This window comes from Carassius carassius, chromosome 23, assembly GCF_963082965.1.
Source record: "Carassius carassius chromosome 23, fCarCar2.1, whole genome shotgun sequence".
NCBI lineage: Eukaryota > Metazoa > Chordata > Actinopteri > Cypriniformes > Cyprinidae > Carassius > Carassius carassius.
In genome coordinates this window covers 17,680,183-17,824,361 of record NC_081777.1, presented here as the reverse complement: position 1 = coordinate 17,824,361, position 144,179 = coordinate 17,680,183, and the positions used below count along the sequence as shown (strand labels likewise).

Here is a 144,179-nt window from a genome sequence, read left to right as displayed (position 1 = left end):
AAATAAAGATATTTTAATAAATTTCTCAATGATTTTTTTTGTCCGTACAATAGTCAGTGGGGTACAGTGTTGTTTTGGACAACATTACTTTCATTATGGATAACAACAGTGTATTATGTTGTGTGTCAGTTTGACCCATTTTGATTTTTGAGTTGTGGGATCTACTGGTTACTCTATGATGTTCTTACTTAGAATTTTGCTAAATCTTCAAATTTAGGGTCATGAACACACCTGCAAAGTGTTGCTGATGTTGTTGATTATGGAACAATTTTATCTGCATATTTCTTTGGTAAAGGTAACTGCACAGCTCTGAAAAAAAAAAAAAAAAAAACATTTTTAAATTTTTTTTATTTTATTATGAAAGTTTCTCAGCCACCCTCTGGGGGTATTTACATTTATGTATTTGACAAATGCTGACCCAAAGGAACTTACGTACACTGGTATAAATGTGTATACTTTTATTAGTTCAGTTCATTGCACTGAAAAAAACTATTACATTTTTTTTTAAGTAATTGGTTGCAAACAATTTACAACCCGAATTCCGGAAAAGTTGGGACGTTTTTTAAATTTTAATAAAATGAAAACTAAAAGACTTTCAAATCACATGAGCCAATATTTTATTCACAATAGAACATAGATAACATAGCAAATGTTTAAACTGAGAAAGTTTACAATTTTATGCACAAAATGAGCTCATTTCAATTTTGATTTCTGCTACAGGTCTCAAAATAGTTGGGACGGGGCATGTTTACCATGGTGTAGCATCTCCTTTTCTTTTCAAAACAGTTTGAAGACGTCTGGGCATTGAGGCTATGAGTTGCTGGAGTTTTGCTGTTGGAATTTGGTCCCATTCTTGCCTTATAAAGATTTCCAGCTGCTGAAGAGTTCGTGGTCGTCTTTGACGTATTTTTCGTTTAATGATGCGCCAAATGTTCTCTATAGGTGAAAGATCTGGACTGCAGGCAGGCCAGGTTAGCACCCGGACTCTTCTACGACGAAGCCATGCTGTTGTTATAGCTGCAGTATGTGGTTTTGCATTGTCCTGCTGAAATAAACAAGGCCTTCCCTGAAATAGACATTGTTTGGAGGGAAGCATATGTTGCTCTAAAACCTTTATATACCTTTCAGCATTCACAGAGCCTTCCAAAACATGCAAGCTGCCCATACCGTATGCACTTATACACCCCCATACCATCAGAGATGCTGGCTTTTGAACTGAACGCTGATAACATGCTGGAAGGTCTCCCTCCTCTTTAGCCCGGAGGACACGGCGTCCGTGATTTCCAACAAGAATGTCAAATTTGGACTCGTCTGACCATAAAACACTATTCCACTTTGAAATAGTCCATTTTAAATGAGCCTTGGCCCACAGGACACGACGGCGTTCTGGACCATGTTCACATATGGCTTCCTTTTTGCATGATAGAGCTTTAGTTGGCATCTGCTGATGGCACGGCGGATTGTGTTTACCGACAGTGGTTTCTGAAAGTATTCCTGGGCCCATTTAGTAATGTCATTGACACAATCATGCCGATGAGTGATGCAGTGTCGTCTGAGAGCCCGAAGACCACGGGCATCCAATAAAGGTCTCCGGCCTTGTCCCTTACGCACAGAGATTTCTCCAGTTTCTCTGAATCTTTTGATGATGTTATGCACTGTAGATGATGAGATTTGCAAAGCCTTTGCAATTTGACGTTGAGGAACATTGTTTTTAAAGTTTTCCACAATTTTTTTACGCAGTCTTTCACAGATTGGAGAGCCTCTGCCCATCTTTACTTCTGAGAGACTCTGCTTCTCTAAGACAAAGCTTTTATAGCTAATCATGTTACAGACCTGATATCAATTAACTTAATTAATCACTAGATGTTCTCCCAGCTGAATCTTTTCAAAACTGCTTGCTTTTTTAGCCATTTGTTGCCCCCGTGCCAACTTTTTTGAGACCTGTAGCAGGCATTAAATTTTAAATGAGCTAATTAAGTGGATAAAAGTGTAAAATTTCTCAGTTTAAACATTTGCTACGTTATGTTCTATTGTGAATAAAATATTGGCTCATGTGATTTGAAATTCCTTTAGTTTTCATTTTATTAAAATTTAAAAAACGTCCCAACTTTTCCGGAATTCGGGTTGTATTTTCACTACATTAAAAAATAAATAAATAAATAAACTAAAATTGCAACCTCTTACCTTTACAAAAAAAAAAGTACATTCAGTGGATCATTTTTAAGTGGCTCTTACTGTTTTATTTTTTATTGAACAGAGGAAATGTTTTTGCACGCTTCTTCAGTTAAATTGTTACAATTAAATAAAGTTTACAAAATTGTTAAAATACTGTTTATAATATTCACCATCTATGAAAAAAAATATGTTTAAACAAATAGTTGTCAAAAAATATTTTTTTAAAGTGACATATTTTCATGCTTTTTTTTTTTTTTTTGGTTTCGTAATGTGTGAAAAGTATTAATGTAATGATTTTGGCTAAATTTTATTTAATATTGAATCCAACTAGGTTCAGTTTAATGCCAAACATAACTCTCTAATTTTAATATATATATATATATATATATATATATATATATATATATATATATATATAATACAAGGATTAAATAATCTCCACAATATATTTTTGTGTTCCACATAAATCATGAAGGTTTATAAAAAATGACAAAATTTTCATTTTTGGCATGAAATATCCCTTTCAAAACTGTAATTAATCTTCAACAATTCCTTCCCCTATTTACTACAAAAAATAAGTTCATTTCAAAAATGCAGTTCAACACTTATCTCTTCATTTTTATTGATGCCTAAAAGATGCTGTACTCCCTGTGTTGAAAATCTGTTCATCATGCTACAAACTGTTAGCAGGCAGTAGTTATAAGTCATAAGTTCCAGTATGCAGAAGTCTATTGTCCTGTGGGTATTCTGCTGTCTGTTCCCTATGGGACTCTCACATCCCAGCGCAGTCAATTATGATGTGTCCGCAGGCTCCGGTCTGCATCCAACTGATATGCAGCCTGGCTCATTCAAACCCACTTTGTCTCAAACTGCCATTACTCACCCAAATAGTGGGCTGCAGACAGTGAGAACAGATTAAATTAATAGCATGAGACGTGTTAGAAGCTTTATTGTCAAATCAGTCTTATCCATCAGTGCTAATAAGCTATGTAGATTAACACCATGGTTTTTTTTTTTTTTGGACTGAAAGTAATGAGAAATTGTGTTTTAAAAAATGTATACTAATTTCACAAATGTATAGGTTTTCATATTCTCCTTTCTTACTATCAATTAGTTTGGATTTGGCATAGAGGAACTTCTCCTAAAACTGCAGCATTATCCGTATTCATATATAGTCTACACACATAATGCATGTGTCCAAATAATATCCAACATATCCTATACGAAAATGTATTACTGATGAATTAATAATACGATATTGATAAAAATATATTATTATTATTACTATTACTAATAATAATCATAAAATTTAATTTTCAAAACCACTTTTATCCCTCCTGCTGTTCTGAACACAGTTGCTTAGTAACAGGTAAACTTAAGTACTCAGCTCCAAAAGAAGAGTAGTTATTTGTAGGGCTCTTCAAGCAGCAATCATCAGTGGGCACATCCATCTCAATCAGATGGGCAAAACTAGCTCTTCTATTAAACAGAGTGTAGGATACAAACATTTGAGAGCATTAGTGGTGTTGTGTAAGAGGCACAATTTAGATGGCCTCATAATAATCATGTTCAAGCAACAGAAAATCTGTATGTTTAATGTCTGTAGCTGTTCCTTGTATATTGATCAATTCTCCCTCCTGCTGCCTTGACAGCTTACAATTGTAGCATACTTTGGTCACCATACACTTTAAAAAAACTATTATAGTAATACACTCCCTTACAGATATGGAATGCTGTGCGCAACCCATTTTACTTCCATAATGTGAAGTATTTCCAAGAAAAAATGTAGGGTGGGACTTCATTTTGTCCATCAGGAATTGATTGCAAAAAGTGTAAGAGAACTAACCATAAATATTTATGTAGGCTTATCTATGTATACATTTTATTATGCACAAAAAATGGGAAAATGCATTCAGAAAAAAAATCCTTACAACTGCAACCTCTCCAAGATTCTTCCTTCTTCAAAGTGCAAGATTTCAAAGAAAAAGAAGTGCAAGAGGAACTTGCTCGCTTCTCCTTTCTTTCAGAGGAAGAGCGAATATTTAAATTTTGATTAAAGAACTTGAATTTCTTTTATTTGGAATAATGTGGACCAATGAAGACGTCACAGTCCAATAGCATGCAGTAGGAAAATTAAAAAAGGTTTTAAGTTGACTCTTACACAAATACTGTACATACAAGTGTTCTGTCTTGTACTGGCAGAACTGCCAGCTGAAGAGGGCATGACAGCTCTCTGAAAAGAAGCCTTAAGAAAATATTCATAAACACTTTGCAAACATTTTGTTGTTGTGTAAAAAATCTCTTTTTGTGCTGTAAATCCATTTTTAGGCCATTTGGGACAACAAAGCATGATGCCTTCATGGTGCTTGTCCTTGTACTTTCTGTGATGCCCCCTGACAGAATGAGGCTGCCTGAAGTGAGAAGAGTATGGAGTATGGGGGTGTGCTAGGGAGGGGGTCTAGTTTCCTGTCATGTCATGCGCATGTTGGACATTGTTTTTTGTTAGAGTGCGATGCAATGGTGTGGCGACAGATGGGATCTTTTAGCTGTGAATAATAATTAAGCATAAAATGCACACAGGTTCAGCTCTTGGTTTGTTCACTTTGACTTCTATTCAAAACAAAAGGAGAAATGTCTAATTATAAACTGGTTGGAGCTTTCAGACACTTGCAATTACAATTATCAATGTAGTCCATATGTTTATTCAAATTAAATCTTCAGTGTTCCGTGAACTGGATCAACTGATTCACTGAAAATATCACAATTTAAGATTCTATTCATTCTTTTCTCATGATCTCTCGGGAACGATTCAAGAACTACTAGAGATTTTCGATGTATAATGATTTAATTTTCCAGTTTGTTCCTTTCAACATTACTATTGAATAGGTCATATGGACCACTTCAATTTGTGGTGTTTATTCCCCAATTTTGGAGCTTGACAGCCCCAGTGCTAATTTACTTCACTCTTGAAAATTAATGTTCTTTATTGGATTTGGTGGTTTCATAAAGAACATGTAACCTTTCCATTGCACAAAAGGCTCTTAATAGTGAAAAACCAAGGAACTTTTTTTTAAAGGAACTCTTGAATAATAGGTTCTTTGAGAACACAAAAATGGTTCATTTACTCATCTTCATGTTGAGATGAATTGTCCCTTTTTATGGACTGTTGTGTGGTGGAGTGTTTTTTTCTTAAGAAAGCACAAACGACCCTGAAGTACCCTTACTTCCCACCCCCACCAGCCATGCTAGACCCCCTCTTTACTCGTGCTGCTCAAATCACGACACCGAGCCAGAGAGCTGACATTTCAATAACATATAGACGACACATGCTCACAAACAAAGAGGTGTCTCTTCACACTCACAGACATCTCAGAGATGGACTGTCACATGTCACAGGTCTAATATAGTTAAACAACACAGACCTCAAGAGGTGCGATCACTTTGAAGAAAGTGTGTGTGTACCAACTCACTGTCGCAATGATTGATTGAAGACTTATAGTGGAGGCTAGGGCTTGTTGTCACTGTTTTTTAAGCAAGTTAATATTTCTCAAGATAGGTTTTTATAAAGTCGGGTTTTTTTATGGTTCCCAAACGGGGACTTTACAGCAATGTCATTGAAGACCCATTGGGGTTCCCCAAAGAACCTTTCAAGGCCTGTTCACACCAATAATGAATTATAAAGATAATTATAAATCTAATTATATTACAATACACAGCAATGCACAATGTTTATTGTAAGCGTGCTGCCGTTTTGTTGTCTGCCTTTTTTAAATGCTTCAGCTCTTTAAAATTTGGAGGACATTTATTGGATGTCAATGTTTTTATTGCTCATCAGCTGAAAAAAAAATCTGAAAGTAATTACAGGTTTGTAATTCCTCTGTGTTATTGACATCATGTGATGTGGATATTCCTATTCTCATAGAATTAGAATGGTAATGACAACTTTATTATCGTTATCATTAGTTATTGTCCTCGGTGTGAACAAGCCTTTAAAGTCGGCATGAAATAGAAATTTCATAAGAACCAAGACATGCTCTACCATTTTTTTTTTTTTTTTTGGATAATCCATTACCCTCAAATGTTCATCACAATACAGAAAAAAAAATCAGTTGCAACTTCTGTTACATTGCAGTTTCCATTACAAAGAACTTTTGTGTAATGGAAATTCTAACATTTAAAACAACTTCCCCCTATAACAATATACACACAGGCATCAAAATATACTTTATATTTGTACTACCCCCTGTGAGCATTTCCCTAATGCATTTGTGCTGTAGAGGGTTAAGTTTTGACTGAGGTTGTGGTCTAGATGTGAATATAGGCCTATGCCACAGGGAATGTCAGTGTCACGACCTTTGTGGGCATGTAGACAAAAGGATCGTGATACTTTTCTTATCTGACTCGCCATCTGTGGTGGTGTTGAGGGGGCCAGGGAAGTGAAAACAATTTGACCATTAAATCTCCGCCCACGAGTTGAAAGATCAAAGCCTAAATTGGCGTTCAGGGAGGAGTCCGAGAGAATCCCTGAATGTACCAACACCACTAATATATCATTTCTAATCGCATATCTTTTGATTAACAGCAACAGAACGCGAATAGAGGGAAAGAAGTAAACTGGGCGTTGAAGTTGTAGCAGAGAGTGTCCCTCCCTCCAGACTGAACTGTAGAAAGCGTCTGGTCTGCGCTGCTAGCGAGAGGGACGCGAGATTAGGGCAGCAGTTTGGGGTCTCTGGAATTTATTAGCTGACGCTTGAAGCTCGGTGTTTTTTTCTGGATTCGGAGCAGATCTACAGGTCCGCCAGTTTTTCAGTTGGCTTTCATTCACGCAGACCTACGACCATCACACATTTTACCTAGTTTCAGCTCTGGAACTCAGGACCGCGAAGACGAGCGCGTGTTGTTTGGCTCTTGAGGTGAGATTCTCGGTAAACTAAACTCCGCTGGTGTTTACATGAATGCAAACTTGTGATAGCTGGTCAGGGAGATAACTATTTATCTAGCTTTAGCTAGAAAAAACAGCTTGTTTAATTTCGAAACTCTGCCATGTAAGGTTATCTCTTAAGTAGGGTAGAACTAAACAGATAGCTACACACTAAAATATGTGTATTGTTTTGATACATTACAGTGCGAGGGTTCACTCGCTTTTTACGCGTAAATTTAAGTTTACTGTAGCCTAACAACTGTTTTGAGAAGCTTGAAAGCAGAAAACATTCGGAATAAAAAACAGTCGTTTATGTATTCAGCTAACATTGCGCTTCTTTCATTCCCAAACAAACAGCTTCCTTACGTTACACTCGCTCGTATTTCACCGATGACGGCGCGTGTCACCATCCGGCGGTTTCTGTTAAATCTAATTAACGTTAGTTGAAGTAAAGCTCGGGGAAAGTCTGGGTGGGATGAGGAGACATCAAGCTGGCGGTTTTCCCACGGGGTGTGAAAGCAGGCAGCGCGTGATGTCCAGGAGGTCCCGTCATAACTGTGGTTTATCCCCCAGACGCACAGGTCAGCAGCAGATGGAGGAGGCAGCCCCGCCGACGGGCGTGAGTTCAGTGCCAGTTTAAATCAATCAAACCGCATCTTATCAGACCGCCGGTCATCAGTGTGTGAAAGAGATACTATCTATCTATCTATCTATCTATCTATCTATCTATCTATCTATATATATATCTATCTATCTATCTATCTATCTATCTATCTATCTATCTATCTATCTATCTATCTATCTATCTATCTATCTATCAGTTTAGCAGCTCAGATCTAATCATTTAACCCCTGGCATTCCCGAAACAATGGTGCACCATTAGACATGGATTATGGGGGTTTTCCTGAAAACTAAAACCATGTATGAGTTATCTTTGGCCATATTCCAGAAGTAACAAAAACAGTGCCGGGTTAGGTTAATGTATCCTGTTTAATATTTCTGAAATCTGCTAATCTTCGTATGCACTTAACCAGCAATGTTAATTGTTAGCCTACTATGCCTTCAGAAGATTGTTTTTCCAGCCTACATGATCTTCACAGCCTGTCAAACTAGATCAAATATTGTGGTATATAGTAACTAGATCTGCCTTGCCATCAAATCTTATCTAATCGGGTGTTACTGAGAAGAACTGGCAAACCTTTCAGTTATGTTGTTGTTCTTGAAACAGAGTAATTTGTGAAGTCTCTCTTTGAGACAGAGGGTATTATTTCAAACAAAGCCATGCCATATATTCTCAAGTGGTTAATTGAAATATTTGCAAGTACACGGGCCATAAATCTTACATTCCAACAGTCTAACTTCATGCATGCTGTAACTTTATATCCATTAGAGGGTTTTGGTGAATTTGTCCACCTACAGTATTTCTGGACCTTATTTTTATAATCTGACATAAAGGTTTGCTGCACTTGTTCCACAATGCGGACTCCGACCAGTTTTCAATTAGTCGGGCACTTGTGCATGAAGATATTGGCTCTGAGGGATCCATTAATGCCGGTCTCTGGTGGCTTTGTAGTTTAGCTAAATGCTGATGTCAGAAGCACTCAAATACTTCACTCACACAGCTCAACACGGGCTCAGAGGTAAGACTAAAGCCTTAACCTTTACATTCCTCTGAGCTATTGCAAGGTATTTCAGGAAGAACCAACAAAATCCCATGGCAGTTTGTAACTGTATAATGTTTTGGTGAATTGGGCTAGTTCATATAAATCTCATAGATTCTACAATCGGCTTATGGAACAGTTATGTTTGAGGGTGGGGTTATGTTGGACCTGCATGGTTTTGATTTTAAAAAATGTATTTTTTAAATGATTTACATTGTAAAATGTGGATATCAGATGCGTAGAAATTAAAGTGTTTGGTCTAATCTACAACAATTATACGACAATTATTTATTTAGGATCAATTTCTACTTTAGATTAACGGTCGCTATTGTTTTTATTGGTTGGTAATTATACATTGAAAATTCTCTTTACAAACATGAAAATTAACCGATTGATTATTTAGAGGTGTATTAAACTAACCTAAGAACTGAAGCAATGAACTGATGTGTTATGGAAGAGGGACTCTGTGTTGTTCTGCTCGAGCAGACACAGAATCGTTCAGACACTAAAGTATTGAGCTACTGGAAATGAATCTTTGGTTCTTCGTGGTGGGAAGTCCCTGTTGAGAGCAAGAGGCCTGTCTCCAGGCTGTAATATTAATATCAGTTGACATGGCGGCAAATGAACTAGTTGTCAGGGCTGGTTTGATCTCCACTGCAGTTCCCAGATCTCTAATCGGTGCAGGTGATTCATTCCACCCTGAGCTCTTATCCAGCCTCCAGTGAAATGCCCTTATTGACAGTAGAGTGAAGGCCCTGGGAGAAAAGGAGGTCAAGTCATCAGTTTCTTCCAAGTTTCAGGCATCAGAGCTACACTAGAGCTGGCAGTCTGTAGTCTGCAGAGGATCTGGAATGAGATAGAGTATCTATTGCCTTGAAAAGAAAATTGCTTTTCCCCCCATTTGCTGGAGGACTATCATCTAATGCGTGTGACATGGGGCGCTTCACTCGGTAATGGGTTTTGGGGCCTCGTTGCCTCTGAGACATATGAAATTTGCAAAGGAGCTGTGTAGATTAATTACCATGAAGAATTTGTGTTCTTTGGTCATAGATTCTTCAAAAATTAAGAGGCTTGTGAAGTTTGACCTGCTGCTGTAGAGCTTAAATTGTGAATGCATAGATTCTTTTTTTATGCTAGATGTCTTTGTCCTTGAAGGCTTTGAGAAACTTTAGAGGATGCAGCTGAGGGCTCCAAAGTTCATTCAAGACAGGGATGTCCACTGACCCTGGTAAATAACAGGGCCTCTTTATCAAGAGGAAACAGACTGGTTGTTTGTGTTAGGCATAATGCTTATCTATTATTCAGGCAATTTCCTTCAATATTAGTGTGCAAGGGATATAATGAGGTGAAAGTATGCATATAACAAGCTGTGCTCTATGTACAGATAGCTGAGTGTCTCATTATTTAATCTTTACCCTCAAGGAAATGCAGATTTTAGATGTATTACGAACTTGATTTTTCCACACTCCATTTTGAAGTGTAGGTTTCTTATGTTGGTGCTTCCATTCAAAATGTTATTTTCCTAAATATCTGCATTTTAGTTACAGATAGAAATCTTGCATTAAGCAGGAGAATAACAGAGATGTTTGGAGTCAAGGTCTCCTTAAGCTGTCTGTTATATTCAGTGATTAAGGTGACTTTCATTTTAAGAGTCTATTTAATGAATAGTTGAAGCAGTAGACATTGGTACTGGGCTTGATTTTTTATTTGAGAGGAATACAGTGACTCTTTTTTAAGCTTGCAAAGAATAACTTCCACTTGCTTGCTGTTAATGCCTGCTGGTAATTCAGTAAAAAGCCAATTAATTTAATTTTAATAAGATGGATTATGGGATGCCATTTCGGTGCCTAGGTCTATATAAAGTGCATATTATCTATAGAATAGCTAGGCTACATAGGCTATCACAATTGATACAGATAATCTTCCATTTTTACTAGTATTTGGTACTGACTGCTGAAAACCAGCCTGGTCTTGTTTATAAGTATATAAGCCCACGGACCGTTGGCTAAAAGTCTGATGCATATGGGACACAAAAGGGTAAACACTTCAGGAATGTCGAAGTCGTTATCGGATGGGTTGAATTCTACAGGATTTCCGCGAGATGTGTGTGTCACACATTGGTTGTTGGACATGTCGGTCAAATGGCCTTATGGCCATAAATTCCAGACCTTCAGTAAGTGAAGCTCCTCTCTGCGCTCACTGAACAGAGCAGATGCAGAGAGAGAGAGGCATGTGCACCTGAGAAAGCAAGACCTCGCGCACGTGCGGCATTACTGCAGAGTCTCAGAGACTAAATGAGGGAGAAAATCGCTAGATTTGTCGCTAGTCGCTTTTTTTGGGAAAAAAGTCACTAAGGAGATCTGAAAAGTCACTAATGCCGCGTTTCCACCGAAATTACCCGGAACATTTGTACCAGGAACTTTTTTTCCCAGGAACTTTTTTCCCCCCAGACCTGTTGCTTTCTGCGTTTCCACCGCGGTGTAAAGTACCGGGAAGATTAGGCATATAGACTGGTGACGTAGGTCTGCGCGCGTTTCTCAATACAAAGTACGATAATTTTGGACGTGCATTCTCGGTAGTGCGGACTTTGTGCATTTGACTCGGGAGTGTGATGTCCGCGACGACGGAGCTAAGTTCAGTAAATCTGCAAACAGCAGCGTACTTGATAACTTCAGTCAGCTGACCATGGCTACTGCTATTTTCCTCTCTGTATATTTACAATAAAATGAAATAGGATATCAAATACCACTGCCTCCTTTCGTTTTCATTTAAGCATAATAACAGCTGCAGAAATGTACTTAGTTCAGGGATATGTGTATATATACAGCCATTACAATGAAACGAAATATTATATAGATTTGCCTTTTTTATTTTCATTTTAACATATAGATAAATTGAATACAGACCAAAGATAACCTGTTAGATTTACCCAAAACGAATTATATTTTATGTTTAACCACTAAAGAGACATCAGAGCCAGCGGCACACATCAGAAGGTCTAGCCGAGAAGAGGCTGCTTCTCAGCGGATAGATGATCACTGAGCTCCCGCTGGTCGCGTGGAGCTCACCGTCTCTGAGATCGGCGAAACACATTTTTAAATAGGCGCTGTCTTTATAAATAAACCACAGATTTGAGTTTTAAACAACTACATTCTCGTCTGAAATACTTTTAAAATTACATTTCATGACACAATAAAACAGTAATATTTTGAACATGATCCGAATAAATGGTGGTTGAACTCAACCAATGCTGCGTGAACTCAACCAATCAGGATGTTTAGCGGCCAAGTCCCACCCCCGAAAGTTCCGGAACTTTGAAAAAGTACCACCTCGCCAGCGGGGACTTTCTGAGGGGCATTTTTTTACCCGGAACTTTATTTAGTTCCTGGTTCCTGCGGTGGAAACACACCGAGTACCAGGCCAAAGTCCCTAGTTCCTGGGTAAAGTTCCTGCGGTGGAAACGCGGCATAAATCTAGCGACAAAGTCACTAGGTTGGCAACACTGGCCATGAGGTGGCGACTACTGGCCGTTTCGAAAAGTATTTGTCATTGAATCGTTCATTCAAAAGATTCTAACTGAGAAACAGGTCTTTATGAATTGAGACACTGACACTGATTTTTTTGCTAAAATGAATATATATATATATATATATTATTGTTTTTTTTTAAGACTTAATCAATGAACATTTTGTTAGAACCACTAGTAAATTGTTATTTTGTTTAGTTTTCTAATCTTTTTTTCTTCAGAATCGTGAGAGAATCATGATCTCTAATTTATACATATAAAAAAAACATGATTCTCAATTTATCCAGAATTGTGCAGCTCCAGTTTTCATGTTGTTATATATATATATATATATAAAAGAGCTCTGTTGAGTTGCTCTCTTTATGACATTTATATGGCCCGAACACATAGTTGTTTCTCTCTGCATAGGCTCACATTATAGTAAAGGCCTGTTTCTCCCTTTGACACAGTTAAACTCCTCACTACTCCTGAGTCAGGCATATTAGTGTGCTTCTGATCTTTCTCTTTTTTTCTTTCTCATTCCAGTAGAAGTTTATTCCCCAGATTTTTCCCTATACTCCCCACTTCTGTTTCCCCCCTCCTTTAGGTTTTTGGTTTTGGTAACAGTTCTGCGGTCGCTCCTGTGTATTCAAGTGCACATAGCAAACTCAAAAGCCATTATTCTACAGGCAGACATTCCTTTGTGGAAAGCGTTTGGTAGGTTTTAGTCGCTTTCTGTGTTTAGTGGTGTTAAGATGTTCACTACCGTTCTGTGCTCTTTTGAGATGATCAAAAAATACATTGTTCTGTCATTAAATGCCACCCACACATAATACAAGCACATTACCATGCATTCACACAAACACACACTTACAGCAGAATGAATTGAGCACAGCTGGCTTAGGTCCATTAGCTTTGTGTGTTTAAGGTCTTTGCTCTCTGATACAATATTAATGAAAAAGGCTGTTCTGTTTAGGATCAAGTCTTGAATTCTGGACATTGTGCTGATGACCTATAAGTTATATAACTGAAGCTGAATGAAGCTTATGGGTACAGTGTTTTATTGTTTGAAGATGGTGTTTTAATAGAACTTGCATGACACTTTGAACACTAAGAACTAAAACTGAGCAGTTTTTTTCCTCAGTGTGCTGAGATAAGCTGTTCTTACAATACAAACATGATGAAAATTACATTATGAACCATTTGGACATAAAGGGGTTATGTGTTGTTTTCCCCTAGATTTTATCACCATTATGCACATTTATGCATTTTGCATTGGTGCATCACGTTAATATGCTTCCGCAGAGTCAAGATGTTTTTGCATTAGAACTTATTCATGTTTTTATTCATTTTGTCTGTAATTTCACAACATTAGGCTGGTGTAAAAAAAAAAAAAATACGGTTAACAATACAAGCTTGGTAAAAAAAAAAAAAAAAAGAGTAATACAGACCCACAATGTGAAATGCTAAGTACATTTTATACATATGTTTGGACGCACCAAGTCATTATTTCTTATTACTATCTTCCACATTTTAGACTGATAGTCAAAACTACAATACATTTTAGAAGACAGTAAACAGAAAAACAAAAGACAGTAATATTGTGAATATATAATGGTTTCTATTTTAATATATTTTGAAATGTAATTTATTCCTGTGATGGCGAAGCTGAAATTTCAGCAGCCATTACTTCAGTCTTCAGTGTCACATGATCCTTTAGAAATCATTCTAATATGCTGATATTTTTTATTATTATCACAGTTGAGAACAGTTGTGCTGCTTAATATTTTTGTGACTTATATAAATTTATATATGTTTTGTTAGTATTTTTTGATGACTAGAACTTTCAAAAAGTTCAAAACAGCATTTAATTGAAAAAGACAATCTTATGTAACATTATGCATGTCTTAACTGTCACTTTTGATAATGGAATAGATCCCTATTGAATAACATTTCAAAAAATAAAAACTTTAAAACCCAAACCCTTAAAGGAGCTGGATGTAAGATTGTGACTCTACTTAAGCATAAAAATACCATTATATGTTTGCAGATATTTAAGAAACATGCTAAGTTAACACTTGTTTATCCAAAAAACAATGCTACAGTCAATTATGCTCCTTTGAAAATGGGCTTTCCGGGCTGAATGTCGATCTTTGTTTTGGTTTGTGAAACCCGCTCACTGCCAGTTTACCCTATTGTATTTCGGCACCCCAGGTTGCCAGTTGGCGGAAAACGCTCTGTTTATGTGTATGTCCCCTTTAAATGAAAATAAGCTGGTGCTCCTACCTCCCTTCCAGTGTTGCCAAGTCTGCGGTTTTCCCATGGAATTGGGCTACTTTAAAAATATTGCCGTGTGTTGCATTTCATTTCCGCGGGAGGGTTTTGTTGTGAAAACCTGGCAACCCTGCCCACGTTGTTTCACGCAATTTTTAACTACCACATACGTATTCACGATCATTCTGGTAGCACGTGAAGGCAGCATTAGTGAAAACAGTAATAGTAGTTTTAGCAACATTAGCCTTACAGTGAGCCAAGAAGCTCTTTTTTTGAAAACAAAATATGATGCGTGATGCTTACTTCGTCTTTAGTCCGGATGTTTGTGCACAAAGCGTTGGTATCGATCCCTCTTTCAGAAGGAATCTTTGCACAACTCCAGCGCTGAACGGACCCTTGTTTGTGATGCAGTCGAGTCTGGTGTAAAATGTTAGCACAAAGTATAGGACTTTTTCTGGGTTTTTTTTCCGGGACATTTCTTTGGAAAATGAAAGTTGACCACCTTGTCTTTAGCGGTCTATGGTGACTCCTATGTTCGTTGGAGCATCCCAACACACAACACTTTTAATGGCTCTGTGGTGCTGACATTGTACCTCCAGCAGCTACAGCAAGAGAACCGTAATGATGGACCGCAGCTTCTCACTCAGGGCTATCTATATGCTAATAGGGCATAGAGCGTTGCAAATGGGTGGGACTTTCAAAGACTATGTCGTCATAGTCTGGAACTGCTCGTGTGGAGAGACTGTTTATGATTTTTTGGAATTATAAAACAATGAGTGAGTGGATTTTAGCATTATAGGCTGGTTGTTTTTTCGAATTTGGATTGCAATTCCTAGTTCAACCACTCTGTGTCAATCCTACATATAGCACCTTTACACAGAAGTGTAATATTGGAATTATTTATTGACCAAACAATGTTAAACTGGATTTCAACTCCATATACTTGGGACATTCTCTTAACTAACTTCATGAAGTGCATTCTTAAACAGTATTGAAGGGGTTCACACGTATGCTGGAGACTTGTTGAATGCTTTTCCTTCATTTTCACTCAATTGTTTTATATATATAAAACTATATTTAAGCTTATCTTTTAGGTATTTAAGCTTATCTTCTTAGCTTATATTTAAGGTTTTCAGATTCTGAGAAAAAAACTTTTGACTGGTAGTGTATACATAACAATTTCTGTCAGCTAGATTAAGAACCACAGTGCTTTCAGTTAAAGTGACAAAACCACAACTGAGCTGACAAAAACATTTGTATGTCAGTGTTCACGTCAGTTACAATTAATGTGCGATTCTCCAGAACATTTCCCCAGTCTCCTCATAATGTATTTGACAACTTCCTCCTACAAGACTACCACATCAAATGCCACTATATGCCTGGAGTTTAATAGCAGATTAAGTTGACATGTTCTATACTTTTTAGTTTTACTCCTCATGATTTTTTTATGAGATGCTATAAATGTTTCAGCCAGGCTTCTTTACCCATATGTGGCTTTCAGCAGATTTGTTGGGTCACTAAAGTTAAAACCATCTTGTGGCTTTTAGGGCCACGTTGCGAAGCCCCAGGCATCATTCTGCAAGACAGCAATTGTCAGTCAGCTTTCTCAATTCAATGCAGGGCCATGAAGAAAACTGCCTTCTTTAATCATTAGATAACATGATCACAGGAAGGTGGTGTATTGTCATACTGTGTGGTCATTAATGAGGAAACTACACGCTTCTCCATTCCTCCATTCAAGCTGCTGAGGAAATATTTAGGGCAGTGATATCATTCCCCACTGATTAGGCTGGAGAATGGACGAAATAGACCATGCAGTCTAATCTCTTCCTTTTCTAATCTTTGCTCGTATTTGGAAACTGCCCGAGGAAAAGACTGAGTACCCTTCAAAGGTAGTAAATGCTTTGTGTGAGCATCATTTGCATGTTACTGATTATTTTAACATAAATTGAATGTGCCAGCTTGAGTTTTTGTTGATGGAGAGAACAGGATCCCTCCAGACTGAAGGTTACAAGGTGCTTATTCTGATTTGGTGCCACTTTTTTGGGCTGTGATTGGCAACTTAAATCCTCGTGCAGGTCAAAGAAGGAGAGCTTCAGGAAATGATAAACCTGGGCTTGTGTCCCAATAATTAGTCACATGTTCTTTTGCCAGCTAGTGTCCACATTATGCTGACTTAATTACAACCACCTGCTTGAGACGGTTAGACTGAAAACATCAGACCCAGCAGTTGAGGCAAGTCTCCAGCTGTTTGCTCTTTCAGGATAATCTTATGATTGGCAAGTTGTAATGTTTTTCTTGGGTCCTGAGAGACCATGGCATCTGAGATTGTGTAAATCATCCAAAAAAGGATATTTCAGTACTGCGCTTCTTTGCCTGCCAGAGTAGAATATGTGATGCGCCCTCAGCAGTACACAGACCTAAAACAGTCCAATAAAACTCCATTAACATAGAACAATAGAAATGGAACTTACTGGCTTCATTGTTTGCCTAACATTTAGAAAAATGAACAGGAAAGAAACAGAGATTTAATAATTGGGAAAGTAAATGATTTCTGTTTGCTGTATGCTAAATGCTTTTTTTGTGTGGAAAAATGTGCATCATCCATCATTATTCTTGAAGAAATGTCCATTTGTTTAGTTTGCGAAAACGTTTTTCTTTATTAAACTGAAAAGAAATGTTTTTCCACTCAAATATTGACTTTCTTTTTCACTGCATGCCACAACATTTTATTAAATTCATAGAATGGTAACTCTCTAGTATAGTTACTATAGTAACTAGTTGCTTATTAACATGCCTATTATATTGGCTGTTTTTTAATGGTTATAAAGCACATATTCTGCATGACCATATTCTACATCCCCGATCTTACCCAATGCCTAAATATAACAACTGAGATGAGATGAGACATAGAATTAACTTTATTTCTTTCCATAGTGTTCCATATTAGTGCCTTATAACCATTTTGACCTTGTATGACCTTAAAGTCCCCATGAAATCAAAATTGAAGTTTTTTGGCTTTTAAAATGAATATGTTAGCCTAAAGATTATCTATAAGCTAGTTTGCTCGAAAATAATAATATTAAAATTTGTTTACAAGATATGTCACGAGTAGGTTGTGCAAAAGAAAGCGCATGACGAAGGAGTATAATCAAAGAGATCACAGACAACTAAACTAAAACAGATCTTACATGTGACAATATAAGCATTCAAAACTTACAGTCTCTCAAATCACTCTGCACTTAAGCTTCTTTTCAAACTTTCTGTGCAATCAAATGCTCTCTAGAATCTTCAGTGGACCTTTAATGATGGAACGTAGCGATCAGAAATCATATAACTATTCATTTATTTATTTATTGATTGACTGATTGATTGATTTCAGTTGGTGATATGCTCCATGATACGTCATTAGTCACGTCATCAAGTCATTATTCACTCATATCTTTGTCACACCACACTGATTAAAGCTTAATTTTATAGTTTGAGGTTGATAGAATGATAAAGACCATTTACAGTTTTGTCCCGTAAGCTGGCCTTTGAAGTTTGAATAGATTTTGTGTTTTTTTAAATACCTTATGAAATGTGATTTGAAGCATTTAAAGCACAGTTAACCCAAAAATGTATGCCTCCTCAACCTCATTTTAAAGACTATCCTGCTGTGATGTGTCGGCAGGCCATATTTGAGAGCTACATCAGAAGGCAAGTTTTTCATTTGAATATTTTTGATTTGAAGTATTCTGTAGCGTTGTATGCACCACTTTTGATACAGTTAATTTTCCTTCTGTCATTGACTTTCTTCCACATCCCAAAGGTTTGATATTTGCATTAATCGTATGTTTTATACAAAGTGCATAATTATGTAAAATTTGGTGAATAGGCTAGAAAGATTTATTGTTCTTTTCTGCCTTTTTCCCACCAAGCTCCATGAGAAGTGTCAGTCAGCAGAACGCAGTCCAAAAAGAGATCTAAACTGAGTCAAAATGAGTAAGATAATCTGTGTGGCCCTGTTTACGCTTGTTTTGGAGAGCAGAAACTGAATTTCGAGAATTGGCTGGAGGCTTTCAGAAGCAATTGAAGACATATGGAACAAGCATCGGCCTACAAGATCAGTTGTAAACTGCAAGTTTTACCTTTCATCAAATGAACAGCTGCAGCAGTGAACCACCTAGAGTTATGCTACAGTAGAAATCAGATTAAAAGGAAATCCATGTGTTGTTTCGCATATTAATAAACAGACAAAAATAAGACTGTGCATTAATTGTAATAATGTATGCTGCTGGTTTCAAGAAACATCTCTGGAATAGGGCTGTGCAAAAAATCGAATGCGATTTTCATGCACATCTCATCTAGTGTTGTCACGATACCAAAATTATTGTTTCGATACCGATAACTAGTCAAGAATTGCGATTTCGTTACTTTTCGATACTTTTCTTGAAAAGGGAAAATACACTCTCAAATATCATTGCTGTGCTTTATTTTAAAACCGGGACAAAATTCTAATCATATAATGCACTAATAAATGAACATATGAACAGCAGATATATTAAACATTTGAACAAAATGTGAAATGTCAAAATATAAAAAATAAATTAGAGCAATGACATTCAAGGTAAAGAAAGAATAAATTTAGCAGCATTATCTCAGTTATCATAAGAAACATAAGAGTAATACATTTATGTTGATTCTGAACTTTGAATAAAAATATGAACAGCGATTATATCTGAACTCAGAAGATTAAATGTCAAAAGATAAATAATATCAATTTAAGCAATGGCATTCAAGTAAAAAAAAAAAAAAAAGCAGCAATATCTCAGATATTGTAACTTCTGTCAGTTGTGCAACCTTTTCTTTCAGGGGAGAAAACTCAGCCAGTGAGCTTTAATGAGCGTCATCTTTAATGAACATCATCTTTATTGAGCGTCATCTTTTTCTACCAGTCGTGGACCAGTGGCCACAGTATCACCTGTGCTCACACATGCAGTCTAGTGATGTGCGGGTCGGGTTTTTTTCCAACCCGCGGGTCCCATTTTTATGAAATTATTTGGCCCGCCCCAGCCCGCAAATAAAGTAAATTTTCTTTAATCCACGAATCTTTTAGGTGAACGAATCGTTCTCGTTCAGGTAATCCACTGACTCATATTTCTCTTTCACTGAAGTTCCTCCCTCCACAGTCTCCGCTCGCGCGGCGCTATTAGCAGCGCATGCGCAGCTCGTGAACAGCTCTGTGAGTGTGAACTGTTTCATCCTGTCAAAGAGTTACTTAAGATGTGACGGAGCATGTGATTTGTTGAATGTAGTGAACCCATACGCCCTTCACTGAATGAGATCGAGAGATCTTCTCATTCGTGAATGAGTTGAATTAACTGATACATCTCGTTTATGAAAGAAATGAATGAGTATACAGCCTGTATACTCATTCATTTCGTTCATAAACGAGATGTAATACAGGGGTCAGTGAACCAAGCATGTAAATCTCAATCAGCAGATACAAAGCGCAGTTATAGGTGCTGTGCAGATACGCTCGTATTCACATTTAGCATACAGAACATACCTCCACGTTTAATCCCCGATTAATGTGAATATTATATATGAACTGTCTGACCAAACAATTAAAATGTTAATCATGCAAGAAAACCCTGTGCTTTGTTCATCTGAACAACTTATTTAAACTATTTAATGCGATTATGCACACATTTTAGTAAAGCCAAATCAGTTTAGTAAAGCCACTAATGCAGTCATCTCGCTGTAGTGCTTTTTTGCTGCGTGCATGAGGAGAAAAAACACAGACGTCCATAGGGAGGCACTGGAAGCGTGCATGTGTTGCACACACCAACATCAAATACGTCTTACTAATCTGGAACGCAGTAATTCTTTGAAGTATCGATACTAATAAATGTAAGAATCCTGACGTTTTTAATTTCTGAGAATCACAATACTTTTGAAGTATCGGTGAACCGTGCAACACTAATCTCATCAGTAAAGACACTCCTGTAATTAGTAGTATATCTCCAGCACGTGCGTTCGGATCAGGGTTGCCAGGTTTTCACAACAAATCCTGCCCTGTTGCTTCTCAAAACTATTCCAAAACTAGCCAAATTGCGTTTCCAGGAGGTTCCCCGATAGAAATTGCTTCCTGGGGTTAAAATATAAGTTTTTTAGCAGGGTTGCCTTGGTAAAATTCGCATTTTAGGGGCTAAATATCACGTTAATTATATTGGGGTCGCTTCGACCCGCGGACATGAAAAACAACCACAGACTTGGCAACACTGGTTGGCATTTACTACACCGAGCCGTAATTCACTGACAATCTACACAAAATCGATGTTAAAATCGCAGACGATTCTTTGTCGATTTTGAAAACGATTTTGTGTTAGTTGTCAGTAGACTACGGCTCTGTGTAGTAACTGCCGCTCCACCTGAACCAGTGTTGCCAAGTCTGCGATTGTTTTTCATGTCCACGGTTTGAAGCAACCCCAATACAAATAACGTGATATTTAGCTCCTAAAATGCGAATTTTACCAAGGCAACCCTTCCAAAAAATGTATATTTTAACACCGGGAAGCAATTTTTATCGGGGAGCCTCCTGGAAGCGCGATTGGACCAGTTTTGGAGTAGTTTTAAGAAGCAACTGGGCAGGATTTGTTGTGAATACCTGGCAACCCTGATCTGAACGCACGTTCTGGAGATATACTTCTAATCACAGGAGCATCTTTACTGATGAGATGCGCATGAAAATCGCATTCGATTTTTTGCACAGCCCTACTCTGGAATTCCAGCTTTTTTAACCTGTTTTATCCAGATTAAGTTCAATTAATTTGACAATGGTCCAACTACCCTTCCAAACAATGATATACTTATTCCTTATTTTCCATTTACATATGCCATTTCCTTAAAAAAGCACAGATTTGCAGCATGTGTGTTGTGATACAGCAACCCTCTACGGACACCTTGGCAATTGAATTGCCATTGGCTAGTAAATGTTTTAGTTTACTTGCCAGACATACACACACACATATATAAAAATAAACGTTTGTAAAATGGCACTGTTTTTTTAAACATCTGAAAGTACACTCTTTACATCAGTCAGTTAATTTTTTTAAATTTTTTACTTTTTTTCTGTAAAAAAAAAAAAAAAAAAAAGGGGAAATAATTACATAAATATGCCTACTGATAAGATAATAATGATACGAATTCTAATAGTAAGAACTATAAAACGCACTAAGGATTACTAAGGATTAATGAATATTAATGAATATTAATCAGGTTTTGTGCGTTCGCTCGAACTGATATGCTAAAATCAAAGCAGGGATTGAGATAGCAGCCAATGAGACTGCCATTTGCGCATTAGCTCCGCCCACTACCGGAGAACCCGGCAGTCCTTAAAAGCTGAAGAAGTCCAAGGGAGCACTGTTGACTGTCTTTTGACAGGAAAATGCATCAAAAAATATTGTTTACATGCAGCACGTCAATTCTCTCTCTCTCTCTGCGTGTGTGTGAGACAAAGCCGACGGCAAGTCATGAGCCTTCAAACTAGAGTTTACGGTACGTCAAATACAGGTGCATTGCACATCCATTTCAGATGAACTGAAAAACAGTACAAATCACTTGATGGAGAGTGAAACTCTGAAGTGCTCAGTCAGAGTGTTCAGGCGAGTGAAAATATGTATGTGCTAAACTTATACTTTTACACTGGCGAGTAAAATCTGAGAATTTATTAGCCATTGTCTAATATTAGACATCATTTAATCGCCCAGAGTGAAGATTTAGTCACATATGCAAGTGATTTACTCGCAATGTAGAGGGTTGTACAGTACATGTGAGCCTGAGATGTTCTCTTAACTTTCTCAGCACATTCATTTGGTGTCCCACTGCTGTTCCATCATCTTCTGTGGTGGAAACCAATTGACTTGTGTTCCTATTGAGACCTCTTTTTTGGATGCCCTCCAAATGATCTTATGTTCCATAGTTTCTCTGACTCCTCCTCATGTGCCATAAATCATTGTGATGTAATCTTTCACACTGCCATTCCCACAGCTGGTGAGCTGAAATGCTTGTTCATCTAGAGAGCATTGTGTAGTGACCAGTTAACCAGAAATGACCGAAATGACCTCTTGTATTCCTCTGATACACATACAATGTCTTTATTTCTGAAATTTCCATTTATTCCGCCTGGGGTCTTTAAGGTTATGGTTTTTGCAGTGTTTATCCAGATGAATAAGACTGAACAGATTTTGAGAAACTTAAAGCCTCTCAGAATGTTTATGTCTGGTATTTGCATTTACATTTGGACCTGAAGATTATATCTGATTTTCTGAGAGTATTTGTGTTTGTGTTGAGCGTGATCCCTCATGACGTTTCAGCACTTGCGCTCCCATGATCAGGGAGAGGAATGTTTCTAAAAGCGCTGAGAGATTTTTACGAGACCTTACTGTGGAAAAATGTCTGGTGGTTTTGCCACCTACCCCTCCCGGATAGTCTCCTCCTGAGATCCTGTAAAAAGCAGGATATCTACCCTAGGATGTCTTGTTTTTTACTTCCTGAGGGTAATGGGTTTTTGGGAAATTGCAAAGCAGGAACATTTTATGAACTGATTATAGGAAAAATACAAGCCTTATTTATGTCTAAAGGACCCCAGTGAATCCCATTTTACCCTTAATTCATCATCTTGTATCAAAGGCTTTGCTTTGAACTGCTAAGAATGTCCTTTTCTGTGAAATTAAGCAAAACTTATGTTTAATTAATGTCTTAATTTTGAAACACCAGATATAAAAATGTAAATGCTAACAATTAGTGCTGTCAAATGATTAATCCGGATTAATTGGATCCAGAAAATACATTATTGTTTACATAATATATGTAGGTGTACTCTGTATATTTATTATGGATATACAAATACACACCCATTGTAGGGCTGTGCGATTAATCGAAATCGTCATAAAATCATGATCTGAACATGCACGATTTCTAAATCGCTTTATAGCATTATTTTCCACTGCCCCGAGCTCCCGCAGAATGCTATCCGAACCAATCAGAATGCAGCACGCCTAAATGGAGCACAAGAACATAACAGACTGGGCATATGCCTACGTAACTCCAGGTTCACACACCTTGGGCCCTATCATACACCTGGTGCAATGGGATGCAAGGCACAGCACAAGTGTCTTTGCTAGTTTCAGTCCGGCACCGTTCACATTTTCCCGTCCAGCACCACATCGTTTAATTAGCGAATGCATTTGCGCTCATTTTTGCACCCATGGGCGTGCTGGTCTAAAAAAGAGGTGTGTTCAAGCGCATTGCTGGAAATAGACTGCGCCATAGACCAGCTCAAACCTGGTCTAAAGTCTGACGCAATGTTTTTTCTTTGTTATTGAAAAAGTGTGTTAGCGCGTACACTCTGCTTATTAAACACAGGGACGCACAGCAGCACAACATGCCAAATATTAAAAATTTAAGGATTGCAATGCATAACAATTTTTTTAGGCTAATTATATATGTGTGTGTATATATATATATATATATATATATATATATATATATATATATATATATATTAGGGCTGAAACGATTCCTCTAGTAACTCGATTACAAAAAATGATCGAGGCAAATTCCTCTGCCTCGAAGCCTCTTTTAATTTATTTTAAATCTCAGGTCAGGTTCCTTCGCAATGATTTTTTTTTTTAATGTGACACAACGCGTTTACGTCACCCACAAAGCGGAAGGAGCCACAAGCGATGCGTCAGAAATCTCATACCGCAAGGAGTCAGCAGTGTTTTGATTTGAGGGTGCGGGCAAACGTAAAGAGAACGTTGTGGTGTGTGTCCATTGCAAGATAGAGGTGGCATACCACAACTAGGGACAGTTTAACGCGGAATGGCACGGAATTTGCAAAATTTTTTATGAATTAATCAAAAAATAGGTCATTGCACTTACATCAAATCACACTATGGACTAATCTCTTTAAATATTAAGCCGGAACAGTCTATTTAAATATGAATCCTGCATGTTCTGCGTGTCTCTGTTAATGAATGGAGCAGAAGCGCGACTTCCTTTATCACACACACTGAAGCGCGCGTGACGCTCGCATTGATTTCAGCGTCTGCTTTCTCACTAAATAAGGACGTGAACACATGAACAACATCCCCAGAACTGCTCAATGACAGTCACTTCATGAGCATTTGACTGTTTGATTTGAGTAAAACTAGCGTCACATCACATACACAGAACTGTAAAGGTACGTCAACCACACAAGCAGCTCTGTTTCATCTCAGAGACGCGTTCTGTCTTTGTGCTTGCCAAATTCCCCCGTGTAAATAGCAAATCTGTCATGGCACGAGCGCAACTGGCTCTTAAAAGGAACGGAAGATGAGACTTTGATTGGTTTATTGCAAGTTACGCTCCAAAAAACACCCATTACTCATTAAGAGAATAGACCATGGGCCCGGGCGCACCAACCGTTTTTCCGTCATTAAAATAGCAAAAGTGGATTTAGACATGCCCTGAGTGCACCTGTGCCGTGCACTTTACACTTTGCGTTTAGATCGTTAAAATAGGGCCCATAGAGTTTTAGCCGGTAACGGCGAATGGCACAGTGGATTGTGTTCACCGACAATGTTTTCTGGAAGTATTCCTGAGCCCATGTTGTGATGCAGTGCCGTATAAGGGCCCGAAGATCATGGGCATCCAATATGGTTTTCCTGCCTTGACCCTTACGTACAGAGATTGTTCCAGATTCTCTGAATCTTTGGATGATATTATGCACTGTAGATGATGATAACTTCAAACTCTTTGAAATTTTTCTCTGAGAAACTCCTTTCTGAAGGCGACACATCTTTACTTAGTGATTATTTTGACTTATGTCTGTTCTAGAGACATGTTACAACTTTTTGATAAAGCTCTAATTGGTTTTCTTTTGGAAATATGTTTCAAATTCATACTGAATGCATTTATGACTGTAAGGAATGTCTGTTTGTGTCAAAATTGTGATTGAAATCGAAATCGCAAAATTGATATCGCGATAGTTTTTTTTTGTCCATATCGCACAGCTCTAACCCATTGTCACAGCTACGGTGAGATAAACGCACAAAGAAGATGAAGATCAATGCAAATAGTCTTTAATAAATCTACACAAGGGTAAATCCAGGACAGAACAGGCAGGAGACACAAGTAGGGATGTAGTAGACCAGACAAACACTAACTAAACAGATGGGACTTAAGTTCATTGGAAGACGATAATAGACAAGACACATCTGAATTAAATGATACAATCAAACATGAGGGAAAACTATTAGGGACAACGGAGCACATGAGGGATGAAAACACAACAAAAACAGTCCAGAGGTGTGACAGAGGTGAGGAACAACAAAGGGAGAGATGCAGGGGGACTTATGAGGAGGACAAAGGAGTGGATATGGAATAATGACAGGCAGGAAAGGGCTGGCAGGAGGGCAGGCAGACAAATACTGGAGGTTTGGGGGGAGGACAGACATCCGGGAGAAGGACGACCAACAGAGTCCTAGGTAGAGACTATAGAGGGAGGAGTCAAGGAGAAGCCAGGAAGGAGCAGGAGGAGCCAGGGTGGATCAGACGAAAGGAGGAGCCAGGGAGGAGACAGGAGGTACTTGGAGAGGCCAGGTGGGACCCAGGCCATAGCCATAATGGTGGCCCATGGTGGAGCCAACGGAGGAAGGAGCCACAGTGGAGGAAGGGCTGTCGGCTACAGGGGGTCGACAGACAGCATACGGAAGGCCACGGTCTAGCGGGAGTGACAGAGGACTGAGGTGAAGCTGGAGGGAGGGAGCAGCCTGACAGAGCCAGAGGGACAGAGGGATGAGGGAGCCTGGCGTGGCTGGTGGACTGATGGGCCACAGCAGAGAGGAGGGAGCTAGAAGCCATGGTGGAGCCGCTGGATCAAAAGGCGAGGCAAAGTCGGGGACTTAGAGGCTGGAGGCAGAGACAAAGGATCCTCCAGTCATGACACAAATGGATACTGACAGACGTGTGGCAAAACTGAATAGACAGGGACTTGGTAATCGAGGATAATAGAAAAGACACACCTGAACTAAATGTCACTATTAAACATGAAGGAAAACTAGGTCACGGAGCACATGAGGGATGAAAACAGAACAAAAACAGTCCAGAGGTGTGACACACATACAGTATATATTATGAAAGTATTTACAAGTATATACATTTATATGTTTATATCATTTATATTATACAGAAGTATATTTAGTAAATAAACATAACATATTTTTCTTATATAAATGCATGTCTTTGTATGTATATATACATAATAAATATACAAAGTATAGACACAAATATTTTGTAAACAAAAACATTTATTTTGGATGTGAATAATCGAGAATAATCATTTCACAGCACTACTAACAATGCTTTCAGACATAGCCAGAGCTTTAGCAAACCACACAGAGGAGTAGGGGTTAAACAAAATGTGTCCGTTTACGAGTAGATTCCACTGTTGAGCTTCTGCCTGATGAGGCAAATGATTCTGTTCTAAGGCTTGATATGCTTATATCCCAGCATGACTTCTGCTCTCTTTGCTCCTCCAGTCGTGCCCGTGAAATCGACGCAGTGCAGCATTACCATTCAAGCCTCCAGCTATGTCAAATCTCAGTCTAGATCAATTATAGCATCCAGCTTCTCTTTCGAATCTCTGTCTGACAGATGCTGCAGTTTTATATGCATGTATAAAAATCTCATATTCATACATGTGAAATCCACTGATTAGGTGTCTTGAGAGGAATATGTGGGTGGAGAGGGGATTGCAGTCTGGTGTTTTTGTCATTTTTGGGATATATTGAGGTGAACAGATAGATACTTATTTCAATTTTGAGATTTGTAAGTTTTTTGTTTTTTAAAGAAATAAATACTTTTATTCAGCAAGGATGCATTTCATTTTACCAAAATTGACAAGGCTTTCACATTATTAAATAATACATCTAATAAATGCTGTTCTTTTGAAGTTTTTTAAAGAATCCAAAAAAAAATTTCCACAAAAATATAGCATAACTTTTCAATATCAGTAATAATAAGAAATGTTATCTGACCACCAATTGGAATATTAAAATGATTTCTGAAGGATCATGTGACACTAAAGACTGGAGTAATTAAATTTCAGCTTTGCCATCACAGAGATAAATTACATAATAAATGTATTAAAATAGAAATTTAATTTGAAATTAATAATGTGATATGTAATAATATTTCTCAGTATAACCCTTTTTTATGTATTTTGATCAATTCAATTCAGCCTTAGTGAGCACAACAGAATCTTTCAAAAAAATATATATATATATATATCTTATTTAAAAAAGATTTTATAATTTAACATTGAATAAGTCTTGTGTATTTACTGTAATATACTGCATCTATGATTTTTTAAGTAAAAAATATGAATTACCACTACCAGGTAATTTCCAGTTTTCCAGTTTTTCAGTATCTATAGGTAATACTTAGTCTCAGCCTCAGACATCACGCCCACGGACCGTTGACTAAATGTCTGATGCATATGGGACACAAAAGTGGAAACACTTCAGGAGTGTTGAAGTCATCATCAGATTGGTTGAATTATACAGGATTTCTGGGAGACATGTGTGTCGTGTTCTTTAACGTTATGCCTGGAAACAAAAATGCTGTGGCACCAAACCACCTCACAAAGGAAGAAAGCCGTGGAGTTTACAACTGTGATGACGAGTGCTTATCAGGATAAACTAAACGCTGGATTCTTAAAAGTATGTCATGTATTTAACGCCCTGAAAGGTGACACTGAATGAAACGAACTGTGATTGGTTGTTTGACATGTCGGTCAAATGGCCTCATGGGTGGGCCTTGGCCAATGGAAGCTGCCATAGATTTCAGACCTTCAGCCGTCACTAGGTAATGCTAAAGAAAATAGTTTTTCATAAAAATGGGTGCCAACTTATAATTTACATTGAGAAACCATAAAAGGAGGTTAACTACTATTAAATGTAAACTTTACCAGAACTCAGCATTAATATCTACTTTTGTCAATTTCTGTGACAAAGTTCATTTGTAATTTTTAATATGGACTAAAATCAGTCCATTTCAAATTAAGTTACAAAGGAAACCTTCAACACATTATTTCATTTAAGATCCTTTTTGGCCATGTCCCACTCTCATTCTGTTGTGGTGAAGTACCATGCTGTTTTCCCATGGTGAATGGGATTACACAGGCAGCAGAGAATGTTTGGTGTTGACACAGCATGCAGCTTGGTTAGTCCTCCAAATCCCCTGCTGTTCCTGAGACCAAACAGCAAAATCTGCTCATTTTTCAAACCAGTTGCTTTGGGAATATGAACTGGATAGAGGAAAGTCCTTGTATTTGTGTAAAGGACTAAATAGTTCTTCCTCTGGTTTTAATTAAGAAAGACTCGGGGAAACAAGTGCTTCTTGTCCAACAGATTCTGCTTTGAATTTTTACGACAGGTTGTGTCAGCACAACTAAATAAACAATGTAGACCCTAAGGATGAAATAAGAGAAGGATTAGCACTGCACTACATTTTACCAAAGACATATACTGCAGCTTTTGACTATGAACATGTATTGTTTTGACTTATAATAAAAAAAGGTGGAATAAAAGTACTGTAGACACGACATCCATGACAGCTATGATGTTTGGCACATCTTTTAACAAGAACCTGAATTTGACAACAGATGTTGGCACATACTTAAGAAACTTGTCTTTCGCAGCGCTGAATAAATTTGTATGACAGTAATTAAACTTTTTGGTTGCTTAACAATATCCTGATGGATTTACAAGAAAACAGAAGATTTGGTTGCCAGAAATTCACTATAAAAATGGTGACATGTTTCTGATATTATGAGATGGCATATATAACTTTATTTTATCAAGTTATATAATGTTAATATACCTATTTAATATACCTAGAATTACCAAATCTGCTTTGTACCAAGAAATTTACTGATAACCACCATTATAATCATTGTAATTGGCCTGTTCTCAAAACTCAACAACTACACTCTCCGAAAAAAAGGTATTGTGGTTCACTGGGGTGGTACCCAATTAAAAGATACTAAATTGTTCCATTTAACCATAAAATGTGTACAGTACAGTTTAGTTACTAATATGCACTTATAAGGTACTAATGTGCCAGAAAATTTACTACTGGTAATAATAAATAAAAAAACTAAATTATTTAAAATAGAATCATGTGTGCCACATTATTTCAGAGTAAAATTAACAATAATGCAATGTTCAACCATTTACAGTTTTTCACCATATATGGTAGGGTGTCCCACCCACTGTGAAATCTTATTGGTCCAAAATCCTTTACTCATAACTACATTAAACATCTTTTACTTTTTTTTTTTTTTTTATGTGGCTTTCCACAGCAGTTTTTACATCTATAGGAAAATTACTAATCTTGTGGTTCACCTTTTTTGATTTATCGTTAACACAGCCATTTTATATTTATTTTATAATATCTGATGCAACAAATTAGTAGTATAACTCAATTGGAAACAATTGAAAAAATGTTATTATGGTAATTTTACACCATTTTAATCAAAACTACTCTCTCATCAAATATCTTTCATCATAATGAATCAATAGTCAGTCATTAGCTCATCATTGACAAGATCAGATCATTAACCATGTCCGTTGTTTGCATAACCCTTTCTGAGAGAAAACAGTGGTTCATGGACCGCTTGGTTTGCATGTTAACAACCTTTCTTGTGCCTAATTGGAGAAGCTGACTCCCCCACACCTTTGAGCCCTTTTGGTCCATTCCAACACTTTTAATCGTTCTGCTTCAAAGGCTTGTTTTGATGCCCTGAACTTTGTCTCTCCCCAGAGACTAAGGTCTCTTTGGCCTTGGGGCCTAAAAAAGGGACATGGAGGTTTAAATGAAAGACAAGAACAGACTGCTTAGAGAAAACACCAAGTAACTGTGTACAGAGCTGGTCATTATCACAGCACTGAGTGTTGTGCCAGGAGCTGTACCATATGACTATTTCAACACTTTGACACCCTTTTTTTTCTCTCAAGGGATTGCACTTAAAGACCCTGTCAGCCACCTGCCACAAGGTCAGAGGACACCTAGACGGCTACTGTCACATTTCAATCAGATGTATCGATCAAGTGTCTGAAGCAGAGGGGTTGATTAAATATGTGCTGATGAGTTGATGTGTTTTATCAATATAGTTCAGAGACGATATCAAGTGTCAGGGAGTATTTGGGGCTCAGTCCAGACATCTGTGAATGCCTATCTTTGAAAAAATATTTGAATATGATACACTTGAAGTATTTAGTATTGAAATGTTACATCTGTGATGTGTTATTGTTTATGAAGTAAATCTCTAAAAATAACTGCTGGAGCTAAACCTAAAAAGGCCCCTCTAACCTATAGTCTCCGCCCCAGGCATGGCCAAAATAATCAAAAATAGTTTTTGACCCTTTTGGCTTTCCATAGTATAATTAGTGCTTTACGCTTATGAAAGTTTTGTCATTCACTCCTCAGGTGTTTTAAAGGTTCTTTATAAGTACAATGGTTGTTTCTGAGAAAAATTTGCGTTTTTCTAAATTGAAATAGGATTTCATAATATTACTGTTTTACCATATTAATCCTTTAATAAATTACGCCTTGGTGAACATAAGAAACTTCTTTCAAAAACATTTCAAACCAGACCAACCCCGAACATTTAAATGGTAGTACAAAGTGCCTGTAATTTATGAAAATAATAGTTATAGAAGTTTTACTTATCTTAATCATTGAACATAATTACAATAAATAATAATAAATAAATTTATTTACTAGTCAACTAATGGATCACACTAGCTGACATGAAAATGATTCCTATTTAAATATTTAATGTTTTTATTTTTTTATTTGGATGAGCATAATCTTTTAGAGGAAGGACGAGAGAAAAGTGGGCATATGCTTTGAATGACTAGACAGTTGGCAAGCTTGGCCATCACATCCTTCCAGAGGGAGAGACGTCCTGTAGGATGTGTCACTCATCGTGTATGTGAATAACATAGCATGATCATGGACAGAGAGAGGAAGAGGTAGGGCAGTGAAAGTGTACAGTATAATGACAAATAACAACACGCACATCCTTTATTGCTCACCCTTTGTGGTCATCTATTAGCATTGAACTTTAAGTCATCCTGCATTGTTCAAATTTACTGCAGACTGAAAAGAGACCTTTAGCATTGACACAGATAAACATAATGAAGATGCCCTTTGAGCTCTTTTGTTCAAACCCCTTGTTGATTCTAGATGGAGCAAACAATGTTTGCAAGTGTAGAGAACAATTAAAGAGCGCATGGTCCCATCAGACTGTAAGGTCAGAAGAAACAAATCAATTTAGCAGGGAATGCCAATCAGTGTACACTGTGGTCAATCTTAAATGCCATTGAATGCCATTGATTTGGGAGTGAAAGAGGTTAGTAAAAGATTTTTTTTTGCTGTCTTTGTAAATGTAATCTTGCTTTATGATTGTAGGTATTGTATTTAACTGGAAAATAAATTAAATATCCTGGAAATGGACTGTTGTACTGTTTTGCAGCTTTACTTTCTCCTCCTGTGTGTTGCTATAGAAACAATTGTTGTATAAACTAATGATATTTTGTGCATGTATTTTTGTAGGGAGTGTAGCGTGCTTGGAGAACAAGGGAATTCTAGTCTGCCAGGTCATAGCTGAAACACAGAATTTGTCTACAAAACACTTCTCAAGAAATGTTTTCATTGCGATACTTAAGTTGAAACATGAACATCCTGGATTTTATTATACCTCATAGTTGCAATGGATAACATACCTCTTTTATGTTGTCCTTCTCCCTACATTAATCTACTCTTATTTAGGAAAAATCTGGTGCAGTTTGCAAAAAGCTTTTAGTGCTATCATGAATAATTATTTTGAGGCCACACTCAAAGCCATAAGAACCATTTGGGGTTCCCCAAAGAACCTTTCATTGTTCCTAAAAAGTTCCTAAAAGAACCATTGTTTCTTAGTGTGAAGAATATTTTAAAGAGCACTTTTCCACTTTTGTGCAGTGGAAAGTTCCATGAATGTTAAAGGATCTTTATGGAACCTCCGAAGAAAACAAAGACCCTTTATTTTTAAGAGTGTGCCAGGAACATCTCAGTTTTAATTGGCTAGTAGCACATTGCAACTAGGAGACACTAGGTGGCAAAACAATATGAATAGCAGAAAGTTAAAAGCATTTAGGCTTGTTATCTGCACACAGTTGGTGATCCTCTCCAACAGTGAGAATCGGCTACAGGTAATTAGTTAGGAATGCTGTTTCTAATAAATTATTCATGACCTCCGACACTAATCAAGATTAGTAGCACCGAGCATAACAGGCAAAATGCAATCAGTCTGGCGTCAAACAATAAAGAGCAATTAACCAAGCAATGGATCTGATAAGTAACGGCAGCCATTAATATTTCACCTTCTTCAGTCATGGGTTTAGATTGATTAAAGCTAGTTTGATGCTCATTCTGTCCCAGTTCATTTCTTTACTCAAGCTGCAAAGTGAAAAATTCACGCACATGCTGTTTCAGAGTAGTGCACCACAGGGAATGTCATTAATAATGAATCCTCAATCTTGTCGCACTCCAAGATTCATACTACCTGCCCTGTGCCAAGCTTTCCTTTGAGTCTTCAGTGTGGAAGAGTGCTGTTTTTGCTCCATCTTGCATGTTTTATTGTGCTTTTGTGGACATGAATTCGCTTTGCTGTTTGCTTGGTGTGATTAAATACACGCCATAACCTGTGGTTGTGTTTCCTTTCACAGCTAATAAAAACAGACGGAAAGAGAGAGCAGGGGCGCTCATCTTTTGACCTGAATCCTGAACTACATCAAAGAACTCATGGTAGGTGCTTTTGCTTATTAACATAAACGGAGCATCTGCATGCTCTTAAAGCGATAGTTCAACTGAAATCGACCCACTTTTTGTTTTAAGTTTGGGTTTTAAACATGGTTGATGCTACTTTTTCTTTTCGGCAGTGTCTATTTACACTATTTCAAATAGCCAACTTTGTTTGCGAAGGCTATTTTCACTTACTCTGCCCACTATTGCTCAGATATTTTTTTCTCTAGTACCACAGATATTACTTACATTTACACTTTGTTTGAAGAGCATCTAACGTTTCCTGCTGCAAAGAGTATCTAGCTAGCATTATTTACACAACACTAGACTCTTACTTTTTTTTTTTTCAAGTGTAAAGTCACATTAACACATACATATCTGTAGTATTTCATAGGCAATTTTGTCTGTTTTCACATCAATAGTTACAATGTATGAATTCACTTCCAAACCAAGCAGCTTTCTGTTGGTGAATGGCACAAGTTCATGTGAGCAACTTGGACCTGTTTTCAAAATCTGCATGGTGAAATCTTTCACTCTAATGAAAAGTTCCTGGTCGCATGGATTCTTAAAATGAATGGATTGTGCCCTTGAAAGTGTGTATCTGCACATTAACACAAAAGGTTACGTTTTGAAGAATCTTTACACTGCTCTTTGCCATTCAGTGTAAAAAAAAATGCTCAAAAAGAATGCTCTTCTACAACTTGTAATAGCTTCTATAACGTGTAATAGCTTCAGAGTCTTTTGAAATCACTCCATAGTTCTGTGTGAAGAAAAGGCTCAAATTAAAAATATCTCCAGTTCTCTGCAGCACAGATTTCATTCTCCATTCTGTATATTCAAACTCGGTTGTCACATTCGGCTACAACACAATTGTATTTGGTGTCAAGGACGTCAAACCTGGTGCATTTTTTAATGTGAATGTAAATTCAAATAAGATTTCAGAGCTATGGCAGAAGGGGACATTTTCTGTCAATAACAACCCGTTCCTTAAAAGGTGACATATGACTTCCGAATGTGACAACCGAGTTTGAATGTGCAGATGAAACCACTTTTATGGTGACTTTATATAACAATTTTTACAGTTTGACAGACATTGTCATATTGTATGGAAAATAATAATTCACAAATTTTCATTTCTTGTAGTGTGCATTAAATACATGCTCTCTTTGGGCTTTGTCTTCCTCTTTACAGCTATAATAATCAAAATTAATACATTTTGCATTTTACCAGTGCAGATTGGATTTGCTCAATTCAGGGCAGTGATTTTGCTATACATATTTATTGCTTTGAAAATCACCAATCAATACAACATTAATCCAGTACATGCAAGCAATTTCTGCCTCTTTCACACAGTGCACTTTTCATGCACTATATCTAGCAGATAACTTCATTAAAAAGGAAATGCTACAAAAAAAATGAACTGAGTGGAAATGCAGTGAAATCATTGTGTTGACAGTGTTGTTTGGCTGGTGGAGGGCTGTTGGTGCACAAAGCCATTGTGACACTGTCAACAGCAGGGAGGTGATTGTCATATACTGAAGCGGCATCTTTTATTTCTCTGTCATAGCTGGGCTCCGGTCTTTGTGGGGAACTGATTTGCATCAAAACTCAGTGCATTAAAATTCCACACACATACCAGCAAAACACATACGTGGTGCTCAGAGTTAAAGGTCCCGCTGACAGAGATGCATCAACCGCTCCGTTCACCCTCTAAAGCCGACCCTCAAATGCACAATAAGCAAAATGCCATGTTGATGAAGATTTGTGGTTTGACTTTTTTTTTTTCCCTTAGTGGTTGCTTTGGTAAAGAAAGCATCTGCAAAGATGGAAATGAAAATCACCCATCCTGTATTTACTGTGGAAGCTGTCATGCCGCAGACAGTTTCTAAAGTTAAACTGATGGTGCTTCATAACAGATGGTATCTCTCCATAATAATCATCTCCACGCCATCCATCTATAACAATGAGGGAGATTGGAGCTCTCAAGTGGCCACTTCAAACAGGGAGTCTGATGCTGTGTAATGGTGTCTGTAATTTCAAAATTTTCACATCAATATTTTCACATTAATCATGCAGAACTCATTCACACTGTACCTTAGAATGTAGGAGCTCAATAGACATTTAATTCTGTTCATTTCAACTTCAATTATGATTCTCTCAGATCCATGTATGGTGAAATGCAAGGGGAGGCTAGGATGTCTCCTTAAGAACAATGTGCAGTCAGTCAATGATAAATCGTAACATGTTTAGAAAATAATTTCACATGCATGAAGTGTCAAGCGCATTTTTTTTATTAAGAGAAACAAATGGAAACATTTGCTAATATAGTTTTTACAAATCATTGAAAAGCATGAGTCATGTTTCCCCCCCATTTAGGAAAGATGAAGCACTTCCTGTGGCAATAACCCATCTGTTCCAGCTGTCATTTGATTTTTATACTATGTAGCCTATAAAATATATATATACTATAATATAAACTCAGAAATGTCCACTCTCAATACCACGACTGAGGTGCCCTTGAGCAACTTCTCCCCGGGCGCCACAGCAGAAATGGCTGCCCACTGCTCCAGATGTGTGTTCATGTTGTGTATGTGTGTTCACTGCTGTGTCTGTAGACTTTGGATGGGTTAAATGCAGAGCACGAATTCCGAGTATGGGTCACCATACTTGGCTGTATGTCATGTCACTTTCTTTCTTCTTCTTTCTAAGTATAGTTGTACAAGTAAATTTTGACCTTGTGGGGGATTTTTTTTTGGTCCCCATGAGGAAACAAGCTTATAAATCACACAGAATGGAATTTCACGGGTTCACTTCCATATAATAAACAGAGTAAAGGATATGCATGCATGTTTGGCGCACTGTCAGGGGAGAGGGCTCCAAGCTTGGTAATTCTTTCTCGAACCCCGGAAGACTCCCCCCTTGTCCGGCGAGAGGGTATTTGCCTCAACTCGGTATTTGCCTGAACACAGAGAGCTCCTCCCCAGGTTAGGACAGAAATAGTTGTAAGTGCAGGGAAGGGGTGGCGGAGGGATGCTGGAAAACTGTCAAGGAACAGAGGTAAGTCTGCTGTGTATATTTACACACACCTCTTACCTTGTCATGGAGAGTCCCCTCAAAATATGGAAGCCTGTGTGTGTGTGTGTGTGTGTGTGTGTGTGTGTGAGTGCGAGTGTGTGTGCATGATAAGGAGGAAAATTTAATGTGGGGGCAGCATCTTACCCCACAATGCTTAGGTGTGGATCAGTGGATTCAAAATCAAATAGGACATTTTTACCCTTTTTGTTGTGTAATGGGTGTACCCTGGAGATTCCGGGATCTTTTCCTATTTAGGACATCTTTCAACATAAGGCTGTTAGAAAAAAGTGAACAGTCTGTTCTGTGAGCTCTTCGTCACTGGAGAAGCACATGATTTGAGTTAATATGTTTATTGTGGAGCAAATCCTTCAGAAATGTAATGTTGCTTGAAGGAATGCATCTTTTCATAATGCATACCAAGATTAAAATTCCCATGCGTTTTCTAATAACTATATCACTGTCATCTTCTGTCTGCATTTATGTTTACATCTGTCATCACCAAGCATATGCACTAAGGGAATGATCAACACAGAGCGTCAACAAACTCCATATTTCACGGCTGACCAGTGGTCCTCCTCCAGATGGCATGTTTGACAGGCCTGTGAGTGATCACTCATTAGACAAATGCTAGTCCAAGCTGTGCTCCATCTGCAGAAGGCTGCCGCTTTCCATGTTTGCTCTGACAGGAACTGGTGTTAAGTGGACACCAGACACCCGTCTAGAAACAAAGGGTTGTCCACCTATACCAACCCCCACCATTTTAGCTTAGACTGTAGAAGTCAAGCCATCAAAAAATATGCTGAAATCCCTCCCTTTTGCTTTGTGGTTCTATATTTATCTTCTTGGCAAAAATACATTTTCCCTGTTTCCAACATCAGCCAAGATGTAAGATATGAACTTCAGAGCTCAAATGTGGGGGGGGGGGGGTGGACTGTTTGAACTTCACATTCTTGAGTTTGTGTGATGTTTGGAAAGAGGTGAGAAGAAGGGGAGAAGACGTTTGCCCTGTAGGACTTGTGGACTTTTGATTACTTTCCGTTGACATGCCGAACACCGAGTTTGTGGTTCAACTTTCCACGTGTGTTTCATCCTTCCTTATAACAATTCAGCACTACTGCGAACTTCACTTTTAAGGTCAGGTCAGTTTGACTGCAAACATTTGTAGGAAACAAACTGACATACACTAATTAACTAGAACCCATTCACACTGACACTAAAGCCCCTTTCACACTGCACGTTGGACCCGGAAAATTGCCGGGTCGCCTTCTGTGTGAAAGCAAACACGTCCCGGGATTGATCCCGGGTCGGGGACCTGGTAACATTGCCGGGTTCAGTCCCGGAACGAGTGCTGTGTGATCAAAAGTCAGAACTAATGCCATAAAGGGTGTGTCGTAGTGATGACGCACGTTATCGCACGACTCTTTTAGCGAGTGTTTTGAAGGCAGATCAACTTTCGCAATGAAAAAAATATGTGCAAACTGTAACGAAGCAGAGATCAGTTAGTTCCTCACTTTCCGCGCTGATGCTGAGATCGTTCGCCAGCTTCAGTGAAAGTTAACGTGCCTTGTGTTTTCGACTCGTACATTACACGTCACATCCCGATGTCACGTGTGTTTACTGGACCTTTACGGGTTGTGTGTGAACGCACGCACATATTCCAGGTAATCATTGGCAGTGTGAATGTGCAAAAGCTAGCGACCCGGGAACAATTGCCGGGACACATTACCCGTGTATTTTCCGGAATCGCGGTGTGAAAGGGGCTTAAATAACATCAAGCTAGTGCTGTTTGTTGCTGGAAGTTTTTTTTTTTTTTGGTTGCTGTATCAGTTGGTGAATCACTGCATTCCCACGCAGCTCATTAGCATACTGTTGAAATTTGATTGCAATGCCATAAATTGAAATTGGGGGCAGCTGTGGACTAATGGTTAGAGAGTTGGACTTTTAACCCGATGGTTGCAGGTTCGAGTCTCAGTGCTGGCAGGAGTTGTAGGTGGGGGGAATGAATTAACAGCGCTCTCTTCCACCCTCAATACCCATGACTGAAGTGCCCTTGAGCAAGGCACTGAACCCCCAATCGCTCCCCGCCGGTGGAAAAAATAGCTGCCCAGTTCTCTGGGTGTGTGTTCCCTACTCACTGCTGTGTGTGTGCACTTGAATGGGTTAAATGCAGAGCACCAATTCTGATTATTGTTTACCATATTGGCAAATGTCATGACTTTCACTTTTTCACTTTTGCTGTTGTTCATGTATTCAAAAGTGGCAGTCGCAAACAGTCGGTGAAATATTTTAGTTCTCTATTCATGTGCTCTTAATCAATGATGTATCTTTAGCAGGCTGATGAGGACAGAGATCCATTGTCATTGTGGAAAATAATTTCTTTCATTTTATTTGTGGTTTTGAGGTTCAGAGTTCATGGGAACATTCCCTAAATGGCAATTCATTCACTTTTGGACATTCATTGCCCAGCTTATGTTAGATTCTTATTCAATGTGGGATGCTTTGTGCAACTGCTTTTTCAAGACCAAAATTATTACATTATCCATAACGGGTAACGTGTAAGAACACAAAATTGTTTTATTAGTATGTCACTTGGCAGATTTAATAATTTAAAGAAATGCTAAGAAAGTGTTGCCTAAATAACCAGTTACAAGTGACTTGAGGTCTAATTTAATAAAAAGGGAAAGTCCAGTGCCATGGGAAATCCCTATTGTACTAATGAACTATTGTTGATGTGATCACACTCACTGTGAGACAAGAAATCCACACGGTTGAAAGACAAGAAAGAGGTTGTGAAGACAAAAGAGAAAGACTTCAACCGATCAATGTCTTATCGATCTTGCTGAGCTAGTGATCTTCTCCATCTGGGTTTGATAACTTCACCAGAGCAGCAGATATAAGTGTATGGATCACAGAATTTAAACTGTGTTTTCTTTTATCTGACAACAAAGAATGTTTCTGAGTTGCGATGTCTGTGAAGTTATTAGGTTTTGTATTGACCTCATTCAGCATTTCAGTAGTAAATTCATTATATAAAATACCTTGGCTGTCATAACTCATACAGGAAGCTGCAGGTTGACAATTTTCTATAGATTTCCTCTTTAATTTTCTGTACTTCACCAGCAGTGGCCATTTCCCCAAGTCCACTGGGCTTCTTTTCTCAGTGAATGCGGCATTCATTGACCTACTGACAAAGATGAAGTGGCTTTATTCATCTGAAACCTGCACCTGCATCTTAACAATGATCTTTGTAATGAACTCTATTTCTCACTACAGAACATTTCAGAAAGCTTATTACACACAATCTCACATCAGATGTTCAATAACCAAGTGCGATTGTAAATGTAGTTCACTTGAATTCTAATTATTATAGTTACACAACAGTAGTGAATCAGTACTACAGCACTGGGACTATTCACATTTGTATTGCCCTACTTGTTTGTGTTCCAGAGAGACTGACAGTTTATTGGTGGGGATTTTTCAGTGAATGTTACTTCAATATGCCAGTAAGTGACAGTAGTTGATAAGTGATTGTGTTTATGAGAGTTACTTGAGTCAAACATTCAACTGATTTGTTCAAAAATGTTTCATTAAGGAATTAAACAAGACTTTATTAGTGAGTCATTGAATCATTTCATCAACCAATTAGTAACCAAAAAATGCTGACCTACTCAGGAACTAATCAGTAGACTGTCTTTATGAGTGAGTCGTTTATTCATTCATTCAACTGATTTGTTCAAAAACACTGCAGTATTCTGTACTCTGTAGAAAAACAATTATCTTAATGATCAAGGGTTTCATTCCCTTGTTGAACAAAAACAGCATATGCTGGTTAGGTATGTTTTGAAGCATGGCAGCTGGTTGGAGGTCCTTTAAGCTGGTCCTTAGTAGGTGGTCATGAGCTGGTTTAAGATGGTCCTTAGCTGGTTATAAACTAGTTTAAGCTGGTCATGTGCTGGTCCTGATCCTAAGCAACTAGCCCCTGCTCAGGACCAGCTCATAACCTGCTTCTAACCAACTCAGGACCAGCTTAAACCAACTCATGACCAAAGTAATCAAAAGTGCCCAGATGAACCAATGCTTCTGCTGAGATTCTGAAGTGCGTATACAGTGCTTCTATGCTTTTTATCCCATGAGGCCACAGGAGAGGATTTGTGAATGCTACTGAAGCTAAATAACTACCGCTGAATTACATTCATAAAGAGTACATAGTTTTAAAATGATCATGAAGTACTTATTCAAAGGAAGTACCTACTCATATAGTATACGCTTTTGGATGCAGCCTTTGTTTATTGAAACATTCATTTAACCTATTCATTCATAAATGCCTGTTCATTTAGAAAATGTGTTTCTTGGAGGTGCTTTGTTTGGCTCTGTTTGTATTGGCTGAGTAAAAACAGACTAAGTAACCAATAAAATTGTGCTTAAAATGTAGTTCGCACAATACTACCATCTTGTTTACTGAACTTTTGTATGAAAGCAACATAATCCTCGCGATCTTCCCTTTTTTTGTCTGAATAACATCAAGTTATATTTTTTGTTTCACTGGAGGGTTTTTCTAAATATCTAAATCAGGTCATTGTTCTTGAGTCAGCTGGTCTAATGAATGAGCTTTGGCACTGCAGGCCTTTTGTGTCCAAGTCAACCTTTAAATTCTCCTTCAAAGGACAAGAAATCCATCGGTTCTTATCACTTGTCTTATCCAAATGATCACTGATGAACCACTAAAAGCTTTAGGCTCATTATAGACAGAAGTTTTCATTAATTATACAGCCAGATATGGCAGTTAGTCATTACCGTGTTCCCTGATACATATGAGGTACCTGGCCTCTTTATGAACATGCTATAACTGCTTTAACTTATGCAGACTTCAAAGCTGAGAAGCATGTGACTTATTCTGCCCTATTTGGAGGTTTATTAAGGGACTATATATACGCCTGCTGGGTAGATCATGCTGTTGAACCCCTTCCCCTAACACAGCTAGAATGTTTTCCAGTTTCACGTGTATTATAAAAATGTCTACACGGAAGATTAGATTTGCTGAATTTTCCTGAATGGAGCACTATTGATGTACTCACACACTCACACAGACATAAGCGTATTTGTCACTAGCTGTTCAAGATGTGCATTGAAAAGAACAATTAGGAGTCATCTGATTCACTGAGGGTGAAGAAATTCAGTGCTCTTGTGAATCCTGTGTTTCATGCTATATTGCTCTTTATGTATGCAAGCTCATGGCTGATGGGGGAGAGCTGACCAGCACACACTGTCCTTGTCCTTCAGCTAATGAACCTGTCCCAGTTAGTAGAATGACTAAACCAGACAGTGGATTAATCAGGTTAAAAGTGTCAACTTCAAGGAGAGTCTCTTCAACCTATTTGTTTAAAAAAGTGTGGTTTTCTAAAGGAAGACCTCAGGGAGGATAAATGACTTTTAGCTTGCAAACTTGGGTTTTTATTATTATTTTTTTTTTTTCAAGGGATATGTGAGTGCTAATTGCTTTTGTAAAACTCTGGTATGGTTGTGGTTGCTAAGGCTTTCACATAGTTTCTAGTTTCTAAGGTGATTACTTACTGGCCAATGCTAATTTACAAATTCACAATTTTGTCCTTTACCTTGTCTCTTTGCTTAAAAATAGTTTAAAGCCTAAATGTGAGGTTTATGATTTTCTAAAGCAATCCTTTTTTTTTGTCATATTACAGTTTACAGGTGTTGTTTTAAAACAAAATACTACTTCAATAATATGTAGTTCTAGTGTAATATCAGAATTTTCCAAAAACATTTAATCAGATTTTTTTTTATTGAGTATTAATGATTATTATTTGTATTATATTATTTTGTTTTTTATTAGAGATGAACTACCCCTGCTTCTCATAACCTGCTTCAGCACAAAAACAGTCCACCAAAACAGGCAAAAAAAGTGTACATGTGCAGGAAAATAATAGTACACCTCTTCCAATGTTTCACTCAATACAGGAAAAGTGCATATATTGCACAGATATTCAAGTATTAGACTCAAAATTATTGTAATATGCAATTGTTTTATTTCAGAAAATATTCTTAGCAGAAAGAGAAGATGTGATTTGCTTAAGTATTCAATTTCTGTATTGCAGGAGTGCGAAGTTTACAGAGAATGAAAACAAAAATATTGTTACCCCATGAAAACTGATTTGCATAAGCATTCAGTCTCTGTATTGCAGAAATGCCAAGTTTATACAGATGAAAAACAATCGCACTAATGAGAGCCTTACAATTGACCTCTGCTTGTGAATCATTACAGTAACTACAACATTTCCTGGATAGAAACCTTGCAGTAAAGGGAACATTATCGAAGTTGTGAACCTAAAACACATTTATGAACATTATTCCCATCCAAATGTAAGGTTCTTATCTACAGTTTTGCTATTAATTTGAGATGGTATGTCTGCAGTTTTTCACAGTCTGAAAAATTCTAGATTATAGGTCAGTAAAACAAAAATAGAAGATTTTGTGATGTTATAGCAGTGAACGCATCACACGTTTTTGTGTGGGTTTTTGTGTGTTTGTTTCTTTCTGTGGGTGCTGACTGCGTTCGTGTCAGATAATGTCTGTGAGAGAACAAGCAGCAGTCTTTTTCATATTCACTTATGCTGTTGATCTGGCCTCACTTTTGCTTTGCTTCAGATATTTCCGCGACTACGAGACTACAAAGACAATTCTTAGAAGGAAAAAACACACTGTGCTTTTGGTCTCATAATCATAGACCCCAGGATTAGGAATAATGAGCTGAACACAAATCAGTCTTGATCATGTTGTTGGATTTGCTGAGGCTCTTTGGACTGCGTAAATGTGCTGCAACAAGCATGTAGTTTCACTGCAGACCTTCCTGTTACATGTAGCTATGTGTGTTTGATTGATGATCAATGCAGTGCTTTGGGAGTCTTGGGAAAAATAGCCTGTTTATTCTGCACTTTCTCCAGAGCCAGCTCCGATCCGCAGGCAGTTTGATTTATACTGGGATCCAAGATGCTTTACACCAGTGCATTCCAACTGGGAGTGTGTTGGTCTCCTGCACTCAGCAAGCTAAGCATCATGCCAAAGTTTTTACACAAAACCAGAGAAATACTAATTTTGCAGGACCACTTTTTTAAAGCTTTTACGCCATTCTCGGCCCACGCTCACACATCCAGGTGCAAATGGCTTCGCCGACATATCAAAAAACATATCAAATTATACAAGAGAGGTCATCAGATGCTGCTAATGAAAGCTTTAATATGCGACCCTAATTAAACCCCCTGGTTTGGCCTTTGTTAAGAATGAGAGTAATTAAAACACTAATTGCCCTGAGGGTGCTATAAGCACTTTGCCAACACTTTTGATACCAGGGCTCTCGTTTAATTGAAAGGATCCATTAAACACAGGCTGCATCTCCTTCTATTTCTTTGGGCAGGGAAAGATTGTAAGATCATCATTATTTCCCCAAATCATTATTCTACAAAAGAGCAACAATGTTTGTCGGATCAGGGGCCGGATTCACGAAAATCTTCTTAAGAAATAAATTAAGAAATTTCTTAAGATAAATTCCACAAAGTTCGTAAGACTGTTCTTAAGTGCAATTCTTGAAAATTCTTAATAAGTTCTCAAATACATTCTTAAGAACATTTAAAAAAAAAATTCTTAAGAAAAAAATAACAGCCGTTATTTGAATGAATACATGACGCACTGCTAAACTCGCACTATTGTCTCCTTGCGCTTCCTGTAGATTACCCTAATAATCATAAGCATGCACCATAGACTGTATATTTTTTTCGCGACTTTGCCTGGAGCTCAGCTTCACGTTTTTAATGCGGCCTGTTTTTGAAAAGTTACTTTTAAAACAGTCTGTCTCAAGCTGCAGCGATACGTTTCATTCAGTTTGTGCTGTTTTTGCGCTCTCATCTGACTGAACGCTTCCGGTATTTGAGTCCGCGCTTCCACAGAGCTGAATTCTGCCAAAGATAATGTATTTATAAGCTCAAATTAACGCGTTCAATTAAAGCTCCCTATCTGACTCGTTTTAGAGTTGCTAATAAGTCAGCAAAAAGCAGCGTCACACACAGTCTAAACATGACCGATCATGTTTACATTAACAGTCATTGCAGTCCCTTCAGAAAACTCGTGCACATCCCTAGTCCTCCTGTGTATTATATGTAGCTGTTGTTGTAATGCTTAAATATAACAATTAATTTGAAATAACCCAATAAATTCATTAAATAATAATTATTGTGTGGGATTTAAGACAAGTCTGGGGCTGTCCTAAATTTAAGAAGTTATTTACGATGATTCTTAAGAAGATTTTTTTGGGGAATACAAATTTTTCTTATCTTTTTTCTTAAGTTAGAAGAATTTTTTTGTGGATCCGGCCCCAGAACTTTTCAATATATTTGATAAAGACCCCAAAATATGATGATTTCCTTGTGAGGTACCCAAATCCTTAAATACAATTACAGCTATATATATTTTTGAATGTTTAAAGACCTATTTATGTCGCCGCCTATAGCCTTGTGGGCAGCACGCGACATACAGCACCATTGCACATGGTAAAAATAAATCTTAAAAAAGTCATATTTATACGTAATTTATACTCTAAATAGTTTTCTGTGCTTGTCAGTGCAGCCAAAGATAGAACAGTTAGCATGCTTTGCTCGACCTTCGCCATGGCATTAGCACTGCTATACCGTTGTTGCTTGTAAAAAAATGTATTAAAAAAATTTAATTGGTGGTGCCATGGGTGGAAACTTGCTAATTAGGGGGCAGTAATATTATAATAATATTCATTTTCTATGCAGGCAGGGAGCAAAAACTTGCAGAGAAATACTTACCAAAAAAGTTTACAGGGTTGTTCTTTTTCAAATTGTCTGGTTTGTTAGATGCACCAGGGATCCGATTATAGCACTTGAACATGGAAAAAGTCAGATTTTCAAAATATGTCACCTTTTAAAACTTTTAAGAAAAAAAATTGTAACTAATATTGAAAAATGTGTTAATAATATTGTTTTAAATAATATTTTATTAATGTATGAAGTTTAAATAATGTAAATATAGATGGACATAGATATAAGTATAAATCCCTTTTGTCTCTCTCTTTCTCGCTCTCACTCTCTCACTACACCTTTCAAATTTCCCCTGGACCCGCTTCCAGTCCAGTTTGAAATCCCTGATATAGATGATATACAGTAGACTCATCTCTTCAATAAAGATCTATAGAACTCTAGGAAACCACTTTTTTTCGGTGATACAGAGTGAGCCAAAGAAATAACACTGAGGGAGCCAAAAAACTTTTTTTGAGAAAGTTCCGCTAGAACAAAATGGGATTGCATCTGACAAGATAGGAAAATACAAAGAAAACAAGAAGTCAGGGGGAAAAAACAAAAAGAAAGGTCATGGTTAGTGTACTTGTCATCAAGCCACATTCTATTTCTGGTTCCAAGTCAACACACAAGTGATTTTCCCCGACCTCTCTCTTCCACAGCTTTCTCACTACTATGATTACTATATCTATTAATAATGCTTGCGATCCATCATGTATTGTTGTTTGCATTGCATTTATTAGCACTGCACAGCGAGATAAGTTTGCACTCAAACATGTATTTAAGGATACCCTCATGTAATACACCCTCTGTGTGCTGTCTGAGTAATGGTAGGCTAGCTCTGCTAGTGCTGGCTGTTAGCACTCTCCTAGAACTAATGAAAAAGGCCCCATTTCATTTAAGGAAAGTGGCGTCGTAATAGGCCTTCATCCCAGAGAGTGCTTTTCAGGTAGAAGGATGGTCTGCTGAAACACAAGAGCCTCTCATCATTAATTCCACTAAAAGGGAGGCTGTACCTTTAAAGAAAAAAAAAATTTGTTTGGCCGACAATTTAGTATGCACATGGGAACCCTGAATTCACCTTGTTTGAATGCACTTTGAAAAAAGGATTTTGCTGAAAAGCCTTTTTTGATGCTAGAATTACTTTGTTAAGTGTCGTACAAACTGTGTGAACCTTTTAAGTTTTTTGACAGTGCTTTAGTACAAATGTTTTTTGTTCTGAGTGTCAATGTGTAGATGAAAGGCTCGATTGTGAGTGTTTCTGATTAAATTCAGAGATGATGCTATGTTTGTTTTTCTTCCAAGGGGCTCGGGGAGGCTTCAGCAAGGGGGACGAGCATGGAAGTAGATTGCCTCAGCTGCATCAAGTACCTCATGTTTGTCTTCAACTTCCTTATCTTTGTGAGTATTTATGTGTCTGACGTTGACGAACAGTGAGCTATAGCAGAGTAGTAGAGAAGTACAAAGGGAAAGATACAGACTACTCATAGAGAAATAAATGTGAGAAACTGGAGCGGTTATACTGTACCGATTAAAGGAGTAGAAGTTCCGCCTTTCATTTACAACAGCTAGTCACCTATTTGATAGAGTTTGTTTACTCTAGAATGTGCATTAGCTGGCCAAGTAACTGCTTTTGAGTGCTACCAAGATGGCCACCAAGTGAATGAGCTTAGACTACCTAAGACTAGCGGATATTTGACTTTGACTTCAAATTTTTGTTAAATAAATAATACCTAAGAAATATTTTTTTAATAAAATTTAAAGGGTTAGTTCACCCAAAAATGAAAATTTGCATCTGTAATATAGTCCATCTGACATCAGGGGTTCTACTGTAATTTTACGAAGCTACGAGAATATTACAAAAATAATGACTTTATTTAACAATTCTTCTCTTCCTCATCCCGTTTGCAGCGGCACGCTGCCATTATGGAGAGAGTATGATGACGCATACACCTGCTTCCGCTTCATGGTAACAATGTATGGGTGTGTTGTCCGTTTTGACGTACCGTATTTTCCGGACTATAAGTCGCACTTTTTTCATAGTTTGGCTGGTCCTGCGACTTATAGTCAGGTGTGACTTCCATCCATCCATCTTCTTCCGCTTATCCGGGGCCGGGTCGCGGGGGCAGCAGTCTAAGCAGAGAACCCCAGACTTCCCTCTCCCTAGACACTTCCTCCAGCTCTTCTGGGGGGACACCGAGGCGTTCCCAGGCCAGCCGGGAGACATAGTCTCTCCAGCGTGTCCTAGGTCTTCCCCGGAGTCTCCTCCCAGTGGGACGCGCCCGGAACACCTTCCCGGGAAGGCGTCCAGGAGGCATCCGGAACAGATGCCCGAGCCACCTCAACTGACCCCTCTCTATGTGGAGGAGCAGCGGCTCTACTCTTGAGCTCCTCCCGGGTGACTGAGCTTCTCACCCTATCTCTAAGGGATCGCCCAGCCACCCTGCGGAGAAAGCTCATTTCGGCCGCCTGTATCCGGGATCTTGTCCTTTCGGTCATGACCCAAAGCTCATGACCATAGGTGAGAGTAGGAACGTAGATTGACCGGTAAATCGAGAGCGTCGCCTTGCGGCTCAGCTCTTTCTTCACCACGACAGACCGGTACATCGACCGCATTACTGCAGAAGCTGCACCGATCCGTCTGTCAATCTCCCGTTCCATCCTTCCCTCACTCGTGAACAAGACCCCAAGATACATAAACTCCTCCACTTGAGGCAGGAACTCTCCACCAACCTGAAGTGGGCAAGCCACCCTTTTCCGACTGAGGACCATGGCCTCGGATTTGGAGGTGCTGATTCTCATCCCAGCCGCTTCACACTCGGCTGCAAACCGTCCCAGTGCATGCTGAAGGTCCTGGCTTGATGAGGCCAACACGACAACATCATCCGCAAAGAGCAGAGACGAAATCATGTTGTCACCAAACCTGACCCCCTCCGGGAGGGGGGGGGGGCAGGTGTGACTTATTTATCAAAATTAATTTGACATGAACCGAGAGAAATGATCCAAGAGAAATGAACCAAGAGAAAGCATTACCATCTACAGCCGTGAGAGGGCGCTCTATGCTGCTCAGTGCTCCTGTAGCCTACACTGAAAACATAGAGCGCCCTCTGGCGGCTGTAGATGGTAATGTTTTCTCTTGGTTCTTGGTTCTAAATAAATGCGACTTATAGTCCAGTGCGACATATGTATGTTTTTTTCCTCATCGTGACGTATTTTTGGACGATTGCGTCTTATACTTAGGTGCGACTTATAGTCCGAAAAATACGGTAAGCAGCGTTGTTTATGTTCAGCATGCAGGTGATTTCTCGTGAATGTAACCAATGCTGATTATGCTGATTACGTCCAGGGAAAAGCGCGTACATGCGTTGTGGCCAAAATGGTGGAAGGCGGTAACTCAGGGAGAAGAATTGTTGAATAAATTATATTATTTTTGTTTTCGCCCAAAAAGAAATCTCGTAGCTTCACAAAATTGAAGTTGAGCCACTGATGTCACATGGACTGTTTTACGATGATCTCTACTTGCTACGTTTCTGGGACTGGGAACCCGACAACGGTGCTAAAGGGCATCCTGGGGTCAAAGGCACCTTTGATATTATTTTCCTCTAAACCACTAGATGGCACAAAAACCTGGTGTAGCACATTCCAGAACATTTGCTTTTCAAGATGCACGTGTATATTTGGTGGTGTTAGCGCAGTGTATAAGATGCATGCCTGTGGTGTAAGAGACCCGGGTTCGAATCCACTGTGAAATGCCAGTGTGTCCCTGAGCAAGACACTTAACCCCTAGTTGCTCCAGAGGCGTGCGACCTCTGACATATATAGCAATTGTAAGTCGCTTTGGATAAAAAAGCACCAGCTAAATTAATAAATGTAAATGTATTTGGCTGATCTTTGAAGCGATCGAGGGCAGCAGCGTAAAATTGATTCTATGCTTACTTGATCTAATATTTTATGTATTATATATTTTTAAATGTTGTAGATAGCAAAGTAGCAAGTGAGAACCGCTCAAATTAATCCATATATTTTGAGACAAATTTTTTCTTAATAAATACACAGTAATTACCATGATAATTAATAGATGGCTGACTTTTCCATTTGTTAACTTGACATTGTTAGATTCAGATGGTAAATATCATATATTATGTTGGGTGTCCATATTAGAGATAATCCCCATGTTTAGAATGAAACCATTATATTTAAAAACATGATATTAATCATATTACATAATAAAATTTAATTTGTTGTTACTGCTGTAAATCTGTTACATTGTTCTGGGATCTCCTTTAATGCTTTTTACAATCTTTTTTTATGATTTTGTTTCTGTATTTTAAAATATATATTTTTATATTAACATATTTTAGTATAGTATATTTATTAAACAGAAATTCATTATTTTATTTTTCAAAATAAGCAGAAAATAGTACAAACTTTGCTAAAGTGATTGTTTTGAACAAGTATTAACGTAGACATTATTAAAACACACACAGAAAAAGTATTTATATCAATACTGTGTGCCTTCCCACCTTATACATTTATAAGATTTTTAAACAAAATAAAAGAATTGCATGGTTTATTTTCACACAAAATCTGTTGCTCCATTAATGTTTAATACGTATATATTTTTTCTGCAATTATACATTATTGGCGCAGCAAATCTTTTCTTAAGGTGTTCTTTTAGCCCTGTTGTAGCCTACTCTTTTTAAAAGTACATTATACGAAAGTGTACTATTTTTTTCTCAAAGATATTCTTTGACTTTATTTCCCCCAAAATTCAGCCTGTAGACTATTAGGATTCACAGATGTGTATCAGAACAACTACTTGTTTAAACATTTTAAAGCAAAAGAGGGGAAGATACAAAAAGAGAAGGAGAGAAGAGACAGAAAGTGCTTCTTTGATCATCTATCTAGGTTGACAATATAAATGGCCACTGTGGGATTGGCATAGACGGGGAAAGGTTTGGATTTCATTTGACTGAATTAATTATCTCCTAACAGCGAGAATAATGTGATGTACACACGTAAGTGCAATGGCAACAATAAAATAGCTTGTTTTTGTTTCAAAATGTTAATATAATTCTCTGAAATCCATTTAATAAGATAAAAACAGCTGCTCATATTTATTCAAGCCTAAAAACTATTAAAACACCAATTTAGTGATACAGTCAAGCTGTTTATGGAATCTGTTCATGACAAAAATAGCTGTTGTGACAGGACTCCGCTTGACAGACACATTGCTAATGCCATCCATGAAAAGAATCCCAGGTTTGGCTCACGAGAGAGAGACTGAGGAACATGTTTTTGTGTGAGGCTCTTATCTCAAAACCCACCACACACACACACACACACATGCTTCTTGAGCTGCTTAATCACCAGTCTGGTGCCTGCTCAAACCTTCATCCGTGTGTGTGTGTGTGTGTGTCTATGAACGATTGTGTGGAGGAAGGGTATCACTTTGACAGGTAGAGGATTGTGGGAAGCTGCAAAAGAAACAGCAGCATTTCCCAGCCCCCACTCGACTGTCTTTGACTCGCCTGTTAAATCTCCTCAAGCTCCTCTATGCATTCACCTTCCCCCTCCTCTCTGGAAGCGTTCACTTTCAGTAGCCGTTTACTCAAAAAAGATTTATTTTCAACAGTCGAGCCCATTAGTATACTCTCTCTGCTCGGTAGCATGTTAAGCTTTGTGTTCACTTTACCAAGTATTGTGCATACAACTCAGCAGTTTGTGGTACATGATAATTTAACATATTTATCACAATCATTAATCCGACACTTGCAAAAAAATCAGCAATCATTATCTTTTTTATTTTATGTTAAAGAGTGTTATTTTATTAGAGGATGTTAAGTGGATATTACTGCATATTGCTTTCATAGAATGTGTCTTGAATGTAACTTTGTGCCATTAGTAGAATCCTTTATCTGAAATAATTCTACTAATTCACTAAAATACCAACGGTATTATCTGATGTTAAATTATACTATGGTATGTGAATATGATTATAACAAGGAGCTTAAGGACCATTTTTATATAATAAAACATTGATTTCCATTAAAAATAATAATATGGATACTGTGAAAATTAAGTTGCTTTTTTTTTTTTTAGGAGATTTCAGCCTTGTTCAAGGCTTTTCAATTACTGCTGATTGAGTAAAAACATATTTTCAATAAATAAATAATAATAATTGTTGTATGTTCAAGAGTCTTAAGCCCTCATTAAAAACCTACTGTTGCCAAAAACTGAACCAAAATGGTTGGCTAGTAAATGGGAAAGATGCAGAATGGCTGAACTGTAATCATTTTTTATGATTTTTTTTTCTGTAATAGGTAGGAAATTATTTTAGATGATGTGAAGGGTGTGAAGTGGCCCTGTGTTAACTGATCCAATCACAATGAAGATTAACTTGAGATTTGTATGCCTGAACCAATATTTTAGCATCAATCAAGGGATAGTTCACCCAAAATTCATAATTTCATCAAGATATTTTATGACCAAACAGTTGTGGTAACCATTGACTTCCATTGTATAGAAAAAAGAAAAAGAAAATGTCATATAGGTTTAAAATGACATGAGGGTTATCATTTTTGGGTGAACTATGCCTTTAAATGTTACTCCTCAAATTTGAATGCGTCAAAATAAAAAATATAAAATAACTATAGCCCCTTTATCAACCCTAGGAAACCTTCCTAATTTTACTGTAGACACTGCATAAGTTTAAATAAATGTATCAAAAATTTAATTTCGCTTTTCAGGGCAAGAAGAAATTGATTTATTTTTTTGCTTTATAAAAATAACACAAACTGTAATATAGTAATATTAAATGGATTGTTTCTTTATCTTTCCATCTCCACAGCTGGGTGGCTCCTTCCTCCTTGGTGTTGGGGTGTGGGTGGTGGTGGACCCCACGGGTTTTAGGGAGATAGTGGCAGCCAACCCCCTTCTCTTCACGGGCGTCTACATCATCCTGGCCATGGGGGGCATGCTTTTCCTGCTGGGCTTCCTGGGCTGCTGCGGAGCCATACGAGAAAACAAGTGTTTGCTGCTTTTTGTGAGTCACAGTTTATTGGAGAGGACACTATGTTTCAAGCTGTTGACACTTAGGCTACATACATCTATGGCTCCATAAAGAACCTTGAAAACCTTTCCTTTGGACATAAGATTCTTTACAGTGGAAAAAGGTTCTTTAAATTATTCAAATGTTTCTCACACTAAGAAAAGAATGGTTCTTTTAAGAACTCTTCACTGAAAGTTCTTTGGGGAGCCCAGAATGATTCTTTCATGGTATTGTTGTGCAAACCCATTTAGAGAAGCCAACATTGTTAAAAGTATAGCAAAATACAGACCTGTTTCATAGCAGATATTGATACAGACAGGATTTAGTCTGTTAGTACAGCTGTCTGACCCAAACACAGCCTGTGTGACAAAATCCTCCTCTCTCTGCAGTTCTTCATGCTGATCCTCATTATATTCCTGGCAGAGCTGGCGGCAGCCATTCTCGCCTTCATCTTCCGGGAACATGTGAGTGACCATGTCCAACATGTTGAGTCAGCTTCATGTTTTCAGTGTTGGCGTGCTGCTAATATCTTTAATATTTTAATTTGTACATGTGTGTGTACAGCTGACCAGAGAACACTTTACTAAGGAACTCAAGAGGCACTACCAAGGCTACAACAACACTGATGTCTTCACATCAACGTGGAACGCCATTATGAATACAGTAGGTCTTGTTTGTTCCTTAAACATCGGCTACTGTGAATCAGTGTTTACCAAACTTATTTAACCCATTAATTCCTCATTAAGCTAAAAAATTAGCTTATATTAACTAATATTTGCCTGGCTCTGCATCCCTCTAGTTTGACTGCTGTGGAGTGAACAGTCCAGAGGACTTTGAGGAAAGCATCTTCAGGTTAATAAACCGTGGTGAAGTGGTGCCTGAGGCCTGCTGCCGTAGGAATAATCATGTTGGAGAAGCAGGCTTCAGTAACAGGGAGGAATGCCTGTCAGGCAGCATGCTATACCGGAACAACAAGGTGGGCTCTCGTACTTCTGGATACGTCACATCCCCTCTGCCTGCTCAAAAGCTCATAGCTCGGATTTAACTAGAGCAGAAAAACAGGAAAAGAGGAATAGGGTTACCACTCAGCTTCAGCTCTCCCAATGCTGACTAGTGCTTTTCCATGTCCTCAGTGTCTGGGGAATGTGAGTGCGTGTGAGAGGTTCTGTGAAAGCGAGCAGGGGCAGTAAAACTTAAGTAAGGGTCAGCATGGGTTTTTAGACAGATGTCCTCTAGTCATGCATACTTGTATTAAAAAGTTACAAGTTCACTCACCCTCATGTAGTTCCAAACCCTGTTGAGTGTATTTGTAAAATGACTTTTTTTTTTTTTTTGTCATTTGGAAAAATGTTTACACACTTCACAGCTGTTTAACATCATAATTATGAAAAAGAAAGAAAGGGAAAAAAACACTAAAATAGTCCATATGACTTGTGTGCTCATCTGGAGTAATATGATAGTTTTGTGTGAAGGAAAGGCTCATTGTTGAATCATTGTTCACTGATAATCTTCTCTTTCAGTCAGATGTTCATTTGATATCAGATCAGAGTCAGTTTGATTCATGATCAAATTGTCCATTACAGAGTCAATTTTTTTTCAAAGCAGCTGTAACAAAAGTCATACTTGTATGTCTAATGCCTTAGCGATCCTCTAGATTTAGATGTAACTATACTCAAGATGGCACAATATTTCATTTTTTACAGGAATGAAAATGAAACTGTAAGAATAAGTGAGCAGCCTGTTCAACTGTACTGTTGTTTCAGCTGGATTGTTCTTTTAAGAGACTGAAATATTGGTTGGTTTTGTTGAGTGAGAGTGAGAGTAAGCAATTGTTTGATTGAAAGTATAAATAATTCAAAAAAAGATCAGTTGTTGCTTGTAAGAAGTCTGAAAAATTGAAATGAACTAAAAGGAAAAGTCTGAAAAAACTAATGGAAGAGATCAGAGCAATGATTCATTCACTCATTCAAACTCAATGAACTGGTTACAACAGAACATAGTGAACAAGTTATATTAACTTTTTTTTAGATTTAGAGACAACATGTATAGGTGTCTATATAATACCATTATTTCACAAAATTGTACTAATAAAAAATGTTTTTCTTTATGTTTGGATCTGCAGGGCTGCTATTCAGCGGTTGTGGACTACTTTGAGTTGTACATCTATGTTGCTGGTGCCCTGGCTATTGTTGTACTCACGATTGAGGTATGACATTCCATGATGTCTGTTCTATTATCTCAGAGAATAGTTTAGGACAGAGCTTGAGAGAATTGCCACAGAGCACGAGAAGAGAGACAGTCGTGTAAATTGAATCATTGCTGCCCTCATGTGGTAATGTGCTGGAGGCAGACAGCAGAAGTGAGTGACTTCTGAGATCATCATGCTATACAATACAAATTAAAAGGGAAAAATGAAAATTCTGTCATTAATTACTTATCCTCATGTTGTTCTAAACCCATAAGACCTTCGTTCATCTTTGAAACACAAATTAAGATATTTTTGATGAAATCAAAGAGCTTTCTGACCCTCCATAGACAGCAATGCAGCTACCCCATTCAAGGCCCAGAAAAGTAGTAAAGAAATCATTAAAATAGTCCATGTGACATCAGTGGTTCAACCGTAGTTTTATGAAGTTACATGAATATTTTTTGTGCGCAGTGAAAACAGATATAATGACTTTATTCATTGGTCAAATGGGTTTAATGATTAATAACAGAATTGTAATTTTGAGGTGAACTGTCCCTTTAAATTGATTAACAGAACAGTTTCAATTTAGCAAGGAAGGTGAATGAAGCTTTTTTTGAATTTGAGATTGAATGTGTCTTGATTATTTAATATAACTAAATCAAGCAAAACTATTTAAATGATTCATAACTGTTTGTTTACTTTCATATGGATCTATATAAGATGTTTGTTTCTTGTCTCAACAGCTTTTCGCTATGGTTTTTGCCATGTGTCTGTTCAGGGGAATCCAATAGATCAAGTACACCGAAAGACTTTTTCAAAAAGGAAGACACCACAAAAGAAAACTGAACCACTTGTCAAAGAATGTTTAACTCCATTTTATATCTCTAAAATTATTAAGGAACAAAAAAAAAAAAAAACAATCATTGACCTGTACTTCACAGCTGGACCTTTGAGGTACAAGGTAACAAAATAAAACAATAACAAAAAAAGAACATTCTTTGGATACTGCGAAGATTTAATGGGCTTTTTGTCATAGAGCCCATGCATAATTTCGACCAGGTGTTAAATAGACCAGATAAAGCCTGAAAAACAGATGAAGAAGGTGCTGCACTGATTTTGGATGAAGAATATTTATACTGAGTAATGCTGGCTTGTTTGTATAGGCATTTGTGCTTTTAGTAAAAACAAAAATAAAAAAAAATAGAACAAACCACTCTCCTGTCACCAAGACATCACCACAGTCCTTGAATGCAAGCTTTCACAAGCACATTATATTAGTGTTGTATAGTCATGTGAATTTACATTTTTATCAATTCATTTGTGGATGTTGGAGATCTGTGTGTGTGTTTGCGTGTGTGGGTGAATGTACCACTTCCCTGCTTGAAGACCAGCATTTTTTTTTTCGTAATGTGATGTTTATTGTAATAGTAATTCTTTGTGATTTTAGCTGAAATTGATGTGTATGCATTTGTATTGAAGATGAGGTTAACATTAAAGGAATCTCTGATGAACCATTTGCTCAGAATCTCAGTGTCACTATAATTCTGACCTTTGGGAGTCTAAGGCTGATGATACACGGTCACGGGGAAACTTTTTAGCAATTTTGCCAGGCAACTTTTTTTGATCAATGATTCTTGGGCACTTTCCCACTGAGAATGGGTATCAAATTTCTATATCAAATTTTCCTTTAAACAAAATTTAGTAGTGATAAAGGAATGCAAAAAAAAAAAACTTTTGTTTTGCAGATTGATATATTACAATAGTATAAATAATATATATTAATAATATATAAGTTAATGTTAAAAATTAATAACTTTCATTTTCTTGAGAAAGGAAATAGGAGAAAATAGTTTTCAGTAGCTAGGCTATCCTTTACACATAAAAAATACCCTTCAATAGTATAATTGAACATACAGGCTACAATTAGGCCCTGTGTATTCCCCATGCATGAAGAAAATAAGGTTGAATCCCAGGAGCTCTAAATGAATGTTAGCGTTGACTGATGAATGCAGCCAAGGAAAACATGAAGAATGGAAAAGAAAGTGGAAAATTGTAATAACAGGTAAGCAGGACAGGACTTGAGGTTATGTTTGGGCCCTAGACATACACTACACAGGTTCATATATAGATAGGCTACAATTAAACTGCCAAAGGTCTAGGCTATAGTCAAAGTTTAAATGTTGAGAGATCAAAACCCTGAAATAACTTGAGCAAAAAAATAAAAAAGCCTGTTGGCTTATTAGTATTAAAAAAATGATTGTCATATCTGTGTCCTCTTGAGTCAGGTTCTTATTTAATCAATAAATTCAATTGAATAAAAAGACACGCTGCACTCTTAACAACACTGGGGTTTTACCCAAGTTTTTGAAAAAAAAAAGTGTAAAAAACTTTTTTTAAATTGGCTTTTAAACCCACATTAAGTTGTAAGAAAATATAAGGATAAGGATTGTAAAGACGAGTTCAAGTTCAAGACAGCAGTACAAATAAAATAAAATAAAATGCTTTATTGTCACAAATTTCAAGAAACGCTTTCCACTCGTTTTAAAATACAGTAACACATAGACACTGAATTAGCACTAAATGGAAGGGAGAGGGATGTGAAAAATGTTGGTAAAAAATTGAGGGGAAGGAAGGAGGATGCCATTAAAAAGAAGAAAAGTTTTGGAGGTGGGTCTTTTCTCAACGAAGAGGTGGCAGATCTTCATACCAGTGACAGTAAAGATCTCCCTGAGGATGATGATAATGTCCTCCCTGTTCCAGTCTGCTCTAAGCATGAACAGAGCATTGACGCTCTTCCAACTCCTGTTAGCTCCCCATTTGATTGGAGTGCTGTAATTTTGTCCACTCTGTGCCAGAATGGAGTGCCAACATCCTCCGCTCTCTTGTCAGCCCTGCATCTGACAGGAGCACCAAAGTCCTTCTCGTTCCAGTCTGCTCTGTATCTGATTGGAGCATCAACAATCTCCAGCACCTACTACACTTGACTGGAGTGTCAACAATCCATCTCGACTGCACCAGCCCCAAACCCAACTCTTTCAGCCCCTTGGTTCTCAAAGAAACTAGCCAGTGCACAACATGACCCCAGTGCAAAGGATCCATCTGGCCTCCCCAGAAATTAAGTGAACATCTGAGGGAACATCAGAGTATTTTGTCACGGTTTAATGGTCCTTCCTCAGAGTTCCCTCTCTTTGCTGTGTGGTCACAGAGCTCATGGATTCACGAAAATCTTCTTAAGAAATAAGTTAAGAAATTTGTTTCTGGCACCTCAAGTCTGCGCTGGTCTCAGTTTGAAATAAATGATATTTGTAGTAAATATATTAGTGCTGTCAAATGATTAATCGCATCCAAAATGTATATTCATTATATCTATATAAATACACACACTTACAGTATATATTTTGAAATTATTTATATGTATTTGCATGCATACATTTATATTCATATAATTTATATATTATATATATATATATATATATATATATATATATATATATATATATATATATATATATATATATATTTAATATATATATTTTAAAAAAATCTGAAATATATACATGCATGTGTGTATATTTATGCATAATATACACAGTACACACATAAAAAAACTTTATTTCGTTTGCAATTAATCATGATTAATTGTTTGACAGCAATAAAATATATACAGCCAACTCACCTTTGTCCCACAACAGTTTTCGTGGATCCCTGCACCATCCCAACTCTTCACTCCTTAGTTTGTTTTTCAGCAGAGATCTCAAAAGATGTCTGCCGCCCTCATGAGGCTGTGAAATGAAACAACCACCACCCGCCAAGTGAAGTTGGTGATAGTAGTGGCAAAAAGTGATGCATTAACGTGAAGATGTCAAATTTCAAAGGACAGTATTAATTTTTGCCACTACTATATGGCAGTCCTTTGACTTTCCATCTGCCCGTCAAACCATGCTGCAAAAACAAGCCACTTTCAAGAGGATTGTGGGCTTTCCTGGAGTTGTTTGAGCCACTGATGGAACATACCAATTTAAAACAATTTAAGTGCATCAGTACCATTTGTGATAATTTTGCACAATGCAAAATTTAAATATTAAAATATTTCAGTGTCTTAATGAAATTATTTTATTGTACTTACATTAAATGATTAGTGTTGAGCTGCTGTGACATGAGCAGGCTCTCTATTGGCTGATTCAATGTTGACATCATTGTAAATAGCTCCTAAATCTGTGAAAAGTTGGGAGTCGTGAAGAGGACTCCTAAGTCACTAAGAACAAGCCACAAAATATTTCTAAAATGGCTGTTGCCGGCAATCTGCCTCTGAATGTGAACATTTTAGAAACATTTGATGATAATGACCTTTTAAATAGGTATCAGCTTTGGTTTTGGAGGTTACCTCAACTCCTAATTTTCCTTTGATTTTATCCTTGTTTTCATTAACTGGCTGGGCATGAAGTAACAGCTGTTCTTGCATCCAGTTTTTATTTATTCATTTATTATGTTTGCATACATTATTATCAGCCATGATTATTCTATTCTTTTAATTAAAAGGCTGTTTATATGCATATTCACTAATTGTTTACGAGAAGTATACATTTAAGAGGCTGACAATTAGCTGAACATGTAGGTTACTTGTTTAGTTAGTGACACTTATTCTGCATTTCAAAATGTTTATTTGAATGTGGTAACATTTTTATTTTTAAACCGTTATATATGGCAACATCCTGCTCTACAATATTTCTATTAATAAATCTCTGAGAGAGACTATCAGCCAATTACTGTGGGCATAGTTAGTAAGCATCCTGAAATCATCCATAGCAACCCCGCCCTTTCTCTTAGCTTAAAGGGATAGTTCATCTAAAAATGAAAATGATGTTATTAATAACTCACCATCATGTCGTTCCAAACCAGTAAGACCTCCGTTCATCTTCGGAACACAGTTTAAGATATTTTAGATTTAGTCCGAGAGCTCTCAGTCCCTCCATTGAAACTGTGTGTACGGTATACTGTCCATGTCCAGAAAGGTAAGAAAAACATCATCAAAGTAGTCCATGTGCCATCAGAGGGTCAGTTAGAATTTGTTGAAGCATCGAAAATACATTTTGGTCCGAAATTAACAAAAATCTGACTTTATTCAGCATTGTCTTCTCTTCTGTGTCTGCTGTGAGTGCGTTCACGATGCTGCTGAAGTGTTTTCTGGTGCGCCCAATAACAAAGAAAACACGTCAGCAGCGTGAATGCACTCACAACAAACCTGGAAGAGAAGACAATGCTGAATAAAGTTGTCATTGTTGTGGAGATTGGTAAGGACTATATACTGTAATTTGACTGGTCTTTAGAAGGTTGTGACCACCAGGGGGCATCGATTAGAATGCAGAAAAGATGTTCCGTTTAGGTGTTTTATTGAGATAAAGGTTTAAAGTGTGTGTGGTTCTGAAATAGAGATACAGGCATAAACCAGTAAATTTAAACTCTTTATATAAATATCAAAGAATTATTACATGCCTAGCAGGTATATAATAAAACAAACACAATCAAAATTACATTATAGTTTTGTTATGTATGACTTGAATGCAGTGTTATAATAAATGATGATTACTAAGTAAATACAAACTTAGAAATGCAGTAGTACACTATATGTACACTCTGTTCAAAGATTACTTTGCTGCACATTAACTACAACAATATACAACATGCTAAATTCAGCTGAACATATAATTATGAGCTGCAGAGTTACTCCTTAAAATAAACAACGTTACACATTGTGCAAGAATAACAGAAATTATTTTAATTGAGGCACGTAAGGCTTGCAGAGCAACACTTCCATTAATTAACAGCATTCTCAACAATTAAACACACGAGCAGTACGAAGATCCGCCAAGATTATACAACAACGAGCAGCAACATGTCACAACTTTATTGTGAGGTAAAAACAACAGCAAACTTCAGTATAGTTATAGTAGTTATACAGTATAGGTAGTTGCACGCACACAATACTAGGAACTTGTAAATAAGTACAGCAACACTATTTTATATTATTTATGAAATAAAACTGCACAGTCTTTCAACGTCAGCGATCTCTTCCAAGCTTTTCGAAACCGAATCTTAAGCTGTCTGCATCCGCGAGCCGCTTCTGATTAGCTGAATCTCAAACAGCCAGTTTTATCTGCCTGAAAGGGGTCATCCTTCGTCACAGTCATTTTTGTTATTTTTGGACCAAAATGTATTTTCGATGCTTCAACAAATTCTAACTGACCCTCTGATGTCACATGGACTCCTTTGATGATGTTTTTCTTACCTTTCTGGACATTGACACAGTAAACAGTACACACAGCTTCAATGGAGGGACTGAAAGCTCTCAGACTAAATCTAAAATATGTTAAACTGTGTTCCAAAAATAAACTGAGGTCTTACAGGTTTGGAACGACATGAGGGTGAGTCAATAATGACATCATTTTCATTTTTGGCTGAACTAAAAAATCTGGTTAAACACATTTTTAAAAACCATACTTTTTGATAATAATTGTTTGCACTGTGGGAAAAATACTGATATTAAAATTGATCTCTTCATACCTGATTCCTTCTTCTTCTTCTTTTAATAATGTGATATTTTGGGAATTGCTCTGAATGCAATTAGTCAATTTGACCCATTCCATCAAAATCGTACCCAGAAAATGAACATAATACAAGGGTTAAATGTATGTAATATTGTAAATTATGCTGCATTCACCCAAATTAATTCATTCTGCCTTGTATTTTGTCCATTTGTGTTCTTGCTTAATAATAAATGTTCATCTTTTGATTATTGCTGTTGCCTATAGTAATTCTGTGTGTGATTTTTAATTTCCAGCCAATTTTAAGCCAGCAAAAAAATAAATAAAAAATGTTTAACTGGGTTGCCAAATAGCCCAAGCTGGGTTGTTTTTAACCCAGCATTTTTTGTCGCATTTGTAATGCAATGATGTACTTTGTGTTTGTGTCTCATTCACATAGCTTCAGTAAGAACAATAAATTCAGCCCCCAGTATTTCTTATCAGCTGGTATTCTGCATCACAGATGTGAACTCATTCTGTACCAGTCACAATTTGTATTGTTAAAAGCACCATACAAGAAAAGGTGACTTCACTTAACCTCTGCCACTCCAAATCCAGCGCCCCATAAATTCCTCATAAGTATGAAGGCCATAAAAACCATTAATTATATTTGTTTCATTGATAGTATTTTGTAAAAAAAAAAGATACAGAAAAACAGATTTATTGTGACTTTTGCAACATCTTAAAAAGTAACAAATGGTCAGCCTTTAACGACCTAACAGATGATGTGACTACGAAGCACTATGAATAGCATGAGTGCAAAGAAGATTTAAATCATGTGATCTGATAGATTAAGCAGCCAATAAAGGTGTCAGTATAGGTTTTTTGATGCAGTGCTTGAAAATTTTCTCCCGTTCTCTGCATTGTATCACCCAACACTTTGGTCATAAACTCCTTTATCTTTGTATCCTGACGTGCTTTTGGTTTTCTGTTTGTGCGTGTGAGATGGAGAGAGTTTAGCAAAGCCCAGGAGACTGAAACGCTGCCAGAAATGTAAGAAGAGTGAAGGGATCGGATCGTTCACAGAGTGAGAAAGTAAAACTGGGTTGTGTGAGTGCCAGACATCTTCCCTGATGGACTGATTTGGGAGTGCTCCAGCCTCATCTGGAAGGCTGTCAGTTCGCAGCGGAGGCTTTATTGGGTGACAAGCATTGTGTTGGCTGTCTACTTACAGCTCTGGATGCAGACCAAAACTATTGCTCAATGCAGAAGATGACAAAGTTTGCTCCTTAGTCTTGTGAAATATGTTGAACTCTGGCACTCAGTCTGCTAAATGTTCATTTTATGTAGTGTGTCCATTTTATCTTAAAAGTTATTTTCTAACAACTTTTCAGAACGGAATGAGGGCCCACTGCTCTTTTCATGCTTTAAATATGACAAATAAACAGAATTACGATCCATCAAAATGTTGGCCGTCTTTTAAATTTCAAGAGGCATCCTTGCCAAAAGATGACATATGCAGGTGCAAATGTGTTGAAATTCTCTATGACTACTTTGTGTTATAAATATAATGAATTAAATATAGGATCCTACTGCAAAGCAGTTTAAACTGTCTGGAATAAATTCCAATCCTTTGGTTGTTGGGAGATGTTCTTCGCTGAGGAGCAATTTGCATTTAAATCATTCTCTTCCTCTTTCCACACCCTTTCTCTGGTTTAGCTGACTAATGCAGTTTTCTTGCAATGAGAAAAGTTTGTATTTTGAAATTCATGCATTCAGTGCATTGGTTTCTGTATTTTAGGTTATAAATTAAGCTCGAAACAAGTAGCCGTGAGCTCACCACAGCACAAAATATATATATATGTATATATAGATATATATGGATATGACTTGACAATAATAACCTTAGTATTAAATAATAACTAAGTATTCCCATAATCATTTTAAATAAATACATTTCAAGATTTGATTATACAGCAACAACATAAAAATGGATAAAATGCTTTGTATTTTACACAGACTTGTTAAAGTCTGAATTTTAATGACACGCATGGCACAAACTAGTACAATATTTTCAGGATGAAAATATTTTCATTTTACAAAAGAAAATTAGTTGTTATCAAAAAAAAAAAAAAAAAAAAAAACAACAACAACAACAACAACAACAGGAAAACTATATCATTCATTAAATTCAATCATACATAGAAAGCAAATAATTGTATTATCCAAAGTGCATGCTGTACAAACACAAAGAACTGATGATAATATTTAACTGCATGTCTCAGTAGTCTTTAAACTGAGGAACTAATAAAGGAACAAAGGAGTTAGATCGTAGAAAGCAACAATTATGTCCTCTCTGAATACGGACCGCTGATCTCTCTCTCTTACATAGTCTCCATCATTTAGAAGTGAAACCACCAATTAAGTTTTGACCTTAAAGTGCCCCTATTCTGGATTAGTGTGTAACACAGCTCTAAGTGAATAAAACAATCCTGTAAAGTTTTAAATCTGAAAGTGTACCGTGTATAAACTTATTGTCTCTCAAAAGAAAGAGTCGATGCTGAATCATTTAAATAAATCTTTTTTAAAACGAACTCCAAGCGTTTCATGTTGACGTCATCATTAAATATTATGGAATTACATTTGCTGCAATAAAAATTAACGAAACTTTATAAAACTGAACATAACTTTTTCAGAAACTATCAAAAATATGCCATTACAAAAGAAAAAAAAACACAAAGCTTTGACACAAACCTCTCGTGGGGGCGGGGTTAACAGTGATCTACTCTGATTGGATAGTGAGCTTTTGATGGACAGGTTCTCTCTGACCGGGAAGTACAGGCGCCACTCAGTGTGAAAGGGTTAATTATTCATAATAAATGACGCTGGCTTATCTTTTGTCGACTGTGTGATTTCCTGATGTGGGTATTAAGTCACATGGAAAATACAGTTTAAAGCAAGGGGCGTGGTTTTATCCAACTCCGTGCCATTCGGTGTCCGTCGAGCAAATATCTGAACGTGTGATATTATCAGCAATTCAGTTTCAGCTAAAATGTGAATAATCATTAATATGATCTAAGTGATCTAACTGCAAAATTCAAAGAGAAAGAATGGCATGAAAGGTTAAGGAGATTCAGTGCCAAATCAAGGAGACTAGCTGCAGCTCTTCTAAAAAGGTAACGTTATAGGACATGATCTATCATCATTACACTGTTTAAAATTTGCTAGTCTCTGGTTACCTGCAGTTGCATATGGAGTGTTTTAGGGAGCGCTGTATTTAAAAATCTGTCGTAGCAAAGCGAGATCTCAGTGTGTATTAATCATTGATGGTGTAATAAAGTTAAGCCCCTTAACAATTTCACATGCCCCCTCACACAGTCATTTCATCCTGCAGCTGGGCCTGGGTTTGTGTCAAAACTCCAAACGAAAAACTGCGAAGCAAAAGCGAAATCTGTGGCAATGCATTCAGAATTCACGATCAGCGAAAACGAATCTTTGAAAAACATTAACAAAAATGAAGCATATTTGAAGAGCCTGTTACATTTGTGCGACAGTTAATTTTTTTCATTTTCATTGTGTTTTTCCTCTTTTGTAATGGCATATGTTTGATAGTTTCTGAAAAAGTTACGTTCAGTTTTATAAAGTTACGTTCATTGTTATTGAACTAAATGTAATTCCATAAAATATTAGCATATTGCCCGCCCACTTGATGTTTTTTTTTCGGGTAGATTTGTATGAAAATGATAATTCTTTCTTTGCCACTAGATGCCGCTTTTGGAGCAAGTAAGGAAAGCGTTTTTTTTGTCCTTGCATGCATGTCAACCTTTTGTTGGGTACTCCCAAATCCAAAATATTAACCTTTCATTACCCATAATAGGGGCACTTTAAAATTTAACAAAGTTTTAGCTAATCTCAATCAGTAAGTCTGTAAAGCAGTTTTTTCACTGATTTACAGAATAAGCTGTTTTTAAAGCTGTATTTAGCTGTATTTAACACTTATTGGTTGAAGCATAAAATGACAAGTTACTTGCAGAGGAAAATATTAACATGTTTATGGTTATCGGTCATTTTCAAAAGCGATTCGCCAATAAAATAATTTAAAAGCATTTAAAGAAAGTTTTTGTTAGAGCCCTTGTTATTCTTGATTTTGACATTATCTGTTTAAACAGTATCTGTTTAAAATATCGGTTATCGATCTACTAACCGATATCTAATCTATAATAATCACTATTGGCATTGCCCCTGAAAATACATATCGTCAACCTCTAGTAATTATGTGAATATTTTGGTAATTTGTAATTACATCAAATGACGATTATCATGAACAATCATGGACAAATGATGAAAGTATGCAGTTTCCCGGGCATCCATCCCAACAGCTCTAATATATAACTTTATTGTATGCTTCCTATTCATTCAAGGTGAGGCAAAAACAGGGTTTGGATTATGAAGTACGTTCATTATTTAAATTTGGTTCATTTCAATCAGAGAGTTACACATAGTGTGGCTTTGGCCATAATCTATTTAATATCTACTGTTTACTGTTTTCATTTGGACGTTAAATAGTCTCATAAAATGGGACTGAGAGGGATCAGCGGATCAGTTCATCCTAAATGTAAAATAAAACTTAAATTAACTTCTGTCAGCATCTAATAAAAAGCCATCATTTTGCAGCACATTATTGCTAGTGAACCCTAATGGCGCCAAACCTAGTGCCTCTTTTCACACTTCATGATAACCAGAAAGCTGAAAAGAAGCAGAGGTTTTGGGTGTTGATCCACCCTGCAGTGGGTGAAACTAGACCTATGCTGGTGCGAGGGCCTAATGCTGCATCGAGCCAGGAAATTAATGAAGTTAGACTTATGTTCCAGCTGATGGAGTCATGTCCCTCTAACACAAAACAAACATAACATTCCAGTATTTGTCTGGAAACAATGTCCTATTACCACTGGTTTAGAGAATGTGGCAGTGATTAAAGTGAGTATTTTGGGGGCTTGAGCTGGATGGAATCTGAGTGTTCGGCATATCAAGAATGAAGAGAACAAAACCTGATGTTCATTGGCTTATATAGAGCAGCTGTAATGCTGTCTGGATCTATTAGATGTGTTCTTTGGCTGGTACAGAATTCTGCTCTCTGCAAAATCTCTCATGTAATGGGAAGCACTTGTTCTTGTTTTATTATGCCTCTATATTCTGTCCTATCTTTAGTGAGCTGTTTAAGCTTAGTGCATAAGAACGGATTCAAGAGACATCTTAAGTCTTACTAAAACCAAGGACTGACCACATGTTCTGCTCAGGTATTCGATTCAACAAATTCAGAGCAAGCTTTCAAGTGCAAATTTGCTATTTAATAATTTTATGTACTATGTGGAGCACTTTTACTGCTGTGACTTTGATTAAACAAATAATGGTTATTTATTTACCACTCATTTAAAAGGCTTAAAGAGATAATTAGCCGCGTTTCCACTGGCGAGCTTAAACCGGGCGTGCTTGTGCATGCCAGGGCCAGTCGCGTTTCCACTGTCACAGAATCGTCCATTAAGTCTACCATCTATGGTTACGTTTTTATGGTTTATACCCCAACTGTCAATGCAGAAATTGTATTGAATTTTTACTTCCGGGTGGGACTGTGATGCTCTATTCTGGCCTCAGTGCTACTGGCCCGAGGCTATTAGCCCTGCCCGGCCCGCTTTAAACCCTGACTCGCACTGGCCCGACAGTGGAAATGCGGCTATTGACCTAAAAATGGAAAATCATTTGCTCACTTTTTTTGTCTCTGTGTTTCTGTGCCCAACAACATCAGAGAGACATCTTCAGAATATCTTTCATACTTTAGACTTTTATAATGTTACAAAAAATATATTTTGAATAGATTCTGTTCTTTTGAACTATTCATCAAAGAATCCTGAAAAATGTATCTCAGTTTCTACAAAAATATTAAGCACTAGAACTGTTTTCATTATTGTTAATAATATGAAATGTTTCCTGAGCACCAAATCAGGCTGAAAATTCAACTTTGCCATCATAGGAATTCTTTAAACCTATTAAAATATAAAACTGTTATTTTAGCCTTAAAGGGATACTACACCCTAAAATTACAATTTTGCCATTAATCACTTACCCTCATGTTGTTCCAAACCTGTAAAAGCTCTGTTTGTCCTCGGAACACAATTTAAGATATTTTGGATGAAACCCTGGAGGCTTCAGACTGTCCCAAGTAAATAACAGTGTCAACGTCCATAAAAGGTATGAAAAGTCATTGTCAGAATACTCCACCTGCCATCAGACATGCAATCTGGGTTATATGAAGCAATGGGAACACTTTTTGTAAGCGAAGAAAACAAAAACAACGACTTTATTCAAAAATTCCTTTGTCTACGGTCTCCTCTGTGTCACTCCATATCACCATACTGCTTATGCTCTTGTGTGTCCTCCGCACCACAAGGATGCGCTGTTTTATTTCAAATCAAAGCTAAATACACGTAGAAACAGCGCATCCTTGTGGCGCGGAGGACATGGGGGTAAGTGATGATTGACAAAATTTTCATTTTGGCCCTTTAATGAGCATAAGAGATTACTTTCAAAAAAACAAAACAAAAAATAAATCCTGCAGATTCCAAACCTTTGAACAGAAGTGTATATGTCTGGTAATTAGGATAAAATATATAAATCTGGTAAAATAGGGCAAAATTGTTTGTTTTTTTCCATGGTAATACATGGAAAGTCAGTGTAATCATTAAACATTCTCCATTTTGAAACTGGCTCTTGTTTTCCACACATTCAAGCTCTGAGCAGTCCACTTCCTTTAAAAAAATTCAATTTTAAATCTCCTACAAGTGTTTTAAAGCTTCTAGCCTCCATTTATCATGTTCATATTGGCCCCAGATGGCACAAGCGTTCACCTCATTAGTGCTGACAGCTTAGGGCTGAGGTTGTCTGGTCTTCTGTGTCCAAGATGAAGGCATCATGTGGCCCATGTGATTGCAGCGCTGTGCTCCTTTGCTTTCATACGCAGGCTGGTGATGCTGGAGGATTTGCGATCTGGCTCGATGTTGAGATCAAATCCATTAATGGTTCCACTCACTCCAGAGTTGCCAAAAAAACTGCCCATGTGTGTCTGTCCCATGTTCCCACCAGGACTTGGCATACAGAGGAAATCAGACACACCACTAGCAGAGTGAGGGTGAGGGGTCATGCAGGAAGCTACGCTATCACATGATACCACACAGCCAGGTACTGACGAGGCTGCACTGCTACCACTTAACCATGATGGGTTCTGAATCTAAAAAAGAAACAAAACATATTTAATCATTTAAACATATTTAAAGGTATGAGTGAGTCATTTGAATCATTAAATGAAATGATTCATTCATAATGCTGATTCATTCACAAGTGTCTGCCTGCATCCTAATATGCATAATTCCGATCAATTCTTGATCATTAATCTGTTGTATAAAAGCAATATCACTTTTGCAATTGTGTTGCTGGTCTAAGATCAGCATGGCTGTGATTCGGCTGCACGTCACATAATTTTATTAGTTAAACATTAAACACATACATTTTATGACTAAGCATCAAACGCAGTTTTTAAATTTAATCAATTATATTTTTATATAGATCGAAATGTATGATCGTTAATGCAGATTTTCCTTTTACCTGTGCATAGTTTTCTGGTCGTGTAAGAAGAGGAAGCTCATATGCTGTTGAGAAGTGTGTTCGAACCTGCTGCATCTGACCAAAACGTTCTCTTTTTCTCCATTTGGCCCGGCGATTCTGAAACCACACCTGCAGGAAAAGGCCAAATATCTGATTATTTGAAATACACTGTGTATTCTATTGTATAAACTTCATGCTGTTTCTATTTTGGTAATGAATTACTGATGCGGCTTATAACGGTGTACATTATTACTAAAGTCTATCTACTGAAAACTGGATTTTCCCAAAGTGACTTGTAGTGAAAAACTGAGCACATGCAAAGCCATAAATCCTAAGGTACATGAAAGCCATGCCACGGCTCCTTAGATGACGTCTTTAATGTGCTGTCCACACTGCGTTATTTATGTATGGATTTGAACTCTCCCCTGCCAGCACAGGTTGGAGCTCTGCTCTTTGATAGCTGTTCCTCTGTCTTGCTTATGTCTGGAGCAGGTCCACCTCATCAATCACAATGAGGCCAGTTCTGATCTGCTGTTAGTGCGCTGTAACACAAACCAACAACCCCAAACCACTGAGTGCTCTCAGACCTTAGACATAAGCTTCTATATATTATGATTTGTAAGTAAAGGTAATTAATATATATATATATATATATATATATATTAATTACACACATATATATAAATTTTACTGGAAAACTTTAAAAAATAAATAAAATTTTTTACTGGATATAATGTTTCTGCTCTTGCTTGTTACATTAAATTACTAAAATCCAGAAATATAGATATTAACATGTGTATGTCTAAAGCAAATTTTAAGGGATAGTTCACCCAAAAATAAAATTTCTGACATAATATACTCACCCTTATGTCATTCCAAACATATGGATTTCTTTTTTTCTTTTTTTTGCAGAACATTAAGGAAGAAATTTTGAAAAATGTTGGTAACCAAATAGTTTTAGTTTCCATTGATTGCATGGACACAAAATATCATTTGGTTCATTTGGTTACCAACTAAAAATATATATTTTTTATTTTTATGTGGACTATTCCTTAAAACTTTCATATCCAGTGTGTAACAAAGCTCTAAGTGAATGAAAACATCCTGCAAAGTTTAAAATCTGAAAGTGCACCGTGTATTAAGTTATTGTCTCTCAAAAGACTTGACTCTGAATCAATGAAACAATTTGTTTTAAAAACGAATCCGAAGCGGTTTCATGATTACGTCAACATGAAACATTAGCATATTGCCTGCCCACTTGTTGGTCTTTTCACATTGGTCTGAATGAAAATGCAAATTATATCTTTGCCACAAGGTGCAACTTTTGAAGCTGTAACGCTGTACAGTACACAAAACAGCACTGCGCTCACAAAGACTGCTTTATCAGTCAGGCACAATTCAATCAAAATGAGACCAATCGAATAATCGCCGCAGATTAGCGTCACGCAAATGAGGGGTTTGGAAAAAAGATGGAAAAATTGTTGAGCGAATCATTTGGGAGCCGTTGAGCAATTAAGATTAATAATAAATGTAAAAAAAGTGTTGTTTTGTTGTTGGGGCTCCCAATACTAAAATACAAACCTTTCATTACCCATAATAGGGGCACTTTAACTTTGCAGAATTTATTACAGGTAAAATAATGAGTAAATATGTAAATTCAGTCTGATTGTTTCTACCTTAAAAATACATTATATATGCATTACTTACTGTATATCAGTATAAATTTAACACCATCAAATATGTTAATAATAAAGCAATAGGGGACAAAACACAAACAATTGGAGCTCAGTATTCTTCTACGTTTCAGTCGAATAAAGTCATTTTCGGACATTTACATCATCTCATTCATTATTTACTTACTCATTATTGACTTAAACAGACATGCATCTATTGTGTTCAGATGAGAGATTCCATTCATTTATATTACAGATGTTTGTTTTTCCAATATGATCCTGTCAAGTTTCTCCCTCAGCCATGATAGAGAAGGTTTGTTTCTATTTTTCTCCCCAAATGAAACCCGTCAGTAAAACAAAAGGTCTCGGTATGTTATATTTTTTAATGATTTAGAAAAATTGGGCTCCAATCACCAATGGGCCAAACAGATTTCAACACTCTGGTATGTTATTTATGGAAGATGACTCTCATATTTAGTTATCCATTTATGCATGAATATGCTTTCATGGACTGTTTTAAAGGGCAGCGGCAATCTCTCCATACCACTGATCTTAAACTGGGATTGTGGGATGTATGTCTGTCCAGTCACACTACAGTTTCCAAAAGCCTCAAGAGCCCTAGACAGGGTAACAGACTATGGCACGCTGCGGTCACTAGAAAGGGGAACCATAAAAGCAACAAAAGATACAATACATTTCCACTTTTCTTTATTTAAGCTACAAAATATATTGCTTGAATTAGCTTAAGTTTTCCTCTAGGAGCAATTTGTATTTGAAGTAATTTGATCTTTCAGCCCAATGTCATGGCCTGCTCCTGACATCCAAGTGCCATTACGATCATGTCATCTGTTTTGGGAATCTTTGTAATTTAATCCCTGTCTCTTTGGACATTTATATTGTTTTTCCTTGGTCTACGAAATTTAGAGCAATCAGAGATAATGACCAAAGATCAATGACCCGAGCAGCATCTGTGTACTTTCTGTATTTATGTTGTTCCTCTTTCCTCTACAAGGGTGGAAATGTGCTGAAGATGAATTGAAGGACATTGTACAATGTAAATCTTTTTTACATTAAACATTTGGTTTAACGGCTAAACTAAACCAGATGAGCAGACTGTAAGGCATTATAGAGGTATGGAAGCCACTTTCTGCAGCACAATAAAAAAGTAAAGAGGTAATTGTGACTTTTTCACAATTCCGACTTATTTCTCACAATTCCATATATATATATATATATATATATATATATATATATATATATATATGGAAATCTGATCTGACTTTATTTCTCATAATTATGAGATTATATCTTGTAATTTTAAGTTAACATCTCGCAATTCTGACAATGCAGAATTTAGCAATTTTTAATTCTGACATTTTCAAAATTACAGATTTATAGCAAAATTATAACTATATCTTGCAGTTGTGAATTTATATCCTATAATTTTTCAACTTGCAATTTAAACTTTTTTTCTCAGAATTCCAAGTTCACAATTCTTACTTTATTTCTCGCAACTGGGAATATACTGTATATCTTCCGATTTTTAGTTAACATCTCACAATTCAGATTTTTTTCCCAAAATTACTAATTTATAACAATCAAATTATTTATCGCAAATTGTGAGTTTATATGTTGAGTTAACATTTGTTTTTTTCATCATTCTCAGATGCAGTCTTTCTCCTTCGCTCTTCCTTTTCTTCAATCTCAAAATCTGAAGGGAAATAAGGATGTTAGAAAGTGAAAGGGGAGAATGTTCAGGCTGGAGTTTGTTTACATTTCATGTTTAATTTCCTGACGCCTAAGCCCCCGGCTTTCCAGAGCTGCCCCCTCTGACCTCTCAAAGAACCACAGATTGGAGCAGTGGACCTTTTGTGTGGATCCACAGACACACACATACACATAATGTCATTGCACGCTGCCATAAGCACATGTTATATGACTGCCTCACTACACATATGCGCTTGCATCTCAATATGCATGTTTAGAAAATAAAAAGACACCAAATTACATTCCAAAATGTTCCAAGTACTGTATGTCCCAAGGACAAAAACTATGATATCATCCAAAGCATCCTCTTTTACAGAGTGTGAAAGAGGGGAAAAGTCCTATCTGATAGAGAGAGCGAGCAGGACAGAGCAACAGCCAGCACTAAACAACAGCGCTGGGGAGGAAAGCAGGAGGGGCTCATCTCAATTACGTATGTCTGTAGGTATTTTTTTGAAATACGGGTCAAACCCTGTAGTCACTCAACAGAGTCTGCACTGTGTTGTCAGCCTGCAGAAGTAATTAGACTCATGTGTGTGTGTGATAGCTGGTTCTGTTTGGACTCAGAATGAATGCAGTTACGGCACTGCACCCTCAAAACATGGCCAGGTTCCTGACAACGCCTCACTCTCTTCATGGAAATTGATTATGCCATCTCAAACTGTGTTTTCTTCCCCTGGCAGAGAACGTGTGTTTTTTCCTCCCTAACTCTTCTTAACATCCTTAAACACTGTGGTGTAGAGAGGTACATTAAACAGGGACTAGAAGTTTGGAAAGAATATTTGGGTCCAACTTCTCTGTCATGATGTGAGAATTGAGATCTGAGTCTTGCACAGCAGAGGCTATTATCCAATTTTCTTTGCAGAGCAGAACCTAAAAGAGCAGAATCTACAGACTTTATGCTTTGATTTGGGGAGGAAACTATAGAATTCTGAGGAAAAGTGTTTAAAATGTAAAACTGAGTTGCTAGAATTAAATGGAGCTCCTAGAAAATACATTCTGATTTACTGAGGGTATTGTCGAATAATTATTATTATAATATTACATATTAATGAAAGTGTTCATGCTTTATAGTAATAGTCAAAATGATAAAATTGCTTTTTTACAAACTGAAGGACAAGTCACTTTTTGTAATAACTGAGAGGCTACATAGAAATAAAAATAACTGTCAATATTGATTTCTAAATAACTGCAGCTCTTCTGAAATGTATATAAATCTAAAGCATATTGTCATCTACTGTAGACAGCAAATTACTACAAAGACGGGCTGACCAGGCCTACCTGCACCCTTGCTTCTGTGAGGTCTGTCCTGAGTGCTAGTTGTTCTCGAGCATAGACATCTGGGTAATGTGTCTTCTGGAAAACCTTCTCCAGCTCCTCTAGCTGATAGCTGGTGAAGGTGGTGCGGTTCCGTCTCTTCTTGCCTTTGTTGCTCTCAGCCTCACTCTTGTCCAGAGGACTGCCGAGCTCAGGGACAGGCCGTTCTGCTTGAGCTTTGACCCTGGAGTCTTTCACATTGATGTAGCTACCATCAATACCTGTGGGATCAGCAGACTGAGGCATCTCTGTGTCTGTCAATCCAGTGCCATCTTTACCTGGAAATAGACATAATCAGTTGTGAATTTAGTGTTTGCACAAAATATAGGAGAAAGAGGGTTTATGTTGTCCTGTTTCTCAACCCATCACCATCCTTATAGCAGTGTTGGTGAAGTCTCTGAAGTGTGGAGACAATTTAACATTCACAAAACCTCTCATCTGCTCCTATACAAATATTCTTTATTTCAACATAAACAGGGTTCTGTTGTCACGTCTAATGTAAAACAAGCCTTAGTTGAAAATATGTTCTCCATGTTGGATAACTGAATCAGTATCTTGATGAAAGTACAAACCTGCCAGGATTGTAAGTAAATAAACAAGACATGCCTGTTCAAATCAAGCTCTACTGAGGCTCTCAGTTCCATGATCGTTTCAACAGTGTGTGTTATAGTCCCAGTCTGAACCCTTTCCACTCGTTTTTGCTTATTTTGCACTTGATGTAATTTTGAGGATGCTGAGCTGGGATAATATTGTTTAATAGTATTATGTGCTGAAAAAGTGATAATATGGCAGGCTCCTTACTGCTAAAACTGATTTCTAGCTAGCATGTTATGCATTCCAAATATTAAACAGTTAATTAATAATCTCACTTTTTGCAAAATTTAAGCTTGACTGGAAATAATGCACTTTATTTTTTTTTATTAATTTTTTTATAACAAGTATTTTTAACTATTATGAACTACCATTTAAATTATTTGATATAATGCACTCATTATGTACTGCACATACATGTTTATAAATTGCATATATTGCATATTTAAATAAAACAATGTTACTACATTTATAATTATAGTATTGTATAATAATACAATACTGATCCTTTTATGACCCCTTAGCCCCTTAAACCTAACCATACCATAAAAACTGTCCAAAGTCTTAGATTTCAATTCTATCACAATAAAAGGCAAAAATGGCAAAAAATAAATGGCTATAGATATATATTTAAACAAAAATTCAAATAACAATATATATACAGTACAGACCAAACGTTTGGACACACCTTCTCATTCAAAGAGTTTTCTTTATTTTCATGACTAGGAAAATTGTAGAGTCACACTGAAGGCATCAAGGGCTATTTGACCAAGAAGGAGAGTGATGGGGTGCTGCGCCAGATGACCTGGCCTCCACAGTCACCGGACCTGAACCCAATCGAGATGGTTTAGGGGTGAGCTGGACCGCAGACAGAAGGCCAAAGGGTCAACAAGTGCTAAGCATCTCTCGGGGAACTCCTTCAAGACTGTTGGAAGATCATTTCAGGTGACTACCTCTTGAAGCTCATCAAGAGAATGCCAAGAGTGTGCAAAGCAGTAATCAAAGCAAAAGGTGTCTACTTTGAAGAACCTACAATATGACATATTTTCAGTTGTTTCACACTTTTTTGTTTTGTATATAATTCCACATGCGTTAATTCATAGTTTTGATGCCTTCAGTGTGACTCTACAATTTTCATAGTCATGAAAATAAAGAAAACTCTTTGAATGAGAAGGTATGTCTAAACTTTTGGTCTGTACTGTATATATATATATATATATATATAATTTTTTTTATTATTATTATTATTATTATTTTTTCTTCTTCTATATTTCAATGCAAAATAATAATAACTTTTTTTAAACAAAAAATAAATAAATTAGAAATGAAGAAATGCCTCAGTGTCATGTATTTTCCTGTTTTTCCCTTCCTCTTGTGATATGGCATGGCAGGTCAAAATCAAAGGTAATCATGGGCCAGTTTTAGCCTGCAGGCCCTGGTTTAGAGTATCAGTTTTTGCCATAACATTTTTTTAAGATAACACACTGCCTCTGTCTCTCTGTGTTTGGCAGACAACTCATCATAATTGCTGTGGTGAGCACTTTCAGTCCCACCCTGCTGTCTTTCCTTGGCTGTTTAGCCCATGTTATGCTGAATCTGCGTACCACCAAAGTTTTTAAACAGTGCCATTGCATGTTTTGCATTTCAGAGCCAAAGCTCCTTGGTTTTGGCTAACATTATGCATTGACAGCAATAGTCTGGGTTTGAAAACAGTCCAAATGCTTGTGGATTTTAGAGTTGCTCTGTGTTATTGTCTGCTTGCTATATAGAATGCAGAATCTAACTAATGACTGGGAGATAAACATTTCATCAGATACTGTTTTTAAAAAAGCTGCAAAATGCGCTATTTGAAACATTGCAGAAGCCTGCATTTGCATTAACTAGTCTGTGCCTGGCCATTTATACTTGATATATAACAGCACTCGTTGACACAATGCCTCAGCACTTCAACAGAATTCCACAGTGCCTTGATTTAACTTCATTGCGCAATGAGAGAGCCAGTTCCCTTGTAGTAGCCTTGGATAAAATATATTGCTCAAGGACGCACTAGTGAAAGGGAATCTCTGTAAATACAATAACAATTCTATGAGGATATCACCTGTTACCTTTGGACAGTCTGCCCATTTAACATTAGATTACATTTATGCATTTGGCAGATGCTTTTATCCAAAGCGAATTGCATTGCAAGCTATACATTTCATCAAGTTAATCTATTCCTTGGGTATTAAACCCATGATCCCATGATCCGTCGCTAGTGGGGTGAAAGGTGGTGATGATTATAGGGGCCCACGGCTGAGGGGGGGCCCCGGCGATCTCAACTGGCTGAGACCAGCCTAAAAAGACGCTCAGGACAGTTGACAGGCCACTGCTGCATGTTGTCAGAGGCGTCATGCCCATTCGAAGTGAGGGGGCACGTGCCCCCTCAGATTTCTGAGCCAAGTGGATTTTAAATGCAGCTTCAAAACAACAACAAAAAAATATAAATATTTTTATATTTATAAAAAAAATATTATTATAAAAATATTATTTATATAGCCGAATAATATTTTTTTATATATTTGATACAATCACAGCGGTGAGATTAGATCGTTCAGTGCACAGCATCAGCTGCTAAATTCAAATCTGTGTTCGCTGGCCGGCGCTGAGCCAGAGACAGAAGCGTTCGTACAACGCGTCATGATAACCAATCAGAAACTATTCTGTTGCGCTTATGCAATGGCCAATCAGAGACGTCCAGAAGAGTAATCACTAAAACGCTGTGTTTTGTTCACTTGCTCACTGGCTGAATTATTTAGCGAATTCTCTCATCAGAAACAACAAAAAGTGCAGATGTGCGTACGAATGTAAGTAAGATATTAGTTTCATAATGTAAAGTGCTTCAGTGATTTTAATGGGAGTTTTTGAGAGAGCCTGAACTCTGGCTAGACTGAATGAAAATGTTTTTTTGATAATGAAAATGTTCTTTACTCTCTGTAAAATTAAAGTGTTAAAATAAGTAACTTACAATATTGTTATTAAAATTACATTTAATGCAAATTCAGTCGTATTAAAAATATTTTATGACATGATATGGCACTTATGTAAAAAGTCGGGTTTTTATATGTAGTTAATAGATTACACTACATTTCCATATATTGATCAAATAACAATCTATAAAGGTGCAAAACGCGTTTACCTACACATATTTGAGAAACGAGATATTTCCTGATATATTAAACATGTTTGGAATTGTTTTGAATAAAAAAAAAAAAAATAAAAAACATAAGCCTATATCAGTTATACAGTGCTTTCGTAGAATGACTTATACCACCCCCCCAAATGTGCCCCTCAAAAATCATGAATGCATGACGCCCCTGCATGTTGTCACGAAAGCTTGTCATTTTCATGTGTTTTTAAGCCTTGCCACTTGCCAATTTAAACATTCAATAGAGTTTAAAGCATTCAAAAACAAGACACAGAAAAGCTCAACTGAGTAGCTGGTTACTCGCCCGCTGTGTTCGCACACTGTGAGCCGCGTCTCACAGACAGCAACAATGAACCGAGCTCTCCTTTGCAAAGTTCTCTTCGAAGTTCCTCCTGCACTTGAACGAACAAATACAAATCGCAGTTGTTTAAACAAACAGAAAAAAAGTGAAAGAGCTCAATTCAGGTGTTCTGGTGTTCAGGGCTCACGCAGAGAGAGGCGGCTCAAAACGCTTGAACACTGAATTTGCTTCTTTTTGCTCTTGTACCGACAAATACATACAAAATGTTTTAAAATGCCCGTCTTGGAAAGTTTGTTCGAAAAAAGCTGTCGGTTATGTCTTAAGTGACCTTAAACAGTTGAGGAAAAAATCGGATGTGAGGGCATTCATTCTCTCTTAAAGTGACCGCACCTAATTTAGCAACTAGCTGCTGTAATGATAATCCAAGAAAATGCAAGAAAGAAAATCACTCACTGCTCTTGACTGAATTACATTTGGAGTTAAGAATTAATGCACAGTCAAAACCAACAAATCTCAACTCAACTAAACAAATTAGAATACTTCATAAGACCAATAAAAAAAATTAAAAAAAATAATAATAATTATATATATATATATATATATATATTGTAGTGAATTATTCAACTTCTGGAAAGTATGTTCATTTACTGTACGTGTACTCAATACCATGGTCATTTAACCAACTTTTGGTGCTTTTGGCAGTGTGAGCAGGTGCCAAATCTTGCTGGAAAATTAATTCAGCATCTTCAAAAAACACAATGGACCAACACCAGCAGATGACATTGCACCCTAAATCATCACAGACTGTAGAAACTTAAAATTGGACTTCAAGCAACTTGGGCTATGAGCTTCTCCACCCTTCCTCCAGACTCTAGGACCTTGGTTTCCAAATGAAATACAAAACTTGCTCTCATCTAAAAAAAGAGGACTTTGGACTACTGGGCAACAGCCCAGTTCTTCTTCTCTTTAGCCCATGTAAGACGCCTCTGACGTTGTCTGTGGTTCAGAAAATTCCTTGACACGTCTGTGTGTGGTGGCTCTTGATGCAGTGACTCCAGCCTCAGTCCATTCCTTGTAAAGTTCACTCAAATTCTTGAATTAATTTTGCTTGACAATCCTCATAAGGCTGCGGTTCTCTCGGTTAGTTGTGCATCTTTTTCTTGCACATATTTTCCTTCCACTCAATTTTCTGTTTACATGCTTGGATACAGCACTCTGTGAACAGCCAGCTTCTTTGGCAATCAATGTTTGTGGCTTACCCTCCTTGTGAGGGGTGTCAATGATTGTCTTGTGGACAACTATCAGATCAGATCAGATCTTCCTCATGATTGTGTAGCCTAGTGAACCAAACTGAGAGACCATTTTGAAGGCTCAGGAAACCTTTGCAGGTGTTTTGAGTCGATTAGCTGATTGGCGTATCACCATATTCTAATTTGTTGAGATAGTAAATTAGTGGGTTTTTGTTAAATGTGAGCCAAAATCATCACAATTAAAAGAACCAAAGACTTAAACTACTTCAGTCTGTGTGTGGTTGAGTTTATTTAATACACGTTTTTCACAATTTGAGTTGAATTACTGAAATAAATTTACTTTTCTACCACATTCTAATTTATTGAGATGCACCTGTATGTACGTGAGTATAGCAAAATAATGAGAACTGTGACTTATTATACCCAAAAATTCTTCATGCCCTTCATGCCCTGCAAACTCCAGCTACAGGTCTGTTTGTTAGCATGATGCTATACTACTTGAGATACAAGAATGCACAACTAGTACCAAATTCCTGCCTACAAGCTCACATCCCTTCCATAGGTGACGATATGAATATGAAAATTAAAAATTTTCCTAAGGTCATACTAGCAAATATCCCCTTTGGAAACAAATCTAATAATGAATAAATCACATCTTTTACAGTTCTACTTCAGGACTGATATTGGTATTGCAAAAGTCCTCCAGCCTAATCTATTCTTGCATTTTACTTTCTGTTACACTAATACCACTTTTAAATAATAAATTCACACCCAGGCAGAATGTTTAATTGGAGTACATGCTTCAAGCAGTCACTCCCCTGAGAACACTAACTCCGTCCTGATGAAGTCGACTGTGTCTTTGAATTAGTAGAGGTCAGATGTTTACTAGGAGCGGCTATTTGGTCACTTCAAGAAACAAGGAGAAAAAAATCTAAGTGTGATTTAACTAGCTGTTAAGCAGCACGGCACCTGTTAGCTTTTATAAAACATGATGGTTTGGGTCAGCTCTAGAAATAAGACACCCTGTAAATCACAAAAACACTGTCAGTAACATTCATGCAATTTTAGTCTGAATAATGTCATTATCTTCAAAAATAAAGCTTCCAAAAGTAGGTTTTTGCAGCAATGACATAAAGAACAATTTCCACAAAAAGTCTTCCAGTGAAAAGTTCTTATAAGAAAATTTTTGTAATGCTAATATTTTTTTATTTGTCCACTAAAGAACCTTTTGTGCAATTAAAAAGTTCAGTGGATATTAAATCCATTGTTATGGATTCTTCTTGGAACCGTAGATACCAGTAAAGAACTTTTATTTTCAATAAGGTTCTAATTATAAACAAGAAAGTTCTAATCTAAGTTACATAATCCAAAAAATATGTCCTCCAACTGAAAAACTCAAGCAATTAATTGATTGTTCACTTCTGACACTTCTGTATGTTGCGGATACAGGTATCTGTGCAAAGCAAAACTTCCAGATGTTCCTTTGAGAAGATCAATGCTTGCGAGCCGCACAGGAATGTGGATTCTGTGGGAAACCAGGACAGTGCTTCCGGTAAATCTGAGCTCCTGATAAATGACCTCACACATGACTCCCATATACTGCAGAACTGTGCCAGCTTTTTGTCTCCAAGACTTCACTCCCAGATGTGCACTATAACTTAAAATAGCTCCTGAAAAGGATGGGAATATTATTGTCTTCATTGCATGCACTGTAGAGTAAATTATATTGCATATTGCTGATTATGTATAGAGATGTGTGTGTGCATGTGTGTGTGTGTGAGAGTGTATAATCTAGCATAATCTTATATGGTGTATATATATATATATATATATATATATATATACACACAATTCAGCTGTAGTTTCCAGAACTTTACTGTTAAATTTTTTAGCAATATTTTACAGTACTTTTTTTTATTTAACTTCAATCTGCAGTAAAAAAATAAAACAAATAAATAAAAATAGCTGTAAAATTCAAAACATCATACATTATGCAAAATTAGGGTAACAGAAGCAATCAAAACAACAAAGAGCAATAGTATAGAACTGTTGTGATTCCAGTTAGTCTAATGCAGTACAAATAGCAAGTTTTATATATATATATAAACACATTCAGGAGCCCTTCCGGGGCTTAACTGGGGAGCAGGAGCCCTTCCGGGGCTTAACTAGGGAACTGTCCGTGTCTTTCTCCCTCATGGCAGGCGGTGTTGCTGACTCACACACCTGGACTGACGTCACGGCATCTTGCTTCACGGCGATCCTTAGCTCTGACGCTTTATGCAGGGCGATGGCTCATCGGTCGCGGTGGACTCTGGCTCGGGCATGCACTCCGCACATCGGAGAGATGGTGGGCTGGGATCTGGGTCCCGAGTGGACCTGGCGAGATCCTCCATCGGACAGACGGTGAGATGTGACCCGTTTCTCACCAGAGTCCACACCACGAATGCACCAAATTCCTCCCGAGGACCATCTTCGGACGTCAACGCTCTGCACTCGGAGTTCAGGCTGGCATTATAGAACGTGCAAAGCATGTCGTCTGGGTAGCTGGTGATGTTAGCTAGCAGTAGGAACTGTCTCATATGGTCCTCAAGAGAAGGTCCTTTCTGTTCCAGCAATAGGAGGAGGAATTTGGTGTGAAAGAGGGGATCCATAACACAATGGAAAGAAAAAAGGACTGAGGAAAACTAGAAAACAAACGGAGGGGAGACACGCAATTTACACTGTTTTAGGTCGGGTCTTCGGCCACAGTACTTTCCCGGAAGGAACACGTAGTCGAGAATTATCGAGAGAGTCTTTATTAATCCAACACAGTGGTAAAATCCAACATGAAACTACACACGTACTGACTTGTAGACATGACAAACACAGACTTAAAGGACATGGGTTTTAAAGACTAAGGAGGCACACCACTGGGGGTCACACAAAACATGGCGAATGGAACATATGCAGGAAAAACACAACAGTATGAGTCCAGGGGTGTGACAGTGTGGATTTAGCCCTGTCATCTGGATTATTCAAAATTAAACTCTCCGTTGTCTGCCTGTGCCTAATAAAAGAATAAAAGCTTTGTTTACTTCCATGTCCAAATACCCAAAAAGCCTCTTACCTTGTAGGCCATGTGATACACCAGGTAAGAATGTGACTTCATGATGTATCCTTATAGTTTAGGGATACAGCAAGGATAAAAGCAAGAACTTCATTGTCCTTTACTCAAAGCATTGTCCTTTACTCAAAGCTTAATTTAATTAAAATATTTTGTCACACCTAAATATTTTTTATCCACACAATTAGGCGACATACCAGAAAACTGTGCAGAATTAATCAAATGTGTTAAACCTTTAAGATTCAAGCTCCACATGCAGATCAAGCTTGCTACAGTAAATGCTTAATAGCCAACTTAATATTTCATAAATTGTTGAATGCTGGTTTATTTGAACATGTCATTTTGTATGGAAAGGTTATATAAACCAGTCAGCAATTGTTGTTTTAGGCCTCCAGTTGTGGGGGAATGAAAGCATGAATGATATCTCTGGGAGTCCGTACCACACATCTGCCTCTGAATAATGCCCTATATTCCCTACTGCTGTGAGTCATGTATCACTCAGGTTTCATGCTTTGCTGTGGTACTCCATTAATTATTTCCCATTTACAAAAATGTATCAAATTTTTAACTGATTTCATAAGAACTGTCAGATTACAGAATTAGTTGGGGATTAATCCTTATATTCCTTCTTTGGAAGTAGTACTAAAAGATTGATACTCAAGTCAGTTCTTATGTACAATTTAAAAAAGTAAAATAATAATAATAATAAAAAAGTTTGGCCGTGTATTATAGTTTTCAACAGTAACAAAGCATGTTTATCATGGGTTGAAACTGTCACTGTATATTTACTGGGCTCTGATTGGCTGGAAAGAGCTAACCCCCTATCATATTTTGGATATAGGTGGTGTGATCAAAAGTTTACAACCCGCACTTGAAGAAGTGTTATCTTGAGTCAGAGTACATGTTCCCTTCTCTCTGTGTTGATCAAAAGTTTGTCCTACATTCTCAGCTTTCCAGTGTTCTCCGACTGGTCAATCAGACTTTGCATGAGGCTTGATCTTACCCCTTGACATCTACAGCTCAAACCACAAATACTCTCCAAGTATGGTGTGGGAACCACACAGTGTTCGTTCTCCTCAAACCGCAGACAGGAAAAACGCTCTAAGTACAGCACTGTCTATGCATCAGCTAACATTAATATCTTCATGAAAGGGATTATATCATATCCTCATGCCTGTTTACACCCAGGAATTTGGTATTACTAACAATTTAATAAACATTATTTTCTGAAAACCTTGTATTAAAATATTACATCCATGTCCAGTATTTTCTTTAAAAAAAATTGTATTTACTAATTTTTAATAACTTGGATGGAATGGATTTTTTTAAAATAATGGTAATAGCCTCAAAATACAGTAAACTATATGCCAAATTAGGGTTTAAAGATTTGTTAATTGTGTTTAAACCTGTCCTATGTATACTATTGTCTCTTTAAATGTGATTATTATTACAGAAGACAATAAACATTTTATGTACATATGCACAATAACAAGAATATTATTTGTTTTGATTATACTGTACTATACTTTAATGAAAGAGCAGTAAATGCAAGGCTGTAGGTAATATGCAGTCCTTTTTTTGCGTGTGTGTGATTTGTTTGCTTGTTTTGTTTTAGTCATTTCTAATAATAATCTGGATGCTTGATTTCCCGAAGATCCGAATGGTTTGAATGCTAAGATTGTTTTCGATAGAATTAATCAGTGTAGTTATTTTAAAAGCAGTTGAAACCAAATATAAGCTTCGTTTTTATAGGTCCTGTGCAGAAAAATACAAACAGGCTACAAGATACAAATAGACCTACACAATACCATAGTTCATTAATTGTTTAACTATTTTTATTACTCACTCACTCAGAGCAGCATATTAATCATTTAATTTCAACTGTCTTAAATTGTCGTAATAAACCGACTGTTCTGACTACATGCATGGAGAAAAATTACGAGATGGTAGGCTAAAATAAAAAATAATTAAATCTTAAATGAAGTATAGGCTACAAATAATTTAATGAATCGATAAGGATTTTTCTGACGCCAATAACAGCCTCCTTTAATGTAGCCTTAAAGACTTTGATGATAAATTCGGTGTCTGTTTTCACTGGCCTGCGGTCAACACATCGTAAATAGCCCATGCGTGATTTACAGCCACGAAGATGGATTTTCATGCCACTGTTTGTAAGTAAGAATAGGATGCTAATCTGACTTTAAGTCACTGTATGCATTTAGTAACATCTTTTCATGACTTCTGCTTTGATTGTTTATGAGACCACCAGACGAATTGTTAATATTTCGGAGTAAAAACCACCAGAAGTTTCTGCAACATCTTAGTGACCATAAAATGTAGTATGTGACATATAACAGGCGAGAATGAGTGTGGATTTGAATAATTGCAGCCTTACGGTTTGTAGCCTAATGGTCCGATAAATCATTCTAAGGCAAAGTCTATTTTATAATAGCCTATAGGCTATACATGTCTGAATAAATGAATCGGGCCTAATTATGTTTAACATTTATTTAGCGAAATAAAAACATTCTTCGATTTAATAAATACAAAGATGTCATGAAGAAAAATCAATCCTAGACAATTTTGCGATAATGTCAGTAACAGGGATTTAGATTTTTAGATTTTGCGGATAATATTACGGTTTTAAAGTTGTTGGGGGTTTTTTTTCGGACTAAATAATTTTCAGAATAAATCATTTTCAGAATAAAATAATTGAAATATTCTAAATATTTAAAGTTTCAACTACACTTTTTTAATCATTTATTTAAAAGTGGTACAATTAAAATTGAAAACAAAAATTGTGGGACGTCAGCACCACTTTGACTCTGGCTACTTTAACATTTAAGGCACGTAAAACGGTTTTTTTTTTTTTGCGGGGTGTGCTGTGCATGTTGTATAACAAATGTGCGAAAGTTGAAGTTTACAGGCTACTCAGATTGTTAAAGGCCTTCTTTTACCCTCAACCGGTATATGTTACACGGAGAAATTATGGTGTTGAGGTGAAAATCTGACCAAATTGTAGTCCTATGCAATTTCTGAAGTTATAGCCTACTAAAAAATGAACACACAAACCATGTGCCATAGATGCCACTCACCATAACACGAGATGAGCGCGCCGTCCTTCTGTTCGCTGTCTTCAGGGGGAGTTTTGCATGTGGGTCTCTGCATGAAAAGATGGTACTTGCTGTAGGCGCTCTCGGGTGTGCTATCATCCAGTGACGGACACTCTTGGTGGAAAGGACTCGGTGGCTTGTCCCCGTAAGATTGACCTTTGGCGGGGATGAAAGTGGGACTGTATTTGGAGTCGCTCGTTTGGAACGTCCTGTAAGGACTGTCCTGTTGGACTCTTCCTTGCCCTGATGATGGCGAATAATATGAATCCATTGAGGTCATATCGCAGTATGAGACGCACGTTTCTGCGTTCATACCGATAAAAAAAAACGGCAAAATATCCTAACTTTTTTTTATTATTTGTAAATCTAAACGTCACCCTCGCTTGAGTGTCCTCTCATTCACAGACATGCACTTTCTCACACACCCACACCAGGGCGACAGCTGGAGTTGGTTAAAATGATTCAGATGTTTTCCAGAGACTAGGCAAAAGCAAATGCTAGAAAGCGTCTTTTAAGGTATGCAGGAGAGAGAGAGAGAATTCTGGACGGAGGATGTTGTCCTGGTGTCTGCTGGAGTCGGTGGCCCAATCATGATAACTAAGAGGTCAACTAACACGTGAGGAACACAACGCATGACAGTAAAGCAATTAGGGACATGACTGACTATAATGACATACACAAACATTTTACACGAAAATGTTTGAAAAACTTCCCTCATTAGCTACTTATTCAAAATAGTTAAAAACTGTAACTGAAAAATGCAATGTAAAATATATGAAAAAAGAGATATATGCACAAAAGTAGGAAAGTTTGTAAAAAAAAGAAAAGAAAACAACACATTTCTGATATTTTGCAATTATACAAGTTTACTTTTTCAATTAAATCAGCTTTATGCTGGTTGTGATTTAATTAATGAATATCTTGCTGGTTAAGTTGTAAAGCCATCAGTTTAACCAAAGACAAATGGGTTACAAGATGAGATCACCACCTTTGAATAAGTTAAATAAGTTATAAAGACTCTGTAAAAAAAAAAAAAAATAATAATATTGGATTTTCACAATTTTTGCATTAATGTAGCTATATGTATGTTTTAATGTCACATTTTGTTCTGTATTTTTATCAGGATGTTTTAATAATAGCCTATTGCAAGCATGCAAATGACTGAAAATAACAGCTTTTGCAGCTCTGACAGATCTGCATCTCACTAACAATGTGCTCAGCAGCATTATGAACAGAGTCATGTTTTTGCTTGTATGTTTGTTTTTGTTTGGTTTTGGCCAAACATAGCCTATTACGTTTTTGCAGTACAAGGACAGTACAAACATCTGTGTATATTTCTGCGGTCACAGATAATTTTAAGGTAGGCTAATCAGTGATATATGTGAGAAGTTTTTTTCTCTAATTAAGTTGCATATTTTAGAAAAAGGAAGCTGTATAATATGTGATCTCTCTAAGACTGTATTCTTGGGAACTGAACCTGTGATTTTTGCATTGCTTTTGGCATGCACTAGCTCAGTTACTACGTTTGGTTTGTAAGTCTGTAAGTTTTGTACTTTATTCAACAATTTATACGATGTAATAGTACACATGCATTGTCAGAACAACAGCAACAATAACTTTAACCATTACAATGCTGCATCATTGAAGGCTTATAACTGATTGTATCCACCAAAAATGTATTTTCTAATCTGTTTACAATGAAATTTTTTTTTTTTTCAGCAAATTTATTTGACAGTTTCTAAAAGGCAAAGGAAGTCCCAGGACCATTTATCATAATAGAGTTAGATCTTTTGATTTGCTGGGCTTTTCCTATAAAATTGCTTCACAAAAAGATAAGTACATTGTTATTTTATTAAATCTTCTCCAATTAGAAAATGATTTGCAAGGAGAGAAGCCTAAGTTAGTAGTCATAATCTGAGTATCCATCAACAAAAGTTTGGTCTGTCTATCTAATCACGGTCTTTGACATTCCTGTCCAGTCCATGAATCAACAGGGAGAATTTAAAAAAAGGCCAGATCAGATTTGGACTTAGCCTAGCTTGCCTATATAGTCTGTCACATTTTTGGAAGGATGTATATAAGAATGACTTATTCTGTCTTTATTCTCTCAGTCTTTACTCTTTTCAGTTATTCACCACCTCAACACAATAAAAAGGTGCTATTCAAATGGAACATTTCAGCTTTACAATGACTTCTCAAAGGATATTTCCATATGTAAAAAATCGAAAGTGATCCACATGAAATTGCCACATTACAAAATACATGAAGCTAGTCTTGTCTAGGAGTATGGAGGTGTCTGAGAGGGAGTCTCATAGAGATCTGTAATTGAATTCACATGAGATGGGTTGGAACTATGTCATCTGATGAGCTGATTAAATTACTGGACTAGTAGATCTCTAATTGAATAAGAGCACCAAAAGAGACAAAAATGTGCACTATTCTCCCATTTTCGAAATGCTAGCACTCCCTCATCTCCCTGCAAACCTTTTGTGTGATCACGTCTGAGAATCTAGTATTTCTTCAAGCCCTCATTTAATTTGAAATTTCATTTTAAATGTAAAAGTTTTAATACTAGCACATGAGTATCTTATGGTTCTGCTAGATGTTGTATAATAATAAAGAACACAGCTATTTATATTCTGACAGCAAAATGAAAAAGAAAAGAAAAATATAATCTTTCCTTAATTTCATTATCATCATGAAATAGTGAAAACTATTTTTTTAAAGAATTATTTATGTGGCACTGCCTTGTTTGATCTAAATATACTGTAAGTTATTGGTCTCAAATTCTAAAAAAAAGATGAGGGTTTCAAAATGCTATTAATATTAATAAAAGGCATATTTATAGAATCCATTTCCAATCACCTCAACATTTATATTTGCTAGTTAAAGGTATAGCTAACCAAAATAAAACATGTACTCACCCTCAGGCCATCATTATTAGCATTATTAAGGATTATGGACTGGTTTCCATTGGTGTCCATTCTGTCCAAGTTAAAATGCCTTAATGATGGATTTGTTTCTTACAAACCTACAGCTTTTTTATTATAAAACATTAATTGATGGGTTGGAGTCATGATTTCTTGTGAATTATTGTAATGATTTTATCAGCTGTTAGCACTCTCATTCTGACGGCACCCTTTCACTGCAGAGGATCCATTGGTGAGCAAGTAATGTAATTCTAAATTTCTCTAAATCTGTTGTGATGAAGAAACAAACTCATCTGCATCTTGGATATCCTGAGGGTGAGTAAAATGTTACTTTGGGAGAATTCTTCCTCTTACCAAATTCATTCTAATTTGTCCATTTGCTTTGGCTTCGGAGACCGCAGAAAGATGAAGATCTGAATTACTATGACGCAGACAAGAAACATGGAATCAAATATAGTGCTGACTTTGTCTGTCAGCAAGAATCAGTTAACTTTATCTTCAGGCTGAAGTGGATGTGATGACATCATGATGTGTTTCCAGAGGGCCTCTGATTGCTCTCTTAAGAGATTCCTCTGTGGAATCTCTATTCAAGTTATGCGTGTGTTAGGTTTCAGCTGGGTTAAAAGTGGAATATAATAATTCTGAAAACAAACTGAGAATGACTGTGGCATTTAAGGTGAGTTTGATAGAGGTTTGGCTCAATTATATAACATTGCAGAGGTCAACCTCAATTTTCCACCTTGATCAAAACAGCATTTTACTGCTGCAGTTAACTGAATAAGGTACAGTATTCTACATATTGCATTCTATGTCTCTGTTTCACTGCAACATGTAAAAAAAATATTCAAAGTTATTTATCTATTAAATCATCTGAAAATGTGTTTATTAAACTCTTGCCCATGTCAAATAGCCATAGTGCTCAACAGCGAACACTGGCTTTCCAAGTGGATTTCCCATTGCAGTTCCCCTTTTCTTTATAAATAATTACTGCAGCAAAGTTTAAACATAGAACCAAATCAAATTTATCACATTTAAACATTTTATATTTAAAGTAATATATATTTCCATGACATTTTATAATATAATGTACTACATAAAATTACACAGGGTTCGTGGGGGTCTTATAAACATTCTATAACTGTTTTATAAATACAGCATCATATTTCAAACACCAGTGCAATATTTCTGGTTTGTTCTCTTGGATGTGGTTTGACTCTGAGCATATTTCTTGATAGATCCATTGTGTGCACAGTTTCTCCCAGCAATTCTACAGGTGGTTCAGCAGCACTGACCGCTGGGTCCGAGTTCATGCCGAAGCTGGAACAGAGGACCTTCTCAAACAGTAATTATCTGGAATGTCCTGACAGAGACAAGACTGAGGCTCTTTCATACCCTAATGAAAGTCATACTCCCTGTCTTAAAATGGAAAGGACACTTGTAAAGAAGTGCCATGTCTCGATTCGACTATTCGAAGATGTAGAGGGTAAATTGTGTGACACACAGGGTTCAACGTGTCTTATTATATGATTATATGAAAATGATCACTTTAATAATTGATTAATATCATTAGATAATGTCCAGTAATTTATTTATAAGATTTATTGTTATTTATATACTTCATTTAATGTTATTCAATCTGTTATTATGTAATCTATATATATTTATATAGATTATATATATACATATCTAGATGAGATTGTAATATATAGCAATATATCAATGACTCAATGGCACATGACTCAGATTTTTAGGCTCTGGTTAAGCTAAGTGTTGAAGACAAAAGACGTCTCATCCACTTTTTCACTTTACGCCTTTAGGCTCACGCGCCCTGCCCACCGATAGCTTATTGAATTACAGCTAAAATTTCAATTGATATCACATGGAGCGAAAATGTTTTTCAGTCACCTTCTGGCTCTGAAATGCCTTCGGTTCAGTTTAAATGATAAGAACGGACCTTAGGCTTGATTCCCAACTGTTCTTCTATCAGTCTTATACTTCATTGTATAGAACAGTGACTGGCTTATTGTATTTTAGGGAATGTCAATAATGTAATTACCATAAGAGCTGTAATTGGGCTACATACTTTTACTGTAGTGTCTAAAGAATGAGCTGTTGTTTTTTTACAAAAGAGGGAAGCTTTAACCATTGCACAGCTAAACAGAGCAGAGAAGGATTATGGGATATAGCAGCAAAGCTTGTTGTTACCACGAACCCATAAGAAAAGAAAATTGGCTACGGTATTCAATATATTGTCCCTTGTTTTGTGTATATAAAAGCTAACAATGGATTAGTATTGTTTGGAGGAATATGAACACTTATTTAGGCTTTAAACCCTATGTGGCTATATCTGTGTATTGTCTCAGGAACTTGTATTATTAATACTGATAGCTCTAAAGTCATCTCTTTTAAAGAAAAGAGAGAAATGGAATCTATCATTTTTAAAATACAAAGGCTACTAATGTTTGTTTTTTTGTCAGTAAGGATTTTAATGGTGACAAATCTCAATACGCTGAATTGAACCATGTAAAATAATTATTGTAATGCTGTAGAATATTATTACAATAAAAAACTGCTTTCTATTGTAATATATTTTGAAATATTATTTATTCCTGTAATGCAATGGTGAATTTTCAGCAGCCATTATTCCAGTCTTCAGTGTTACTTGATTCTTCAGAAACTAATATGCTGAATTTGTGCTCAAGAAACATTTCCTTTTATTATGAAAGGGCTTAGATTAACCCAGAACTAGGCCTAAACAAACATTTCAGGTGTGCATCTTGAGACAGAACAATGGCACTGACATATTTTAAGAAATGTCCGAGCAAGATATTTTCAGATGAGATGGCCTTAAGCCTTGTCTGTGAAAACATGGGTAAATGTCTTTACTGTTCCTTGATGTGTATGTGTGTGTTCTAGAGTGCCTCATATCATATGCTATTTATTTTCATTGTGTGGCATTCAGGATTGTTTCAGAGCTATAGTTTAAACAACATGTTCTATTTTATTATCATTTAATGTTTCAATAGCAAGGCTACATATTTCATCTCATCCCGTTCCCTTCAAGCAGATTTCGAAGGTCAACCATCTTGAAGTACATCCCAGTGATGTTCGGAGTTGATTAAAAGCAGGCCTGTTATGGGAAGGGCAATTACTGCGAGAAACTGGATCAAACTCAAACACTGAATCCAGAGTGCTGCCATTTCCCATCACCTGAACAAAAAATGATCCCAGGCATGTGTAGATATTTTGATGCCAATGTGGAATTTGTTGCCTTCCTAGAAACCAATTTAACCCTTCCTGTCACCCCAGGTCTGATTAAATGTAGCTGACCTTCAGAAAAGTCATGTCTTGATACATTTAAGCAATAGCAAGAGTGTTGTTACCTCGATCATCAGTGGTGCTACAATCAAAACCATGATGATTGCCAGCATAATACTGCTTTATACAACTTTTAATAAATGAGAAGTACCTTACAGTGAAACTATAATTCCAAATGGAATCAAAGCAGAAACAAACATCATGTGTCTCTGAGCAACACAGTAATGGCATTTCTTTGAATACGTTTGTCTTGAATAAATCTGTTGAATGAATGATTCCGTGATTGACTCCCTTATTGAAAACTACTGAGTAACTGTGGATTTATCTACAGAAAGAGTCACTGAAGTATACAAACCACGAATGCAGAGACCGACCGCCTGTCTGGAACTCACAGGACAAGCAAAGAGATGTTTAGTATAAAAAATGTTTAGTATAATTTGTGTAACATTCAATTTACATTAAATCAGTGTCACGTCATGTCTTTGATGTAAGTTTGATTTGCAAATTTGACCTGTTTTTTATTTATTTATTATTATTTGATGTCTTTTCCATTGAGTGGTTTATTAATTATTTTCAGATTTTTTTTTTTTTCAGAAGACGTGCATTAGACCTACTCAATCCAGTCTTTTTCAAATTTTCCACAGAAAAAAACTGATCTTTATGTAATCAATAGACAGCTTGCTTTTAATGGAATTTTAATTGGTAGAAAAAGGAGTAAAATTACAGTGAAACTACAACAATTATAGTTTCCTTAATCTAAAAGTATTAATATTTTGTTTTTGTTTTTTTTAAATATCTATCTTTGTAACATGTTGGTGTACTTATAAAATAATAAAGGAATGTTTAACCTTTGAAGCATCAAATAAATATCTGAAATACAGTTCAAAATGGAGCGCACTCTGCCACTGCAATGTGGAGTCACCACTGAAAATGACATCCTCCTCAACTTTTGGTTCAGATGTATGTTATTGTGAAGATCGTGTTCCGTGAGACACAGGAGAGAGTAGATCCAATTGCAGCTGTTTATTATTAAAGGGACACCCAGGGAAACAGAGACTAGACAGCGTGACAGTTATGTGCTAGTCTGTTAACTGTAAATCATTATAGATGAGGGGGGAAAGCTGTAAAGTTTTTGAGTGCTCTTTCTGTAAACAATTAGGTGTTGTGCAAAATGTATTGAGACAGCTTAGAAGACAATACAGAAGAACAAAATCCATGTTTCCATCCAAAAATAATTGCTGCAAATAACAAATCTATGGAACACAGTGGGCACATCAATATGCAGTTTCAAAAAGACTATATGACAGCACCTTTGAACAAAGCACAGCCAGTTCATAATGAACTGCAGATGCACGAGGATATGTTCTATGTACTTTACATTTTCCAAGCCCAGATTTGTGGGTTTTTAAAGATTGTACCACTGCAATCTATCTTATAGATACTTTACTGAGGATTTGATCTCAGGTTTGAAATTCCAACAGAATATTCATGCTTTATATGTAATGTGTGGACCACAGAATTAGACTGGAATCTTATCACATTCACATGTATGAGATCAGACATGCTTTTAAAGAAACAGTTCACCCCCAAAAATGAAAATTTGCATAAAATGTACTCACCCCCAGGCCATCCAAGGTTAGTTTTTTTTTTAAATCAGAACAGATTTGGAGAACTTTAGCATTACATCACTTGCTCACCAATGGATCCTGTGCAGTGAATGGGGGCCGTCAGAATGACAGTCCAAACTGCTGATAAAACGTGTAAAAGCCACTGATGGAATGGAAGATTTATGTTCCACAATAGAACTGCATCACCATCTCTCCTAATATATTCTTATTAGTTCAAGGAGTAGATTGTTATTGGATTTAGGGAAACTGATTGAGCATTACATCACTTTCTCACCACTGGATCTACTGCAGTATGCTTTGTTTTCTTGTGTGTTTCTGCGTTTGATGTCCGTCTCTCCCCGGAACCCCGTCCACTCTATGCAACCCACCACCAAGCAACACCACTTACCTTCGGCTCGCTTCCCCGCAGTTCCTGTGTCACCCTCTCCTGCTGCCTACTCACCTCCGCCTTCAAGTACTGTCTGTATCATTGTCTTCATTAAATATCATTAATCTCGCACTTGCTTCCTGCCACTCCTTCACCCAGTCGTTACTATGTCTTTTTTAATTTCTGAAAACAAAAAAGCCAAATAGCTACAAGACAATACAAAAAAATCAAAAAGGAGAGGCAAAAAACCAAGCACATTTACACAAAATACAATTAATAAAAACATAAAAAATGAGAAAAAAATAAAACAAAATGGAAACCAATAAGGCATTTATGACATTAATGAATATAAGTTTCCTAAAATAAAAATATTTTTCAATAAAATCTGAATGTGTACATCTTCAATTATTATACCAAAGTTTATTTAATTTATAGTAAACGCAGATACCAAACTAATTGACATTTTAACCGAATCATAGGCTACATGTTATTTAAATGTCGATCCCGTGTCTTTTTTCTTTTTTCCAAGTCCATTTGTTTGGATATTTGGCGCCCCCTTCTGTTAAGAGCGAGAACACCAATGCCAATAATCAAGAGCTCCACAAACAACAACTTGTTACGGTCTTTTACAAAACACAGGGACCATCTCTCAGTTTCCCCTCATGGTATGGAGTCCTGTTTTGTATCATGAATTATCGGAGGCAGCCAGCAAAGGTGGTACAACTAACAAAAATATCTGCGACTGTGTGGAGTGAATGTGGTCAGTCTACCAAAGCCAGTTAAGAGAAGGGCAGCATTCACTTCTGTCTCAACACTGGCTTCTGGTAAAGCTCAGAACCAGAACTCCTTCAAAGCTGGGCAGTGGGATGGAAAACATGTAACAGCATTCGAACTCTGTTTAGAACCTGTGGCTTTCAGATGTGTTCCTTTGCCATGACAGGGCTCTCCCCCTCACGCAGGTCTTCTGAACTCTGTGAACCCCAGAAGGGTACAGGAAAATATGGCATACATTATATGTGATTTTTCTTTTTTTTTCAGATGTTGTTTTTTTTCCGGATTTGTCACTGTATCCTTCAAGTCTTTTGAATTAATCTACATGACTGGATAAATGAGAACTTTTTCTTTATAGCATCAGATCTTAATCTGACAGTTGTTCTCGTTTTTCAGTTTGTAGGCCTATCAGTGTACATGATAGTGGTGAACTGCATAACCTAAACGTTTTCTCCAAAATTACATGAAATAACATACTACACCTAGTTTGATTTTGATACAGATTATGGTTAAAAAGTCTGGGTTCTGTAAGATTTTTAAGGAAATTAATAAGGTGCATTACATTGATCAAAAGTGACAGTAAAGAGTTTACATCATTACAAAAAAATCTATTTAAAAATACTGTTCTACTAAACATGAAAAAAAGTAAAGTATCATGGTTTCAACAAAAATATTAAGCAGCACAAAATAAAAATCAAGAAATGATTCTTCAGTCCTAAATCAGCATATCTGAATGATTTCTGAAAGATCATGTAACTGAAGATTGGAGTAATGATGCTGATTCAGTTTTGACATCACTGAAATATAAATATACTTCTAACCATGAATAAGCAGCAAATTAGTAGTTTATTAATGGAAAGCTCTTAACAGTGAATGTGTATTCTCTAATCTAAAGCATTACTGTATTTGTTACAAGTAATTGATTTATTAATTCTGTCTTATAATATGACGTAATTGGTGAGTCTCTCTCCTGTGAAGAAGAAAAGCCTGAGTATACAAGTAATTTTCTTTATTTAGGCTCTAAGAAAGATGTTTTAACATTTTATGGCAATTGTGTTACTTAAACAAATTGAACTTTCTGTGAAAGTAGCAAAGGGAATCAGCTTTTATTGCAATGTACTACAAACTGTATTTACGCTGTTATTAAAAATACACCAATAGAAAATCAAGTGTATTTTGCTGGTGGCAATTTTTCTCAAATATATGAGATGAAAGTTTATATCATGTCCATAGCGGTGGCTCCTGGAGCCAGAAAGATAATTATTCTTTTTTAGTAAAGGGTTTGTTGCGAATGTTGACAGGATGTTACGTTTCACTTAGGACTTTAGTAGAACACTATACTATGCTGCCATTAATTTTGGTCCACTCAAAAATGTCCTGCTCACACACAATGTCCGAATTGATGAGCAGGTAGCGGTCTCCAACGCAGAAGTGTTTCTGACAGGCAGCGCATTTGAAGCACTCGAGGTGATAGACTTTGTCACGGACACGCATGGTCATTTCAAAAGCCCGGATCCTCTTTTCACAGGAAGCACAGAGCCCGTCCTGACCAAACAGTCTGCAGAGAAGGAAACAGAAATATATTTTTGATAGACAACCACCTTAATTTAATACATGATTTTATAGTAATGTGCAACCCTCTTAATTACACTAGATGCTTCACAAGAATATTTGTTTTACAGACATATGCATGCAATACATGTTTATCCCTTTACTTGCTTATTACACGTAAATTGTGATTTGCCAATAATTCAGTTAAACCCTATAAAGCCAAATATATTATATTTGTTACCCTGGACCACAAAACCAGTCATAAGGTTCTTTTTTTTAATTGGGATTTATACATCATCTGAAGGCTGAATAAATTGAAGTTGAAATTGAAATCAATTTCCATTGATGTATGATTCATTAGGACCGGACAATATTTAAACTATTTGAAAATCTGGAATATCTGGAACACAAATTTGAGAAAATTGCCTTTAAAGTGATTCAAATGAAGTCCTTAGCAATGCATATTACTAATCATAAATTAAGTTTTTATATATTTATGGTAGGAAATTTAGAAAATGTCTTTATGTAACATGATCTTTACTTTTTTGGCATTTTTGGCATAAAATAAAAATGTATCACTTTGACCCATGCAGTGTATTTTTGGCAATTGCTACAAACATACTTGTGCTGCTTATGATTGGTTTTGTGGTTCAGGGTCATATATAATACACACATTTCTAATACCTCAAAATTATGATTAAAACTTGGCTACTACATGACTTTTTAGCAAGGAAAAGGTTTTTAATTATACTTCTAAAAATGCCTCTCCTTCAGGTCTTGGTAATTTTGTCTTTTTGCTGTGATATCTTTACAGATTTTTATAAAGTAAAAGTAAGCATACACTTCAGGGCTGAAAAACAACCTTTCAGGGCTGGAGCCCAAATTTTCTGTTAATAGTATTTCAGGTTGAACCCTTACTCGACTGAAGCAACTAAGGTGTACTTGTTCATCCATTCATTATTTCTTTTTTTTTTTTTTTTTTTTTAGAAAAATTATGTTAAAATCTGAAATTTGCCTGCCACAATAAAATTTTTGCATTTAATGTAAGAAATCTGTCATACTATTATAAAAATCATTTATATGACAAGCTTTTTTAATTACTGAAAATCAGAATTTCATCATTTTGGTCATATGAATATCAGCATCTGCACTAAATTACATACTTTGCATCTCTGAATGATACTGAGGTGTTTTTTTTCTCCTAGAGTAGGCCTATAGCTTCCAGTATCGTACTATATAAAAAAGTATTGAACATATTTGAAACATACTAACTTTTTTCTCCTAAAATGTATGGGCTCAAATATCATACAATATGAGCCATAAAAGCATGATGCAAGTATTTAATATGATACCTGATAAAAAATAAAACACATATTTGAAACATACTAGACTTTAAAGCTAGAGTTAAAATTCCATTTCATTTTTTAAAGATTATTATTACATATGTCAGGCTTCACAGGGTTAATTATAGAATGAAAAATTCAATCCAGGCCTGCCAGTCTTACCTGAGGTAGTCTCTCCTGCACAGCTTCCTGCCAAGCTTGTAGTAAAGCCTGCGGCCCACCTCGCCTAAGCGGCAGCCGCAGAGGTCACAGCTAAGACAGTCCTCGTGCCAGTACTGCTCGATGGCCTTGAGGAAGAAGCGGTCCCCGATGCTCTGCTGACAGCCGCCACAGGTCAGCAGCGACGGCGGCATCTGAAGCACCTCGTCCACGGGCTCCCTGTGGAGGAGCGTTTACATTCAAACATGCGATACGCCATTATGAACACCAGATGGCACTAGTGCGTATTTCATTGAAAACACTATAAAACTTATGGTATGTTATGGTTACGTGTGTTCTTTACGGTTAAAATCAGTTGCGCAACTCTTTTTTTTATTTTCTAGATACCTACATTTGATTTTTAAATAAATGTTTGCTAAAGACTACTGCCACGCGATCCCAAGGGAGAAAAGTGTTAAGTGCAGTAGGCAAATGAGGCGCTTTGGGTCACTGCACGCGTTCTTAAATTAGCCCATTTATTCCCACTGGTTAACATGTGTGACCAAATATTATTTTATTTTATACAGCATTGTTAAGCATAAGCAAAAGTGCAGACTGTTTTGATTTCATGTAAACAGTCACTTCTTTTCATAGTCACATGACTAGAGCCGTTTAATCCACTTTTTGAAAAAGGTAGCGTTTTATTGGATTATTAATGCATTGAGTAAAATAGGCCTATCCTTCATGAGCTTAACTCGTAAAAACGCGATCATAGCCTACTAGTTAATGCGACTTTAAATTAGTCCAAATGTGATTATTACAAATGTATAATCGTCTTATCACTAATAAAAAAAATGACTGTGACTTACATTTTTAAACTAAGCGCAAACACTGATATAACCAATAGGCTACATAATATAGGCTATTGCACTATTTTGGTTGTACTTGTTGTCTATACAAACAACGATAGCCTAAATAAATTGAAAACCAAACAATATGTCTTACTTACTCATTCGTTTCCATTGTTTTCCGTTCAATTGTAGATGCCATATTAAATATTATTCAGGAATAATTCAGTAGTAGCCTACATTTGATGCGTGCACTTCCAGTGAAAGAAAGACCATCAACTGAAACACCATCAACGTCAAGCTCAATGAACTGCCTTCAGAGATGCACCTGCTTTGCTGCCTTCTTAGCGCACTAAATATCTACAACCTATAGAACACATTATGTAGGCTAAATCCCAAGTGCATCCAACGTAGCTTCTTTGCATTAGATTTCTATCTCGACGCATTCAGTCCTATGTGTTTCTGAGAAGCCTAATACGTAATGACAGGCAGATGTCCCTCCAGCCGCGTTGTTTAATTACTCCAGAGCTACTGCGTTTGCGTCAAGCGTGGTTTCTTTTCTGTGCTGCATTTTGTGCTGCGAGTCTCCACAGCACTGTCCCGTAGGGCTACTGTCTGTGGTCCCGTTATTGTAGGAGGGTAGCAGGTATTTTTAAATGGCCCTGCCCTGCCCCCTCAGTTTCTGCTTTCTTTTCCGACTTCCTGCTCACGACTGCTCGACAATGAGAGGAAATAGCGCTCCTACATGCCGCTAGTCACTAGGCAATTATAAAGCCGTGGGCTCGTGACTGGAGGGGTCACGAGCTCAAACAGACAGGCTCCTGTCACCCAAACATGAAAGAGATTGAGGAAAAAGCATATAATCAATGCGTTCATGAAAACACAGGGAGAAGCCAAGGTCAAGGACACAGCTGCAACATTGCAAGAGGGTTGTAGCCATGACTGTAAATAAATAAATAAATAATAAGATAAATAAATATTTTTATGTTAAGTCAGATAAACTAATAAGGGTTATAATTTGTATAATAAATTCTATAATCTATTTTATATATTTGATTAAAAAAAACAACAACAACAACAGATAGACTGTTAAAAACATGTTTTGTTCTTGGCAATAGTGATGTAAACCTTCAAAAGATTCTGAGTATGAGCCCTTGCAGCAACTGACTTTCAAAAATAACCAAAACACAGGGTTTTCAAACTGGGGGCCATGAGAGTGCTGGGGGTCTGTGGAAATGTTTCGAGAAAAACAGTGAAACAATAATAATAATAATAATAGTAAAAATTAAAACAAATAAAACGTGATTAAAACATTTTATACAAATAAACTCAATAGTTAAAAATAATAGTTTTATTATAAATAAATGGATGAAATAAATAGTAACAAAATAGATTATGAATGAATTATAAAAGATAATTAAGAAATAAATAATTTAGATTAAAACAAAAAAACTAAATCAGTTAAACATAGTAATGTAACCTATATTTTAATATTTAACATTTTCCAAACAACATTTAACACATATTTATAATATTTACTTTTTACAGTCCAAATTGGACCTTCATACAAAAAAAATAATAATTAAAATTATTTTACATTTTATGATGGGGGTCCCTCGCATGAGGATAATCATCTATTGGGGTCCGTGGCATCTAGAAGATCAAAAACCCATACCCTAATTCACAATGTTTATGTATTGTTAAAGGTATAATCATATGAAAACACTTTCATCTGTAATTTCAATGCGGTTAAAAAACAAAACACAGGAAATGGCTTTTTCGTTGTGTTTTCTCCTGATCTATCTCCTCACACTCATCTCTGCTTGGTGTCGTTGGGGAAACTCCTCTTATCTCCTGTCAGAGTAGCTCGGGTAGTGTCAGCAGCAGCAGTACTGGGCCAGGAGATAAAACACTCTGCACACTGTTGGGACACTGAATGGTTACCAAACATCATTAATGCTAGAAGGGTCTTCAGTGGCAGCATCTCAGCCAAATGTTGACTGTGCCAATCTGCCCCTAACCCTGTGAGGTCAATGATCGCCCTTCAGCTGTAATTTGATAATTCTGACTTATAACTCAAAAATCTACATTTCATCAAATGTAAAGTTCAGTTGAAAGTAGGGATAACTTTTATTACATTTAATTAGCAAAATGTATAAAATCTCATATAAATATTACTTTTTTTTTGCGAAAACCATGATACACAACTATTCAAATTACTTTGAATAAATGGCAAAAAATAAATAAAACAATATTTATTTTATTTAGCGAGGATGCATCCAATTAATCAAATGCAATAGTTAAGACATTTATAATGTTACAAAAGGTTTCTGTTTCAAAGAAATGCTCTTCGTTGAACTTTCTATTCATCAGAGAACCCCCCCCCCCTAAAAAACGTAACAGTTTCCACAAAAATATTAAGCAGCCAACGTTGTTTTTAACATTGAAAAATTCAATTGATAAACTCAAAAACATTCAAAAATCTTAAGTATATATGTGTGTGTTCTTATTTATATACATATACAGTTATAGTGTACAATCTTTAGCAAAACAGTTTTTCCAAGAATGCAGATGATAACATGTCTACAACATTTACTTGTTTGCTTCAACAGTATGTTTTTTAATATCTGTTAAACTGTCTGAATAAGGCGTCCACCGTTTCCTGTGGATTGGAGACAGCAAACCCAGAGGATATACAGGAAGTGAGCACAGATGAACCTTGGCAGGGGGTGGTATGAGCCATGCTGACTTCCTACTTGTTTCACTTGATCACCCTGCTGGACTCTGATTGGTTGGATAACTCCAGATGGCCCCCCTTGATAGGAGAAGGGCTTTTGAGACAGTGCCTCGGAAACCACTGAAACCACGGACTGTCAACTCATCTACTTGGCAGGAAAAGCTTTCTTAACTCGGGGTGGGTTTCCTTAATATATGGTTAGGGATGTAGTAAATACATCAACATGGCTTGCAACATCTCTGTAAGGTAGAAATGTTATTAAGTATTTTCTAAAAATGCTGTGTTTCATGTATGCAATATTTCTTATGTGCAAAAAAAAAAAAATTAAATAAAACCTACAAAAATCTGAGAGCCACAGCAAGACAATATATTGTGCAAAATAAATATATTAATTGTCTGAGGAATGGATTTCAGCAAAATGGAATTCTACTATAATTTCTGTAGAAACCGAAATAAATTGAACACAAGCTAAACTGTTCTATCCAAAATCCAAAAACAGTTAACAAAAAGCATTATATATATATATATATATATGTTTGTTTTTCATATCAGCCAATTTGCCCCAAATTGTATGTTATATGGCATGAAATCTAATGGCCTAAATGTATTTTTCACTGACATCAAAATAGCATAATAGTGTAAAATTTCAATTGTGGTATGAAAAAAAAGTAATTTACTCAGCATTTTAACAAAGAATAACTCATAAAACACGTTTTACTTTACACCTGTTGCAGTAATTTGATTAATGGTTGAATGTTACAGACATAAAGGTCAAAGGTAAAAATGTATTAAAAAAGGACATAACATGTATAGTTCACCTAAAATGCAATTACAAGGAATAATTAATGCATTAAAACTACATTTACAATGCATTAAACATAAAGTGTTATAGATATTTTAAAGAATGTCAGAAACCAAACAGTTGACCGTAGCCAATGACTTCCATAGTATGGGGGAAAATACTAAAGAAGCCAGTGGTTACTGTCAATAGTTTAACTGTAACATTCATATCAGAATGAATGCAAAACTTTACAGTAAATGGTTGTTGCATAAAGTACATGTTTAGGATTTAGGATTTAAAAATCAGCCATTGAAACTGTATACAGATTTAACCAGAAATCTGAATACTCTAGAAGGAGATCATTCTCTTATTATTTTGGCTCTGCAAGAGTAGTCTATGATTTATTGAAAGCCAGCACTAATAGGAAATGCCATTGGATTGACTGATCATTTGCCATGGAACATGCCTTGTCTCAATAACAAAAAAAAACTGAAACATATTCTCTTACTGGATGTGTTGGACATGCTCTGTTTTAATTACAGGCCAGGCTTCCTTTAACATACTGGAAAAGAGATCCATTACAGGCTGAGTAATCACAGTAAGGCGTATTTCCTGTAAGGAGAGAGCCTGATGTGTTGTTGACCCTCTGATAGCATATACTCTGAAACAGCAATAGCCAAGCTATGCTTCCTGCCTAATCTCAGCTTTAACTATTGTTGGCTCAATTTTAAGGAGCATGGTCGAGCACCATTATTTTGGACTAAGTAAAAACATTTTTGTTATTACAAGTTTGTGATTTGTTGATTGCAAACTTCCGATGATCAGTTATCCTCTGTTTGTGACACTAATATATGTATCAGTGCACTGGACTTTAAATGTTTATGTTGAGGACTGCTGCTGCTGTTACTAAACACAATAGAGAACGGAAATGAGTCACTCGATGAAAGAGAGCTTCACTCTCCCATGAGATCTTCCTCTAATCAGTATTATTCCTGAAAGAAAACACCCTTTCAATAGAACAGTGCTATCAAAGAGCAGAGCAACCATGTTAACTGCTTCCTGTATTTGCCAAACAAAAGCTTGTGCAACTGCATTCACATGGTTTTTGAATAGTTTGAGTTTTACAGACAGAAAGAAGCAAAAATAAGCTTTATTTTTATATACTTTTACAATATAAATACCTCTTGTATGGGATACATGCTTCACAAGCTTGAAAAGATACACATATGCAATAGGAGAACAATTTATTTGGCACAAATAAAAACACTATTAAATAATGTAGTCAACCTAATACAAATAAATAAAAAAAAGAAAATATTTTTTGCTTTCTATTATTCCTCTTAAAAAGAAGGCTGTGGAAAGAAAGTTCGAGTTGTCTGCATGCATTCACTTCCTTCTATCTGGTGCCATCTGCTGGACCATAGTTTGATATACATTATAATAACTACATTAAATAACGATGTCACGTTGTAAAGACTTGTTTCGTCGTTTAAAACCTTACATTTTAGCCGAAAAATAAACAATAACCATTAAAAAAGTTAAGAACCGCCGAATCTGGAAAGAGGTAGTTTAATATGATATAATCGTCACTTGGCATGATATTGAAAAAAAGAAAGCCCTGTCAGCGAAATAAAATAAAATACAGTCATACAAAATATAACATTTTTAACCATCTGCTCATTTTCCTCTATCTTCATGTTTATATAAAGCCAGCCTGTTCGGTTTCGCACGCGATCAGCGACAAATCCAGATGAGGGAGTCATTGTATGCCCGTTTTACAACTGATTAAAATCTTAGTATTTTCTGACATCTTAATGACTCTTTCCTATGCGTTTCATAAGTTATCTTTATTTTTTAGTTGTACTTTCATCAGACAAGAAGTAAACGTAATGATTACCTGCATATAAATGTCAGTAAGGCACAGGCATAATCCTGGTCGCCTCAAAACCGGGCCCTTCCTCTTTATAAATCTTTTCCTCGCCTCTCACTCGCTCTCAGTTGTCGGTGAGGCCGGCGGGGCGGATCCTATAATAAATTGGAAGAAAAAATAAAAGCAACACATTTAACGCTTCGGCTTATTTGACTCCAGACGATTATTTTATACACTTGTGGACATATTGCGCATAAAGGTGAGCACATATCTGAATCCAAATCACAGACGTTAACGTTACATAGTCTGGATCTTGTGTTGATTTGGACACAGTTTGAGTCTAATCTGCGGACAATGGGTTGCTATGACAGTGTTTGGGAATTTCGCAGTCTAACGTACTTCTAGCGTTTGTCAAATATCTTTATAATTTTTAGAGTTTGACTTATTAAAAAATATAGACGTGGATAGGATTTTATTCATAATGCGTCCCTGTCGCGTCCTGCTGAGATTTGCTACTATCAGACGAAATATTTTCTGTATAATTTCGTTATATTATAGTTATATGCTTACCTTTATTATTAGAACATGTATGATTTAATACCTTGGTATCATAACTGAAAGATTTGGTCGATCTGAGTGAAAGAATAAGTGGATGAAATGTGATCGAAAATGAAACCATCATCGATCACAGCAGCCTACAACATGTTCAAATGCTGTTTATCATTTTATTTTATTCCTCATTTTTTTCCTATTTTGATATTAAAACGTATCCTTTATCCTTGATTAGATGCCCTCGGCAACAAATGGCACCAGGACTGTGAAGTCTGCCAGCCCAGACTTGGGATCTGCTCCCGGATCGATGAACCAGATCTCAGCCAGCACCCAGCTGACAGGAGCCCCTTCAGAGGCCCTGAAGCAGGTGCTGGTGGTTCTTGAAAAGAAAGTGCGCAATATGGAGAAGAAAAAGGTACTGGTTTATCTCCGTAACATGTCAACTTAATCAGAACTAACATTACAACATACAAATGGATGGATAAACGATGTTGTTGTCTCGCGTCCTCAGTTCATTCTTCTAACCCACATCACTCGAGCCTTTTGTTCTCCGTTATTTATTTCACGCAATCTGGCGAAGTTTATATACATTTCTTTTGACTAAGTAAGTAAACGCACATCATCCTAGGATCTCCGTGGTGTGACTTATTGGTGAATGGACAATAAATGTCAAAAACGTGTTAAATTTGATCAAATTAAGGGAAACCTTCTCTAACGCAGACAATCCGGTCTATTAAACGTATATGAAACATTTGCTGTATTTATATGCATTTGTCATGGTGTATGAACCAACATCTTAAATGTAAGTTAAAGGCAAATCGCTTATCATTTATATAATTGTGCCCTTTTAACTGTTCTTTTTATCGTCAACTACAAATGCTAACCGGCTAGCATTTGTAGTTTTAGCACATGCTAGCCGGTCAACTATTGACGTTATTCCATTTATCTTGACAAATGTATTACATGGATACTTGTTTATCCCCTCTTTTTAATCCGCGATGTGACGCAAAGTTATTTCTTAACATGTTTGTCAGTTTCTACGTTCACGGTTTGTTTAGCGCGCACATGGAGATAAAGCTAAGATGGCGTCCTACAACAGGTTCAGCATGCTAAAAATGGGGAAACTGCCGGAGGCAAAAAAAAAAAAGAGAGATTTTAAATTGGTTAACATTTTTGATTGTCTCAGGCTTGTCTTGCCGAGGTAAATGTGTCAGAGGCAGGTGAGCCTTCAGGACACACGGTAAGCGCCTTTGGATCCTGCAGGAGAGACATTTAACTTGGTGACAGTGCAGCACATTGCTTTTAAATTGGTTTATTTCTTGTCTTAATGATTGTGCGTCGAAAACTAAGGGATATTTCGTTAATGGGATAATTCACTGGGGAAAAAATTAAAATAAAATTGTCATTGACCCCCAACCCAACCCCCTTGACGCCCATTCCAACATTATACATTTGTGGAAAGAGAACCTGCCCTGTCTCTCACCAACTTTGTGTAATGGGATAATCTCCACATAACTCGACCACATGCCGGAGCTTTCTGGAACAAAGTCCTCACTCTTGATCCACTTTAAATGGGGAAATTAGTTTCATAATTGCAAATATTATGTACAATGTTCTTTAAAGGTATTTGTCTTTCAGTTCACTGCAGGATGCATAAAACTGTGACACCGGAAAGACTTGTAATGTTACAAGAAATAAATGCCATTTTAAACTTTCTATTAGAAGAATCATGAAAAGTTTATAACCATATTCTAAAAATATTAAGCAGAACACCTTGATTTTACAATTGTTTCTGAAGGGTCATGTGACGCTTAAGGCTGACTTCTTTCAAAAACAAAATCTTATTGACCCCAGAATTTTTAAAGATGTATGCTTGCTCGTTTGTGTTCTTGCATACAATTAAGTGCAAAAGTTTATTTTGAATGGCCTGATTGTATGCTTTATCTCTGTCATTTGTTCTTGTGATGACCAATTCAGCTGGAGTTTGAGATGGGGAAATGAATACATACACCTGTGAGATTACTTCTACATTGTACTGTCATTTTATTACACAGCTTATTTTTCCAAACCTATTTCTATTTTTCTCTCACTTGTCTTCTTGCAGAGCAAGCTTGATGACTATGAGGCCAGAAAGGTCAAAGGGGAACGTCTCAACCAGGACCAGCTGGTGGGTAAACGCTCCATATTTTTGTTGCCTGTCATTTGTTTCAGATTTCTGAAATCTCTTCTTTTTCCAAATCAATCCAGGAAGCCCTGTCTAAGTACCAGGAGGTAATCCATAACCTTGACTTTGCACGGGAACTGCACAAGAGCTTTTTGGCATTGGGTCAAGAAGTGAGTACATGAGATTTCAATTTACTCTTCCGTAGCCTGAGGACCTACAGTTTATTTATGTTTGTTAATGTGTGTAGATCTACTATTGAAATGCACTTTAAGGTTTCGACATGAGTCAGAATGTCTCCTGCATCTATTGCTTTGGGTAGATCCAGAAGAGTGTTAAGAAAGCAGCACGTCGTGAGCAACTCCAGCGTGAAGAGGTGGAACAGAAAAGGCTGAAACGAGTTCTGGAGCTGCAGTTCCTTCTGGACCGACTTGGGGATGAAAGTGTGCGGCAAGAGCTACTTCAAGGAGCTGGCGGACCTTCGCTGCTTACTGAGAGCGACCTTACTTCCCTAGATGAGTTTTACAAGCTTGTGGGGCCTGAACGTGACCAAAACATCAGGTGAAGTTTACGGTCATCCAGATCCACACTACTTTTCTCCATTTTGAAATTACTTGCAAATGATAACTATACTGTTAACAAACTAAAGAATTGATGTTCTTCCAACTGTAACTCTCTGAATTAAGAGTTTTATATACATTTGGATGTCTTTTGAGGTCTCTGCATTGGCAGAGCATGTTAAGGTTGAGGAAGGTTGACAGCGTCTTTGAAACTGTACTTATAATTATTTGTCATTTTGAAAGTTTAAAGGGTTACTTCACTTGAATTAAAAATGGTCAATTACTCAACCTAACAACTTTAAACCCAAATGATTTAAGTTTATATTTGAAACCCAAATTAATATTTTTAATGAAATGGCAGAGGTTTTGAATAGAATATAAAGTTTTCCAAAAGTTTTACGCTTGAAGATATTCATAGACATTATAAAAGAGTTCCATATGGATTGAGTGCAGATTGGGTGAAATTCTATTTTCTCTCTCTCTTTAATATAATATAATGAATATATTATGCGTTTGGTTAAATTAATAAATTGAGTTTGCTTATCTTTTTGATTATATATTCATAATGGGATGCCTTTATCTCCCACAGGTTAACTGACCAGTATCAAGAAGCATCACAGCACTTATGGGAACTTTTAGAGGGGAAGGACAAGCCTGTAGCAGGAACAACATGTATGTCAAATGGACTTGTAATCTTCTTTTTAGGGTCTGATAGCTCATAACATCTGTGTTTAGGAAGTTTAAGGTGAAATTATTCATAGATTTTTTGATTTTGTGGTGTGTATCAGCTTTTTGTGGTTTTTAAGGGGTAAAATATTCATGTTTATATTTAGCAAGGAAAAGAGAAAACAAGTATCCAACCTTATCTATACTTGCATTTTCAGGAAAAATCTCGTAATATGTTTTGAAAGCTTTCACATGCATTTTTATATATACACGTGTGTGTGTGTGTGTGTGTATGTATGTGTAAAAATAAAACTTGGTCATTATAGAATGTTGCATAAATTGTTCCGCATCATACTTGGGGTTTTTACCAAAGGCTTACTAAAGCAAGGTATGGATAATAGGCGAAGGTCGCATATTCTGCAGCATTCAGCCTTGGTGCCATGTGCTGACTCAGCAGTGGATGGAGTGGCATGATCCATGTCCCCTGTCTTCTGTATCGCAGTGTGATCCTGCAGCTGTGTGCTTGGGGACACTGACTGTGTAAGATCACTTGATCATTGTGGGGAATCCATAGATCAATTAAAAAATTTTGCCCAAGTTTGAGGTATATAGCAGTCTTGATGTTGCTGTTGGTGCATATTAAAATGCTGCTAATTTTCACAGGAATATATTTTTATTGTCAAACTAGTTAAAATGATCTATCCCCTACAGTAGCCCTAAAAGCTTCTAGCATTTTCTTCAGTGGTATTCCTTGGCAGATCATGTGGCTCATGTCATATAAATAAATTAATTTGCTATGCACCAGCTGGGCTGGCAGTGTGATGGTTCTCACATTTGTTAATTTAAAAAAAGAAAATTTAAATCCGTTTTTGTTTGTAATCATTTACTTTTTATTTTGTGTAGATGCAGTAAAGTGATCAAAACGGACCATAAAAACACTTGTTACATAGGATTTATTTTTTTAAAGCCAATCCTGACAATGTATCATGGTTTCCAAAGAAATTAAAAAAGCATTAAGCAACATAGCTGTTTTTAACTTTTTTTTTTTTTTTTTTTTCTCTTAAACACCATCAACATATATTAGAGTTGTTTTTTCATGTAATTCAGTTTTGCATCGCAGGAACAAATTGCAAATTGTCTTTCAGATAAAGCACTGAATGAGATGTTGGAGCGGGTTTTGCAGAGCGGCTACTTTGATAAAATGCAGTCTCATCAGAACGGAGTTTGCACGGAGGAAGAGGAGGAGCCGACAGCTGCAGTGGAAGTGTCTGAAGCAGAGGAGCACCTTCCAGACACTGGTAAAACACTCCTCATTTCATTTAAAACACTCCTCCTCACATTGCTCAATTGAGTGACTCATTCTGAAACCACTGCAATACAGCCTGGTTTCTAAAAACTGACTTTGTGTCCTAACAGAGGGTGAAATGACAGAGGCGTACGCAGAACCCATTCCAATTGAGGTGACAGAGGTAAGGCAAGTTAGTTAAATGCACTTTGTAAGATGCAAGCTTAAGGGGTCACATTTGAGTGAGTTTAGACTTTAATTCAAAGTAAACATTAATTCAAAAACCATATTTTCTTTTTCAGCTTATTTGGGTAGCATTTCTCAATTTAACTTAGTTCAACTTAATGTAATCAAAATTTAAAATTGAAAAGTTAAAAAATGTTTGTTTTAATATGGGATAAAAAAAATAAAAAAATATGAAAACCTCAACTACAATTAAAATGAGAACTGAAAATATGAATAACTAGAATAGAGGAATAGTATTTTAGTAGTGATACTAAAGTAACACTGGTTTGCAAATGCAACATTCTCATTGATTCGGCAAGAATAAACCAGGGTTTAGGATGGACATACTGGTTCCCTTCTCGAGGCGGTAACTCAACATTACGTCAGCTAAGACGTATATGGGAACTCCTCCCTTCTCCACTTTCGCTGAAATCTTATTGGCTAACGCCAGCTGGGGGCAGCTGACCAATTGACTCGAAGCATGCAAATAATGACAGGTTCATGGGCAGTATAAATTGCATGGGCTCGAAAATTACGTCAGAATCTTCATTCACGCTAGAAGTTTTGTCTTCATGCTTAGTCTTATTTTACCATCGTAGAAGTTGCATTAACGGATTACTCGCCCGTTTCCTCTCTGCATCCGATGGCTGCTACCTGCCAGATTTGTGCGGGTCCCCTTGACCCGCAGGACCCTCACCACTTCTGTTTTACCATCCTAGCCTCGCCCACGCCGAGGCGGCTTTCATGGATGACATGTGCGCTCAATGCGCTGAGCTGCCAGTGCGCGCCCTCAGAGCCAGAAGGGAGGTGGCTCGGGCAACCGCGGGGATGAGGCCCACGGCCGCCAGCAAGCCGCTGGTGGGCTCTCCCCCGCCCCAAGACGAGTTCGATGCTTTCAGCTTCGCGGACGATAGCTTCCTCCCCCCCCCCCAAGCCGTCGCGAACTTCGTCGCCTTCGGAGCTGGCGAGGAAGACGACTCTGTCGCTCTCTGCGTCAGAGAAGGATTGGGCGACTTAGTCGGACCGCCCTGACCACGAGGACCCTGCAGACCTCCAGGAGGAGCTCGTCAGGATCCTCGGCAAGGCCGTCACGGAGCTGGACCTCACCTGGAACGCACCTGACGAGCCTGTAAAAAGTAAGCTGGACTCGTGGTTCCTCCAGTCGAGCCGCCGTCAGGCCGCATCGAGGAGTAGAACCCCATTCTTCCCAGACGTACATGAGCACATGAAGTCGTGGGCTGCACCCCAATCGGCGTGCACCCACTCTGCCAACACAGGCCATGTTCGCGCACGTAGACGGAGCGGAGTCCCACGGGTATGTGCGCATGCCCCCTGTCGAGGAGACCGTTGCCGCGCACCTGTGCACGTCTTCCTCAGCGTTGGGTTCGGACCGCAGCCTGCCCTCCAAGCCGTGCAGGTTCACAGCCCACCAGGCGGACAAAGCCTATGCAGGACGCTTTTAAACGCTTCAGTTACTCCCTCTGGCCTCTTTGGTGACGCCGTGGAGTCGGTCACGGAGAGTTTCTCCAAGACGCAGAGACGCCTCGTTGCTCACTCCAGTCTTCATCTATGAGGTCCCACTCTTCATCGGCACCTCGCCAGGCCCACGGACCGGCTGGACAGCCCGCCGTGGCGCCCTGCCCCGAACCGAACGGCCGTTTTAGCCGAAACGAGCAGTGGTCCGTGCCTGGAAAGAGACATCAGAGTCGGAAAAGGAGCCCGCGCCGCGAGAGAGTCAGCGTGTCATCCTCGGCTACCGGTTTCTAATTATTGGGGGATTTAGTCTACGGCAGTTATCGCCTGATCAGACATATGCTGTGGCAATATGATAATATGAACTCACCATTGAATGTAACATAAAATAAATGATTACTTTTCGCTAGGGCTGTGCAAAAAAATCGAATGTGATTTTCATGCACATCTCCTCAGTAAAGACGCTCCTGTAATTAGAAGTATATCTCCAGCATGTGCGTTCGGATCAGGGTTGCCAGGTTTTCACAACAAATCCTGCCCAGTTGCTTCTCAAAACTAGTCCAAAACTAGTCCAATCGCACTTCCAGGAGGTTCCTCGATAAAAATTGCTTCCTGGGGTTACAATATAAGTTTTTTTTTAGCAGGGTTGCCTTGGTGCTAAATATCATGTTATTTGTATTGGGGTCGCTTCGACCCGTGGACATGAAAAACAACCACAGACTTGGCAACACTGGTTGGCATTTACTACACCGGGCCGTAATTCACTGACAATCTACACAAAATCGATGTTAAAATCGCAGGCGATTCTTTGTCGATTTTGAAAACGATTTTGTGTTAGTTGTCGGTAGACTGCGGCTCTGTGTAGTAAATGCCGTTCCACCTGAACCAGTGTTGCCAAGTCTGCGGTTGTTTTTCATGTCCGCGGTTTGAAGCAACCCCAATACAAATAACGTGATATTTAGCCCCTAAAATGTGAATTTTACCAAGGCAACCCTTCCAAAAAATTAGTTTTAACCCCGGGAAGCAATTTTTATCGGGGAACCTCCTGGAAACGCGATTGGGCCAGTTTTGGACTAGTTTTAAGAAGCAACTGGGCAGGATTTGTTGTGAAATCCTGGCAACCCTGATCTGAATGCACGTGCTGGAGATATACTTCTAATCACAGCATCTTTACTGATGAGATGCGAAATAAAAATCGCATCCCATTTTTTGCACAGCTCAACTTTTTGCTAAAATCTTTATTCATGCCAAAAAGCTTACATTTATGTGTCTTTTTGTTCGCTGTAGCAGCCATGTTGCCTAGATGATTCATACCCCTTCGTTTGAAGTGTGGTCCCGAAAAATCTTTCTTTGAAGGGCTATCTGGCCCATCCCCTTACCCCTAGGGGAAAGTGGAAGGGGTAGAATTGGGATTGGGCCAAGGAGAGTGGAGGCTTCACCCAGGATCAGTTCAAATGATTTGGGATCTATTCGGGAGGGCGGAAGTGGATTTGTTTGCCACAAGCGAGAACACTCACTGTCAGACGTTCTTCTCGCTATCTCACTCCCTGCTACCGGGAGATGCTCTGACATCATGCTGGCCGGAAAATAGGCTTTACGCGTTTCCTCCGGTGAAGATTCTGCCTATTGTTTTGTGCAAAATCAGGGAGGAGAGAGCGTCAGGTATACTCGTGGCCCTGAACTGGCTGAATTAGCCCTGGTTCGTGGACCTGAGAGAGTTAGTGATGGCTCCCCCATGGCAAATCCCCCTCAGGAAGGACCTGCTGTCTCAAGCGAACGGCACGATATGGCACCCCAGCCCCGAGCTGTGGAACCTTCATGTGTGGCCGCTGTGGGGACCATAAACGAGCAGGACGCTCTGCACTCACACTCTGCACTCACTGTGACATTCATATTGACCCGGGGACCTGTTCCGTGTCGGATGTTTTATGCTTTCTACATCACAGAATGGACTGCGGGAGTTTGCCGTCCACGCTGAAGGTGTATGTGGCCGCTATTGCCGCTTTTCGTTCCCCGGTTGACGGGCAATCGATTGGCAAGCATGCTCTTGTAATAAGTTTTCTCAGGGGAGCGAGGAGATTGTGTCCTTCACGGCCGCCCTCCGAGCCGCCGTGGGATTTAGCTCTAGTTTGGAGGGCTCTATCTCTACCGCCGTTCGAGCCCTTGGCTTCGATTGGGGATAAGGAGCTTTCCCTGAAGACTGCCTTGCTTCTTGCTCTCGCCTCGGCAAAGCGCATTGGAGACCTACATGCGTTTTCGGTGAACGATGATTGCATCTGTTTCGGACCTGGCGACTGTAATGTCACTCTCCGGCCGAGGCCAGGTTATGTTCCGAAGTCACTCAATACACCATTTAGAGCACAGGTTGTTTCACTGCCCGCCTTATCTGCTGAGCCGTCAGCCTCGCGTGATGCTCAGAGCGCCGTATGCCCTGTCAGGGCTTTGCGTATGTATGCATGTATGTGGATCGGTCGGCCGCCTTTCGTCAGTCGGACCAGCTGTTCGCGTGCTTTGGTGGATTTAATAAGGGACGTGCTGTTTCAAAATTGGATTTTGGACGCTATCGCGTTGACTTACGAATGCCAGGGGAAGGATTGTTGCCTCAACTTCAAAGCTCATTCTGTGAGGGCAATTGCTTCCTCCTGGGCTAGAGGTATGTCTATCCAGGATTTGTCTTTCTGCTGGCTGGTCTTCCCAGAACACATTCGCCAGGTTTTACAAGCTGGATGTATCCTCTGTAGCGTCACATGTACTTTCGGTGAGTTAGGTTTTATTCATTCGGTTATAACCAGCTTTACAGTAGTTACCATGGCTGCTAACTCTGTGTTATGGTTTATACGGTTTATGCAGTTGTCACCTTAAAGCTGTCGACTCTGTGTTTAACTCATGCTTGAGTGCTTTTTGTGTTGTATCTGCCCTGTTTAGAGTGCAGTCTTCACATTTATTGCATGAAGATATGCAAATTTCGTTAGGGTCGGAGCAGATGTCTCATTGGTCTAGTTCCGCCTATCAGATGCAAAGCACTCTTAGCGACACGGCCATTGGCTAGAACTGTCTTATGTGTGGGGGTGATTGACTCCGCTCAGGGCTTATCTTCACTGCTCTCACGGCAGGATTTTATACAGTTCCCATATACGTCTTAGCTGACGTAATGTTGAGTTACCGCCTCGAGAAGGGAACGTCTCCGGTTACTATCGTAACCTCGGTTCCCTGAGAGGCGGGAACGAGACATTACGTTAGCCGCCGTGGTCGCTGTTTGATCAGCTGTGCTAGCGTTCAGTTGTGATTCTGATGTAATTTTTGCGCCCATGCAATTTATACTGCCCGCGAACCTTTCATGCTGCGCGTCAATTGGCCAGCTGCCCCCAGGGACATGTTGAATGTGTGAGGGCCCTATAATTGCATGATCTTGCTCAGAGGTAAAGATGGTTTAAGCAGAATTTTCTCTTGATTCCCAATTTTTTTTTACCTTTTTTGTTATCTTTCTCTCCAGTTTGTAAATAGGCAGTTTGTTTTGGAGAGCACATACAGTACTGGCGATAAGGAACAAAGAGAGGAATGGTGTGCGGAGATGGAGGTAAGCTGCCCTAGAAACTGCATTGTAACCCATGTAGACTTTATTTTTGCCCTTGTTTAATATTTTGTGTATGGATAAGTACATCAGTGGTTCTCAGCCTTTTTGACTCCAAATGCCTAAAGCCTATTGGATCTGTTACAGGTGGTGAACTCCATGCAGCAGGTTCAGACCGCCCCCGCCCCTGTCGTCCCAGAGCCCCATCCTCTGACCACAGTAACTCCAACACCCCCTTCAGACCCTGTGGTTAGACAGCAGGTGGTTCAGGATCTCATGGCACAGATGCAGGGACCATACAACTTCATGCAGGTGGGTTTTTTTTTTTTTTTTTTTGCAAGTTTGTCTTATTTGGCATACGTTTGTATGCATGCTAAATGCTCTTTTTGTTTCCAGGACTCCATGCTTGATTTTGATGGACAGTCTCTTGATCCAGCTATTGTATCGGCACAACCTATGAAACCGGTCCCTAATATGGAGATGCCACCGATGGTGTGTCCACCAGGTATGTTCATATTTCCACCACATAGTCATTCAGTTAGCTTTATGGGTTAAGCATTTTAAATCAAGCTAACTTTGGGCTTTGGTATCTCAACCTGCAGCACACCCAGAGTCTCTTCTTGCCCAGCCTCCTTCTGTTGGCGTTCAGCCTGAACCCACACAAGTGAGTATAGCCAAGTTCTTCTTGATGGAAATGAGTTTGCTGATCTGTCTGTAAAAGAAAGATGAGAGTATTGATTTTTATATCGGTGTAAAGATAAGATGTGAATTTACTTTGTCTGCAGATCCCCATGGCCTCTCCATCACCAGAAACCTTCTCCACACCGCCTCCAATATACCAATCTTCTCACGCAGCTGATCCCCGACCACAGACAGACTCCATTGATCCTATTCAGGCAAGTTATCAAGCGCCCGTTCGTTTCATGAATTCAATGAGTTCTCCAAATTATTTATTACAGACCTGCCAACCTGTACGCAATGTGTATTGGCTACGTATTTTTACATCAAGGTACCTCTGTCCACGTGCAGTATTCAAAACAAGCAACAGAAAAAGACGGAAGAGGTCAACCAGGTTTTTTATTTTTATTTTTTTATTTCTGCGTTTTTATTTCTCTCCTAGTAGCCTATAGTTTCAGTTCAAAGTGGCTCACGGACGCCTCGTCAGATGCTCTGACAAAAGGCTGCATGTGAGGCTGACAGAGACTCAATATTAATGTGTTCGAGATGTACTGTTTTCCTTAATGCATAACTTGCATTTCACAGGTATATTCTCTATCTGTAAATGTTAAAAAAGCCATGGAAATATTTCCATTTTTACTGTCAGAATTGCATTAGCTGCTACATCAAACTTAAAAGGATTTTTTTAGATTGCAGTGTTACAATTTAATGTGATTTTATAGCCCTTTTTTGCACATATGCCTACATGCTTGCATTCACTTTATTTAATCCAAATACAAAATACTGAGAGCGAGAGAGGCTACTGTATACGGCAAATCATCCCAAAAATAACAAGATATTAATTTTTGCTCATATCGCCCATCCCTATACAGAAGTGTACTGGAGTTTATTTTTTAATCTAAAAACCATGCTGATGGTACTAAAAAAAAAAAAAAAAAAGCCAAGGTTGGCAGGTCTATTACTGTGTAGCTAGAATATGAGCTTTCTAATATAACCAAATGTTCACTCCACAAAATGTGCATAAAGTAATTTTCAGCAATCAAAAACTTAGCTTGTCCTCTGTAGGCCTCCATGCCCTTGACAGAGCAGCCGCCTCCATCAACGGTGCTCCCTCCGGTCTCCCAGACCCAAGTGATTCAGTCCGGATCCAAACCCTTGCACAGCAGTGGCATCAATGTCAATGCAGCCCCATTCCAGTCCATGCAAACGGTAACATGCCTGAATAAAAAAAACTAAGACGTTTTAAACTGGTAAAAACAGCAGGGTTCATACGTGTGCTTTAAATCCTTAAATACTGCAATTTGAATGTAGTGTTTAAGGTTTGAAAAATACTTGGATTTTGGATAAAGTGCTTGAAAATGCAGTTCCATTGGTTTCATAATTATTAGCTTTCTTACTGAATGGTTAATCTTTTTTTTAAATTTTATTTATTTTTTTTTACATAAAATAAGCAGCTCTGCTCGTTTCTGCGTGTGGCTGTAGTGTTATTAAAAACTTTAGACTTAGACATTTTTAGAGCTTTAGACATTGATGGCTTGAAAATGAAAAATAGTTTAAAACGAGAACTGAATACTTAAGTAGCCTCCTGTTAAGGTTTTCCTTTTTTTTTTTCATTGAGCCAGTGTAGACGGCGAGATTCAGTGAAATCATCAGTTTCCGTGATCATGAATGTCGGTTGCTTGTTTTCTGTATGTTTTAATCCTGAATTGAATAACCATCTTGTTTTTCGCAATACTAAAATTACCAATTTGAAGAATGTAATATGACATGTCGTTTCCACAACACAAAAACATAATTGACATTTAATCGTCATTGTCACTTCAAATTGAAAGGGTTGGCTCACCCAAATAGCAAAATTATGTCATTAATAACTCACCCTCATGTTGTTCCAAACCCGTAATACCTCAGTTTATCTTCGTAACACAGTTTAAGATATTTTAGATTTAGTCCGAGAGCTCTCAGTCCCTCCATTGAAGCTGTGTGAACTGATGTCACATGGACTACTTTGATGTTTTTCTTACCTTTCTGGACATGGACAGTAGACCGTACACAAAATTGCTAATGTGCTTCAGAAATCCAATCGATTTACAAAGTAAGGTGTATGTGCGCATGTGTCTGTATTTGTGCTTTAAATTAAGATAACTTATACTTTTGTGTGTGTGGGTGTTTTAACTTAAAGGGATAGTTCACCCAAAATTGAAAATTGTCATTTACTTTCCCTCATGTCGTTCCAAACCTGTATGTGTTGCTTTGTTGAACATAAGATATATTTTGAAGAATGAAGATAATTCTCATAAATCTGAAGGCTTCATTTAGTTACCAAACTTGTGTGTTGGATACTCCATTGCCGAATATAAAATGTTCACTTACTCATGTTCTTCCTGACAGGTGTTCAACCTCAATGCTCCTATCCCACCAGTTAATGATACGGACTCAATAAAGCAGGCCAGCCAATACCAGAATAGCTACAGCCAGGGTTTTAATAGCCAGACACAACACCCTGTGGAGCAAGCTGATATGCCGCCAGAGCAGCTCCAAACTGGTGAGGAAAATCTTCAGAATTCCTCAATCATTTTTTAATACCCCAATATAATCCTGTATATAGTCAGCACTTCTCAACATGTGGCTCATGGAAGCAAGCAACTGTGGAGCCAATAATATAAACTTTGACTATTCCCTGCGCCCTACATAATGCCATTTGTAAGCTATTGAAATATGAAGTTTTTTTTTTTTTTATATAAATCCCTTCAAAATACATATTCATACATGCATAATCAAGTTTGACTGACTGATTGGATGTTTGATTAATATAATAATAATAATAATAATAATGTTTAATCCAGCTGTTTTATCCCTGTATTCACAGTAGTTGGTGCCTTCCATGCTCAAGACCAGTCACTCCCCAACTCCACTGGCCCCCAGCCCATGTCCCAGCAGTCAGGTGGCCAGGGCAATGGGTTCAGCCGTCAGGCTCAGTCCTTCTACAACAGCAGAGGAATTTCTCGTGGAGGTCCTCGTAACTCACGTGGGATGATCAATGGCTACAGAGGACAATCCAATGGTTTCAGAGGTACAGAACAATATTGTGTTTGTAGCAGTAGTATACTTTTTATTATTATTTTTTTTATTAGAAAATCATTGAAGTCATTAGGCAGGTTTCCATCCAAGGATTTTTTGCGGAAAAATTAAGCGCTTCAAAATTTACTGATATAGCTGATGGAAATGCCATTTATCGATAAAATGTTATGACAACATTATTTCTCTCTTAACTTTTGCAACAATCTAATTTAAATTAAAAACTGCTCATGTTGCATGTATGCAGCATTTTAGTTTGGATCATGATTAAGATGCAGTGGTTGACTAATTTTAAATTGAAAGAACCTTATTTTGTCTGTGTGAAGTGCTATATTCGTATATTTCAGTTTCACAAAGAAATGTGCAGCATTTTTTCAAAGCAATAATAAAAGGACATTTAATTTATAATTTCTTAAATCTCATTTTGTAAAAAAAAAAAAAAAATGAAATCGAGTGAATTGTTATAACCCTACCTATCAGTCATCTCTCCTTACGGTGTATGTGGTAAGTGAACTTTCATGCAGTGTAATTACCACTAGCAAGCGGCTAACCATGTCCCGTTAGTGGCTCCGTAGAATGCGTTATGTTTTCTGTGCCTTTCTGTAAACAGATTCACGCTTTGGATGCACCCCCTAACCCCGCCCCCCAATGTCATCGTCCATCATGATGTTTCACTGTGGACATCATCCAACCCTTTTCAAAACTATTCTAAATATTCCTTTGTGTACTTTCACAACATTATGCTGCTTTTTTTTTAATATAAAGGAAACAGGATGCTGCTTTCTCGAGCGCATCACAAAAATGAGACCAAATTCTGCATTTAGGCTGCTGATTGTTGCACAGTTTTAGTTTTTTCTTTCATTTGTTAATTTTGTTTGTGATGCGATCTGGGAAAACCTGTCGGATGTTGCGCTGGGACGTTTCAATTCAAATTTCATTTAATTGTAATTTAACAAACTTGTCTGTAATGTCTTAACAACTGTCAATTGTTGTTTAGGAGTAATAAAATAACCGAAATGAACATTTCCTCTAAAAGTTAATCAGAAAAATAATAGGTTAATACAACTGCTCCGATCTAAGAATAATGCTTGATTAACAAATGGCTAAATAGTCTATCATGAAGTACCAAAAAAAACTCATGACACTTAATTTTAGGCAGGCCTATACAATTTAATAGGCTTGTTTTAAGTGGATGAAGAACAGGCTACTAGCATATATAATTTACGCAATAGGTGAAATTATGTATGGAAACTGCTAAAGGGGAAAAAAAAAAATTAGCGATACACAAACTTACGCAAGACTCCATTTAAAAAAAGAAAAAGGGATGATGTCGTGACGCTCACCATTTAATCAGTAAAGGGTCAGTTGGATGGAAACCGGCAAGTAAAAAAAAAAGGCATATTCTTTGTCAATTACAAAGGTGCAAAAACTGGATTGAAACTTGGCTGTTGATGGCTCAATCATCAGAGGTTTTGTTTATTTCAGGGGGATATGATGGTTATCGCCCACACTTCTCTAACTCTGCAAACTCTGGATATGGACAAACCCAATTCAGCGCACCTCGTGACTATTCCAACAACGGCTATCAGCGGGTCAGTTCTGCTTTTGATGCTATAAGTTTCTCTTTTTTATTTTAGCATTAGCCTCGCTCAACCCATCCTCAAAATACCGTTGAGACATTGACTTTTGTCACTTGTCCTTTTTTTAATCCTTTTATTTGTCTCTCCACAGGATGGTTACCAACAGAACTATAAACGTGGTGCTGGCCAAGGGGCTCGAGGGGTCCCACGAGGGAGTGCTCCAGCTATGCGGTCTTAAGCCTTGTGAACTGAGCTTACATCTGGACCACAGTGAACATTGAAATACTGAAGTGCATATGTCCCCCCTTCTCTCACCTTCATGGAATTGATCGGACAACATCTTACCCTAATATGTTAAAACTGAGAAAATGGTTCAGTGATTCAGAAAGCAAGCTGAAAAGCCAGTGTCAAGATTTTAAACGTACCCTGTGTTTAACAGATACCTGTGAACTTGAAAGACTTAATTTATTTTATTTTTTAGTTTGAAATAAAACTCATACCTGCCACAAATGGTCCAAAATTGGCAATTCTTTTGCTGCCCCTTTTTTTGTTCACACTTATTAATTTTGGTTCTAAAATGTTTCTTTTGGTACATTAAGAGTCTCAGTTTGTAAAGTGATATTACTTCAAGAGTTTCAATAAAGATGTGTTGCGTTAAATGCTTTACTGCTGTTTTTTTTTTTTTTTTGTATTCATGATTACACATGATTCAAGTCAGACACATTTGGCTTTATTTGGATGTCCGTATACTTTTCCTATCAACCTAAATGACCTTGAGTACTGCTCCAAATAAAAAAAAAAACACTTTTAATACGCTTGTTAAAAATGCTTTATTCCAGAGGTTTTATTTGCATATACAAGTCCTACATAAGCAGCTGTCTAAAACCAATTGCAAATCTAAGGATTCTCTGTGTTATTGGCTTTCCCTTTCAATGCTACTTCTATATAAGCTATCACTACTAATGTAGGTAACTGTTGGTGATCTTCTGAACAAAAACATTATGTAGATATTGGAGTTAAAGGCTAAAGAAAAAAAGAGACTTTAAACCTATTTTCGTAACTTATGCACTCACATTTTGAATGCAAAAATTACGATTAAAAAAACACGAGTGTTACACACTATGCACACTGTGAGGGTAGCAAGGCAAGTTTTAAAAGTTGAATTTATTTCATAGAGCTCCAATGTAACGCAATTACGTTTCCGCAGAAAGACAACATCTCCCACAATGATAATATTACAGCCTTGACTAATCTGACAAAACTATATAGCAACTTACTACAAAAAAAGCGCGGTTTATGTCTGATGAATGCGAATCTTTTTAGGGCATGAAAACCGCAATCCTGTTTTATTAAAAATAAGCACTTTTTATTTGGTCATTATTTTGGTCTGTTTTGGGGTCCATCACGCCGGGATCCTTCCACCAACGAGTCCCATGTGAATGTATGAGCATGATGGTCTACTGTAAAGGAGGAGTTTTATTGACCAAAAATTGTAGTACAGACTTCAAAAGCGTATTTTTCTTTATCGGTAAAACATTTGAGGTATGCCTTGGGATATGAATAAACGTGTAAAATAAACCTAGTTTTGTCTGAAGGCTATGTAAAATGTGTTTAAAGTATGTTAACACACTTACGTTAGAGTGTTTACTTCATTTCACATCACGCATTTCATATACAAAGCTGACTTTGTTGTGATCGTGGTGACAGGGTGCAGTTGGGAAGCAATGGCAACTTTTCGGAAGAAGATGGACAATCAAATTCGTGTCCAGATAGAAAACGGCGTCGCGCAACACCATCGAGCCATGTTCGTGATCGTGGCAGAGATCAGGTAAAGCATAACTGTTTTAACAATATTGTAATACAGTAAATTCGTTTGCTAAGCCTCAATCATATATGCAATGTGCATCGTGCATCCAGGTTGTCGTTCTGCACCACATGCTGTCTAAAGCAGCAGTCAGAGCCCGGCCATCTGTCTTATGGTGCTACAAAAAGGAGCTTAGCTTCAGCAGGTACTATGAACATTTCTAGTAGCTCCCTAAACAATGTTAACTGTTGATGACAGACCCTTAATCATCTGATTAGACTTTCTATTTTTATTCACTTGGTTCAAATTGTGTACTGTATGTGAAATTGTGGGAACTCTGATAGAAGTGAATCTGTTGTTTATAGTAATCAAAAGAAGAGGATGCGACAGCTGCAGAAGAAGATCAAAACAGGACGATCCTTTTGAGCTTTTCGTTGCTGCGACCAACATCCGATACTGGTACTACAATGAAGCACACAAAATCCTGGGAAACACCTATGGCATGTGTGTTCTTCAGGTAACACCAGTGTCAAACTTCTCAGACAGGACCCTCATATTACTGTGTGGACTTTATTGATTAACCCTGTAAAGCCTTACATATGAAAAAATTAATTTTTTTGGACAGCTTTTCCATAGATTTATAAAATTTTGTAAATATTTCATAAAACAAAAAAGACCTTGTTTTTAGAATTCTAGTAAAAAGCTTTTTACATTTAAATATTGATGGGTGGTATGTATTACAATGGAGTTTGCAGTAGTTTTGATGAAACTTTGATCATGTTGATCATTTAAAGGCTTTGCAAATATGTGTTCCCGATATGATACAGTAGGCTTTATAGGGTTAAGTTCTTCTCACTTTCTGTTCTAGGACTTTGAAGCTCTCACTCCCAACCTCTTGGCTCGGACCGTTGAGACTGTGGAAGGTGGAGGCATTGTGGTCATTCATCTGAGGACTATGAACTCACTGAAGCAGCTGTACACAATGACAATGGTATATGGTCTCTGTTTGTATACCATTACCAACATTAATCTGGTTATATGTGTGAATATGAATCATCATATTAAATTATTAATGCATCCTTCCATCCTTCCAGGATGTTCATTCTCGTTACAGGATAGAGGCTCACCAGGACGTTGTTGGGAGGTTCAATGAAAGGTCAGTCTTTTGTCATAAATATATATATATATATATGTATATCTGTTATTTATCTGTTATTTATTTATATATGTATCTGCATTTTGCAGAAAAAAGAAATGTTTTGCGCTGTATATATATATTTTTTCTGATTAAAATTGTGATTGTTTTTTAAGAGATGCAGGTTTGCTGTGTTTTGTTTGTGTGTATGTGACTGCAAAATTTGGTCAAATATTTTGTGATTTATATATCAAAATAATATATATTTTTTAATTTTATCATTATCAAAAAAATACACATTAAACAAAAATATTACTATTGCAATGCTGTTTCACAGTCAAATAATTTTTTTTTTATATTTTTTAAAAATATTTTATTTTTAAGGACAACTGTAAAATTACAATACTAATATTTATGTCTTAATGATTTTTTTTAATTCCAGAATTTTCTTTTCATAGACAACCACAGGGAACCTTTAAAGCTTCTTTGTTCAAATGCAAAACTCAGAGCAGACTATCCACATGATTGTGATTTTATTTAGATCCTCCATCTGTCCTGTTAGAAAAAATGAACAATGAACACTTTCCATCGTTCATAACTCTATAATTACCATTCATCATTTTTCTCCTGTCTTGCTGATCTGTTTTAATCTGCAGTACATTCACCCTGCTGATGCAGTGAAGTTAGGCCAGGCAGAGCTGCTGGTCATCGACGAGGCTGCTGCGATCCCACTGCCTTTAGTGAAGAAACTGCTGGGGCCTTACCTTGTGTTTATGGCATCCATGATCAACGGGTCTGTATTTAAAGAGCTTTTAGCTCTTTTTACAATGGTATAATAACAATGCAGTAATCCTTGTGTCATCATGCAGGTATGAGGGCACCGGTCGCTCTCTGTCTCTCAAGCTGATTCAGCAGTTAAGGCAGCAGAGTGCAGACAGCCAGCTGAACCTCTCGGCTGAGAACAGAAACACCAGCACAGCCAGACTGGCAGCAGGTGAAACATTACTCCTCTTGACTTGCCGCAAGAGATTTAGGAATATGAAAAAAGAATAACTTTCTTTCTGACTGCTGGTATGTGTTCAATGTGTAAACCACACCTTACCTGCTCTGCAGCACAAACCCTTCATGAGGTGACCCTGCACGAGTCTATCTGCTATGGCCAGGGGGACCCTGTGGAGAAATGGCTGAATGATCTGCTGTGTTTGGACTGCCTGAGTGTGCCACGCATCATTTCCGGCTGCCCTTTACCCCAGACATGTGACCTGTATCCTCTAACAACAGAAAAACTCTACATTTAGCAATGGATTTTTAAGTTCATTCTAACATCATGCTGATTCAGCAGAATGGAAGACTATTTCTGCCACACGAGAAAGAAAATAATGCTCTGTTAAACCATAATCATGAGACAAAAAGTTGTAATTATAAGATCAAGTCAAAACTGTGACAGTCATAATTATGAGATAAAAATTCAAAACTATCATATACCAAGTCATTATAAGTAAAAAAAAATGGAATTATGAGATTAAAAACTAAAAAGCATACATTTTTTAGAAGTTTCAAATGACTCGTAATTATGTTTTTTTTGTTTCTTTATAATTTTGACTCGTAATGTGACTGACAATTTTTTTTTATTTTATTTATTTTTTTACAGATTTTCAGTGTTTTATATCATAATGATATATACTGTAAACACATACCTTATATCTCAAAATAACACAAAACACTGTCTCTCATCTACCTTCTACACATAAGATTTCTTTAATCCCCTATTCCAGTTATTATGTGAATCGAGACACATTGTTTTGTTATCATAAAGCTTCTGAGACTTTCCTCCAGTGTCTTATGGCACTTTACGTTGCATTGCATTAAATAACGTAAATAAATATCTATTATAGCATTAGAGCAGTGGTTCTTAACTGTTTTGACTAAAAGACTTTATTTGTCTAACAGGATATTCAAAACCTACCCCAGTAAATGCTATTACCTTTTTTTTTGTCTTAATTAAAAAAAAAAAAAAATTATATATATATATAATCTCGGATGCTCCTGCCCACCATCTCTTTTGCCTGATGCCCCCTGTTCCACCCACACAGAGTTCACTCCCAGAGGTCTTAGCAGTCGTCCAGGTGTGCCCAAACTTACTCTTCAATCTAAACTGAAGTTGTTGTAATGAAAGAACTGTGCAGTGAAGCTGGTGTTTTCTGTTACAGGTGTGTCTGGAAGGAGAGCTATCCCGCCAATCCGTCCTCAACAGCTTGTCCAGAGGGAAGAAAAGCTTCAGGTGACCTCACAGGTAACAAATCCTAATGTTAATTGAAACCACACTACAGGTTAAACTACAGTTTGGGGTCAGTCTTTTTTTTTTTTTTTTAAGAAACTAATACTTCAAAATATTTATTAAATTGATCAAAACTGACAGTAAAGATAATTATAATATTACAAAAGTTTTAATTTCCAATAAATGCTATTATTTTGAACTTTCTATTCATCGTAGAATTCTGAAAATTGTATGACGGTTACCACAAAAACATGAAGCAACGCACTTGCTCAAAACTTACTTTTGAACAGTAGTGTATGTTGAGTATTTGTGCCAAACTTACAAAGAGTGAATCTGAAATTATTCTGATGCTCTTGTGTTTTACATTTAGTTTCAAGACCCTGAGTTCGGAAGCCTCTCTGGGGGCCGGATCGTCCGTATTGCAGTGAATCCTGATTATCAGGGGGTAGATGATTTTTCCTTCTCTTCAGTTTGTATACAATCAGTGAAAAACGTACATATACAAGGCATTATTGCCTTGTTTGACCAGTTACGTCATTGTTCATCTGTGAATTATTGTGCCACTCTTTAGATGGGTTATGGCAGCCGTATGTTGCAACTGCTACAGCATTATTATGAAGGTCAGTTTCCTCTTCTGGATGAAAAAGAACAGACAACTACAAGCACAATCACATCTGTGAGCAGTGAGGTAACGTTCATGAAATTCTGTGTGGCATTTTTCATATATTAAAACGTTTTAATAGTCTTTTGGATAGTGTATATACTATAATGTATGTATGTAAATATACCTGTATTGCATTGTTATATTGGTCTATTTAAGTGAAAAATATGAAGTCGTTCTTCTTTGTGTTCATATATTGAAAATAGGTGTAGGAAATATTGTTGAAAAACTAAATTTTTACTGTATTTTACTTCTTACATTAAACATTTTGAAGCAATTTTAGAACATTTCTCTTATGTTCATGAAGGCTGCAGTTAGTTGATCAAAGTATTAATTTCTTTGAAAAACAACTTGACTTTTTGACTACTGACTTTTTGATGTGATGATTATATGCAAAATTGATTCAGATTGATATGATACCCTTAGTTTTACTTTTTTGTAACAAAATAAGCCCTCTGTGGCAGCACTGTGTACAATAAGTTTTGAAATCTGTTACTGTCTAAACTAGTCTAGGGAAGACCGCAACAGAAATAAAATGTCTGGAGGTGAGAGACTGTGCAACGGCAGAGAAAACGCCGTTTATAGGCCCAGAATGGCAACAATAACCCAAAGAACAAAGTTTTTGTTTAGTCTACATAATTCAAAAGGGTATTAACTTCACAAGGGGGCAAGGCCAAAATAACAAACATAACAGAACTGACTGTTTTATAACCAACTACCCATGCTACAAATAAAATAAAAACAGAAAAAGGAGATACTTAAACTAACTTCCTAAACTAACATAAGTAAGTAATGTAAAACAAAAGTAATGAAAATAAGTAATGTAAAACACTATGGCACCCATTTTCCTACTAAACCCCCGAAAAAAGACATAAAATAAAGCTAGTTCAGTATTTACAATGGGCAACTCAAATTAATTCTCACTTCTCTCTTAGAAAAGTCTCAGTCATAGATTTAACTGAAGAGACAAAGACATAAACTCTTCTTCAACTGTCTCAACACAATTCAGCTCTGGACGTAACAAAATTAAAAAATGTAGATCATCCTTCATGCCTTTTAGTGGGTGTAAATGCCACCTGATAAAGAAGCATACTATCTGGACCAAAAGTAGTAATAATTAAGAATCCTTAAAGTCTGTATTCTGAGAGTATATTTTTGATTGGTGTGCAGGCTGTCAGAAGAGGTGGTGTCTCCGAGGAAAGACCTGCCACCGCTGCTGTTGAAGCTGAATGAGAGGAGAGCCGAGAGGCTGGACTACCTCGGGGTGTCTTATGGTCTTACTCCTCATCTGCTCAAGTGTGTTGCTTCATGCAAGAAGGTTTAACGGTGATATTTATATTACAAAACATGTTAGTAACTCCTAAATATCTCTTGCTTTTTTTATTTCCCCACCCAGATTCTGGAAGAAGGCTGGTTTTGTGCCTGTTTATTTAAGACAGACTCCGGTAATGATTCAGTATTTATTTATTTTTATTTTATTGTCATATTTTGTAACTATGTAACAAGTAGAATGTATTCTTATTGTGACCTGTAGAATGACCTGTAGGGAGAGCACTCCTGCATAATGCTGAAGGAGCTCAATGCTGAGGAGTCAACAGAGGAGGACCAGTGGCTCTCGGCTTTTTGGAAGGGTATTCCCAGTATCTTATAATGTAGTATGAATGCAGCAATGTACCTGTCAGAATCTAGAATTCAAGAAAGCCATGTTATAACAGATATAATGCTTTCAAAAGACTAACTTTTCTTGTGTGGGACAGATTTCCGGCGGAGGTTCCTCTTCCTGCTCTCCTACCAGTTCAGCAAATTTAGCCCAACCCTGGCTCTCAATTTACTGCAGAACAAGAACGCTAAGGATGACAGCCCAGCAGGTACAGGCCCACATTTGCACCTCAATAAAATAAATGTTGTATGTGTGTTCTGTTGGTTTTAAGATGACTTTTCACGTGTATCTTCAGCACTCACCAGTGCGGAGTTAGCTGACACATTCACTCCGTACGACCTGAAGCGTCTGGAAATGTATTCAAGAAACATGGTGGACTATCACCTCATCATAGACGTGATCTCTGTTATTGCACGCATGTATTTCCTCAAACAACTGGGAGACATCACACTTTCTGTTGCCCAGTGTGTAAGTCTGCTTTTAAGTAGAAGTTATTTAGTTGAAGCTGACCGAATTTCCATCTCTGGTGTGTGTTCAGGCATGTGTATAAAACAATCAATTCTTTTTTCAGGCTCTACTGTTAGGAATTGGGCTTCAACACAAGAGTATCGATAAGCTGGAGAAGGAGATTGAGCTGCCTGGTTCTCAGCTTATGGGCTTGTTCAACCGTGTCATCCGTAAAGTGGTGCAGGTGAGTCCGAGCACTCTGTCCTTGTTTCTTATACACACACTGATTAAAGCAACACACAACGGTCTTATCAGAGCACTGCCACTCGAAGGAGTGAGCAGTCTAACTCTTCTAGACTGTTTTGTTGTTTCAGTCTGTAGTTACTGTTCATTTTTATCTCTTCTGCTGTTCTTCAACATTCTTCAGGAGAAACTGTGCAGACACTAAATGAGGATCTGGTATGAGACTAGATTATTATTTTTTTTAAATATGTCACCTTAGACCACAAAACTACTCTTAAAGGTATAGTTCACCCAAAAATGAAAATTATGTCATTAATAACTTACCCTCATGTCGTTCCAAACCCGTAAGACCTCCATTTATCTTTGGAACACAGTTTAAGATATTTTAGATTTAGTCAGAGAGCTCTCAGTCCCTCCATTGAAGCTGTGTGTACGGTCTACTGTCCAGAAAGGTAAGAAATCATCAAAGTAGTCCATGTGACATCAGAGGGTCAGTTAGAATTTTTTGAAGCATCGAAAATACATTCTGGTCCAAAAATAGCAAAAACTACGACTTTATTCAGCATTGTCTTCTCTTCAGTGTCTGTTGTAAGACAGTTCAAAACAAAGCAGTTTGTCATATCCGGTTCGCGAATGAATCATTCGATGTAACCGGATCTTTTTGAACCAGTTCACCAAATCGAACTGAATCGTTTTAAACGGTTCGCGTCTCCAATACGCATTAATCCACAAATGACTTAAACTGTTAACTCTTTTAATGTGGCTGACACTCCCTCTGAGTTCAAACAAACCAATTTCCCGGAATAATTAATTTACTCAAACAGTACACTGACTGAACTGCTGTGAAGAGAGAACTGAAGATGAACACTGCGCCGAGCCAGATAATGACTCGTTCGTTATATTAAAAATTGTCCTGGCACTTCTAAGCTCTATCGTAGGTGTTTCTGTCCAAACATTGCAAAATATTCTTACAATTTTACTATTTTTTTATTTTACTATTTAAAAAATATGCTTTTACATAAATATGCTGATTTGGAGCTCAAGAAACATTTCTTATCAATGTTGAAAGTGCTGTTCTTTTGTGAAAACCTTTTTTTTTTAGGATTCTTCAGTGAATAGAAAGTTAAATAGAATAGCTTTTTTTTTTTTTATTAAAAAAGTAAATTAATATTGTATTTTGTCTCCTAGAATGATGCAGCCAAAGAGTTCCAAGAGAAACAAAGAAAGGACATGGAGAAGATTAAAGACATGAATCTTTCAGAGTGAGTCTTACCTGAGTAATAGTCCAAACTGCATTTATTTAACAAGGTCTTATTTTACTCCAGAGATTTTATCTCTGGGACGAAAAAAAAAATAAAATAAATGTTTTTTTTTCGGGTCTAGGAGGATATAGCGTGTAATGACAGACATTTAGTGTGTAAGAGCATGTTTATGTAACCCTTCTATTATGTTTTGAGTCAATTTGACCCCAGGCTGTTTTAGCTTTATAAAACATTATCCTATGATTTTTTGATTTCAAATGCAATTCAATTGCAATTTCAGGGGCACTTCTAAAATATTTTGGAGCATCCTCTGCCACTGGTCAGGATGAGCCAACAACCTCCCCCGCTACACAGGCCTCTTTTGGAATGGTCTCGACCCTTCAGGATGAGCCAACCACCTCCTCCGATACACATATGTCTCCACAAATATCTGATATTGAGGATGAAGACCTCTTTGCCTCTACTTCTCCCCAGCATGAGCTTTCAGGTGTGCATATCGTGTGTGTGTGTGTGTGTGTGTGTGTGTGTGTGTAGGCTACAAGACAACTGGACAACTGCAATTTAATGTAATTGTAATATTTCTGATAATTTATGAGTAGGACTATGTTTTTTCACTGCTATGTGTTTTGAGTAATATGCCAATATGCTGTCTGATAGAAATGCCTGGAGCTGAACCCCCACTGAGCCCCACTGGTGAGGATGAGCCTCTGTCAACAGACCCTGCTAACTGGCCCTCACATCTGACTGACAGGTTTCGGACTGAGCTGGTTCGCAGAGGACCAAGTAAGGTGCCACCTGGCTTTGTTTTCCGTAGGAATGAGAGTGATGGGAGAAGTTGCCACCACCAATATTTTAAGAAGACATTAGTAAGTGGTGAAAAGATGGCAAGAAGTTGGCTGATTTATCCAATTAAGAACAACAGCCTCTTTTGCTTCTGCTGCAAATTGTTTTCCAAGAGGAACATCAATTTAACAAGTGCAGGAATGGCAAATTGGAAACATGCAAGCAATTATCTCACATCACATGAAAACAGTACAGAACACCTCAATTGCATGAAAGCATGGAAGGAACTGTCAGTGAGGTTAAAAAGTGGGACAACTATTGATAAGCAGGAGATGGCACTTCTGGAGGCTGAAAGGGTGAGATGGAGAGCAGTGCTGACACATCTCACTGCTATCGTGCAGTCACTGGTTATTCGAAATTACTCGTTCACACAGAAACACTGTTCACACCATCAAATGGGAACTTCCTCAAAGAGGTCGAACTTATGGCCAGGTTTGATCCCATCATGAAAGATCACCTTAACCGTGTCGAAAGAGGAACAGCAAGTCATAACAGCTACCTAGGCCATCATGTGCAGAATGAGCTGATTGATTTGTTGAGCAGCAAAATCATATCTGCTATAGTGGATGACATCAAGCAGGCAAAGTTTTTTTTCAATAATTTTGGATTGCACCCCAGATATAAGCCACACAGAACAGTTGTCAGTGGTCATTAGATGGTGTCACTGATAGAGAAGCCCAAATATTCTTAATATTCCTCGAAAGGGGTCTCGCCCAGGGTGTATTTCAATGTAGAACCGCCACTGAACTGATCGTGCGCGCGCTCTGTTTCTGACGCACTTCAAGCACTCGATGGGCGGGGGAAGATTGAAGAGCCGGACTTTTTTTTTTTTTTTTTTTGGCTTTATTTGGTAGTATTTCGAATTAATGGTTTTTAAATAGTAGCCTATTATAAAAAAATATGTAAAAAAAAAAAAATTTACTCGTTCACTCATTCTTGCGCCCCTATGGATGAGTGGCGCCCTTAGCATTTGCCTATACCGCCTATGCCCAGGGCCGGGCCTGTTGCAGATGCACCTTGCAGATGCCAGCAAAAAAAGAAAGGAAAGAGACGCAATAGGGTTTGTGTGTGTTTATGTGCACTCTATTATATATTTAATGTTACACTGTTTTTAAATTTCATAAACAACATTAGATCAAACAACATAAAAGTAAATCGGCACAAACAGCTCAGGTCTGGACACCTCACAGTCACTGAGCTGACCACAAACTCCTCTGTAAATCAAAGCATTCTAGAGTCAAATGTGAGGTCACATGTCCAACATCCAAACCTTGGCCAAAACTGGGTCATGCAGCAGGGCAATGATCCCTAGCACACCAGCAAATCTACAACAGAATGGCTGAAAAAGAAAAGAATCAAGGTGTTGCAGTTGCCCAGTCAAAGTCCAGACCTCATCCTGATTGAAATGCTGTGGCGAGAGCTGTGTACAACAAATACCCACAAACCTCAATATACTGGAGCAATGTTGTAAAGGAGAGCTGGCCAAAATTCCTCCAGAACAATGTGAGAGACTGATAAAGTCATACAGAAAATCATTACTTCAAGTTATTGCTGCTTAAAGTTGATATACAAACAACTGAATCATTGAGTGTCCTTAGTTCGTCACACATGGCTTTTCCATATTGGCTTTATTTTTGCTAAATAAATAATGATACATCATGTATTATTGTTCATCTGAGGTTTCCCCCCAATTTTTTCACCCAGCAAGGAGCAGATGATTTTTTATTATTTCCGTATACAGAAAACCACGGACTTAAATAGGGTCTCCTTTTTTTCACACAACTGTATATACATGTAACACACATTCATATATACATAAATGGAATGTTTACATTTTGAATCACTCCACTCTCAAAGTTTTCAGAATTGGTCTTCAGAAGTTGACGGTTTTCGAGACGTCCACGTATCATTTTACCTGTGCCGTAAGGAACTTTCAGAGAGCTCCGAATGATGGCTCTTGGTTTGAACCTGGAAGCAGAAGTCTTTACTAATGCGTAATTTAATTGTGCAGTGCAGGCAATGCTCATTTAATTCCTTTCTATTGTTCTGAATCTCAGGTTCATAGCGGTTTTCTGCCCCCTGCAGGTGACTCCAGCATACCTCAGTCTTTGTACAACCTGATGAGGAGGCTATTATTTCATGCTGTGATGGATCAGATTAACATCCTCCTCTTAAATCAGTTGATTACCTTCGATCAATGTTCAAAGATTCTTACGACAAAAATTAGATCCTGGTTTAAGTGAAATTGTATCATCTTGCATGTTAAAAAAAAAAAATCATCAGACACATAATTAGTAAAGATGACATAATTTATTTCATTGTAGCAAAGCGTAAAGCACAGTCATTTACTCCTGAAATAAAAAGGATACTGAAACAAGGCATTAAAAAACAAAATAATATTACCAACCAAACAATTCATATCTATTTTATGCTTAACTTGAGTTCTATATATTTTATAAATGTATACATACTTTACAGTAGAACACTGGTTGAAAACCATGAAACCATAATAAATTAAAATGAAACAGCTTGAAATAATTTACTGGTGTTGCAGTAGTTAATTCTTTAAAATTTTCAGACTCGTTTGAATCAATCTAGGTTAATATAGATATAAATATAAGTCAGATTAGCATTGTGAAAATGACGAAAAATTACATAAAACAATATTTACTTATTACGGTAATGGTGTCATTATTGTTATCCTGTGTATTCTTTTTATTTTTATTCTTCACACCTTTATTTTACACATTTATTCTTTTAGTTGGAAGTGCCATACAATAAGAATGCTGAATTATATTTTCATGTTATCTTCCATGCGTTTTCTATAAAAATATGTAATAAAAAAATAAAAGAAGAATGCTGTATTTTCGGGCATGTAACATGACATGAACTATTTGTTGCAGAGGTATAATATCAAATGGCTAAATGTGAATAGACATCTATACTATGAAGTTTGGCCATGTTTGTGCAAATCAGACATGAAAGAACAAAAAGACACAATAACAATAAGCGTACAGTTAATTTCTCTAAACACAAGTTTCAAGTACAGTCCCTTTCCTCACTATCTGCACTTTTAATAAGAGAAGTGTGATTGTCCATAGATAATTCTGTTAACTAATTACATACTACAGCAGCCTGTTTCAGGATATCATAACTCAATATTGTTTTGTGTTGATAATACCACCACAGTGATTTGTTTAATTATTTGAAGGAAAGCCAAGGTCTTTGCTAAAGGACAGTTAATGGTCCTTTCATGTGAGGATGGAAATATTTGACACAACAGATAAATGCATTAGAGACACTGAGAAGAGCTTGAGCTGCTAAGAATGTGCGGGGAGGTCTTGCTGGTGACCTGGTGACATAGGCTGATTGTCCCCAGGTAATTTTTCCAAAGCAGAAGGCACTCCATCTATAAAAATAAATAAATAAATAAATAATATATATATTATGATAGAAAATCGATATTTTATTCCTTATGATGTGGCAAAATGGCTTTGACCAGAAAAATGTAAAACAATTACACTGACCTTTGGCCTGCACTGGAGGCTCTGTTTTCTGTGTTTTTGACCGCTCCATGTGCTCTACTGCCTAAAAGAGAAGAACAGTAAGTTAAAAAGTGTTAAGGTGAGAGAAAACTAGCTTCAGACATTTCCATTGTCTTAAAAAGGGAATATTTTAGTGACAACAAAACCACCATAAGATAAAAGCAGTGGACCAAAACTCAATCATATACAGCAGACTCGTTTAAATGTGTGGGGTTGGTAATATTACATTTACATTTAGTCATTTAGCAGACGCTTTTATCCAAAGTGAATTACAAATGAGGATAATAGAAGCCAACAAAAGAGCAATGATATGCAAGTGCTATTAAAAGTAGCAGTTTTTATATATATTTATACATTTATTTCTGTGATGCAATGCTGAATTTCCATCAGCTATTAATCCAGTATAAAGTGTCACATGATCCTTAAGAAATCATTCTAATTTGCTGGTTTATTATTACAATTATCAACAGTTGCTGCCAAATATTTTTTTTGGAAACTGCGATACTTTTTTCAGGATTCGTTAAAGAATAAAAAGAACAGTATTTATTCAAAATATAAATATTTACTAATATTATAAATATTTCTATCACTTCAATCAATTTAACACATCTTTGCTGAAAAAAAAAAAAAAAAAAAAAAAAATTAAAGATTAAAAATGTACTGACCCCAAATTTTTGAACGGTGGTGTATATTGTTAGGAAAGATTTCTATTTTGAATAAATACTGTTCTTTTTATTCTTTAACGAATCCTGAAAAAAGTATCGCAGTTTCCAAAAAAATATTTGTAAATATTTAAAAGTAAATGCTCTTCTTTTTAAAAAGAATATAAATCAGCATATTAGAGTGATTTCTGAAGGATCATGTCACACTGAAGACTAGAGTAATGATGCTGAAAATTCAGCTTTGCATCACAGGAATAAATTAGATTTTAATGTATATTAAAATACAAAAACTTTATATTACATCTTAATAATAATATACCACAATATTACATTTTTTTCCCAGTATTTTTGATCAAATAAATGCAGCCTTGATGAACGTAAGAAACTCTCACTCTCCTACCTGCTGTAGCTCTATTTTCTGGGCGTTCAGTTGTTCCTGTTGTCTCTCCAGCTCCTCCTGCTGTTTCATCAGCTCATTCGTCCTCAGGTTCAGGTCTTGCTCCTCTCGAGCCAGATGCTCCTCAAACTCTCTCAACTCTTCTTCAGTGTAGACTGGATTCTGTTCCAGAGTCTCGGGAGGAAACAGACAAAGGAAAATTTTACATAAGGAAAACTATTTTATGACATGTACACCACTCTTTAAAAGTCTGGGGTCTGTAAGTATTTTTAGTGTTTCTAAAAGAAGTTTCTTATGCTTACCATTTCTGTATGTATTTGATCAAAACTATAGTTATAACAGTAATATTGTGAAATATTATTACAATAATATAATCTAATTTATTCCTGTGATGGTAAAGCTGAATTTTCAGCAGCCATTACTTCAGTCTTGAGTGTCACATGATATTTCAGTTGTGCTGCTTGATAATTTTGTAAAAAAAACACAATTCGTTTTTGTAATGATTCGTTGATAAACGGATGAGCATTTATTCGAAATAGAAATATTCTGCAACATTGAATTTCTCAATGAATTTAAGGTGTTCTTGCTAAATAAAAGAATTTCTTTCAAAGGAAAGAAAAAAATGTATTGTTCCCAAACTTTTGAACAGCGGTGAACCATTTTTCTTAATGAAAAGCAGTTGACAGATAAGGAAGGCTTTGTTTCATGTTGACCCCAAAAGTACAAAACATTACCTCCCATCCATCTGGCTCCAGAAATTCTTTTCTATTTGTGGCTGTGATAAACTCATCTAGTGAAACGAGCCTGTCTTTGTTAGTGTCGACCTATGGACAAAACAAAAAAATGATTACTAGTGAACCATCTTTGAAATAATATCACAAAGAAGAATTCGGTCCCCTGCTGTGATGCTCCCACCTCATTCATCACATGTTCTCTCATGCGAAGTCTCTCTTCCTCCATTTCCATCATGTCATCCTCTTCACGTGTGGGATCATAGACTTTCTCTAGCTGAACATGGTGGACACAAGCAGCAGATTTAGCACACCATAAAAATCCTCTAAGTACTCTATTATGATAGCTCTGAATGGAAAGGTTTTTAAGGGGAACCTCTTTGGTAAACAGTGCCTCGAGCTCTTGCTCATCAAAGTAGCCATCTCCATTCGTGTCTGTAAAAGCAAACAAATGTCACAGTTGTGCAGTGATACAATCTAAGTGTTCAGTACAGAGCGGCTCAATGATCTCACCATGTAGGTTGAAGAATGTCTTTGGGTCGAAATCGTTGGGATCCAAACCGTCAGCTTCCTCCCAGACCTCTTTCAATTGGTCTTGACTGCCCTATTTACAACACATACAGACCAAATCCATGCATTGCTTATTGACTGGATGGAGACCGAGCTGAATGTGAGCTTGGGTGGCATTTACACGGACGAAATGATTGGAGAAGTTTGGATTTTTAGTTCAAGGAATGTATCTTACAGGGTGATTGATTTTGGGATGTTCTGCATGTTTCTTCTTCATCTCTTCAAAGTGTTCCTCCTCTTTTTTGCGTGCGTCCTCATCCAGTGTTTTAAGATGTTCCCTCCGATCATGTTCCTTCGCCATCTCGTACTTCTTGAAGTCTTCATGTCTTTCCTTGTCGAAGTTATCCAGGTCATTAGTGGCCTCAATTTGACAAAATAAGGAAACACAAAGAGATGAAAATGTAAATGTGTGGAGACCAATAGATCATTGCATACTGTAGATCTGAGAGTGTGGAATGAAACCAACAGGAAGTCAGATATGGAGCCTACCGATTTAATGAGGCGATCCAAATCTTCCACTTCGAATGTATGTGGATTCATGTGATTCAGATGTTCAAACTGTTTCAGAAGCGCCTGGTGGTCCACTGTCAAACCTTTAGGGAAATGAAGAGCATGTCATTTTTCATAATAGGTTTCTTGTCTTTGCAGCAGGCCGGAGTTACAGGTTTATAAAGTAAACTGTGATGTGTGGAGTCTGATAAATGGCTCAGATAAAATATTCTGTATCCTCGCACATCTGTGCTATGTGAGCCTGGCGACCATAAATGAAACAAAGATGGTTAAGGACATTTTACAAATGCTCTAGTGCAAATGCGAGCCAAAAAACAATAACAAAAAAAGTGCTGCCTGTGGTACCTTTTTCTCCATTCACGTCTTGTTTGACTTTGATTAGGGTGCGCAGTCTGTTTACTTCTTGCCTCTTTAGCTCATCAAGTTTAGTTCGCACATGATGGCTGACAAAGTCCAACTCTTTAGCAAGTTTCCCTTGCTGTTTTCACCACACAGAGAACGAATCAGTGGGGTGTTTAGATAATCCGATTAAGCCACTCTGCAAAGTAGAATTGGGAAATAAAGTGGGGCAATACCTTGATTTCTTCCATGTCTGTGTTATGAAGCTTCTCTCTGAAATGTGGGTCCTTTTCCAGGAAATCAATAACCTCTCTGAGATATCGATCATAGTGCAATCCAGTGTCCTAAATTAATTTAAATTAGATGTATGTACAGAATGGAGTAAGGAAAAACATTTGTGAACATTTGCAAAATGACTGAGCAATCAGAGTTAGTCTATGTAAGCTGAACACTCCTTTCTTCTTTTATGGCACAGCTTATTATAAGCATCACATATTTAATGCCTGCTTACCAAACCTGTTTGAAGTGTTCACACTGCATATAACAAAGAAGCTTCACACCCATTTTAACACTATTAATATAAAGACATGTTTTCATAGGTTGTTAAAAATAGTTAGATTTTTCCAAAAGAGAGAGAAAAAACATAATTAAATCATATTACTTACAGCACTTTTAGGTGGCTCCAGTTCCTCTACTGGAGGGCTCACTTTGGTCTTATCCACAGCAACTGGCAGTGCTTCCAAACAAGCCCAGAGACACAGTATCAGTAAGAAGTGTGATGCTCCCCACATCTGTGAGAGGACAAGAACATCACCATTGTCATTTCTGATATAGCATGTTTGAGAAATGAAGGTGTGCAAATAATCTGCGACGTAATATGATTAATTAATTATATATTATTTTATAAAATAATTGTATCTTAATTTTTTTAATAAATATGTAATACTGACCAAACAATATTTTTATTTCCAACCCTAAACCTACCTCCTACAGAAAAGCTGTAAGCATTTTTACACTTTAAGATAAACATAATTTACTATTTTCATTTTTTTTCCCTCGTGGGGACCAATGTCAGCAATTTCAGGTTTTACTTTTATTGTGCATGTAGCATAATCAAGTAAACACACACACACACACGTTTGTTTTTGTGAAAAGTTGGGACATAATGGTTTTTATACTGTACAAACTGTATATTCTATGACCCTACACCTAACCCTCACAGGAAACTTTGTGCATTTTTACTTTCTCGAAAAAACTAATTCTGTATGATTTATAAGCGTTTTGAAAAATGGGGACATAAGTCACCCTCTCCTTGTAATACCTGTGTCATACCCATTTTATTTTACAAAGTTGTGTCCTGATATGTCACAAAGACATGCACACACACGCACGCACACACACACACACACACACACACACCCATACATACATATATATATAGACCTCTCTCTCTGTGTGTGTGTGTGTGGGGGCATGTTTTTGTGACATATCAGGACACAACTTTGTATAATGACATGGGCATGCCATTTCTTACAACCAAAGCGTGACGTCACTAAGCATGTGCAAGATAAACCTGGTCAATTCCCGTCTGTCCGACACAAGGAAGACATCATTTTCAATAATTACGAGTAAATAAATCCAACGTATGTGTTCAGACTTAAATCATATCGACAATGTACAACACATTAGGGACTATATGACTTCATTTTCTTAAATTCTTTCTATGAACACAAAACTATATTACTCCACCATTCGTGTCTTTACATCATCATCAGTAGTAAAACAGCACGGCAGCTGACATTATAAGAAGCAACAAGTGAACACCTACCCTAAAGGATCCCCTGAGAGTTGTAGTAATAAACTCGATGTTGCTGTTTTCGCTTCGATCAAGCGTCACAGATATGATCGCTCTGAGAGTTAATTTGCCAACTTGTTTTACCCGATGTGTGCTAAACACGGTTCCTTAACGTAAACCCCGCCTGCTGAGACGTAGAGCCACGCCCCTCTCTCTGCTGATTGGAGAAACAATCGCGCTTCCGCTTTAGATTTTTTTCGCGTTGCTCTTTCATTGAACAGGCAATCTGTCTGTCAAAGGTTCCCATGGTGACTTGGCAAGTCAGCTTGTCAGAACATAGACGAAGAGGTACGTGGCGTTCGCGAGTCCAGTTCACCGTTTACACGAGTGTCACGAGCGTTTCTTCATTTCTCCACAGAAACCCAACGACACACAACTGTCACAACAGTTTCATCACTCATCTTGTCTGTGTTGTTAATAAAATGGGTCATGATGCTACATTCCAGAATGATGAAACTGGAACAAACAGATATTTGGTTTAGCAAAAGAAAAAAGGTAGGAAGTTGGAACCACAGAGAAAGAGAGCGAGCGAGAGAGAGAGAGATTGTTATTATTATTGTTATTATTATTTTTCTTTCTGTATAAGTATTCTAAGCTTTGGCGTTGTTGTATCATTTACATTCCTGTCAATAATCAAATATTGAATTGAATTGAATTGAGAGAGAGAGAGAGGTCAAATAAGCTTATAGATCAGTGGTAAGAACATAATGTTCCCCCATATTTTCCAGTTTGTAAGTTTTTGTATGAAGTAAACGGTGAGTTGGTGCAGTTTTAGTCCGTTTGAAATATTTTCCTCGCATATTTTGATTATTCACTCACTACCTCTCCTCCCAGTATATTAAATGACTATATTAAATTTAATAACATTTTATACAGCGCTTTTTACGATACAAATCGTTGCAAAACAACTTTACAGAAAATTATGTTTCTACAATATTTAGTAGTAGCTTATCAGTGATGACTGTCAGTTAATGCACATATAGCAGAAATTTACGGACAAATAAATTAAGACGTAATCAAAAAGACGGTGAACACTATTAACAGCAATTATTATATGATGCAATCAAAATTAAAGCATAATTTGGTTGTTCTGTGTGTTGCTTCGGGGTTGGCATTCTGGGGTCCTCTGAGGGGTCAGCATCATCTCTTCTCAGGTGTTCTGGATCCAGACTAGAGCTTGTGTAAATCCTGGTTACCCCGGGATGTCAATCCCATAGTACAAATAATTAGTGTACCTGCTGTTCCAACCAAGTAAAATTAATTAGTTTAACCCAAGCTAAAGAATAATAATTCACATTTGATCAGATATAACTGCAGTCCAAGATGATGAGATGCATTATTTGAACGCTTGGCCAAAGAGATTTGTCTTTAATCTAGATTTAAACAGAGAGAGAATCCCCATCAGAAACTATTTAGGATTAAAAGAGCATAATGCACCTGTTAAATGTATTGAAATGTAAACATCTGAAGTAGACTAAGGAATTAAATTCACCAAGGTTTTGTTTAGTTGTGTATTATTTGTGTGTGACACACAGCTAGATTAGACAACTATAGCTTGGTGTTAAAAAACTTAAACACAGCTCAATATTACACTCAATTCTAGACCAAATCAACATAGCCTAAGTTAAATATGGCTTTTACAGTGATTGCATTGTAGTTTGCTGCTGTATCCTTAGATAATGGGAGGGTTCGCTATAAATTATTTCCGTATCATTTGCAATGTATACATCTAGCCATTAGATGGCACTTTAAGTCTACCAATGAAATACTGCAGTCTAAACATGAGTAGATACAGTATCAAGCGCTTGTCAATGTTTATGTAACTGAAAGTAAAGGCAAATTAAGGGTCTTTCTTTTCAAAGGGTCATGAAACCATAAACGTAATTTTCTGAGATTTTAACCGAGGTATGTGTGTTGAACATCACTGAATACAATGTTAGATTTAATTGTAGGGGAAAGTGGTCAATTTTGCGATTTTCCCTCTATTTTCGATGACGCGTCGGTGTGTCTATTATTAATGAGACTGAGTTTTCTTATCTTCTATCAGAAGACACCGTCTTAATTATTCAACTATTCTTTCAAATGACAGACATGTCAAACTGTTAGATTGCGGAGTAGAATAATGGCTTGAATCATCATGAAATATACAATGCTTTAAATGGCATACTTAAAGAAGTATATCTGTTTAACAGGATTTAGAAGGTTTATTTTTATTTATTTATTTAGTTCTTCCTATTCCATCAATGGTCCACACTCCAGCCCGTAGATGGCGGGAATGCACCTGTCGTTTGTTTGCCAACCGCCATAAAACTCCAAAAGAAGAAGAAGAAGAAGAAGAAGAAGAAAAAAAAACAGATGAGAGAGGCGGTCATGGGGCGCAAGTGTTTGTTTTCGTGGTGTAAAAGTTCGGGTGTGTTGCATGGCTTTCCCCACGATGCTGCGAGGGCTAGACTCTGGCTGCGGGAGGTTGGTTGGCCATTAGCTACCGACACATCGAAATTATTTGTCTGTAACAAGCATTTCTCTCGATAGAGCTACGAGAACATCAGAAAGGTGGACTTCAGCCTTATTTATTTGAGCAGTTTGCGTCTTATGAGTGATGCTGCACCAAGTCCTTAGGACTTTTCTATCCTTTCAAATGAGGTGTGTCTACAATTAAAATAACACTCGTTATAATTTTTTAAATATTTCGACAATACCTCAATTGTATGGATCAATCAAACTTTTAATACAGACTCAAGCCCCCCCCCCCCCAAAAAAAAAATCACAATAGGAGAACATACAACCCATAGCAAATAGCACACGCAATAAAGAGTTCCACAATACAGCAGTACCAATGTCTCCACAGCTGTGGCTGATACCGTGTAGTACTAACTAATAACATGTTTTTTTTTAGAAGCATTAAGTCTGCAGATAAATCTATACATAAGATTTCATAACAGCATTTAAACAGTGATTACTCTTGCACTCAGAAACATTTCACTTGCACTATGCCAGGGGCAAGTTAGGTCTTAGAGAGCCGCAGATCTCAGCTTCAACCCTAATCAAACACAACTGAACAAGCTCATCAATGTCTTCAGGATTACTAAGGTTTTTTTTTAAGGGTTGGAGCTGAACTCTGCAGGACTGCGGCTCTCCAGGACTTAACTTGCCTACCCCTGCACTATACCATCTAGGTATCTTTAGTAAAATTCTCATTGCATCATTATAAGCTACTTGCAGCTTCTGTAAACTAGATGTGCTATAGTTGAACCACAAATGAGCCGTATAAAGTGTTGTACAGTATGCTTTAAAAAATGACACCTTCAGCTCATCTGAACAGAAACTAAACTTACCTAAAAGTATATTCGCCTGCATATGCATCATATGGCGTTGCCTTTCAATATCCTCATCACCTGTCATGCGTTCAGTGATAAAATGTCCAAGGTATTTTACTTTCGCACACACAGCGAGACTCTTATTAGGCAAATTGAAAACCGGAACATTTTTATTTTTATTTTGTGGACAAAATCTCTCCTTGTCTCACACCATTACAAACCCCAAAAGTGCCTTCATATTGTGGGCATAGCAATAAACCAGGATTCTCACAATGTATTCTGGCACCCCTCTTTGTCTCATGTAAAAAAAATCATTGGAGCGTTTGCTAATTCGTGTAATTACTCGAATAGTCCTATATATATCTAATGTGTTTTACATTTGTTTGGGAAATATGTCTTTGGAAAATAATATAACTATACTGTCAGCCTAAAGTGTGTTTGATATGTATTGTCAGCCTGAGATGTGTTGTGAGATGGCATGTCAGACCGAGGAGCCCGCCAAAAAAGATGCTGCATGTCAAACCCATGCAGACATAAAGCACATGTCAACGCAACACCACTGGAAACCCGATCGAAGGAGCAAGAGTATGTTGTACACTTTACAGTATTTAACAACAAAAATCGTAACCAGTTACATAGTATTTAAGATTATAATATATTGGGCACTAATGTATTTATTTTATTTTGAAATATCTAATGTCATAGGCACTCAGCTGAAGCAAGAGAAAAGGCATGTCGGTTGCAACACTTCCACACCATTCATACCGTATTTTCCGGACTATAAGTCGCACTTTTTTTCATAGTTTGTCTGGTCCTGCGACTTATAGTCAGGTGCGACACATTTATCAAAATTAATTTGACATGAACCAAGAGAAATTAACTAAGAGAAATGAACCGAGAAAACATTACCGTCTACAGCCGCCAGAGGGCGCTCTATGCTGCTCAGTGCTCCTGTAGTCCAGGCGCGCAGATGGCACTAGGGACTAGGGACGGGGGGGACATGACCCCCCCAGATTCATAGTGACCCGATCCGTCCCCCTCAATGTCTCGATGAAAGGCTCTATTGGTAAACAGAGGATTAATCTGAGTTTCCGCTATGTACATTAGTCTAAGTAGTGGTGACCCGGCCCGCCGCTCCTTAAACGTGTACTAAACAATTTTTGAAACACGCTTTTGTCGACAGTCAAATCAGCCAATCAGCGGTAAGGGGGCGTGTCTTGTCCTGACAGCAAGAATAGAGCGCTCAATTTGAGTGCACAGGACGCATATTACATTACATTTAGTCATTTAGCAGACGCTTTTATTTAAAATTAGCATATTAGCAGATCGACTACAGATTGAGAGAGATGGCAGATAAAAAAGAGGGTTTACAATCAGGCAAGAGGTAGGACCCGCGTAAATATCGGAGCAGCTTTCCAGCAGTGGAGAGAAACTCAAGGATTGGGAAGGGCTCGAATCGGACGCCAAAGTTTATTTGTTTCTTTTTGATAGGTGAGTAACGTTGATTTTGCATTGTTTCACACAACCTATCCATGTTGGCTTTTGTTTGAATATGCTTGTGTGTCATCTTCGCTTGTTTCTGCGATCGTCGTTGCCATGGTTGTGTATGTACGTGTGGGGTGAAGATTTCAAAATAGGGGCGAGGCACGGTGGCCTAGAGGGCTCAACGCGCTGCAACTTCACAAAATGCGTTCAAATAGAAAAAGCACCAGCAAATTAAGAAAAGATCTTCATCAGTTTGACAGCACACATGCTGCAAATACTCGCAACACAACGATATACAAAAACAAGTTGCAAATGCTCAAATTTTTTTTTGAGTATTGATTACCATTTGTATAACCACAGTTGTATAAATACCATGGTTAAACTATGGTTAGAGTAGTTAATCCATGGTTAATTTGTGCATGATTACAGTAACCATTTTTTTGTTTGCTTTTTTTATATAATAAATGTATTTATTAATTAATTCATTTCAATAGTAAAACCATAGGCTATGTTTAGTTTTTGTAAGGTAAGTTGTAAAATAAGTTTGCCAGCTTACATAACTGTTCACAGTTACAGTAATTGTGTATTTAGTCAGCTTATTTAGGCTAATAATATCCACACACACACAAAAAAGCTAAGCAATCGTATGACCAGGATTGTTAAAATAAACAAAGATCTTTTCAGAGCAAACATTGATAAATTATGCCCCAGCCATATTTGTCTCTTTACGGTTCCCTTAAATATTTCCGATGTCATCTGTGTTTTTGCAGCACATTTCTTTATTTGTTTGTATTGTGAGTATTTGCAGCACGTGTTGCCAAACTGATGAAGATGTTTTCATAAATTCAAGGTATTTTTGTCATTTGCAGCATGTTTATCTCTCTCGGCCACCTTAGCAGGTCCTGTTGGGGTATATGGGTGTGTTTGTTTTGGTGCTAAAGAATCGGTTCAGGCCAGACGCAGGCTGAAGCACAATAATAATCTAACCATTACATTGTACCCACCTTCCCAATACACACTGTTCTGTTGTCAAACACACGGCGATGGTGCTGCCACTGACGTTTACATTCTCTGTGTGTGTATTGCTATGACTCCTGACCCCGGGGTCCTACGAGGAGCTGGTAGCTGCCTCAATTGTGCCTGTAGCGGTAACCATAATGATCATATACAGGTGCATCTCAAAAAATTTGAATGTCATGGAAAATAATTCAAAAAGCAAACTTTCTTATAATCTAGATTCAATGCACTCAGACTGAAATATTTCAAGAGTTTTTTTTTTTAAATTCTGATGGTGACC

General features: G+C 37.2%; 5 protein-coding genes and 1 pseudogene across 9 annotated transcripts; 3 read left to right on the top strand and 3 right to left on the bottom strand.

Moving 5' to 3' along the window:
* Positions 1 to 6,671: 6,671 nt before the first annotated feature.
* On the top strand, positions 6,672 to 55,477 carry LOC132101406 (tetraspanin-18-like). 3 transcript variants are annotated; one of them, XM_059506338.1, is made up of 10 exons: positions 6,672 to 7,088; positions 33,343 to 33,421; positions 39,941 to 39,996; positions 46,624 to 46,719; positions 52,169 to 52,363; positions 52,759 to 52,833; positions 52,934 to 53,032; positions 53,169 to 53,345; positions 54,492 to 54,575; positions 55,301 to 55,477. In XM_059506338.1, exons 3-10 carry the CDS (start codon positions 39,991 to 39,993, stop codon positions 55,346 to 55,348), a joined length of 780 nt encoding a protein of 259 aa, XP_059362321.1. In that variant the 5' UTR covers positions 6,672 to 7,088; positions 33,343 to 33,421; positions 39,941 to 39,990; the 3' UTR covers positions 55,349 to 55,477. The 3 variants fall into 3 exon arrangements, with proteins under 3 accessions (XP_059362321.1, XP_059362322.1, XP_059362323.1); XM_059506339.1 differs by lacking the exon at positions 39,941 to 39,996; XM_059506340.1 differs by lacking the exons at positions 6,672 to 7,088; positions 39,941 to 39,996 and adding an exon at positions 33,017 to 33,222.
* A 12,142-nt stretch (positions 55,478 to 67,619) lies between these two features.
* On the bottom strand, positions 67,620 to 85,610 carry LOC132101405 (homeobox protein aristaless-like 4). Its single transcript, XM_059506337.1, has 4 exons — positions 85,013 to 85,610; positions 73,453 to 73,766; positions 68,735 to 68,863; positions 67,620 to 68,360 (listed from the first exon to the last, which is right to left on the bottom strand). The coding sequence occupies exons 1-4, from the start codon at positions 85,341 to 85,343 to the stop codon at positions 68,043 to 68,045; spliced, it is 1,092 nt and encodes a 363-aa protein (XP_059362320.1). The 5' UTR covers positions 85,344 to 85,610; the 3' UTR covers positions 67,620 to 68,042.
* A 9,509-nt stretch (positions 85,611 to 95,119) lies between these two features.
* On the bottom strand, positions 95,120 to 98,670 carry LOC132101404 (rhombotin-2). Its single transcript, XM_059506336.1, has 3 exons — positions 98,086 to 98,670; positions 97,101 to 97,316; positions 95,120 to 95,602 (listed from the first exon to the last, which is right to left on the bottom strand). Exons 1-3 carry the CDS (start codon positions 98,124 to 98,126, stop codon positions 95,380 to 95,382), a joined length of 480 nt encoding a protein of 159 aa, XP_059362319.1. The 5' UTR covers positions 98,127 to 98,670; the 3' UTR covers positions 95,120 to 95,379.
* Positions 98,671 to 103,416: 4,746 nt separating this feature from the next.
* On the top strand, positions 103,417 to 119,797 carry LOC132101407 (caprin-1-like). 3 transcript variants are annotated; one of them, XM_059506342.1, is made up of 18 exons: positions 103,417 to 103,571; positions 104,100 to 104,279; positions 105,969 to 106,031; positions 106,112 to 106,198; positions 106,348 to 106,586; positions 107,175 to 107,257; positions 108,397 to 108,549; positions 108,668 to 108,720; positions 113,728 to 113,811; positions 113,953 to 114,117; positions 114,202 to 114,310; positions 114,408 to 114,469; positions 114,591 to 114,701; positions 115,549 to 115,692; positions 116,872 to 117,025; positions 117,353 to 117,553; positions 119,044 to 119,150; positions 119,290 to 119,797. In XM_059506342.1, the coding sequence occupies exons 2-18, from the start codon at positions 104,100 to 104,102 to the stop codon at positions 119,374 to 119,376; spliced, it is 2,082 nt and encodes a 693-aa protein (XP_059362325.1). In that variant the 5' UTR covers positions 103,417 to 103,571; the 3' UTR covers positions 119,377 to 119,797. The 3 variants fall into 3 exon arrangements, with proteins under 3 accessions (XP_059362325.1, XP_059362324.1, XP_059362327.1); XM_059506341.1 differs by having other exon boundaries at positions 117,350 to 117,553; XM_059506344.1 differs by lacking the exon at positions 115,549 to 115,692 and having other exon boundaries at positions 117,350 to 117,553.
* A 1,065-nt stretch (positions 119,798 to 120,862) lies between these two features.
* Positions 120,863 to 128,632, top strand: LOC132101132 (RNA cytidine acetyltransferase-like; annotated as a pseudogene).
* A 4,065-nt stretch (positions 128,633 to 132,697) lies between these two features.
* Positions 132,698 to 138,219, bottom strand: LOC132101403 (nucleobindin-2-like). Its single transcript, XM_059506335.1, has 13 exons — positions 138,054 to 138,219; positions 136,891 to 137,016; positions 136,462 to 136,569; positions 136,232 to 136,364; positions 135,866 to 135,969; positions 135,552 to 135,737; positions 135,320 to 135,410; positions 135,183 to 135,241; positions 134,991 to 135,083; positions 134,810 to 134,899; positions 134,079 to 134,249; positions 132,999 to 133,059; positions 132,698 to 132,880 (listed from the first exon to the last, which is right to left on the bottom strand). Exons 2-13 carry the CDS (start codon positions 137,014 to 137,016, stop codon positions 132,792 to 132,794), a joined length of 1,311 nt encoding a protein of 436 aa, XP_059362318.1. The 5' UTR covers positions 138,054 to 138,219; the 3' UTR covers positions 132,698 to 132,791.
* Positions 138,220 to 144,179: the final 5,960 nt, after the last annotated feature.

Coding starts and splice junctions, on each gene's coding strand:
- LOC132101407 (XM_059506341.1), top strand. CDS start 104,100: ATGCCCTCGGCAACAAATGGCACCAGGACTGTGAAGTCTGCCAGCCCA. Junction 106,032..106,111: donor GTCTCAACCAGGACCAGCTG/GTGGGTAAACGC, acceptor AAATCAATCCAG/GAAGCCCTGTCTAAGTACCA. Junction 107,258..108,396: donor GCCTGTAGCAGGAACAACAT/GTATGTCAAATG, acceptor ATTGTCTTTCAG/ATAAAGCACTGAATGAGATG.
- LOC132101405 (XM_059506337.1), bottom strand. CDS start 85,343: ATGAACGCAGAAACGTGCGTCTCATACTGCGATATGACCTCAATGGAT. Junction 68,864..73,452: donor TCACAGAAGCAAGGGTGCAG/GTAGGCCTGGTC, acceptor CTTTTCCTGCAG/GTGTGGTTTCAGAATCGCCG. Junction 68,361..68,734: donor GACCAGAAAACTATGCACAG/GTAAAAGGAAAA, acceptor TTTCTTTTTTAG/ATTCAGAACCCATCATGGTT.
- LOC132101406 (XM_059506338.1), top strand. Junction 52,834..52,933: donor CCTTCATCTTCCGGGAACAT/GTGAGTGACCAT, acceptor GTGTGTGTACAG/CTGACCAGAGAACACTTTAC. Junction 53,033..53,168: donor GGAACGCCATTATGAATACA/GTAGGTCTTGTT, acceptor GCATCCCTCTAG/TTTGACTGCTGTGGAGTGAA.
- LOC132101403 (XM_059506335.1), bottom strand. CDS start 137,016: ATGTGGGGAGCATCACACTTCTTACTGATACTGTGTCTCTGGGCTTGT. Junction 135,970..136,231: donor AGACGTGAATGGAGAAAAAG/GTACCACAGGCA, acceptor ATTTCCCTAAAG/GTTTGACAGTGGACCACCAG. Junction 134,250..134,809: donor TGGAGCCAGATGGATGGGAG/GTAATGTTTTGT, acceptor TTTCCTCCCGAG/ACTCTGGAACAGAATCCAGT.
- LOC132101404 (XM_059506336.1), bottom strand. CDS start 98,126: ATGGCATCTACAATTGAACGGAAAACAATGGAAACGAATGA. Junction 97,317..98,085: donor AAAACAATGGAAACGAATGA/GTAAGTAAGACA, acceptor GCTCCTCCACAG/GGAGCCCGTGGACGAGGTGC. Junction 95,603..97,100: donor TGCAGGAGAGACTACCTCAG/GTAAGACTGGCA, acceptor CCTTCTCTGCAG/ACTGTTTGGTCAGGACGGGC.